At 40.4% G+C, this 139,515-nt stretch overlaps 12 protein-coding genes, 3 long non-coding RNA genes, 13 other non-coding genes and 1 pseudogene across 38 annotated transcripts in view; 20 read left to right on the top strand and 9 right to left on the bottom strand.

The window, feature by feature from the left end:
• si:dkey-6i22.5 (polyamine-modulated factor 1) overlaps positions 1-643 on the bottom strand; it is a 4,919-nt gene extending 4,276 nt beyond the window's left edge. The window contains exon 1 of the mRNA XM_044363022.1: positions 429-643. Coding sequence (XP_044218957.1) covers positions 429-643 — 215 coding nt within the window. The remainder of the gene's footprint in view (positions 1-428) is intronic.
• An 86-nt stretch (positions 644-729) lies between these two features.
• Positions 730-6,244, top strand: tmx2a (thioredoxin-related transmembrane protein 2a). Its single transcript, XM_044363023.1, has 8 exons — positions 730-1,033; positions 1,141-1,201; positions 2,167-2,280; positions 3,869-3,945; positions 4,381-4,487; positions 5,157-5,222; positions 5,384-5,513; positions 5,623-6,244. Exons 1-8 carry the CDS (start codon positions 845-847, stop codon positions 5,800-5,802), a joined length of 924 nt encoding a protein of 307 aa, XP_044218958.1. The 5' UTR covers positions 730-844; the 3' UTR covers positions 5,803-6,244.
• A 1,464-nt stretch (positions 6,245-7,708) lies between these two features.
• Positions 7,709-17,555, bottom strand: zdhhc5b (zinc finger DHHC-type palmitoyltransferase 5b). 2 transcript variants are annotated; one of them, XM_044363020.1, is made up of 12 exons: positions 17,106-17,555; positions 14,284-15,780; positions 13,716-13,837; positions 13,288-13,445; positions 12,789-12,961; positions 12,564-12,666; positions 12,310-12,401; positions 11,874-12,006; positions 11,312-11,420; positions 10,997-11,103; positions 9,086-10,020; positions 7,709-8,592 (listed from the first exon to the last, which is right to left on the bottom strand). In XM_044363020.1, exons 2-12 carry the CDS (start codon positions 14,430-14,432, stop codon positions 8,487-8,489), a joined length of 2,187 nt encoding a protein of 728 aa, XP_044218955.1. In that variant the 5' UTR covers positions 14,433-15,780; positions 17,106-17,555; the 3' UTR covers positions 7,709-8,486. The 2 variants fall into 2 exon arrangements, with proteins under 2 accessions (XP_044218955.1, XP_044218954.1); XM_044363019.1 differs by having other exon boundaries at positions 17,307-17,555.
• Positions 17,556-22,431: 4,876 nt separating this feature from the next.
• clp1 (cleavage factor polyribonucleotide kinase subunit 1) lies at positions 22,432-26,190 on the bottom strand. Its single transcript, XM_044363842.1, has 6 exons — positions 26,083-26,190; positions 24,784-25,058; positions 24,556-24,663; positions 24,301-24,420; positions 23,531-23,668; positions 22,432-23,411 (listed from the first exon to the last, which is right to left on the bottom strand). The coding sequence occupies exons 2-6, from the start codon at positions 25,054-25,056 to the stop codon at positions 22,725-22,727; spliced, it is 1,326 nt and encodes a 441-aa protein (XP_044219777.1). The 5' UTR covers positions 25,057-25,058; positions 26,083-26,190; the 3' UTR covers positions 22,432-22,724.
• Positions 26,191-26,552: 362 nt separating this feature from the next.
• On the bottom strand, positions 26,553-31,163 carry LOC122990476 (annotated as a pseudogene).
• A 73-nt stretch (positions 31,164-31,236) lies between these two features.
• LOC122990474 (selenoprotein H-like) lies at positions 31,237-36,795 on the bottom strand. Its single transcript, XM_044363843.1, has 5 exons — positions 36,685-36,795; positions 36,181-36,301; positions 34,913-35,055; positions 33,450-33,569; positions 31,237-31,484 (listed from the first exon to the last, which is right to left on the bottom strand). The coding sequence occupies exons 1-4, from the start codon at positions 36,698-36,700 to the stop codon at positions 33,463-33,465; spliced, it is 387 nt and encodes a 128-aa protein (XP_044219778.1). The 5' UTR covers positions 36,701-36,795; the 3' UTR covers positions 31,237-31,484; positions 33,450-33,462.
• A 691-nt stretch (positions 36,796-37,486) lies between these two features.
• Positions 37,487-40,789, top strand: LOC122990477. The gene is made up of 3 exons (XR_006405371.1): positions 37,487-38,061; positions 39,315-39,717; positions 39,815-40,789. It is a non-coding gene; the product is annotated as an uncharacterized LOC122990477 (long non-coding RNA).
• Positions 40,790-46,192: 5,403 nt separating this feature from the next.
• Positions 46,193-52,636, bottom strand: rtn4rl2b (reticulon 4 receptor-like 2b). Its single transcript, XM_044363840.1, has 4 exons — positions 52,309-52,636; positions 50,672-50,898; positions 50,293-50,526; positions 46,193-48,898 (listed from the first exon to the last, which is right to left on the bottom strand). The coding sequence occupies exons 1-4, from the start codon at positions 52,355-52,357 to the stop codon at positions 48,020-48,022; spliced, it is 1,389 nt and encodes a 462-aa protein (XP_044219775.1). The 5' UTR covers positions 52,358-52,636; the 3' UTR covers positions 46,193-48,019.
• An 8,702-nt stretch (positions 52,637-61,338) lies between these two features.
• slc43a3b (solute carrier family 43 member 3b) lies at positions 61,339-78,711 on the bottom strand. Of its 2 annotated transcripts, none has more exons than XM_044364180.1 (14): positions 78,349-78,711; positions 70,594-70,624; positions 69,896-70,199; positions 69,629-69,758; positions 67,941-67,987; positions 67,721-67,797; positions 66,287-66,379; positions 66,041-66,180; positions 65,194-65,300; positions 64,880-65,023; positions 64,371-64,478; positions 63,294-63,480; positions 62,263-62,386; positions 61,339-62,080 (listed from the first exon to the last, which is right to left on the bottom strand). In XM_044364180.1, exons 3-14 carry the CDS (start codon positions 70,092-70,094, stop codon positions 61,964-61,966), a joined length of 1,473 nt encoding a protein of 490 aa, XP_044220115.1. In that variant the 5' UTR covers positions 70,095-70,199; positions 70,594-70,624; positions 78,349-78,711; the 3' UTR covers positions 61,339-61,963. The 2 variants fall into 2 exon arrangements, with proteins under 2 accessions (XP_044220115.1, XP_044220116.1); XM_044364181.1 differs by lacking the exon at positions 78,349-78,711 and adding an exon at positions 71,657-72,830.
• A 1,687-nt stretch (positions 78,712-80,398) lies between these two features.
• On the top strand, positions 80,399-87,812 carry LOC122990699. Of its 3 annotated transcripts, XM_044364154.1 has the most exons (7): positions 80,399-80,462; positions 80,550-80,605; positions 80,688-80,978; positions 81,121-81,722; positions 81,797-81,811; positions 83,077-83,086; positions 87,803-87,812. In XM_044364154.1, the coding sequence occupies exons 1-5, from the start codon at positions 80,437-80,439 to the stop codon at positions 81,809-81,811; spliced, it is 990 nt and encodes a 329-aa protein (XP_044220089.1). In that variant the 5' UTR covers positions 80,399-80,436; the 3' UTR covers positions 83,077-83,086; positions 87,803-87,812. The 3 variants fall into 3 exon arrangements, with proteins under 3 accessions (XP_044220089.1, XP_044220088.1, XP_044220090.1); XM_044364153.1 differs by lacking the exons at positions 83,077-83,086; positions 87,803-87,812 and having other exon boundaries at positions 81,797-81,871; XM_044364155.1 differs by lacking the exons at positions 80,550-80,605; positions 83,077-83,086; positions 87,803-87,812 and having other exon boundaries at positions 80,443-80,462; positions 81,797-81,871.
• LOC122990702 lies at positions 81,136-88,893 on the bottom strand. Its single transcript, XR_006405445.1, has 2 exons — positions 88,804-88,893; positions 81,136-81,234 (listed from the first exon to the last, which is right to left on the bottom strand). It is a non-coding gene; the product is annotated as an uncharacterized LOC122990702 (long non-coding RNA).
• Positions 82,652-82,723, top strand: trnaw-cca. The gene has a single exon. It is a non-coding gene; the product is annotated as a tRNA-Trp (tRNA).
• trnaw-cca lies at positions 83,036-83,107 on the top strand. Its single transcript has one exon. It is a non-coding gene; the product is annotated as a tRNA-Trp (tRNA).
• Positions 84,053-84,124, top strand: trnaw-cca. The gene has a single exon. It is a non-coding gene; the product is annotated as a tRNA-Trp (tRNA).
• Positions 87,978-89,440, top strand: LOC122990700 (protein PRRC2A-like). Its single transcript, XM_044364157.1, has 5 exons — positions 87,978-88,043; positions 88,131-88,186; positions 88,269-88,559; positions 88,702-89,291; positions 89,366-89,440. Exons 1-5 carry the CDS (start codon positions 88,018-88,020, stop codon positions 89,378-89,380), a joined length of 978 nt encoding a protein of 325 aa, XP_044220092.1. The 5' UTR covers positions 87,978-88,017; the 3' UTR covers positions 89,381-89,440.
• Positions 89,441-89,944: 504 nt separating this feature from the next.
• Positions 89,945-90,016, top strand: trnaw-cca. The gene has a single exon. It is a non-coding gene; the product is annotated as a tRNA-Trp (tRNA).
• A 470-nt stretch (positions 90,017-90,486) lies between these two features.
• trnaw-cca lies at positions 90,487-90,558 on the top strand. The gene has a single exon. It is a non-coding gene; the product is annotated as a tRNA-Trp (tRNA).
• Positions 90,559-92,323: 1,765 nt separating this feature from the next.
• Positions 92,324-92,395, top strand: trnaw-cca. The gene has a single exon. It is a non-coding gene; the product is annotated as a tRNA-Trp (tRNA).
• Positions 92,396-93,143: 748 nt separating this feature from the next.
• trnaw-cca lies at positions 93,144-93,215 on the top strand. Its single transcript has one exon. It is a non-coding gene; the product is annotated as a tRNA-Trp (tRNA).
• Positions 93,216-93,740: 525 nt separating this feature from the next.
• Positions 93,741-93,812, top strand: trnaw-cca. The gene has a single exon. It is a non-coding gene; the product is annotated as a tRNA-Trp (tRNA).
• A 657-nt stretch (positions 93,813-94,469) lies between these two features.
• Positions 94,470-94,541, top strand: trnaw-cca. The gene has a single exon. It is a non-coding gene; the product is annotated as a tRNA-Trp (tRNA).
• Positions 94,542-95,542: 1,001 nt separating this feature from the next.
• Positions 95,543-95,614, bottom strand: trnaw-cca. Its single transcript has one exon. It is a non-coding gene; the product is annotated as a tRNA-Trp (tRNA).
• A 901-nt stretch (positions 95,615-96,515) lies between these two features.
• trnaw-cca lies at positions 96,516-96,587 on the top strand. Its single transcript has one exon. It is a non-coding gene; the product is annotated as a tRNA-Trp (tRNA).
• A 586-nt stretch (positions 96,588-97,173) lies between these two features.
• On the top strand, positions 97,174-98,216 carry LOC122990701. The gene is made up of 3 exons (XR_006405444.1): positions 97,174-97,554; positions 97,694-98,067; positions 98,142-98,216. It is a non-coding gene; the product is annotated as an uncharacterized LOC122990701 (long non-coding RNA).
• A 1,362-nt stretch (positions 98,217-99,578) lies between these two features.
• Positions 99,579-99,650, top strand: trnaw-cca. Its single transcript has one exon. It is a non-coding gene; the product is annotated as a tRNA-Trp (tRNA).
• Positions 99,651-102,436: 2,786 nt separating this feature from the next.
• Positions 102,437-102,508, top strand: trnaw-cca. The gene has a single exon. It is a non-coding gene; the product is annotated as a tRNA-Trp (tRNA).
• A 1,799-nt stretch (positions 102,509-104,307) lies between these two features.
• On the top strand, positions 104,308-108,787 carry smtnl1 (smoothelin-like 1). Its single transcript, XM_044364661.1, has 5 exons — positions 104,308-104,639; positions 106,379-107,079; positions 107,179-107,293; positions 107,375-107,526; positions 108,197-108,787. Exons 1-5 carry the CDS (start codon positions 104,556-104,558, stop codon positions 108,558-108,560), a joined length of 1,416 nt encoding a protein of 471 aa, XP_044220596.1. The 5' UTR covers positions 104,308-104,555; the 3' UTR covers positions 108,561-108,787.
• A 2,013-nt stretch (positions 108,788-110,800) lies between these two features.
• On the top strand, positions 110,801-116,048 carry LOC122990310 (myeloid zinc finger 1-like). The gene is made up of 4 exons (XM_044363627.1): positions 110,801-111,275; positions 112,679-112,779; positions 112,864-112,939; positions 113,668-116,048. The coding sequence occupies exons 1-4, from the start codon at positions 110,981-110,983 to the stop codon at positions 114,474-114,476; spliced, it is 1,281 nt and encodes a 426-aa protein (XP_044219562.1). The 5' UTR covers positions 110,801-110,980; the 3' UTR covers positions 114,477-116,048.
• Positions 116,049-116,914: 866 nt separating this feature from the next.
• Positions 116,915-137,176, top strand: LOC122990287 (catenin delta-1-like). 7 transcript variants are annotated; one of them, XM_044363570.1, is made up of 22 exons: positions 116,915-117,068; positions 122,808-122,943; positions 124,657-124,820; positions 127,274-127,342; positions 127,444-127,563; positions 127,806-128,065; positions 128,698-128,982; positions 129,076-129,316; positions 129,448-129,670; positions 129,873-130,065; positions 130,186-130,303; positions 130,419-130,575; positions 130,798-130,815; positions 131,106-131,174; positions 131,592-131,719; positions 131,948-132,098; positions 132,260-132,452; positions 132,681-132,889; positions 132,992-133,033; positions 133,150-133,217; positions 133,431-133,532; positions 135,305-137,176. In XM_044363570.1, exons 3-21 carry the CDS (start codon positions 124,662-124,664, stop codon positions 133,488-133,490), a joined length of 2,763 nt encoding a protein of 920 aa, XP_044219505.1. In that variant the 5' UTR covers positions 116,915-117,068; positions 122,808-122,943; positions 124,657-124,661; the 3' UTR covers positions 133,491-133,532; positions 135,305-137,176. The 7 variants fall into 7 exon arrangements, with proteins under 7 accessions (XP_044219505.1, XP_044219507.1, XP_044219509.1 ...); XM_044363571.1 differs by lacking the exon at positions 116,915-117,068 and adding an exon at positions 117,178-117,894; XM_044363572.1 differs by lacking the exon at positions 122,808-122,943.
• The last annotated feature ends 2,339 nt before the right edge of the window (positions 137,177-139,515 follow it).

Below are 139,515 nucleotides of genomic sequence, written 5' to 3'. Positions count from 1 at the left end.
TTGTCGCTAAATATTACACACAAACTGTGTCATGAGGCCAGTAGACAACCGGTTAAGTGAAGAAATGTGAATGCTTCTTGCTGTCGACTCCATTTACACAATATAAGACAAAAAAGCGAATATATACTGTGTTGAACATTTTATTTAAAAGAATTTAAGGCTTTTAAGAGGACGCCTACATGTTGTCTGCCGTCACTATGACAACCACAACGCAATCGGCTGAAGGTCAGCAGTTAACACGGTCACTCGTTAAACCGAAACACCGTACTGCTTTTCATGTTAGCCTGGCATCGTTTGTACCCTCAGAGTACTACTCGCACCATTTTATGCCTCTCAATTTAATATAGTTTAACTGTAATTTACAGTCATGACAGTGACATAAGAGGTACAAACTGGGTCTACTGTATTCACGGCTTTAAACACATCACCTCGCCTGGCCGATGAACTTATCCAGGCTCTTCTGCACCACTTTATCGAACAGCTTCAATCTGCTCCATCGAGCCTCCGGCTCACAACCGGCTGCAGGCTCTGACGTCTGCGAGGAAACGTCTCCTGTAGCTTCACCGGTCTGCTTTTCAGCGGGGTCTTTCGCACAAACATCATCTACAGTCTTTTTTTGTGTTGCTGCTTCGCTTTCCTCCATTCTTCCAGCCTCTCTCTTGTTTATGTTTTTGCGCTCACCCCTTTCATACAGTCCCGCCAAATCTACGGCGAGCCGCTAGGCCCAGAGACTACGGGATCGGTTTGTTTGGCGCATGCGCAGTCCCATCCACTAACCACGTCCAGTTACTGCAGCTGTCATCTCTTCTCTCGCCCTCTCCGGTTGACTCTCGCCGCAGACAGCATGGGTGTAATCACAGGACTCTGTACTTTCTTGTACCATTTACCTCAGATATACAAATGGCTGCTGAAACCGTATTATATCACCTCGTTCCTCATGACCGTAGCCTTCCTTGTTGTCCGAAAGGCACCCGGTGTGTGCGAGCACCTGACGACCCAACGGGAGGACGGCAACTCCTGCGACTTTGACTGGGTGAGCATGGAGGAAGGAGGGGAGGGGGTGGTCAGGTTAGCTGATTTAGACAATTGCTTACTTACAAAAAAGTTGTTTTCACATTTTTTGTCTTTGTCTATTTACAGAGAGAAGTGGAGATTCTCATGTTTCTCAGTGCAATAGTGATGATGAAGAACAGAAGAGCCAGTAAGTACCCCCCACCCCCCAACCTAACCCCCCTAACACACACACACACACACACACACACACGCACTCTTTTATTGTCTATTGTCTAGTGAGTCTATGCCATGACATGACAAGTGTTTGTTTACACTGTAAACAGTCACGTCATCAAAAGTGGCCCACACGTGCATTACTGAAGATAGTAAAAGAAAAAAAACAGTAACATATGAACAACTATGAAGAAAAAAAAAGGGGAAACAAAGTGCCACGGAATTCAAGTATGACATAATAACAAAAAAAGGCAAAAGTATTGTGCAAGAAGCTTTGAACATTCAATAAAAAACAAAATAATACAAAGGAGGAGGAAAAGTGAATAAAGAAAATGGTACAGATTCAAGTAATATCAGTCAGACATTTTAAAAGTTTTAAAAGTTGTTTGGGCCTTTATTTATTTTTGCAGTTTAACTAAAGAGTTGTAATAGACCTCAATATCAATTAGAAACAGAGTAGAAAAAAAGAGTAAAGTTTGGTTTTCTATTGGTTAATTTCCTGCACCTGCATGCCGCCTTTTTACACCAAGCAAGTGAGGCTCAGTTTGGAGACCAGCGGAGACCAACAGAAATTATTATGGAATATGATACATTTATTTCCTGATTGTTTTATTCCATGAACAAAGAGAAACATCATCTTTATCCAAACTGCAGGCAGTAATACGACTGTTAACACCAGGTATTTGTGTCCTATAATGTGCAACTTTTAAACTTTAACCTGACAGGTATTTGTGACCTAATGTGTAACTGTTTGAGATCCTTGACCTGAAACCAGACGAAAAAGCCTTATGCAGAGCCACATCCAGGAAGTGCTTTACTAAAAACCTGCCGTTGTTGTGTAAACATTACAGTTGCAGTGTTTTCCAGAGTTCGTCTGACCTTGTATTAACACTCTCTGTCCTTCACTGTTCCTCCCCTTTTCTTCTCTCTTTCTCCCAGTCACGCTGGAGCAGCACATAGGAAACCTGTTCCTGTTCAGTAAAGTTGCCAACGTCATCCTCTTCTTCAGGCTGGACATTCGGCTCGGCATCCTCTACCTCGCTCTGTGTGTCGGTCAGTGTTAAAATCCCGAGTTCAAGCTTAATCCAAGCATGCACAGACATATTTGTGGAAAATCATTCGCCACCATGAAGGACAGATAACAGTTTTATTTTGTCCATCATCTCCATTGCAAAATGGTTCCATTACAACTTGTGTTTTGCTGTTAAACAACACCAACGCTGTCATGCAGAACCACACTAAAGCCAAATATAGACACGGCTCTTTATATTCACCTACAGTTTCTTAAGAGGTATCAGTTAATATTCATAAAATAAGCCAGAATTTCAGGAAATTTAACTAAATTAATACCAAAAAATAAAGGATTTCAGTTTGTAGGTAACTTGATTTTTTTTTTCTCTTCCATTTTTGTATCAAGCACTTATTCCATTAAAGGTGTGAATGTGCACACACCTTTCTTTGCCAAACTGAATTAGATTCTTCACTAGAAACGCCACTTTTTGGGTTGTATACATATTTAATAACTTAATTAAAGGATAGGTTGACAATTTTTCAAGTCTTTCTTAAACAACAGTCAACAACACTGAAACAGGTTTTCTTTGCTGTAATCATTCCTCTTGTTCATTCTGACCATTAGAAGATCCCCTTCAAATGCACTTTCAATGTAAGTGATGGGGGACAAAATAAGCCCCCCCCCATACCTTACAGACCTTCTCCATCCTTATACTCTTTCCCGTCCTTTTCGATCCTCCTCAACTGCTCAGTTGTCTGTCTCTTTTTTTAGACTCAGCACCACGTGTGCCAGAGGCTTCTGCTGCAGCTGCAAACACAATCTCTTTAAAGGAGCAGTATGTAAGATTTAGTGGCCTCTAGCGGTGAGGTTGCAGAACCAACTGCCAGTAAATTCACTTAAATCTTACACACTGGTACTTTAAGTTAATATGCTCGTTATAATTCAACTTTAATCATGACATTATATCTATTCCATATTCACTCATATTTGAACATTTGCTGTTTAATTATCTTTTGTATTCATTTCATACCTTTTGTTGCATTGTATGGGGTCCTTGGGTGTTTGAAAGACAACAACAAATAACATGTATTACCATTATTATTATTAAAATCAACAGTCCTCTTTTTGAGCAAAAATGTATTTAAAAGTTTAAGATAATACGAGGTTTCAGCCGTCTGAGTTAGTTCAGTAATAAAATATCTTCCACAATTGCAGCCTTTTTAGTACAAAATTCCCTCTTTGTGTCTCGACGGACAGTGTTTTCGTGTTCAACTGCAGTGGAAGGATCATAACAAAAAGAGGGAATGTGGTACTTAAATGACTTAAAGTTTGAAAGACACTGACTTGATTTGACTAATTTGGACAGCTGAAGCTTCATATTAGTTTCAAATAAACTTTTATATAGATTTTTGCACAGAAGGAGGCTTGTGGATTTTGTCACCCATCACTTACGTTGAAAGTGCATTATGAAGGAGTCTCTTAATGGTCTGTATGAACAGGAGGAATGATTACAGCAAGAAAAACATGTCAGTGTACATTTGGGCTCCTAAATATTGTTTTAGAGCAGAGTTGAAAGTTGTGAATCTGTCCTTTAATTCTTCAGTTTAATAGTCTGTTCTTCTTCTCCAGCATTCGTCATGACCTGTAAGCCTCCAGTCTACATGGGCCCAGAGTACATCAAGTACTTCAGCGACCAGACCATAGATGTGAGTGTTACACTAGAGACCAAGCAGTTGTCCAAATGCTTGTGAATCCTTTATGATAAGACCATTTGGATGGAGTACTTCAGGCTCTTGATATGTTACATAAGAGCAACACAACTGATAGGAGTCACTTCAGTTTGGTCTGTTGGGACTGTTAAATCACTTATTTATGGGGTAATCAAGTATTCATGAGAAATATAACAAGAACATAAAGATATGAGCCACTTAGATTGTTTTCTTTTAGTTACAAATCCATTTTTGGACTGTATCCATCAACATGGAACCCCCAAAATAGTAGCATTGTTGCCTACAGAAATTTGAAAATGAAATATTAACGTGTATCATTGATGATGCCCGAGTCCTGGAGGCGAGTAGGTGTGAATGATAGCTAAACCTGTGTAATCTGTTTCATCTGATCTTGTGTGACTGAGTCATTAGGAGGAGCTGCAAAAGGACAGTCGCATCACCTGGATTGTCGAATTCTACGCCAACTGGTCCTCTGACTGCCAGTCCTTCGCTCCGGTCTTCGCCGACCTTTCGCTCAAGTAAGAGATATGAAGAGTTAAGATCCCTGTCTGTGGTTCCAGATGCTGATGCTTACAATTCCTCAGGTTTAAAGCTACAAATCATTAGTCACACCTGTATTCAGAAAAAAAAAGAAAATTATGATTAATAAACAATTATAAGTTTAAAACCAAAATATTTCATGAACTTACTGAGCATTCTGTGTGCTAAAATTGTATTTCATTTGTTCGTAGCTGCTCTGAATTCACTGTAAAATCGTGGTGTTTGATGTCTGAGAGTTGAAATGTACAATAGTTTAATTTATTTAATACGGTACCTGCTGCAGACACTGATGCTTCCTGTTTCTGTAGTGCTGTTACATAATGATGTGTTTTGAGTTTGAAAGCATGTATTCAATTAAATATTGACTTAATAACTCCCTCCCATATTCCATACTGTATTTCTGTTCAGATTTGACCTTTTTAAAGTTTAGATTTTAATCAAAATAAGATGTAAGTCTTTTATAAGATGCATTGAATGTTTCCGTCAGTGATCAAAATCACATTTGATCTAACTGATATGTTTCAGATTTACATATAATATACTATATGTTCAGTTTTTGGCCTTGAGTGGCTGCAATGAATGTAAAAATGGCAGCAACAGAGACTGATTGCTTAAATGTCCTGTGCATCTTTCCTTACAATCGTCAGGTATAACTGTGCTGGACTCAGGTTTGGGAAGGTGGACATCGGACGCTATGGAGACGTTTCTGAGAGGTCAGTCATTTTCTCTGCTCTGCATCTCTCTTAATGATGTTCTTGCAGGAGTATTAATGTCACTTTTATCATTTATGCTTAAGGTACAAATTTTAAGCTGAGATTTTGCCAGATTCTCTCAGCACAGGTATTAACTGTCTCATATTTTTTTCCCTGAACAGGTACAAAGTCAGCACTTCCCCTCTGGCTAAGCAGCTGCCCTCACTGGTGCTATTCCAAGGAGGACGGGAAATCATGAGACGTCCAATGGTGGACAATAAAGGCAGAGCTGTGTCTTGGACCTTTAATGAGGTGTGTCTGTTTGTAACAAACACAGGGGAAGTCTGTACTGAGTCGGTGTTGCTTGGGACAGCTTCACGTTCACACATACAAGCTAACATGAAGGTTATTTCATCCGCAGGAGAACATTATCCGAGAGTTCAACCTCAATGAGCTCTTCCAGAAATCCAAGAAGCTGAGCAAGAGTCGTGGTTTGAAGGGAGAGCAGCAGAACGGCTCTAAGCCAGAAGAGGGCAGCGACGAGCTTCATCCTGAAACCGACAACGAAGAGCAGCCCACAGAGAGCAAGAAAGACAAGTAAAGCGTGAGAGGACAGTTCAGAGAGGGGCTGCGTCGAGTCTTTCCTCTTCTTACAACATCGACATGCCTTACATTATTGCAAAATCCATAATATTGTGGAATGCAGAGAGAATGCAGTAGATGTCAACTCCAAGCTAAGAATTTACTGTGGCAAATATCTACCCTAAAAGAAAAACTGGGCCTCAGTTAACAGATGTAGGGTGGTTTAAACGGAGCCACTCAAAAGATCAAGCAATGACCTGGACACATTTCATTAAGTTATTCAAGAACAAATGCCTTTTTTTTGTATTGATTGTTTTTTTTTGGCTACTTTCATCACTTGTGTGTAAACGTTTGCTGCCTATATTTTGCAACTGATGTGTTTACGGTTCTCTCATATTTCAAAAACCAAAGTAAAAAGGGAGAGGTGAAACTGAAATAAAAAAAAAAACAATTGTGCACAATTAAGAGTCATGACACATTCAATTTTTTCATCAGTTTGACCTTTTATTCTGAGAAGACATCTTTTTAAAAATTCTTTATAAGGCCATTTTGGAAATGTCTTTAATGTACTCGTTACAGATATTTGTGAAACTCGTTCCATTCATCACAGCCCACAATAGCGATATTTATTCTCACATAGAAGTATACTCACATAGTTTCAAATTGTTCAATGGCCACCATCCTTGGCCAGAGCAGGAAGAAAGTAACACAGGTTGTCTTTTATCTCTCGTTCAACGGCTACTTGTGCCATTTAATGATGCTTCTTTTTATTGTTACCACCCACACATGAACCAGGCGAGCATTTGACAATATTCTCACAAGTATGCACGCCAGTGAAGCATTCAGCACGACAAACAAAAACCACATGCACACCGAAGGCATAGCCTGGGAGGGTTTAAAACTCGTAACACCGTCGTTTGGGTTGAACAATGATACTCGTGTGCTTCAAGCGTGTACTCCCCCTCCCCCCCAAAAAAGACGTGCTACATTCAGCCAACTCTGTCGTTCTATTGCAAAACACCATTGTGGGCCTTGATTGAAAAAAAATAAAAATAAACTGATCCTTTGCTGTAATGCCCAATACTAAAAGACACACACTCCTCCCTCCTTCCCTCTAATTATCCTGTCCTAACATGGCTGTGGGTAAAACAAATTAACTGTACCTTTACAGAAGTTTTTTTTTTTTAATGAGTGTGTAAATCAAAAATCTAATCTGCCTTACATGATTTATCAGAAAAGTGTAAAAAATAAAAACCAATAGAAAAGAATAAAAACGCGTTTGTTTCACTATGAATGGTCTCAAGGCAAAAAAAATTTAAATCAACAGTCTCTTATTGCAAACCAGTCCCTACCTCCTTATAAACAAAATGATCTTTTTCATCTATAAACTTTTTTCTTTAAAAAAAAAAACTTCCTCCTCTTAGAAAAAAACAAAACAACAAAAAACAACTAATAGAGACTGGTTTGAAATTATGTCCAGAACTACAAGGTTGTTTTCTCTGGTGAAATAAATAAGCCCTTCCCTCACTGCACCTATTTGGCTGGCCATCCGTTAAAGGTATAAGGTTCTACTAGCAACTTGATTGACTGACAGACAAAACATTACAGAAAAGAAGAGAAGAAACAAAAACAAAACAAAAAAAAAAAAAAACACACCACCAGAAAGGACATACAATGACCTTAAAGCTACAAACAGATTTTGCATAAATGTCTCTAGCATAAACATTACAAGCGTACATTCCACAAAGATGCTTGTGCTGCAATGATGATTCTGAATTTCTTTGTGGCTTTCAAAGATGAAGCTCAATTATTTGCCACTTCAGCTGTCCACCAAAGGATCATCATTCTCTTTGGATGACAAAAAAAATTCCAGCAAGAGCTCATGAGTGGCTGATGCAGCCATCAATTATAAAACAGGCAACAGATTTGAAATCGCTGAATTAAAAAAAAAAAAGAAAAGAAAAAAAAAGAATAATTATACACAGTACATCTGCCACCCTCATCAATAGTCGTCTTCAATAACCTGACAATCTGACCCAATAATAATCTGTAGGATTTTATACATTTATATAAAACAATATTTAAAAACAAAGATTTATAAAACTAAAATGATACTGTGTTTATAGGTTGGACTCTTCTCTCCTTTGACTCCTATCGATAAACAGGCTGTGTGGTCCGTTCAGACTGTGGAAAAGAAGACAGTGACGGTTTCTATTGGTCAACAGTCCTAAATCCTCCCTCTTGAATTTTACATCTGCTGGATAAAGTCCGTCCTCTCCTTAAGTGTCAGACACCGTTGCCAATACTCTGTGTGCTAATGTACCAAAGTAAAACAGCATAATCAAGTTAGCTATGCGTGTTCTATACACATATCTGTACCCAGCCGTGATGATACAGTCTCATCAGTCTATGGCTCACAAAGTGGCAAAATGGAGACAAATTGATCCTGTGAAAAATGAACCAGTGTCCCCAGTTACTCTTTGTTCAAATTCGAAAGGCTGGCAGAAAAGAATGGCCAGCGGCGTTACAAAGATAACAAAGTGAGTACCAGGCAGGCCCGCTCCTTTAGTCCGTTGCAGCGGAAACAGTCATTTTTCAGGAGCCTGCGGCCATGAATAATATCCAGCTCAGTTAAGAGACAAGTGGAAGCTGTCCAGTGACTTTTTCCCCTCTGTGTGATAGACCATGAAGGATGTCTGTCACTCAAACCGATATCTCGTAAGTGGTCCCTCCGACGCCTGTCACCTTCTTCACCCCGCCCCCTGGTTTGGATGTGGTGTGATTGGCCAAGACTGGGCGAGAGGTGGATCTGATTGGACAGCCATCAGGAAGGGGAGTGGAGGGAGGGCAGATTGAGGATGGAGACAAAGGAGACAGGGATGTGGAAGTGAGTGGTTCTACTTCGAAAATAACAAAACAAACAAACAGCAACATGTGTCTTTACCATGAATTTTATAAGGCCTTTGGTATCTATTCTTATAGTGAGTAAGAAAAGGACAAGGACAGAAGTAAACAGCAGCATGGTTAGGCATGCGAACACAGTGCTCAACACATAGTGGCATGCTTTTAGCACTAATTCACATACATACACACCAAAATGAACCAATAACACATCCAACTGTTCAACACTAAACAAGCAAAGACTGAAAACTGTGGAGGAGGAAAAGGAAGACTCACACAGATCAGGGAGGAAGAGGTGGGCTGACACAAACCAGGGAGGAAGAAGAGGAGGATTAGGAGGAAAAGGAGAAGGAGGAGGAAGAGTAGTTGGCTGACAGATCTGGCGACGGATCACTACTCACTGTGGAGCCTGTTGCCCTCCTCCGGCTCCTCCCCCTCCCAGCACAGCGCCTCCTCCTGCTGGCCGAGGCTTGTGCTGAGGCCCTGCCTCCCCAGTGTAAGACTGAGACTTGCCAAGGGAGAGGCCGCGAGGTGGCGGGGAGATAGGGGGCTCTAGTGAGCGAGCCCCCGGGGAAGAGGATGAGGAGGAAGGGTTACGAGGGGTTCGGGAAGAGGAGTCCTGGTTATGCTGGAGCAGGTGCTGGGTCTCAGGAGGCCCAGAGGAAGAGGGAGGGGGTGGGCTGACGGCACGCAGGTAGGCCCTGTGGGGGGAGGAGAAAGTGGCAGAGCCCTGGAGCAGCTGCCCCTCCCTCTGCTGGGCGATCTGAGCTGAGAGGAAGGGCGACGTATAGCCCTGCAGCGGGGTACTGGGTGACACCACCTCAGGCTGGCCTGTTATAGTCGCCGAGGGAAACAGAGCATGAGGCTTCTGCGGCGACAGCTCGTGGGCGGCTGATTCAAACTCTGGGCTCTCGGATGGTGTCAGCAGGCTGTCGTAGGACAGGCTGCCATTCCGAGGCGTCTGATTGGCCAGGCTTTTGTAGCTTGTGTCTGTGGTGCCTTCTGATTGGAGCGTGGCCAGTGGATTATGTGCCGTGTGCGCTGAGCGCAGGCTGGAGGAGCGGGAGCCGCCAGTGGACAGGACCAGAGAGGATGGGTAGGAGGTGTAGGAGCGTCCAGTCAGGGAGTAACCCGACATGCCCCCTGACACCCCACCAGTAGTCCCGCCAGGGCCTCCGGGGCCCTCACCCCTCTCCCCTCCCCCTCTGCGCGCCCCTACACCTCCCCCCACCACTGTGGCCCCATCCAGGCTGCTCGGCTCCGAGCGGTAGCTAGGCTGACGGCTGGACTGGAGGATGGAGGGAGACGGAGAGTCAAGACTCTCACCACGGATCATCTGAGGAGAGTAGAGAGGAGGAGACGGACCAAAGGTAGAGGGGGTGCAGACAGAGAGGGAAGACGGTAAGGAAGAGTGTGATGAAGATGAAGAGTGAAGAGGGGGAGGAGGAAAGACGAAAATCATCATGTTACCACAGGAATAGATAACATAGCACAAAAAAACTGTTTATTCTATAGATTCTAACAGAAAAAAAGAGTCAGTGGTGGGGAGAAAATTGGATGCTTGACCAGTGCTCTACTCCATCATCACACTACTGGACTGGGAACATTGACTGGCTTGAACAGGCAAGCCACTGCATGTCAAAGACTGTGTGTATGAACACATACATGGAAATACAAGTACATACAGTACATGAGCTAAACATTCCAGTCAATGCAGTTTTGGGGGAAGGGACAGATCCACTCAAACACACAAAAGACTGCCAAAGGGATACACACACACACACACACACACACACACAGACTCACAGACACACAGACACACAGATGACACTAGCTGAGACTTACTGATCGACCGATGGCCACTGAATGATCAATTTAAAGTGAGAACAAAAAAGACGGGCATGGTATTAACCACAAAGCGAAATTAGAAGGGGGAGGGCATAACAGCTACCAAATGATCAGTGAAATATTATATAGGTGAGGACAAGTTGCTGTATCATCCTGGTAAGTTACTGTACATCTATGTGATACTGTTCATTTCTCATTTATGTTTTTTAAATTTCTTTTCGGGCAATAAAAGTTGAGGTTAAATGCTAAAACAAGCCAATTCTGGAATAACATCTGAAGAGCTTATGTCAAAATTTAAAAGAAAATACTTATATATACACACGTGTCTGCTTACTTATGTGATCTCGTCAGTTTTCCAATCAGGCAAAAACATGCGATTAACTTCACTCTCAGCTGATTATTCCTCTTATACTATTAATGTACAGTATCTACATAATAACGATAATTTTATATTCCGCATGTACCTTGTTGGGGTGTGTGAGGGCAGTGTGGTTCCTTCCTGGGCTGTTGTAGGCTGGTCGGTACTTGTACATAGACGGCGTAGGTGGAGCTTCTGTCAACAGGCTGCTCTCTGTGAAGGGAAAGAAACCGAACGTGACATTTGAACGAGGTGTGTTTTTGATTAGAAAACAAACACTCATCTGTTTACGTAAGAGGTAAAACCCTTGAGGAACCTGGTCAACACTCAGATGTTGACATGTCAGGATACATACCTACAACTACCCACTGTAGGTTGAATTGTAAGTGTGAATTTGTATGCGTTTGCGTATGTGTCTCACCTTCCGTGTCAGCACGGGGCAGGCCAGGGTACCGAAGCTCCGGCTTTGGAGGAGGTGGAGGCTCTGCGTCTGCTGACTGGCTCTCCATCTGGTCCAGACTGCTCTTGGACTGGAACAGAAACAGAGTTAAGTCATGAAAGCAGACACAAAGTACTAACTTGTTCATTGAAATTAAACCTGAAGCTGCATGGCATAATGAGGGAACAGACGCAAAGGGCTAATACAAAAAAAGAAAAAAACTACAGACTTGTCCAGCAAAAAACCTGAACCTGGCTCAACTTTTACTGCAAGAAAATACAACCTCATCTGCCAATGCGCTGTGTTCATTACATTGGAACTTGCGCAGTGTAGTTTTATTGTTTTCATTGCAGTTATTGTAAAAAAAAAAGGATAAAATAACTGTCACATGCCAGAATAACTCTCTGGAGTTATAAAGTCCTGTTTCATAAACTATTAGTCAGTGTTTTGGCATCTGTTACACATTGAAATTTGTCTATCTCCTCAATCTATTTTCAGTCTGAATATCCCAAGTCAACAATGCATACAGTCAACTCACACTCACCCTGGTGCTGTGTCGGTCATTCTGGATGCCGTTGTCCAGTATCTTTGCTTCTAACTGGGCCTCAGTAAGAGCCGGCCTAAGAAACGGTGGCTGTACTTCCGCTGCTTGAGGGCTCCGCCACCGACCCATGTATCTGAGGAAGGGTCATACACATGCATTTAAATCCTAATTATAATGATACAAACATTAACAACAAGCTTGGCGGTCTGTGTTGCACTGAAACATAATCCAACACCAGATGTCCCTCACACTTATATTCATATACTCCGTTTTAAACTGAAGAGACAAGTGAGAATAATAAAAGAGGAGAGTGGAAAAGTGAGGGGGAGAGAGAGAGCAATGGAAAGAAAGAGGCAGTGGAAAAAGAGTGATTGTGGGGCAGAGTGTAAGAGGAGGGGAGTAAACAGATGAGTGCGGAGGAGAGAGGAAGGCTGACCTGGGGGCCTGAGAGCTGCAGAGCACATGTGAAATATTCCTCAAGCAGCCATTGGTGAAAGGGTTAACACCTCCACGAAACTTCCCTGTCACCTATAATGGGAGGGAGGGGGAGAGAATAACACAATTACGCCATGGTAACTTTCCAACTCACATGGACACCAAATTTAACACAACAGTATTGAAAATCTGTAACTTGTATGGGGGGACTCATTGGTGGAGCGTGTGATGCTCACAACTAGCTCTTGTATGTACCTGCTCATTTGTGGTCCTACCCCGGGCCACCAGTACAATGTGGAACCCAGTCAGGCCAGCGACTGGGACAAAAAACAGACCAGCCACACACATCACAGCCATACTGGGAGAACAGGGTTAAGAAATTTACAATAAAATCCAGCAAAAAAAAGTAAAATATGAAAAGAAAGTCTCATAATTTGCTCTGCATTTTTTTATGACCGCAGCGTGCCAAGTGGAGGATACGTAACAGCAGCATGTGGCGTGTCCAGCTGCTGGCGGTGGTGCAGGACATAAACCAGGCCGAAGCCAAATACGTCCACAATGTGGGTGGTAAGTGATAGCAGGAAGAGGAAGAAATAGCGATAATTCCTCCGACCAATACAGTTGTTCACCCACGGACAATGGTGGTCAAAATCCTGAAAGAGCACAGACAAAGAAGGGTAAGGACCAGTAAAGAAACATCAAGAGGAGAATAATAATAAAAAGAAACAACCAGAATACATATAAAAAAAAAAAAATTAGATGTCCACACAGTTTTTACTTCCCACACCCACACAAGGAAACTAAGAATAGCACAGATCTAGGTTAAGCAATCAAGTCACACGAGAGTTTATAAAAGTTCATTGTGAAATTAAGAGGTGCCGGTTGTGTATTCAGAGTTCAATGGAGCCACTCTGATATTCATAATCATAATATTCTAATATTTGTATTTGTGTGTGTGTGTGTGTGTGTGTGTGAGTACCTCCACACAGTTGTCACAAACTGAGCAATGCGAGCAGCGTGGTGGGCGGTAGAAGCGGCAGGTTGAGCACCACTTCATGCGCACCTGGATGCCTTTGATCTCCACTGTCTTATAGAGCGGAGCGCGGAAATCATCCTCTTTATCCTCATCCTCCTCCGCTAAAGACAGACACAAACACTGAGACTATGCTCACATCATGGTGGCTAATTATACGGTGCCTCTGCATTATGTTTATGGCCAATAAATTATTGCCATCAATTTCTAGCAAAACATGATTATAATTTTTCCTATATTTATGTTTCTGCTGCCTTCTTTTCAGTCTCATTTAATCTACAACGTACTAAAAAAAACACTGCAACATTACACATAATATTACTTAATAATGACTTTTAAATACTTGCACACCAACACCGTTGATGCGTGTTTACCTCTGGGGAAGACTCCGGGGTCCATGAAAGTGGCCATGCAGAAGTTGGCGAGGGTGAAGAGGAAGATCACGGCATTATAGATGGGAATGACAGAGGAGAAATACTCTGACAACCATGGGCACCTGGACGGTACGAAAAAGAAGAGAAAAAAAATTACACTTTGACATGTTATTGCCTAAACAACTTGTCTTTCAATGTCTGACACATTTTCTTGGTCTGTTTGAGACAAAAACAGCAGCAAGTGGAGATTGCAGAAGCAGGCTCTAATCCCTGCACTTGCTGGCAAGACACAGATGGGGAAAAAATAGCAAATAACACTTCACACTCCATCAACAACCACTGATAAGCCTTTGTGCAAGGCAATTTACCCCCAAACAGCTCAAGTGTGGCTGTTCAGTGGCCAGAAATAGAAGACTGTGATTGTAATGGGGAGCTCACAGGTGTGACTGAGCAACAGTGTGAATGTGAACTGTGTTACTGAAAACAAGGCAAGTGTTCTCAGTAAACGTTCTCTGAATAAACAAAGGTGAAACAAACACTACAAAACAGGACATAAAGTTGCACTTACGTGAAGCAGAAGAAGAGGGTAGTGGATCCGACAAGGAAAGTAGTGGCTGCAGAGACCGGGACATATCGGCTGGGTCTAAATGGACGGGGAGGAGCAGAAGCAGGGCCACCTACTCCTCCCCCGACACCCCCACCACTGAAGCCCGGCATCAGAGACAGAGAGAGGGGAGGAAGACAGAAAGAGAGGTAGATATCTACTGTCTACCTACTGTAAAGGGCGATTTACAGGTCAGAATGGCAAATATGGTGTTTGTTTGGGAGGAGAGGCCATGAATACAGACTGAAAAAAGAAACCAACACTATGCAAAGCAGCAACTGAATGGAAACATGAGGGATTCTCTGCGTCCAGTCACTAAAAATCTCCTGGCACTACAATAAGGACTCACAAACAGAGATTCCTTTTATATATAGCAGTATACAGCTCTAATTGCATGTGCACAGCTTGTTGTAAATATTTACTTTTGTGTGCATAATTTTAATACAAGCTTATAAAAGCAAGACTATACAAGAGCAATGTGATACAAAAATATGTGTACGTAATTCATAAATATTTTTGTATGGCTTTAATGTAACTGTATTTGGTGCAACAATATAAATAAATCTAATCTTAAGCTGCTCCCTGTCACCAGTGCAACCATAACACTCTTGTGCATTAACACAAAAGCACAGACACTCGCACACACGACTAAAACTGGAACAATCTAGGCTTCTCTCCACTCTTGAACCTCAGTGTTTTCATTAACGCTCGTCACTGTGCTTGAGGTCTGATTATAGCTCTCGGAGAAAATGAATATAAAAAAGGAAAAGACCAGAAAATTAAAAGAGGTAGTGGGTGGACAGCCGGCAGGCTGAGCGAAGAAGCACGTAGAGGAGAACAGGCAGGGGATTGAGCGCAGCAGCTGCTGATGACTTCTGTGATTGTCCCGAGAGGGCTTATTTAGGCACTGGGTGGGTGGAAGGAACTGAGGATGGCTGCAGGAGGGACGGTTCCAGCGTTTCAAACTAAGTCAGCAGGGGAAAACAACTAAACCAACAAATTCACTTTTAAATCTGTTCCAAGAAGCTGCTTAATGTTAAACAAAAGTCCAGCTGGAGTTTACTTTTAAAAAGTTGCTTAAAAAAGAAGCCTTAAAAAAATTATGTCTAGCCTTGCCTTTACTCGTAAAATAGCTCAAATAGCCAAGCAGAGTCCCTGGTGGATCCTCTGAGATCCCTGCTTTCAGTTTTTGTTTCAATATGGGGACAAAATCAACTCAATCCAAAAAGAAGTCCCGTGTATGTCACCGCGGTGTCGCCGCACTCGGCCAGGTCTGGATGTAGAGACCTCTCCCACCTCCAAATTCTCTGCAGATAGACCTCCTTTCCCATTCTGCGCCTTTTAAACAAAGCCATGTGCAGCAGTGGTGTTACATAGTCTGATACATATTAGTCCTTTTCTTTCTCTTTGTCCCCCGTCTTCTTTCATCCGCTGCTTCTGTTGGCAAGTTGAGGGACGTCCCTGTAAAAAAAAAACAAAAAAAAACAAAAAAACAAAAACAAATAAGAACTTGATAGTCAACTGGCAATTAACTATTTTGATCATCAATTCATTTTTAAAATTTCACACATAATTCCAGATTCTGGCTTGTATGGATGTGGCACTTTTTCTTTGTCTTATGTGATACTTTGGGGGTTTTGACTGTTGGTTGGAAAATAAAAACAATATAAAGATGTCACTTTAAGTTTTAGGATATTGTGATGGCTATTTTTCACTAGTTTCTAACATTCATTATAGACAACAAGGTAGTGATTAAAATACATGACAGATAAATCTGTAACATAAATAGTTGTAGCCCTACAAATTATAACAAAATGGAGAACACAAGCACCTATAATCATACCAATTTATGAAAATGTCCATGGTTCATTTCTGCAAGTTCACCGTCAAAACTTTATTTCCTTTTTAAGTTACAATACTGAGTTAACCAAGAGAGGCAGATGTTTCACCCTTATTTCACAACAATCAGGCTGACTAACCAACTTCTTACAGTCCTAAAAGCTGTGTGTATATACATTTCTCACAATTACTCATTGAGCTGTCCACCAGCCTGCTGTTGATAAACAGGCAGCTCAATGCCCTCAGGTGGTAAAAAAAAAAAAAAAAAAAAACCTCCCACTACTGGCAATTCAGACCTCGATCAGTGACACACATCAGGCTTAATTTCCCTCATCTCAACATGAAAAACTCGTCCGTGTAGTGTGAACACACTGAAAACGGATCTGGAGTAACAGTGTAATCTGATAGTTTGGACACACCCCTCTTCTCAACAATCATCAGTAAATTACTCACAAATACAGAGCTGTGGCCGAGACACAGTGACAGTGTGTCTGTTGTTAATCATCTCATCTGCCCCACAACAAATCCCCCCCAGACTATAATGGATGTTAATCCTAAAATCTCCGCGTCGAGCCCTGCCTGTCATGTCACCGCAACAATTTGCAGCTCGCAAAGCTACATCGCTAAGTGGCCGGTTGAGCAGATTTAATCACATTTCTGATCGTTTGTGGCACACTTACAGCTGCTAGCTTATGTTTGATAGTAATAAACACTGTTAGATCGCTTCATCTTTTAATCATACCTTCAAAAAGACCAAGCGTTAAACAACAGGCCAGGGCAGGATTCAATCAAGACAACTGACATAATCTGCTCACACCACAAGGCACCTCATTAAACTACACTTCATGTCTTTTAAAGTTCACTAATAACGCTGCTGTGTTTTATTTGAAACGACCTAAAAAATTAGAGATTCAAACGCAATACTTCAGTAATTCGTTAGCTCTTACCTAGCCTCGAAAGTTTTTGCGACACTGCTCAGTCCTTTCCCACAGCCAAAGCTAAGGGAGTTAGCTAGCGTTACCTGGCTAGCATGAACGCTTTAAATTCGCGGAGTAAAAGTTAGCATTCATTGACGACTGGCATTATAACTATAGTTGCGTTCAACTACACAGTCACCACGAAGAGCTGGTAAAACAAGCAGGACGTACTGGTTATCGAACATGCGAGCTGTCTTGCCTCTAGGGTGAGAGTCGTCTCGGTGCTCCTTCAGTTAGCCGCTAGCGGTTAGCTCGCCTGTTAGGCCGACATCGGAATCCCGGAACAAGTCCGTCGTTCCTCAGGTGGTAAGATCAGCCAATCAGAGACCGAGGTGTGAGGGTCAGCCAATAAGAGGCCGGGGGGGGGAGTGGACTCAAGAAACAGCTCAGAGCAGCGCAGATAGTGGAAACAATAATATACAGTATATAACCTCCTGAGAACCAAGGAAAAAACGTGTCTTCCAATTTATTTATTTATTTTTTTTTGTGTGATTTTCTGTAGGTTTAGAGTAAAAGAAACATCTAATAATTTAGACCTTTTCAAAATCTTTTTTTTTTATTTATTTTTTACAGCATGTCCACTGTAGTAGACAGCAGTCAAACATGACAGTACAAAATTTAAAGGTTTCCAGCCATACTACCATCTTAAACCAACAACATATTTAACTTTCTTTCATTTTGTATTTGTTTCACTTTTTTGTTTATTTTTTTGGCAAGTTTCAATAGATTTTCTATTAAACAGAAAGCTAATTTTTAAAGTTTATTTTGCTTTCCTTGTCTTACCTTGACATCTCTGAGTGTGTTTTTTTTAATTTCAGCTATGGAACAGCTGAACTCAAATCTTCTTTGATCTGTTATTGCTCCTGTATTTCTTTGCTTTTAAATTCTTTGTGAGAGTTATTTGTTGATTTAAGGTATGGAAAGAATGAACTATTTCTGCAAATCTAAAAACTTATTCCGTGTTTTCATTTCTTTGCATGTTACTTTTTGAGTTTTACTTGTAGCAATGATAATCCAGGAAACAATTTCTCTTTCTGGCTATGCAGAGGAACATGTACGTCTTGTTTTTACAGCCCTTATTTCTGCATCCTTCTGCATGTTTGCAATCCACCATCTCTGGCTCCAGATGTCCTTCCAACAATATAATAAATTATAAATACCAGTTACAAAACATAAGTAATGATAGGTATACATGAATCAATGAAATGTCAAGCATTTTTTTGGGAAATAACTGGATAAATATCTGTATCTCTTGGCACCTGAACAACTTATTTTACAATTTCAGAATTTGAATCACATTTATTGGCCGAGTATGTTTGCGCATACAAGGAAATTGACCCCCAGTTTAATGGCTCTCAATGTACTTACACACAACACAACAATCTTCAGAAAGACACACAAGGAATGACTGTATACAGGTGAAATTCCTTCTGTGAACTGTAAACAGGATACAGATAGTGCAAAGAAGTGAAGAGTGCTGAGATAAATATTAAATGGTAAACAAAGTCACATGTTACTTTATATACAAATAGTAGGTGGTTGTGTGCAGTATATGTATTTGCCTGTTCAAATGTACAGTAAATGTATTGCACATTTTGTATTTTAAACTAAAATAAATATGTATAATTTGTAGGTACAGTGGGTATTTTAGTGATCCAGGGTTATTGCTCAATGCCTGAGTTAACTGTTCATAAGTGTGATAACGACGGGGAAGAAACTGTTCCTGTGTCTGTCACTCGATGAGCTCTATTCAACCCCCCCCCATTCTCTCTCTCTCTCCCTCTCAGTTGAAGAGGAGAATGGGAGAATGTCACTCTTCTTGTGAAATATTCTCATAAATCCCATGACTTTGGCTAAATCCTACATCAAAAGTTACATTCTTTTGTAGGAAATTTCGTCGCAAATCCATTGATACAGGTTTGAAAGTGGTCAGACTTATAGTTTAGACATCAGAACCATTTGTTTGACACAAAGTCCATGCCTAGAGATTGCCTCCCCATTGGTTTACATTGTAAGGTGTGATGTGGCACTACAACTTTCAGGGCTTATAATATCTAAACCGTTCGAGTTATTACAAAGTTTTTAATAACTTTTTTTCAGCACAGCGTGGTAAGTCATGTACTAAAGTTTGAGGCCGATACCATACGCCCTAGGAGGAGATAGCGTTTATTCAGGGTCCAAAATTGGCACAAAGTCATACATTGATGGGCATATTGCAGACTTCCTGTTGGATTTAGGTCAGGGGTGTCAGCGTATGATTTGTAGGTCTTGTTGAGACTGTTACATTTTATCAAATTTTTCACCAGACCTGATGTGCGTGCCAAATTTGGTGAGTTTTTGAACATGTTTAGGGGGTCAAATTTAGGTCTGAAGTGGTGAGATAAGAAAGAAAGAAAGAAAGAAAGAAAGAAAGAAAGAAAGAAAGAAAGAAAGAAAGAAAGAAACAGAACAGATAGGGGTCTGCTCCCCTTTGGGGCTCAGGCCCTAATAATATATCAGTCAGAGGGACCCAACCACTACTTTTACTGCAATACTTTAACTATACTTAGCTGCTAATACTCATGTACTTTTAATGTAGTAGGATTTTTCATGCAGGACTTTTACTTGTAATGGAGTATTTTTACATTGCTGTATTGGTACTTTTACTGAAGTAAAGCTTCTGAAAACTTCTTCCACCACTGCTGCCTCATTTGAAGCGGTTACAAGCCAAAAAGGTTGCCAACTGCTGATGTAAAGGCAGGGCCATTGCCAGGATATTATGAATACTGAGGTCATGAGTCCAAATTCCAAATTCCCAGCACAACCCGACCCCTCTAAGAAAAGTTTGAGCCACCAAAACATGAACTTTTTTGACAATTCTTTTTCACAATTTATTTATAACTGTAAATGTTATCTCCTTATATGATCATGTAAATGCTCTTTTAAGCTTCCTGGAATGTATTGCCAGTTTAGCCCTATTAAATCCTGTAATTTTATGGACATTTCATCCTAATTTTTGCCAGAAAAAGCCTAATTCAAACATGAAAGTTAGTTGTGAGTACTTGTGGAATAAAAACTCAGGTTGTTGAAAGTGTCCCATTCCCAGAAACAATACTGACATGACCTTGATGTCCTCAGTAGGCTTTTTTCACACATTTTTGACTTGTCATAGTAATAAAAGCACAAGTGTCACTAATAACATTAACGGCTCCGTTCTGCTCAATGGACCCAGTGTGACAGTGAGCCAGCACGCACAATACCAGGAACCTGAAACTGAAGCAGTTAAATGAAATTCAGCCAGCATTCATATCATTATATACAGCAGTGCTTTTCCTACTGTGACATGTCTAGATGTCTTCTGTGAAAAAGGCTTACAGTTGCTACAGTCTTGTCTAATTGTTGATTTTGCTGCACCTGCTTTTAATAAGGCAGCAATTGGGGTCTTATTAGAATCAGTATGACTCAAAAACAATGTTGTAGTATTTCTACAGATTTCCTTATCAGATGGCGAAAGTGGCAGATCATCTCATTAGAATTAAACGGGACAAATAATTAACATATTAATTTACATTTTGTTGTTATTTTTCTAATATAGTCCTTTTATAAATTTCTTTCCCTGATTGAAAAGTTCAATTAACCACAAATAAATAGAAAAAACTTTTATTGACAAAAGTCAACAAAAGTCAATAAAAATAATTAAACCACTATTTTCTTTCTCACAGTAGACCTGCACAAAAAACTTAAAATACTTAAATTCACATTCATACTGATATGTTATAAAATTACTGGCATTAACTTATTATTATATATAATTTCCTATTCACAACAGAACAACTATTCCTTTGTGAAGTTTACCTCAAAGATCCCAGATGGTCAACAAAAAACTCACCTGATTACAGCTAATGAGCAGGGTTTTCAAAGTCTGAGACTGTGGGTCTCAGACTCAGGCCAAAGCTTGGAAATAGGCGACCTCAAATAACATATTCATGATCCTATATTTGACACTCAACATTTGAGCCAAGATAGCCTGATATTACTGTTTGACATACTTCAGTTTACACCAAATATATAATAAAGGTCTGCCTGGAGGCGTTAATTTGTTTCTGACTCTGGGAAAGTGGGAAAAACAGTAAAATTCCCCCAAACTACTGTATTTCTGAACTATCTCTTTAACCAAATCACACACATTTAGGCTATTCTATGTGACCTCCTTTTGATAACTAATGTGATATTTTTTCATTTCCATTCACTGAGTTTCTCCTGAAACTGTTTGGAGCCCCCCTGGGGAGACCCGCCTCCCACTTTGAAAACCTCTGGTTTAGAGCAATAGCATAGAAAATAGGGAATAAAGAAAACATGCTAATTATAAATTAAGGCCATATATCAGTATATATATCATTTTATCACATGTATATAAAAAGCTGTGCGTTATGCTGAGTAATTGCATTTAAGATGGTGACACACACAGTATGTTGCGTCAATAGGACTGATTGTTTCTGCATGTTAACAACTTGTGCCCTATATCGTTCATGTTGCTGTCATATTTAGCCAAATATCCACATCCAACAATATAAAACATTACAACAGCATGTAGGCCTGAAGAATATTGAACAATGAGCTCCAGTTTGAGCAGCCAGGTGTTGACAGAACAAACAAATGAGCTCTTATTGTAGTCCTAAACAGTTACTGCCATACTGGTATGTCTGTTGGGATATAGCCAACAGTTTAGTGTCCTTTGCCCCAGTTTTATCCAATTAGACGGGTTGAACTCTATAGGATGTACAGTACACATTCATGAAGGCAGAATACACACATATTTAAGAACAACTTTGTTCTACTTACTGACTTTTCCAAATCTTGATAAAGTTATAAATAAGTATACACACACACACATACATATATAGTTTTGCAACCAATCGATTACTGTAGACAGGTGTGTGCCTTTCTATATCATGTCTAATCAATTTCATCTGTCATAGATGGACTCCAATCAAGTTTTAGAGATAAGTCATGGATAAGCAAAGCAAACATGATGCACCTGAGCTCAATTTGTGCCATAGCAAAGGATCTGAATACTTGTATATATATATATATATGTATATATGTATATATATACATACACACACACTTACATATAATTGAGAGATTTCTATTTTTGATTTTTATTACATTTGCAAAAAATGTATTAAAAAGTGTGCAGAACATGAGGGGGTCTGAATACTTTCCAAAGCCAAAATATACACTGTTTATATTGATGCAATTGACCTGATACCAAAAATATACTGACCATGGCAGAGAGTCCAATTAACACACAATATTTTACGCTCTTAAAAATTTATTACCCAAGAAAAGAACAATGTTTATAAAACAGATTATCAAGAAAAATAATTCCTGTACTGATAAAACAGTTTTTGTCACAAATGTCTGTACATTGTGGTTTATAAAACTGGAGAATAATTTACACCAACTTTGATACTTAAATCCCCTCTGAGAATTTACAAAGCACAAACAAGAAAACAAACTCGTTTCCCCTGACACTAAACTCTTTTCAACAGAACTCCTCCTTGCCCAGTTCTTGTGCGACCCAGTCCTCTTCCCTGAAATGTTTCTTCATCTCATGTCCATGAAACGGATGTCCATGATAAGCAGAGTGTGTCGGGGCAGTGGTCTGGGTGCCGGGGACAGCACTTTCATCACCTGTGCTTGTGTGTCCACATTAGTCACCACAATAAAGCCGCACACAGGACTCTCCACTATACCCTTTCTAGCGCCTTCCTCTCCGTCCTCTGCACTGCTCACGCTCAGCACATGATATGTGAGGTCTCTCCCTGGCGTCACGGGCACAAGCTTCAGCTGTGTGTCATCCTGAGACATTCCCAGTGGCAGACACGAGTCTGGGATGGATGGTGCCCCAATCTTGTAGATGCGGACATCAGAGAAACGCACTTCGTAGGAGAAAGGGTAGAAGGACAATCCACGGAAGCCGTAGAAGTACTCTCGGATCTTCTCATCCCGAGTGTCCCGCCGGCACTCCTTGGAGCGCTCCACCACCCCCCCAGACTTGGGTAAGAGCACAACCCGGACAAAGTGCGGGAGGTCCCTTTTTAATTCATTGTAGAGCCTCTCATGGTCCAGCACCAGCACCACATCCACCTCAAAGGCAGATGCACAGTGGACCAGAGCCTGGTATCCAGAGCCCTTCACCCAGCCACAGGTATTGATGATACAGCCACCCACGCTGGCCTTCCTGTTCACCTCACAGCGCTGGGAAAACACCTCGGCCAGGCATGATGTCAGCTACACATCATGAGAAGGGAAGAGTTGAAGTAGGCAGAGAAAATGTTTTTTAAATGTTAAATGTTTTTTAGCTTCATACTGTTGTATTATCAAACATTCGGTATCATTCTTTTCCTCACCTTATTGTACAGTTTGATGTTGGTCCCTGGTGTAGTTGAGCCAAAGTGGTAGACCAGAGGAGCCTGGACTGAGAAACCCTCCTCCACATCTGCTGGACGCTCAATGCACAGTGCCGACACTGTCCCAGGTACAGACACCTGAAGGTACAGGATGATCCTTACATTTAATATTGATAAAGTTTGAGATTTCACTACTCACCTCGAGAGCAGAGGTTGATCAGGATGCACTGCAATTATTTTATGAATGATTACATTGAGCCTTGAAGGTATAACAAAGGCATGAGTAACTACTCTGTTTGGAACTCAGGATTGTGCTATCCACTTAATGGACAAATGGCACTCAAATTAATGTTTTTCAACACTTTCATTCCAATATCAAATATTCATGGTAAGAGATTGTGTACAATACAGGTAACTGTCTTTGTCAATCAACAATTATGGCGATGACTTAAAAGCACATCATCTCATGCCCGTAACATGATGCCACAACATACACCTCTCTACTTTTCCAACCATTAAAACAGGATCGATTCAAAATATGTTTTTCAAAATGTATTATAGGTGTGACTGAGAGGAACAGACATTTATGGCTTTGCTCTTAATGGTGCAAATTTCTTTCTTGACCAAGAAGAGAAGCAAATTGTCTGTTCTACAAAACAGATGTGTATGCTGTGTTCTGAATTCAAGATAATTATGTCTGCATGGTGCAACAGTTAAAATATCAGCCTGTTTCCACACATTTCAGCATGGATCCATATTTATTGTCTTACCCCACTCTGCCCGACATCCAGTTCCACTAGTGTGGGCCTCCTGCCCACTCTCACAGCATAGCTCAGAAGTAGCCGGCACACGGTCGACTTCCCCACATCAGTAGGTCCCACCACCATCACCTGAGAGAGGATTTGTTATTCAATGTCAATGTAAAATGTATTTCCTGGGATCCTACAAATGTACTTAGAAACACCCCTGAAAACAACAGTTCTTCGTTTTTGACTACTCACTCATGCATAGATATTCAAACCTACCCTCGGCCCCCTCTCATTGTCCCGCTCTGCCTGTTTTCTCATCTGTTCCAGGGCAGCGTGTGTGTTCAAGTAGAGCAGCATGGGAGTATCCTTAGACACGTAAGACACCTGTGGTAATGGAAAGAAGCTGTTTATTTGAGCATCATCAAATTTCAAACACACAAAGACACACAGAGTGAGTTGAATCAACGATCACACACTTGTATAGACCCTCCTGCAGGTGCTCACCTCTGGCTTCCCATAAAGATTCACACTGCAGCCTTGCCAGGTGAAAACTGCAATCTTGGAGCCTGGTCCAAATGTGTACTTCTTGTTGCGGTTCAGCTCTGAGCCAAAGACCTCAGCCATTCCTGTGAGGAGCTCCAGCTCAACTTGTTCTGCAGCCTCTCCTGCCTCCACCTCAAACCGTAGTTCAGTCTCCTTCTCCAGATCAAACCTAGTGCTGACTTTTCCAGGTACTGGAGCATCCTCGCTCGTCTTTTCTGCACCCTCTGTTGCCATGACTGAAATGATAATGTCTGTGTTCAAACTAGATGGCAATAGCAGCATTTCAAAATGAAGTTTAGATGTATATGCAATACAATAAAAACAATAGCCATTGTCACAATATTTCAAATACTGCTGTACTTTTAAGAGCTGACACTAAAGACTGTACATTTTGTTTTAATGTAGAACTGCAACTGACTTCATTATTGATTACTCTCCTTAACATTTCTTCTTTTAATTGATTGGTTGTTTTGTCTATAAAATGTCATAAAATGGTGAAAAATGCCCTTTATAATTCCCTACAGGCCAATTTGATGGCTTCAAATGTTCAGTTTACCATCACAGAAGACAGACAACCATAAAATCTTCACATTTGAGAAGTTTGAACCAGCAAAAGTTTGGCATTTTTGCTTAAAAAATGACTAACACAATTATTCAATTATCATAGTATAAAAGTTGGCGAGTAATTTTTTGTCAATCGACTAAAAGATTATCGTTGCAGCTCTGTTTTAATACATTCCTTTCTGAAGTATTCAGATACACTGACTGTATAAAATGTCAATATAGACAAATGCTCATCAAAACGGAGCCCCTATGTTCTAAAATGTCTTACTTAAGGTTTGTCATACCAGAGCCAAAACTATTTAACGCTAATTTACATCATAAGGACTGAGAGCTCAACTCAGAGCGTTACTGACATTAATTTAAACAAGCAGTTAAAGCCAATTATGCTAATTAATAATCAGAGAAAGTCTAGACTTGGGAGCGTGAGCTGTATTTGAGTTAAAATTGCTTCCAGTGTTGGGCAAATTTCAGAAGAGGATTACTTATCGACAATGACACACTGAGAGAACAATTTCATAGCATAAAGGCGAATTCAGCAGCTAGCGTTAGCTAGCCGACGCTAACTTTTATTAGCATTACTAATTTCAGTGTTAAAACGCAAAGCGACGACCTACAATCTCTCTATATGTCAATAAACTACCCCCTAAACGTCACACGACTTTTTATCCGTTGCTTATTTAGATATCTAGTACTTACGAACTAATTTCAGTCCTTATTGTAGTATAAAAACAAGTTCCTCCACTCGTGAAGAACCGCTGCTGTACAAGTCGCGTAGAGATGAGGTCACGTCCTTAGCAACCAGTGCTTGGCAACCAGTTGTGCTCAAAGCTGGAGCTAACGTTGGTTATCAACCACCGTTACTTTTGGTAGTGAAAGTACATTTGAAAACATTTTTTGTGATTTTAATATAACTATGATGACTTTAATCGCATAAAGAGAGTAAAAAGCATCTGTCATCTCTCTATGGAGCCTTTTTTATTCGTATTAGTTGTTTAAAAGTTATTTGAATACATTTTTAAATGGTTGTATCGCTCCAAACTAACACAGAAAAACATCTTTTTGGATATTGTGGCTCTGCTCTAAACATCCACAATTCCAGAAACTAAAGATATACAAATGACTGCTTATCTAAAGCCAGAAAACACAAACCAACAGGCACAAAATAATTAAGAAAACACAAAAAACTTTATTTACCAAAGAGAGATATAAAAGCACCATAAACCGTTCAGAAACTGGGGAAAAAGCAGCAGGACTATGCATTTGAGGAATATGTTGGACCAGAGACGCTCCACCAGGTGTCACCATGTATCCAGAAGACGTGAGCTGACGGAGCTCGGCTCATCAGAGGAGAGACATCCAGTTTAGTCACTCCTCATCATTCTGCGTCCGTGGGCCACATCTCCTGGATGCTCAGCTGCATGAAAGACAAGAAATGTACTGTTAAACTCTACACTATTATCAGTCCTAACACACCACTGTTAGTAGAGCGCTTGGAGAACGGGTTCACAATTTTTCAAGTCAGATAAATAAGCTTTATTGGCATGAATGTCAGATGTTGTTTTAAAACAACAATCAGGTGCCTAAATGAACATTGATATAAGTTTTTCTTGCTGTAATAAAAATAAAAGTTCCTCTTTTTGTTACTATACTTCCACCGCAGCTCAACAGGGAAACACAAAGAGGGAATTTGCTTAAAAGAATGTAATCAAGTGAGAAGTAGGGTCATTTTCTCATAGACTTCTATACAATTGGACTTCCAGTGGAGTCGCCCCCTGTTGGTCATCAGAGAGAATACAGGTTTAAGGCACCAGAGCTTCCTGCTTGGTTGCTGCACTTTTTTAAAATCAAATTTAATGCTTTTTAAGACCTTGACAGAGAAAATTTAATACCCTTTCCACAGCAAAACAAATGTACATTAGTGCTGAGCTTTATGTTTGAAATCAATTTGATAACATTAACAGGGATATTTTGTATCTCCATATAACAATCATCCGTAAAATTTTGTAAAGTAATGAAATGAATGGCATATGCAAAGAACTGTGTCTCACTGTTACGTTAACATTAGATAAAACTCTGTTAAAAAGCATTTTCAATTAAAATTTAATTACAATTTGCTTGGAATTGACAACATTGTGTTAAACAAAAAGGCTGTTGTGGTCGTTCTCACACTCACAGAGCAGGTTATACTTAATTCTCCCCATTGAGACACACGTTATCTCTCCCAGAAGTTCTGAACATACAGTTTTCTACTTTTCATCCACTTTAACAGTCCATTAAATCTGTAAACACCAAATTAAAAGTCTGCTCCTCTCCTTCATGTTGGCCGTTGCAGCTCTGCGATAATAACATTATCCAGATTCCAGCAACTATCAGATATAACAGAGGACTTTGCGTCTTCTCTGAACCCCCTGGCTTACTGTTTTGCGTACTTCTTTAATCCTGTTACCTTGGTGAGAGCAGGTGGTCTGTGTAGAACCAATCAAAACATTACCAGAAAAAGAAAAGAAAGAGCTGGACTGAGTCATGACCAAAGATCAAACCATATTTAAATAACTGAATCCTGTGGGGAGATTCAACTAGGCATCACTTCAAAATTTAAGACCTACAATAATTAAAAATCAGACTTTTTAAGACATTTTAAATTCTGAAAATGTAATCTGAGACTTTTCAAGGATCTGCAGGAACCCTGTTTTAACAAATAACGCAACAACCTAAATAACTTTTTGGACTGTGACTTTCAAACAGGAGCTTAGCAGCACCTGGATTTTAACAACAAAAAAATAGTATTATTAAATCCATGTTTGGTTCCCTCGTTTGAAACTAAGAAGGAACTTTGAAAGGAGAAATTCTGAAAGTAATGTACTCTGTTAAGTCTCAAGTTTCATTTGACTTGCATCGTTTTTATTTATTACAGCTAATAAAATATTTAGTGTGACATTATTTTCCAAACTCTGTCAGACAGTTTTGAGATGACAAACCTTCACCGTGCGTCTACTCCGCCTTCAGAGCGTCCTGTAGAGCAGCAACTACAACATCTGGTTGAGGGAACTTCAGCCTAGCAGGCGGACCCAATTTTATTCCAGTCCACAGAGATGTTTCTGTGGACATGAGACGTGAGGAAGAATGTGTCATTTGTGGGAACAAGATAAAAGATAAACTGTAAGGCCGTATTCAGACCAAATCAGGCGGTGCGGTGTTCAGCCGCAGGGGCGAGCGGAGGTGTGGGGGGGGTGTGGGCGTATTTATTTGTGCTCTAGAACGTAACCGCTGTGAAACAATCACAAAATAACATTCTATTGATCTGATTCACCGGCTTTCTCATTACCAGCGCTCCCTCTCTTCGTTCACTCTCTAGCTCACTCGGCCACAGCTGCTCTCTCTCTCTCTCATTTCTCTCGTCTTTTTTAAAATGAGTCGAGAAGCTGACGGCAAAGTCTAACTTTATTTTTAACGTTATCATATGAATATAAATGTACTCCCCTCATCCTTGTAACATCTTTGTGCTCCCTCATGGCAGAGTTTACTACTCTGATCAGTCTGATCTCCAGCTGTGATTGGCCACCGCAGCCTTCAGCCGCAGTGACGTCATGTTGCGTTTCTCCAACTTTCCAGCTGTGGTCCAGTGCGGTGCTGCAGCGGCAAAAACAGCTGCAGCTGAAACGCACTACCCCCATTCAAATGAATGGGAGGACTGGCGTTTTCTCTGCACCACCTGACTTGGTCTGAATACGGCCTAATACTTCTGTTCAAAAAGTTTCTGGAGGATTGAAGTAAAATTAACAAATTTCAAGACAGTTGACTCTGATACTCAAATAAAAATGTGGTTAAAAAGTGAACAGCAACTTGTGCACCAACCTCTTAACTTAGAGCAATATAATCATCATACATACAGTATGAACATAATAGACACAGGCGACACATTATGCTGAATTTGACAGGGGGCTGCGCTCGTTCTCAGTGCAAACTTTCGACTCTCTGGTGGTTATTTATTTAAACTGAAGATAGAAAACAAGGAAAACTTTTCAAAGCACTGCCTGTGATTTTTCTGAGTAACTGAAGTTTTCGGTTAGGGAAACTTTTTGGTGATAGAATTTTTCAAAGGTTGTAAATTTAATTTTGTAACCTTTGAATAGCAGCCTCAAATAGGTAGAAGTCAAATCAGAAGTAGTGACACTTGGCTCAGAATGACGGTCTTCTTGGGGGAATGTTAGAGCTATTCTTGGATTTCCCCTTTTCCCTCCTCCTCACCTTTGCCTCCATCCAGCAGAGTGATATCGAAGCTTTTCTTACGAGGTTTCTCAGGGTTGAGGACCACAGTCAGTCCGGGGCGTGCAGCCAGGAGTGCAGATTTCACCTCCTCGGCATGACGCCTATACACTCGTCAGCTCTTGCTGCCAGAAATAACACATCGACCATTAGGGTGGACATCTGTGTGCGAGTTATTCATTAAAACTGTTGCTGCATATGATAAAGTAACTCTGCATATTTAATCAAGTACTTGTACAACTTGAGTACAACTTTGTGATACTTGTGTTTAACATGAGTATTTTCGTTTTATGCTTCTACTTCGATACATTTTAGAGGGAAATATTGTCTTTGATTTATTTGACAACTATAGTTAAGAAGTATAAGCAGAAAACAACTATAATAACTTGAAAAAACACTTAAGAGCTATGGATATGCAGGTGTAGATGTTATTCCATGAGCTTCATGCTCTGACGTTGTAGAAGAAACATCAACTCATTGTTAAATGATGCTGCTTCTTTAACAAGTTGTTGGGCAGTCAGCTTTCTCTGTGAAAGCCACAACTCGAATGAAAATGAATCAAAATGATTAACTGTTTTAATCAATTATCCATTTTAGTCATTTTCCAGTCAAAACCACCAATCAGTCTCTGGTTCCAGCTTCTCTGATGTGAGGATTTGCTCTTTTTCTGTGTTTTGTATCAATGAATGAATGAAGTGAATACATGAGGATTTATAATACTCAAATAAATGGGGCATTAATGCGTAATTGATACTGATTATGATTGATTACTTTTGATACTTGATATTTTGTTTACATTCTAATAATGTTTTGAATGCAGGTCTTGTAATGGATTATTATTACGTCGAGGCACTTCTACTTTTACTGAAATAAAGGTTATTGATTATGTTGTGATATACCTACCAGTGTTCAATGACCACTCTTTGCCCGTCCTCCCCCTCTCCTCTCTCCTCCTTCTCCTCCTCCACGGCTGGTTTCTCCTCTAGTGGAGCCTCCGCTTTGCGCTTCGTCCCTCGACGACCTGAACACGTTTGATTTCATAACACTGGTTTTTAAACACTAATTGAAGGAAATATTGGAGTATGTAATATTAGATGAAAGAGTGACGCGGCGAAGCCTACACAGGTTAAACACTTCCTGTGAATGAAACCAGATCACAAGTAGTTACGTTAAGTCTTTAATGACTTAAATGAGGGTGATTTGTTCCACTTTAGCCATGAAGCTACCGTTGATGCAAGCTAGCTGCCCATAAAAGAAAAGCCTGGCCAAAACACGAAATGACAACTTTTGTAACAAGCAGTATAACACATAAGACAGCCTAAATCGTCCCTAAATTAGCTAAATTACGCCGTTGCATTAGTTAAAATTTGCAGAGGCATGCACACCAACAACACACCTACCTGCTTTGGACGCCATTGCTGTTGTTACAAAACTTTGGCGCGCAGGTCGACTGTACCAATATATTTAACTGAAGGGGGGTTAACATGTGGCTCTGCTCCACACATCCACAATTCCAGAAACTAAAGATATACAAATGACTGCTTATCTGAAGCCAGAAAACACAAACCAACAGGCACAAAATAATTAAGAAAACACAAAAAACTTTATTTACCAAAGACAGATATAAAAGCACAATAAACCGTTCAGAAACTGGGGAAAAAGCAGCAGGACTATGCATTTGAGGAATGTGTTGGATCAGAGACGCTCCACCAGGTGTCACCATGTATCCAGAAGATGTGAGCTGACGGAGCTCGGCTCATCAGAGGAGAGACATCCAGTTTAGTCACTCCTCATCATTCTGCGTCCGTGGGCCACATCTCCTGGATGCTCAGCTGCATGAAAGACAAGAAATGTACTGTTAAACGCTACACTATTATCAGTCCCAACACACCACTGTTAGTAGAGCGCTTGGAGGACGGGTTCACAATTTTTCAAGTCAGTTCAATAAGCTTTATTGGCATGAATGTCAGATGCTGTTTTAAAACAACAATCAGATGCCTAAATGAACATTGATTTAAGTTTTTCTTGCTGTAGTAAAAATCCACAAGCCTCCCTCTGTGCAAAAATGTATTTAAAAGTTTATCTGAGGCTAATATGAAGCTTCAGCCATCCAAATTAGTCAAATCAAGTAGAACTCTTTCAATGTTAATATCTTTTTAGTGCCAAAGTTCCTCTTTTTGTTACTATACTTCAACCGCAGCTCAACAGGGAAACATAAAGAGGGAATTTGATGCTAAAAAGACTATAAATGTGGCAGATATCCACTTGATATGACTAACTCAGACTGCTGAAGCCTCATATAAACTTCACATCAACTTTTAAATCCATTTTTGCACTACATGACTGTGTAGACACACTGTAGCTTTTGGTCCCCATCACTTACATTGAAAGTGAGTTTTAAGGGGATCTTTTAAGAGCCATCATGAACAGCAGAATGATTACAGTGAGGAAAACCTCTTTCAGTGTTCATATGGACACCTGACTGTTGTTTTAAGAAACAGATTATCTTTGGTTACCTATGAAGCCATCAGTCTATAACATGAGCAGTTTAACCTTTTCTACAAGTATGGAGGTAAAACTATTTTGACTCAGAAGTATAAAAATGATTTCACTTTGATTACTTGAAACTCAACTCATAAGCATTACATAAAATTCAGTTAAATGTGCAAGTTGTCAATTTGAAGAGCTATATAAGCCTACTTTAAGCTGTATTTACGGTTGATTTCATCTTATTGATGTTTTGGACTACAACCCCTGAATATTTCCACTGAAAATACCAAAACTGTTATTTATACAGTCTGTTGGCTGAAGGTAGGCAATGTGTTTGAAGCCCAACTAACGAGCAGTAATGTTGCCCCCTGGCCTGATGACTCACAAAATGGCAAGTCATCTAAGGAAATCCAAGTTTATGTCATAACACATGGCTCTGGGGAAAAATGCACTGAGGGGACAGCGGACCCAGTATCAACTGCTTACAGATTATTATATTATAATTATGAGCCCAACTCTATGAAGCCATCTTTTAAGACCTTCTGTGTAATAGCGGATACAATTTCAAATGTGTATTTCATTGCAGTGGCTACAGAAATTGTAACTGGTTCTTTTTTCTTTTTTTTTTAGAAACCAAAGTTAGTTCTTGTCTAGACCACACAGCCAAGAAAAATATATCGATATCTATATTCCTTCATACTTTCACGGGGTTGCTGCCATAGACTGTGTAAAAATACCATCGCCATCTTGGTTTTTTTTGGCGCCAGAAGCGATGGGAAGTGACCTTATTTAGACAAGAGCATGGAGCTCAGGAGGAATCCCCCGGGGTGCAACTACAGCACGTCACATACCGCCGTGGTAGCGACTTGTGAATAAGTTAGCAACATCCTACAGCATACCCTGCTTTATCGTCCATTTTACTCTAAATAGAGGCATAATTTACAAAATGAACATCATGCTGTATTGAAGAAGACTTGAAAGTAGCAATTGAGACCATCAACTCATTAGGAAACTGTTTACTGAGGTAATAAATCAAGTGAGAAGTAGCTTCATTTTCTCATAGACTTCTATATAATTGGACTTCTTATTGCAACCAGTGGAGTCACCCCCTGCTGATCATTAGAGGGAATAAAGGTAGGCACCGGGGCTACCTACTTGGTTGCTGCACTTTTTTTAAAAAATGAAAAAGAAAAAAAAAAAAAAAAAAAAAAAATATAATTTAATGCTTTTTAAGACCTAGACAGAAAAGATTTAATAACCTGTCAAAATTAGCCAATACTCTGTCAGACAGTTTTGAGATGACAAACCTTCACCGTGCATCTACTCTGACTTCAGAGCCTCCTGTAGAGCAGCAACTACAACATCAGGTTGAGGGAACTTCAGCTTACGAGGCGGACCCTTCTTTATTCCAGTCCACAGAGATGTTTCTGTGGACATGAGACGTGAGGAAGAATGTGTCATTTGTGGGAACAAGATAAAAGATAAGCAGTAATACTTCTGTTCAAAAAGTTTCTGGAGGATTGAAGGAAAAAAAAATAATAATAAAAAAAAAAAAAAATCAAGAAATTTCAAGACAGTTGACTCTGATACTCAAATAAAAACGTGGTTAAAAAGTGAACAGTAACTTGTGCACCAACCTCTTAACTTAGAGCAATATAATCATCATACATACAGTATGAACATAATAGACACAGCAGACACATTATGCTGCATTTGACAGGGGGCTGCGCTCGTTCTCAGTGCAAACTTCCGACTCTCTGGTGGTTATTCTACAGTGTTGGTAAACATTAGCCTCCTGTCGATGTTTCAAGCAGGGTTTAATGTGGCAGACGAAACATCAACTCTGGCCAAGTTCAAGTTTTTGCCAAATTTGACTTCTTAAGTTAACACATCGGGCTTCCAGCGCATGTAAACATTTTTCTACTTGAAGATAAAATAAAACTCCGTCGTATGGTTGAAAAATGTGTTTAATTCAGTTCTGGCTCTAAAGTTCACAAAACATGCCAGTATATATATACACACACACACACACACACACGTGGCCATTTTAACATGATAGGGGGCCCAAAAATTAGCTGCTGGGCCTCCGCAAACCACTGCTCCTCCCACTCTTTGTACATTATGTACAGTAGCATGCATCCTGGCCCCAGGTTTGCTGTGTGGTGATTTGATTCGACATTAACTAATTAAAGAAGGAGCACAACGTAACTGTAATATCAGCCGGACAAATGAAGGTCCTAGATTTTCACATGGGGCCCCTCCTCAAGATCAAGCAAACATATTCATATATAGTTAATACAATTACAACAAACCAACTGCCATACAGTGAACCTGGTCCCACACCTGTTGCCTGCTGTGCTCAGTTCAGCACCTCAGTATAGACCTTTGCTCTTGAAATAATGCACATCCTTCTAACAATGTCCCAGTTACTCTGTATAATCCACAGTCCTATAAACAGTTCTAATGGGAACTGTTTTAAACTGAAGATAGAAAACAAGGAAAATTTTCAATGCTTTGAACACCTAACAAATTCCCATTAACCTCCATCACTATCCATTTCAAAAGCTAAATCTATCATAACCTCAGAAATAAAACTAAAATATCTGCATGACAAGAAAAGGTTGTAAATGTAATTTTGTAACCTTTAAATAGCAGCCTCAAATAGGTAGAAGTCAAAAACAGAAGTAGTGACACTTGGCTCAGAATGACGGTCTTCCCTTGGAGAAATGTCTGAGCTATTCTTGGATTTCCCCTTTTCCCTCCTCCTCACCTTTGCCTCCATCCAGCAGAGTGATCTCAAAGCTGTTCCTCCGGGGTTTCTCAGGGTTGAGGACCACAGTCAGTCCGGGGCGTGCAGCCAGGAGTGCAGATTTCACCTCCTCAGCATTACGCCCATACACTCGTCAGCTCTTGCTGCCAGAAATAACACATCGACCATTAGGGTGGACATCTGTGTGCAAGTTATTCATGAAGACTGTTGCTGCATATGATAAAGTAACTCTGCATATTTAATCAAGTACTAGTGCAACTTGAGTACAACTTTGAGATGCTTGTGTTTAACATGAGTATTTTCGTTTTATGCTTCTACTTCAATACATTTTAGAGGGAAATTTTATCTTCAATTTATTTGACAACTATAATTATAGAACTTTGGGCAGAAAACAACTTGAAAAGGCACTTAAGAGCTACAGAAGGGCAGGTGAAGATTTTATTCTATGAGCTTCAAGGTCTGATGTTGTAGAAGAAACATCAGCTAATAGAATTAAGTTTATACTACCTATCCATCATTGTTAAATGCTGCTGCTTCTTTAACAAGTTGTTTTACTTATTTGCTGCCTAACGTTCAGGACACTACGTGCAGTAGAGCACACCTCACTGCAAGTTTTAACTGGTACACTACACAGTGGACAGTATTGTTAAGAACTAGTTTGTAGATTAAGATTTGACATACAACGCTGGAGCTAAAACAATTAGTCAAACCATTTTAGTCATTTTCCAATCAAAACCACCAATCTCTGGTTTCAGCTTCTCTAGTGTGAGGATATGCTGTTTTTCTGTATTTTATATCGTAAAGTGAATAAATGTGGGTTTGGGACTGTTGGTCAGACAAAAAAAGCAATGTTGAATGCCACCTTTGGCTCTTAGACATTTTTTAACCAAACATTTTATCAAGATAATCTAAAATTTGATCAACAATGAAAATAACTTAATTGCAGCTGTGTAAAAAAACATACGATCAGCTTATAAAATTATGCATTATAACAGATTAAACCACACATAGTGTTGTTTACACTTTTGTCAATGCCACAAGTAATACAAGCTTCAATAATGATAATAATAATAATAATCAAATAAATTGGGCATTAAATGCGTAATTGATACTGATTATGATTGATTACTTTTGATGCTTGATATTCTTTGTAACTGTTACATTATAATAATGTTTTGAATACAGGCCTTGTAATGGAGTATGTTTACCTTGAGGTACTTCTACTTTTACTGAAATAAAGGTTGTCGATTGTGTTGTGATATATCTACCAGTGTTCAATGACCACTCTTTGCCCGTCCTCCCCCTCTCCTCTCTCCTCCTTCTCCTCCTCCACGGCTGGTTTCTCCTCCTCTAGCGGAGCCTCCGCTTTGCGCTTCGTCCCTCGACGACCTGAACACATTTGTTTTCATAACACTGGTTTTTAAACACTGACTAATTGAAGGAAACATTGGAGTATGTAATATTAGATGAAAGAGTGACGCGGCAAAGCCTACACAGGTTAAACACTTCCTGTGAATGAAATCAGGTCACAAGTAGTTACGTTAAGTCTTTAATGACTTAAATGAGGGTGATTTGTTCCACTTTAGCCATGAAGCTAACGTTGATGCAAGCTAGCTGTCCATAAAAGAAAAGCCTGGCCAAAACACGAAATGACAACTTTTGTAACAAGCAGTATAACATATAAGACAGTCTACATCGTCTTTAAATTAGCTATATAACGCCGTTGCATTAGTTAAAATTTGCAGAAGCATGCACACCAACAACACACTTACCTGCTTTGGACGCCATTGCTGTTATTACAAAACTTTCGCGCGCAGGTCGACTATACCAATATATTTAACTGAAGGGGGGTCGGATACGGTGGACTAAACTATTATTGGAACGGTTCCCTCTGAGAGATATTATTTTTCCTAGGATTGTGAAGTCATGACCCGCCGTACTCTGCCTCTGATTGGCTTACCCTGATATTTTTCCTAAAACTAACCAACCCAACCAACGAAGGCAACCGATACTAGCCAATCAGAGACAGAGTCGGGCGGGTCATGACTTCCCCATCCTGGGAAAAAAAAGTCTCCCTCTGAACCGTTTACACCGATTTAACGGGTTTCCTTACATTTAATTGTCAAGAAATAGTTGTTTAAAAAGGCCAGTTGTAAATTTCGGAGATAAATGATATTCATATACAGGTTTTTGTTCGAAAACCATATAAAATACAAATACAATTTTTTGCCTATTTAACTTCAAATCTGCAAAGTCAATGATGTAAGCACATCAGAGGATTAGGAAATTTAGTTGTTGTCTGTATTATTACAATGTGTATTAAAAGACATTTCAATCAATGTATGTATGACTGCTCTAAAATCCAGTGTTTTGAATTTTGTTGGTGGGAGTATGCTTGTTTAGTTGTTTAAATCATGAATTGTGCTTTTTACAGAGGAAAAAATGAACACAAGAACACTAACGCTAGATAAAATAAATTGATAGTCCTTAGGCATAACTATAAAAAAAATAATTAGAAGAAACTTTTGAGTAAAATAAGTTTGATTTTCCAAAGGACATTAAAAACATACTTTTCAGGACAGCCAATGGCCTTTACTGTTTTTGAGTCTACAGCGATAGGTGAAAAGTAATCTTTTGACATGAATTGAAATGAGGGCATTAGTTCATTGCCCTTTTGAATATTCTGCTACTTCCCCAGAAGCCAACTGTGATGACCCCTGATGTCATCTTTGTTAGGCCTTGTGATTTACTTGTCTGCTCTGTCTCAACAGGTGCTCGTTAGGGCAACTGGCGACACCTGATGGCTCACAATGTTGCCAGATTATTAAAGTCAAGGCTGCAGCTATGGCAATCTCTTTGTTTCTGCTTCTCCCTTTAGGCTCCCGTTCTGATTTGGTTTAGTTATGGTCCCTTAGTTATTTATTTTGCTTTCATGCACCTGATAACACCCACCCCATGCATCACACACTTCACACTGATCTCATTGATCTCCACACCCCAAACTGTATATATTTAGTTACATCTTTAATTTGGCTTTATTTATTTTATAAGTTTATCTTTTTTTTTAAACTTCTGTATCATGTCGTGTCTCCCTTTTGATAAGACCCACAGTGAGGTCAAACCTGTGGGAAGACGATCTCGGTTCTGGGGTAAGCTGAAAGGGGCTTAGTTCAGTTTTTTGATGTGAAGCACTTGGTACATGCAATTTCTTTTGTTGTGAAGCACTTTGTGCTCCTTTTTTTGTATGAGAGGTGCTATACAAATAAAGTTATTATTATTTTGTTGTGGCCATTTCAGCCAAGTCATAACTTAATTTCCAAATAATCTCTCCTTATTAGAAATCAGTATTTTAAAAGTCTCAAAAGGGAAAAAAATATTCAGTTTCATGTACAGTAGGTCTCACTTTCAAAACTGTAAAGTATGAATTTCCTGATTACTTAAACTTCTACTGCAGTGACGTAAAATATTGTCATATTTATGTAAGGTAGTTCTGCCATTGCCAGAATATGTAGGTTTATTCACTGCAGTATTTTATTTAAGCAGCATTCTCTTAAATAAATTGTTGTTAAATAGTCAGTCATGAAGTTTGATTGTTTGTTTGTTATTAACTTTTCTTCCCTGCAATATGTTCAATCTTACCTGCTCCAACAAGAACACTGACGGAAAAAGCTTTCAATGTGTTTTTAACTGTGACAATTTTGTAAAATGCTGATTCAGTTTTGCATTTATCTTCATTGCCGTCAGATAAACTTTTCTGTCTACCATGTAATTTACACAGGTATTAATTGAAGATGACAAAATGTTGTTATTTATCAGAATTTTCTAACCGTTTGTGTGTTTCACTAGAGTATGTTTCTGCTTTTGTTCCCATGCACCTACAGACAGGAAGGAAAGGTTCAGAAATCATTTGGTACCGAGTTGTTACCAGAAAGTCTTTCATTGAAACTCATCTTGACTCTTGTTTCAACGTGATGACACGAAGTGGTGTAACATCCACAGGTTGAGTGGTAGAATGCATGAAAAAAAAAACAACCTTAAGCTAGTCTACCAATGGACTTTTTAATTCTTGTTTAATGGTGTCACAACTGATTTGATAATTATATAAAATGCTGCATGTAATGTAACACATTTAAAACAAGTTTTCAAAGGTGAGAAACTACTTTTAATCCAGACATGGTGTGTTGAGACCTCTGACAGAATCATAAAAGCCAGGTCTTCGCTCTCATATCTGCGTCATCTCATCCCGCTAAAACCTAGATACACTAAGAGATCAGTCCCCCCTTCTGGCAACTCCAACTGAAGATCTGTGTAATGTCCTGTGTGAAGAATATGACAGATGAATGCAGGTCCCAAGGGTTGTGTTCCCACATTTTCTAATTGTTTCCGTAATCCCCAAATGTAGAGTTGTGGTGGACGGCTGAGAGACATCATCCAGAACAAACAAGAAGACACTGAGAGAAGATCCTGCCAAGCAGCAGACGCGTGTGTTTGAGGACACCAAATACAAGAACAAATATGGTGCTACCGGAATAGCAGCGACGAATCCCCGTGTCTTTCACAGTGGATGTGGCAGTCACATTTTTAGGCACTCAAACAAATTGTCTGAGGACGTCACCGTTTGCGTCTGTGCCAACATACAAGGGCTATACAACCTCCAAGAGCGAGGCGGTGTGACTGACTCACAAGCGCTCATCTAATCCCTGTTCTTTTGTTTTCTAGTTGACAACAAACTCAAGACCCACACTTCATCTTGGCCGTGCTGTCACTTCTACTCTTGCTGCCATATGATTCAGCCTTTTCATTCAGTGAGTTTCTGAACTACATCAGACACAAAGATACATCAAATCTACTGTTTCTTTGGATCCCAATCTGTCTTTGCACTCTGTTGTGGTGTATTTTTAGCTGTGTGCGTAAACCTTCAGAGGGGTTGACAGACTGATCGACAGATGTGCCCCGTATTCACTCCGCTCTCCTTTTTTGCTTTGGGCTGACTCAAGACCGGATGCACAGAGCTCCCGGCTGCCTCCGCACTCTACAAATGTGTAGTACTATCAGTGCAGCATCCAATGCTCACAAACACTCATACAGAAGATATTACTGTCACTGTACACAAGCAAGCAGAGGAGCAACAACAAAAGATTTCTTTCACAAAATTCTGGTCTTTTTTATGTATTTTTGCTGCTGTGAGCTACAGCATCTAATCTTCTGCTTCTTCATCTGAAAAAGTGTCAATAGTCTTATTGTTTGTTAATCCTGTTGTGCTTCTTTCTTTTTCAGTGGGTCTGTGGTAAATCTTTAAAGTGCTTTGAAACTTCATTTTGAAAGCTGCCATATAGTATATTACATTTTTATAATCAGTTTTTGTGGATGAAACCTACACCGTGGCTCGATGAGATGGCAATGTCCACCCCTTCAGTCCACTGACTGAAATATCTCAACAACTATTAGATGGATTTCTGTGATACTGAGTAAAGATATTCACGGTTCCCAGAGGATGAGTCCTACTGACATTGGTGACCTCTGACTTTTTATCTAATGACACCAGCTGGTCAAAGTTTTACATATCCACTGAAATATCTCAACATTTACTAGATTGGAACAAAATCTTGCACAGACATTCATGTTCCTCACAGGATGAGTTGTAATATCTTCACGTTGTGTTTAGTGTCATTATGAAATGTTGGCATCCAAACATACTAAACTGCATGGTGACAATGGTAAATGTTACTGCTAAACATCAGCATGTTAGCATTGTCATTATGAGCATGTAGACTGTTGTCTTATGTGCACATGTCCACAATGCACTTGAAAAATTACATGAACCTCCGTGCTTAAGAAAACGATTTCAAAGCAGTTGCATGAAATAAAAAGATGAAAACTGTCTGTTCTGTAGGGCTGCAACTAATGATTATCTTTACTATTGATTAATCTTTTGATTATTTTCTTGATTAATCCTTTTGTCTATAAAATGTCACCCTCAGATGCCTTGTTTCATCTGATCAACACTACAACATCTAAAGATATTGCGTTTATTATCATGTATGACACAGAAAAAGCTTCAAATCCTCACATTCAAGAAGCTTCAACCAGCAAAAGTTGACAATTTATTTTCTGATCAACTAATCGATTAATCAACTAATTGTTGTAGCTCTTATGCTCTGCAGCTCATTTTCTTAGTCCCTGAAGTCCTTCTTTCTGGCACTTTGCAGGTTTTGCAGGTTTCCCGATGTTGCCCTTCTTGCGTTTAATCAAGTGCAGTGACACACACAAACAAGTGATGGTCTTGTTATTGCTCAGTGGGTGAACTCAGAGCAAAATGTCAGTGTTTCCACTCAAAATGATTTGTCCAGATAGTCTGAGGATCTCCTCATCTCTCTGTTTTTACTCCTCACTGTTTTTTTCCCTTCCTCTTCCGTTGGTTGGGTTTACAGAGGCAGAGGTTCACTGCACTCAAGGCTCATGTTTCCACGTGCTGGACAATGAGAGCTGGTCAGTGCAACAGTGCTGCAAATTATATTCATCAATTATGGATGTGATAGGTCAGTTGTCACATTGACTGCCGTGCTGCATTGTTATTAGTTATAAACCTATTATGTTCTGTTTTATTCTGTTCTTTTTCTCATAAACTCAGCATGCAGATATTTCATCTTTCTCTCTGAAAATCGCTCTCAGCCTCTTCATTTCCTTCTCGGGCCCTCTGACGTCAAGGCGTGAGCCTCAGTTCATCCTCTGCAAATAAGACATGTGTGAGAGTGTACGTCAGGGAACACGCCAATGACACACAAACGCACACGCCAACTCATGAGAGCCAACACACAGGCTTGGCCAAGAAAGGCACAACCATGTGAGGGAGACTGTGTGACAGAGAGAGAGAAAGAAGTGCTGGTGCAATAGGGGTTCAGACAAAGACTGAGTGACAGCATGAAAGGCAGGCAAACACACAAAAGAGAGGAAGACAGGCAGAGGCAAGTAAAATAGGATAGAGAGTTGGGGGAGAGTATGTGGGCACAGTGTGTGATTAGTGCGCATCATCAAAGTCTGACGACTTCAGAGAAATTTTCTGTGCTAATGGCCTATAGTTGTGTTCCTGCACTGGAAAAACTGTAAACGACCATGTCCTATAACCACCCAGGCAGCTGCTTTTAAGCAAAGAGGGCAAACGCCTACAGTTCTGTCATGAAACAAGAGCTTAGAAATATGGGAAAGGTAATCACACTGGTCACGATTCAGATGTTTTGATGTGCATGAACTGTGGCAGGAAAAGCTGTGAAGGGAGTCACCCCCTCTGCAAAATCTCATGAAATTGGGACTCAAAGTAAAAGTGTTTTTAGATAATATGAGTTCAAAAACTGCTTCCAAATCTGTTTTAAAATATGTTATTTTCCATTGCCATAAGTTATAGTCATGTGAAATATAAAATTTAATTTGTTTCCTATCACAAATAATGTCAAAGATAATAATAATGCCTGCACACAGTTATCACCTCAGCACTGATTTATTGAAAAAATGTCAACGTTTGGTCACAAGGACCTTTCTCAGGACATTTCATTAGACAAGACATATATTACACCCCCTCATTGATTTCATAAATCAATGAGGGGGTGTAATATATGTGTGTGTGTGCAGGGATTGACTTTTTTTCTTTGTACTTGGATCTTCGGGGAAATTGATTCCCTGCACCACAGGAGACACTAAGCAAGTGGTGTGCATGTTGCCTTCTACTCCATCACAAATAATGCCCATGAAAAGTCTAAACCCACTGAAGTGTTTGCCACCGTCAGTAACACTGATGGTCTTTTTGAAGTCATGCTCTTGATTTAAAAACTCTAACATCAAACGCCTCTGATTGCCTTCCCCAACCAGCCTCAATGCGAGTGTTTTTCCCCACATTTTCCAGGTTGCCAAGCACCAGAAAGCAGGTGTTAGCTTGTTAAAGTCAGCATTTCGGAGTTAAAAGAAAGCGATAACTGTGGATAGTAGCAATAGCATGTTGGGGACTAAGACAGCAAGTAATTTTACCTGAGAAAAACAAATTTCACTCCCTCAAAAAACAGCATGGCTCTGGTGGTGTTGCATTCTTGTCTCTTGATGTGAGATTTGGTATCTTCTTGCCTCTTCTGTCTCCATCAGGGTTGGACATTGGTCTTCCAACATTAAACCCTTAAATATACCCTCCAGACATATTTAAAGATATATAAAAATACTCTCGTTTGAATAATAATTTGTGTCTAATGTGTTTTTTCCACAAAATTTCCCCAGAATTTATGAATGTTTAAATACTTTTTATTTCAAAAGTTCAACTGCTGGACACAAGATGTCTCCTACCTCACTGAAAAGTCCATTCTCAGTGTCTGTGCACTGGATGTTTCAACTTCCCACATCACTTTTGTATAAGCTGAATTCTGGACCACGACTGGTTCCAAACTAGTCGTTATGTCACAAATCACAGTCATAGGTTGAGATAAATGTGAAAACAGCCTTCTAGTGTAAAACTCTGCACATACATCATTCTGCACAGTGACACTCAAACATCCAAGGGAAATAACAAGAAGAAAAACACTTTTTTTGGGTAGAGGGGGACTTTAATGTTTACAAGTGATTCTTTTCTGATAGCTGAAAATGTCTGTAGTTGCAACATCCACAAAATATGGACATGACTGCAAATCACCTTGTTTGTGCACCTTGACATCTGCAGAAATAAGCACCTCCACACAACAAAATTGACCCATAAATGGAAGATTTATTGGCAACTTTGTGCTTATGGATGCTGTGTAGATGAAAACCAGCACAGACACACAAGAGAGACTGTTATCTCTCTCCAAGCCAGCACTCCTGGAGGGCTCGGCAGCAAGAACTCCCTGTGCCAAACACAGAAATAGACTTCTGGAATAAGTACACAATAATACTTAAATTATAAAACCAATTCTATACTGTTCATAATGTATACCTGTAAGTTTAATCTATTTAAAAAAAGGTGTTTTACATTGAATTTTTCCTTAACAGTGAGATTGTTTTTCTTAGAAAAAGCGACGCTTTCTGCCAGATCAAGAGACCACAAAGATTCTTGAACCCTGTTGTTTCTCCATCAAATCACAGGACAATAACCACAACGAATAATCAAACCCCAACAACACTGGACATTCAATATCAAAGTCAAACATCTGTGTGATTAACAACAAGAATATGTACCTACATTTATATTCTACACCTGCAGAATTTTATCTCAAAGCAGAACTATTAGGTGATCAAAAATGTGGCAAATAATAAAGCAAAAGAAATGAAAAGTTCTGAAATAAGGCCACTGTTAAGGACAAGAATGTATGTGGGTTTGATAATTTATCCAAACTATGACTGCAACGCTCACAGAAGGGAGAAAAATAAAAGAGAAGGAAGGAAAGGTGAGAGCAAAGTAAGGTGTGAAAATGATGAATCATTTGTGAGATATAGGACAAAACAAATGAGACTCAAGGTGATTACAGCCTGTTTAAACAAACTGCAATGAACTTTACAATTTCCATGAGTGTGTGTGTGTGTGTGTATTTACACATGAAAGTGTATTTGCATGTGTCCATGTACCCGCAAACACATGTATGAGTATGTACATCATTATCATCATCATCATCATCATGGTGAAAGTTAATCTGTTGTGGGGGTGTGCTGATTCCGGGATAAATCACAAGTCACATTTTCATCCTGGCCCCTTCCCTGAATCATACCTCTCAGCACGCCCCCCCACCCCAAACACACACACACATACATTCACAGACAGCTCATTCATCCCTCTATGTGTATAATATGGCCCAATATAGCTTCTTTCTACACATGGCGAGCAAAGTGATTGAGATGAAGAGTGAACACAGTTGAGGCTGGTGACCAGTGGTAGAAAGTAACTAAATACCTTTACTCAAGTACTGTACTTACATACAATCTTGAGGTACTTGTACTTTACTTGAGTATTTCCATTTTCTGCTATTTTATATTTCCTCCAAACTACATTTCAGAGGGAAATATTGTACTTTCTACTCCACTACATTTATTTGACAGCTCTAGTTACTTTTCAGATAAAGATTTGACACAATGGATAATATAACAAGCTTTTAAAATACAAAACATTGTTAAAAATGAAACCAGTGGTTTCCAACCTTTTTGGCTTTTGGCATCTTACAAAAAGCAGTGTGTAGTCGGGGTCACATTTCAGATGTCTATGAGTTGTTAACAGCTCCACCAAATAGTGATTTTTCCCTCTAAACTTCTCACATGGTTTCATTTCATTAAATGTTCAAATGATGCAATATTTCACCAAAAATCAAAGATTAGAGAAAGAGTCCAACAACTGAAAACAGATTTGTGTATCAGAACTTTGTTTTTTCTTCTTTCCTCTCCCATTAATCATCTCACGACCCCTCAGATTTGTCTGGTGACCCTTTGGAGGGGCCCGACCCCTAGGTTGGGAACCACTGGACTAAACTTGCTAACTGTTTATAAAGTAGTTCAAACTAGCTCCACCTCCAGCAGCTACAACAGTAACATGCTGCTTACACACTGATGCTTCAGTATTAATAATCTAATGATGTCATATGTAATAATATATCACTCAGAGGGATGAAATGAGTACTTTGACTTTAATACTTTATGCACATTTTGCTGCTAATACTTATGTACTTTTACTTAAGTAGGATTTTCATGCAGGACTTTTACTTGTAATGGAGTATTTTTACATACTGTATTGGTACGTTTACTTAAGTGAAGGATCTGAAAACTTCTTGCACCACTGCTGGTGACCTTCACCAAACACACTCACAAACTTGCACTTCACACACTTGTGTGCGCACACAGACACACATCAAATACCACCTCCTTATTCTAAGGGGTTTAAAAGGAGGACTATGACGTATATCTCTTAAGAAACAATTTCCCGACTATCCTGCTCTTAATTGGATGTTCAGTCAGTTAATCAGATGTCAAACCTACAGACCTCTTGCAGCTAAGATGATATTACAATAACAAAATTCATGCTTGTGATTCTCTAGTCTTGATGTGTTTTCATTGTGAGAGTTTAACATAATAGCCGTATAAAAGTTCTCTTCAGAATCAATTAAAGATGTCTTATCTGTATACATTGTGTTTGTGCTTATGTGCCTACTCAGGCCTTTTATTGTATTCCTCTGCGGCATCCTTAGAGAACAAAGAAAACAGTGAAACAACAGAGAAACACCTACTCACTTCTCTTTGATAGTTTCTTTATTTTTTAATAAAGCAAAAACACTTTCCTACCAGGTTTCCATTGAAAAATACAGCATCTAATAGTGTCACAGTATCTCGTCCTATGCAGAAACTCACAGTCATGGTTGATTGGTTGGATTTAACATGTGGGATTGACATTGGGACGTATGGCCTCAATAAATAATGCTGATCACAATCAGGTTGGATTGGCATTGTGTTGAACAGATTGCTGAGTAAATACCCATCCCTTCTACTGAAAAACACACACTGAAGTAAGAAACGTACACTAATAAAGTACATGATCATGGTCTTTTTATGATATGTATAGGACCATAAAATACAGATATCACAAACAAAACCCTTGGATTTTCCTTTTTTTTCAGAAAATAGTAGAAAAGCAATTCACCTATTTACATCCACACACTGTTCTGGGTGAATTTATGGATGCATAAGGGATTTTTTTAAAACTTTCAATCCAAATAAAAGTGAAATACACACACAATACATACAGTAATGCAGACCAACAGCAGGTTAAAGTATATAATGTAACATGAGCTCTTAAAACTGAGACCTGAGGCTTTAAACAACACAAAGGGCTGCGTAGGAGTTGTTTTATAGCAATTTCTGCGTCAGTTTGGTTGATCACAACCAGACAGACAGATCGACGGACAGAGAGAGGACATATTGTTAAGGGTTAAACAGGCACTTACACACAGGCACTCAGTCTAATGAGAGATTTAATCAAACTGGTCTCCTTGAGACTTTGTTTTTTTAGTCTACAACAGTCCAATTCCAATCTCACTGTTTCTCTGTTTAAGCTGAAAGTGATCTCTGATATATTTAATCTCATTAGTTTTTCTTAGTTTCCAATCTGACTAGAAAATCAAGAACAGGTTTCCAGGTTGTCTGAGAGGAAGAGACAATACTGAAAAACACGAGGGGTGAAAACGAGTTTCCACATTTCATTTCTCTGCCTTTCATGTCCAATCCAAGTATCTCTTCTATCACCATAAGCTGTAGCTTAATAAATAGTGATAAAAATGAAAAGTAGAAATCCAGCTAGACTAAAATACAGAGCAATGAGTTTAAGTACAGCGATGTGTGTTGTATATACAAGTGTGGGTGGTGGTGGTGGTTTGCTGGCATCTCTTGGGGATCACACAGGAGTTTGAATCTGAAGGAGAGTCGCTCTTGGCTGCAGATCTAATAATCCTTCCATCCCTCTCTGTGTCCAGATGAATATCTTAAGCTCACACTACTCTCACTGTATTGATTTTCTTTTTACTTCTCCCAATACTTCTCTATTTTTTCCTTTTCTTCCAAGTTTCTAGTCCTTTGTGCTAATCCACCTCTTTATCACACTGTCAAATAACATCATTAATCACCACTTTTATTCATGATGAAAGAAATAAATGAGGGAAAATGTTAGCAGTGGAGCACTAGCTGATATAGAAAATAGCCGTAGAGAACGAGTCACAACGCCTGCGTTGTTTGCTGCCGCACAACAGCTGTGATATTAAAAAACATGAAGACCCCACCAGATTACTGTGAGATGTGTCTCTATCATGTCATAATGTTGTAGTAGGTTTCTGCCTTTGTACTGTCACTAACAGGGTCTGTCTGATCCCTGCTTTTATAAAAGCCTGTACTAGTGAGCAGCAGCTACTTCAACAATGAAATCATGTTCTGCTCTACATCAACTCCGCTGATCTTTGCTCTTTAAAACAGCTGCCTGCTGCCTTGCCTGTCTCCTGCGTCAGTGTAGCGCCCCCTGCACCTTAAGGAGGTAACTGAAAGGAATCAAGATGCAGGTTTTTGTTAGAGTTGGAAAGAGCAGGGGAGGGGAAATTAGAGGAGAAAAGGGAGTGTGGAGGAGAGAAGAGTTCAACCAAACAGGAAATGTAGGGAGAATGTGACTACAGAGAGGGAGAGGAGGTGGAGGAGGAGGGAGGCACTGGTGGGTAAGGAGGAGGATGAGGATGGGAAGGCTGGATTGTCGTAGCCTGGGGGGCACTCCAGATCGATGCAGCGGATGGAGGCATCTTCATTGCCGTAGTTGGCCCAGTATTCTTCCTGATCGAGCTTAGGAAGAGCCACCTCATCCTCTGACAGTTCGTACTTGGAGGAAAAGGATTCAGAGGGGGTTTTGGGGAGGTACTGAGGCTTGACCGCGGAGAAAGGGAAGGCCTTCACCGTCTCTGTGCTCTTCTGGTACGAGGCCTTGGATGAGGAGGCGGGCTTGTGCTTGGAGAACCACCAGCGGGTCTTGGTGCTGAAGGTGGTCGTGGTGCTTCCAGCCAGGGAGCCGGGGTCAGGCAGAGGGCAGAGGGCGAAATCCAGTTCACGGAGGAATCGGAGGTCTTGGCCGCGACGTTGGGATGGTGAGGTGCACATGAGCTCAGAAGAGGAGATGCGGGCCTTGCGGAACCACTCCCAGAGGGGACGGGCCTCACAGCCGCAGGACCAGGGGTTACCGTTGAGGCGGAGGAACTGGATGCCCTGGGTGTCTTTCATGGCCTGGCCTGGCAGCTCAGCCAGGGAGTTGTTGAACAGGTAAAGAATGGTCAGGCGACCCAGGTCACGGAAAGCCCGACGGTTGACCTGCCTGATGCGGTTGTCATGGAGAAGAAGGCGATCTAGGTTGACCAGGCCTCTGAACACATTCTCAGAGAGGGCACGGATACGGTTTCCATGCAGGAAGAGATGGGTGAGGTTGACCAGATCGGAGAACAGGTCATCCTGCAGAAAGTGGAGCTGATTCTCCTGAAGCAAAAACAAAATACAAGAAGATTTAATCATATGGGAAAATTAAGCAAATTGGGATTAGTTGTCGATGGCAAAAAGATCTTTAAGTTTTACTTAAATGTTTTAATTTAGATCTCAGATTCTTCAGAAGTTAGAATTCATTAGAAATAGCACTTGTTTTTGTTTGAATCTGGTCGGACTATAGATGTCAATAACATACTTTCATATACAACAAAGTATGTTTATTCATTGATTAATTATTTCTGATAGGTATAATGGCTAATTGTGTGATATTATTTTCCTTCTAAGAATCACTGAAGTGAAGTCCAACATCTAAATCACTCGTAGGAGGGAAAAAAATCCCTCACTTCCTGTGACGTTACCATACATGTGCACTTGAGGAACACGAGGAACATCCTTGTGAGTAATAGCATTGCAGTGGTCAGAGCTGACCTCTACCGACTGAAACCACACTGAATGTGGGAGGGATTTTTTTTTAATTTATTTTCTTGGCAGGGGCCTATTTGGATGCAAGCTCAGTTGGGTGGATTGTAGGACACTCCAGCAGCTGAGATCTCACTGTCAGCTGCCAAAACGTGATGATAAATACAGGCCGTGTCTTGAGAGCCAATTTTTACAGAGTACACTGAATTTAATGGAAGCTAGAGGCTGCCTGAAACACAGAAAATCAATCCAAATAATAGTGCTAAGCATTGCAAGAAATTGTGGCTAAAAGTTTAAGTATACAGTACTTGTAAGGTCCTGAACACAATTGCTCACAAACACCTTCAAAAAGAAGAAATTTTGAGAGATTTTCCTCTGTGATATATTTTGTTGTTTTGGTTTTATACATTTTTGTCATTTGTCTATTGGTCTATCAAAAGAGGAGACCATGTCTCTTTTTTAAAAACATCCAATTTTGGCATCTAGCTTGTTCCTAGGTCTCAGTTTGTAGTTTCATTTGGTTTGTCTCTCTGCTGTTGAGAGGAAACATTTGGGCTCATGCTCCCTTTTGTGTGTTATACACTCATTTATTTGTGCATAGAGAATTGTGCAACTCTTCACTGCTTTCAATCTGTTGTACATTAGTAACATGATAACTGAATTTCTCTTTTGTTTTGACACTACTGAGAAGTGCTAATTGCAGTGTGTTATTTGATTCTCTATCTTTGGGGTGTTTTAATATTTACTTATGTGTATTTTCAGTCTGCATTTTTGTGACTGTGTGCTGTGTGCATCTCAGTTAAACTACATGTGCGGTAAAAACATTTGCATGCATGTGGGCAACTGTAAAGTGACTGATGTGTCCATAACCCGATTCTGCAAGCATCATATATACATTCTCATCATGCATGACTATCCAATATGTATCTGTGCATGTATGTTTTTGTGTGTATGGATGCTGCCTTTACCTGCAGGTAGAGAAACTGCAGGCTGTACAGCTTGTGGAAGAGGTCATGGGGGAGAGTAGCCAGCTTGCAGCGGTGCATGTGCAGGCTCTGCAGCTTCTCCAAGCCCCTGAAGGCTCCACCTTCCAGGTGTCGCAGCGAGGGGTTATCGCCCAGATCCAGCTCCTCCAGCACCCTGAGGTTACTGAAGGCCCCGGCCTCAATCCATGTGATGTTGTTGCCATATAGCCAAAGCACCTGCACAGAATGAAGAGAAGATAATGGGATGTGAGAGGAGACATTTAAGAGTTTTCATAATATCTCAAAATACTGCCAGGAAATTCAACAGTGCAACACACACACACACACATATATATATATATAAACAAAGTGCTTTTCTCACCTGTGTCTCGAAGCCAAAGGAGTCCGCGCGAAGCTCTGTGATGCGGTTGTTCTGCAGGAAAACACGTTGTGAGTCATAGGGCACACCAGCCGGCACTATGGTGAGGTTCTGGGACTGGCAGCTGACCGTCATGGGCGTAGGGTAACACACACATAGCCTGGGGCATGCAGTCACCCCGCCTGGCTTCACCACCACCAGCCACAGAATCAGCCACAGAGACAGTCCACCTGAGACAGAGAGAGGGGGAAGAAAAAGAGGTGATTATTTTTCCTGAGAAGAAAAAGACCATAATATATGGTCAGATCAGCAGCAAAGGGCCATTGTTGCAGTAGTTAGTCCTGGTTTGGAGAATGTGCACATTATGTGTGTCAAAGAATGACAGACAAAGAAAGAGAGTTTGATTTCAGCTTTTGGTGGCAGCTTTTTATTCTGTCTGTCTGTCAAGCCTGTTGCTGTTGTCAGTGATTCTTTTTGGCACTGCAGCGCTCTCATCCGTGACTTGTTGATGGTCCCCAGAACTTTGGGGCTCATGTATAATTCACTGGATTACATTACAGAAATGATTCACCCTTTCATATCTACCTGATCATTTTACACAGGTGTCCATGACTGTTGTTGCAAAGTTGCATAACCCTGATGTCAGCAGTGCAGAATAGAGAAAAACAACAGCCATCTACAATACAGATGTATAAGAGACAGAAAACCACACGTGTCTCACTGCATTACATTAACCTGGTTTCCTAGTTCTCAAGCTATCTACAGCAAAAGGATGCTTCCGTTGAGAGGTTTGCAACCCAGTGGGCACGCGTAAAACCAGTAACGGGAACCGGATCAGTTTCGGTTCTTATTAATAATTCTACAGCTTCTTGTCACAGCTCGGATAACGGCGCACAAAAAGCGCCCCCACGGGAAAAGTACATGCATGAAATAATAATAAGGTTCCCATTCATCTGCTGCGCGCAAGATTTTCCAGCGGCTCACCTTTTGACCTCTTAACAAGTTCGACTATTAGCTGAGCTGGACGCTGAGGGAGAACCGGAGTTGGGGCGTTTATGTGGAATAAGATACCTTTCTAGAATCTAAGTCTTATTTACCCCCAAAGTCGACGTGAGATGAAGAATAAAGTTCAGTTTCATGCGCACATGAATCATGCCAACATCTCTCTATGCGTAAAGGAGATATGGAGAGATTTGATTTCGGTAAACTTTGCAGGAGAGTCAAAACAAATAACTTTGATCACATAATTTCACAAATAAATGGACGGTTATAGATCTGCTCTTGAGCTTTTAGTTGACAGACCACATTTACGCACAAAATACCCCAAAAAGTCCGCACCTCTGATCTCCTCTATTGGCTACATTCCTAACATCCATAACTGACAAACACAATTTAGCTATTCAAGCGATGTTGACCAATGTATAAATTTTGGTAAACAATTTAAAATAAACGCAAAATGACTGTGCGTAAAAGTACCGTAAAACATATTAATTCAGCAGTCTTGCACAGAAATACACGGCTGCTGATACTCAGAATCACATAGGAAAAAATACTGTGATTTTAAAGTTTAAAGCCGACTAAATCATAGACATGCGTTTGCAAAACAACACTCTGCAGATACACAATGAAGAGAAACTCACTCTTAAAGTTGTGAGCGCTGGAGGCCCTCATGGTCCAACGGGTCTGCATCTCGAACCAAAGCCGAAAGCGAGTTAGCCTGCGCGGCGAGGAAGTGCCTGCTTGCTGCTATCTCTGCTGATGTTCAGCTCTGGTGAACGAGTCGCTGAGGCTTCAGGGAGTGACGTTCAGGAGTCCCGGGAAGCCGTTTATACCCGCGGCCGGCTCGTCGCCCACGACCGTGGGCAGCGGAGGATCCTCTCTACGTCACCCCGGGAGGAGGGGGAAGAGTCACCGGAGGAAACGACAAGAAAGGCAGTGGCAGGGCGGCTTTTGTCACTGTGTCACTGTTGCGTTACCTAAAAATGTAACGCATCATTGTCTGTCAAAGATAAGATTATTACTTATTGAGCAGTGATAATTAAAGACACCTGTATCGTTTTCAGAAGTGTTTAAAGTAGATTCTGAACATGGAGAAAGTAGTCTTTCAAGATGTGTAGCGTACTTGTATTAAGTTATAGCCTAGTAGTCTGTTAAAGTAACATCTCTGTTCATCCTTAAAGACAAAGCACAGTGTGGGTCGACTGAGAATGAAGGATGGAGGTGGGATGAAGGCTTTTGATGACAATAAATGAACAGTTTCTCATTAGGAAACAGTAACAATAAACGCATGACTGGTTACTGAGACTGTTTGTGTTTGTGTGGATTTCACAGTGGCACGTGCGCTCACAGGGAGGTTGGAGGAGAGGACACGAGGTGGGAAAACTCATTTGGCATTAAAGCCAAAGTCACTTGTCTCATTTAGTGTAGGCCAGCTTGGAAAGAAGCCGAGAGCCGCCTACAATTCAGAACAACAGATGACCATGAAAGGGGGGCCCAGCGGTGGAGCGAAGTGATCTAACGCAACATAAGGACTGCTTACATTTGTTGCAGGGGGCAGAGATGACATACCGGTGACAAATTACCGTGGGACAACATATACTGTAGGTTACATCCAGTTAGCATTTTTACAGCTTTTGTTTGGGCTGTTTTAAGCCCACATACCACATGTCAGGTGTTAAGAGCTAAACAGACACACCTGTAGAGGTGATCACAGCCAGACAAGGTGACACATAAACATTTACTGACGGTGGAAACAGAGCAGCAGAATATCTCGGCTGTTTATACTGTAGGTACATTTTACGCACATGAACCAATCCCCCTTTTCCATCTTCCACCAATCCCTTTCGTTTTACATTCATTAAAGGGCGGGTTCACAATTTTTCAAATCTGTCTTAAAACAATAGTCGGGTGCCCAAAATGAACTGCTGTAATCGCTCCTCCTGTCCATACTGGCCATTGAGACATCCATTCATGATGCCCTTACAATATAAGTGATGGTCCGCTCAGTGAAAAAATGTATTTAAAAGTTTATTTGAAGATAATATGAGGCTTCAGCGTCCATATCACTCATATCAATTCAGTCTTTTTAGTGCCAAATTCCCTCTCTTTGTTATGATCCTTCACAAGGACACAAGGAAGGTTTTTTTTTTATTAAAAAGACTATAATTTTGGAGGATATCCAAACATTATATTCAGATAAATTTTTAAATCCCTTTTTTTTCAAAACAAGTACTGTGGATTTTGTCTTCCACCACTTACATTGAAATCACATTACGGAAGCGATCTTCTAATGGTCAGTGTGAACAGGAGGAATGATTTCACCTGACTGTTGTTTTAAGACAGATTTGTGAACCGGTCCTTTAAATCAATGCTCAAATAGAGAGAGGTAATATGGCTTTTTCCTTGCACAGAAGCTGTGTTTGAAGGTGCTGTCAACTCATGTTGTGCAGGCCACTAACGCTGAGACAAATTGGAAGGACACTATGTGCCACTATGTGTCTTATATAAGTCACAGTGTTTGGTCTAATTGTACATTGGCTACACTAGGAACGGCTTTCAGGAGAAGGTGCGATCCTGAATGTGGGTGGGACGTGGGATGAGACATGGAGGTCTTCTGCATGTGAAATAAACCATGTCAGGGCTGGGGTGGGCTGGCCTTACTCACTACTCAGTCCTCTCTCCATGACACGGGTCAAGGCCAATTCCACCATGATGCACATCATCTGCTCCCAAGTGAACACACACTCACCGAAAGCTGGTCCATGGAAGGTCATCTGCAAGTCCAAGCTGTGAGCGCAGCTCGGGGCATAAGTTATGCGTCTGGAATCACACAATTTCTTGGCTTTGGTGTAGAGATTGGGGGAGGCAGACAGCTCACCAAGCAGGCATTAGTAGCCTCCACGGGGGGCCGTGGGACAGATAAGGTTGCTTGTGTGTTTGTGTGTCTGTGTGATGTATTCACACTGTTCTTGGCCCCAGGGCAAATGGTGGAGGCAGCCAGCTCACCAATCAGACTCAATCTTCATGGAGGCTGTGGGAGTAGTGTGTGTGTGTGTGTGTGTGTGTGTGTGTGTGTGTAGTGATCAACCTGCTGAATGTGGGAGGTTCTTGGTGCCCCTTCCACAATATTTATCAAGTATCCAGATTGACACCGAGGACACATTCAGTGTGTTCGTGCATACCTGTGTGCGTGTTTTGAATCACTTCTGATTAGAGATTTATGTGCATTACATAACCACCGTGTGATGCTTCAGTGAAAAGAAACATGCATATGTATGTATCAACATACACAGGCATACACATCTCCACTCCCAGATCCCCTCCCTTATATCCTCTCACTAGCCTGCTGTGTCAAAGTGAATCACGGGCACGCTGGCATTTGAACTGGTGTAAACACAGCCTGTTCAAAGGAGCTGTCTTGATCCTATAAAAATAAACGCATTGATGACTCCGTCCATAACCCCAACTCACACACACAAACACATTCACACACAGAGCTGAGTGTGTGTTTCTGCCCACGGTACATCAAGGTTGAGAGGAGAGAGAACTCCAGAAGCTGGCCTCGGAGACTCGGTCGAGTGTCAGGAGTGTTTTGACACATTGATCACTCCCTCTTTGAATGAACTTTCTCAAAGTTTCTCTAAATGTCCTCATCTTAAAGTTTTTTTCCTCTCCTTCTCAGATAGCCTCGGTTATCTCGGGAAGGCATTTTCATTTAATACAAATACTAGACAAATAAATGTGAAACACAGCTTTTATTTCAGTCGAATAGCTACATGATAAAACATCCTGAGCAACAGTTGGTCGAGTAATCGAAATCTGAATGTAGGCTAGTTATCCACATTCTTCATATCCAAGCTATTAAATGCTCGGTAAGTTTGTGTAAAAGTGCATGAATCAGACAAAACGTGGGTGTCATTTGGGACAGTAAAGGTCTGAGAAGACTTTGTTAATGAGATAATGAATCATTTGATATTTAGTTGCAGTGTCAGAGGAGAATCTTTTGTTTGTAAAGTTCATATTTGTAATCAATTAAAAATATACGCCCCGCTAGATTTTTAAAAGGTCTTAAAATCTTGGTGTTTTATTTCAGCTATGATCGTTTCTAGTGTGTGAGTAGTCAACGCAGGGTCATATTTCAGTGTTGGAGGGCTTTATTGGCGTTCTCCTTTTAGTCTGGTTTAGGCAAAAAATTGAAATCTGAAACCCCATTTATCTTCAGTTTTAAAAACACGTAAGAGAAAGCTAAACTGTGAGATGGCAATATGTGTACTGAATGATCAGAAGTAGACACTGAGAAGGGGAGAAAAAGTGAGAAAAGTTGTGTAATAACGGACTTTGTGGCCAAAAGTATGTGGACACAACCATCACATTCATATGTGGTAAGTCAGTTTCACAATCAAATCACACGTCGCACATTTGCTTCAAATGGCTTTATAGTCTGTACAACATACAGCACCCTCTGTCATTAGACTCTTTATATTAGACAAGGAAAAACTCAACAATGAAACCCTTTAATAGAGAGAAGACTTGACTTATTTGCAGCCATAAGCTTCTACTGTTCTGGGAGAGTTTTCCACCAGATTTTGGTGCCTGGCTGCGGGGACTTGCTCTCATTCAGCCACAAGAGCGTTAATGAGGTCAGGATGAAGATAATGATGTTGGGTGATGAGGTTGAGACCAGTCAAATTATTCCACAAAAAGCGCAGAAAATCATCTCTTTATGGACCTCACTTCATGCACTGGGGGCATTGTCATGTTGAACAAGAAAAGGACTTAAACAAATAGTTGTCTGAATATTATTGTGTGCTGTAGAATTGGTAACCCTCAGCATACACGCCCATAAATAACATAATCACAGGTACTAGTAACAATAATCTGCACAAAAAGACAAAAAAACACCTTCGTACATTCCAAATTCTTCTTTTATTCAACATGGACAAGAGTATATAGCATTAAGATTTACTTTAACTGGATCTACTGTGGGAGAATGTGGTTGTACTGGGCAGCTTCCAGGTATAGATGTGCATAACTATGTGAGTATATGGATGTTCTTTCAAAAGAAAGCATTTCTCTGAATTAAAGGTAGATAAATGTTGTGGCCCAGACTATGAAAAGACTGAAGTGCAAGTCAAAGTACACAAAAAATACAAAAATCCATACAAATATGTGGGAAGGGGTGTCCACATACTTTTGTCCATGTAATGTAATTCATGTTTTTTGCTTTACCAGTCACTGTTCATCAGTCTTGGGAAGTTTGTTACCCTCAATTTTGGGTGGCAATCCAAAAAAACCTAAGCATCATAAGCACAGTGAATGAACCGCAGCCTTTTGAGTCATTCTTTCACTTTAGAGATAATTTGCTTTCCTACCAGCCACCTGCAGCAGAAGGAAAACAGCACATTAACTCTGACAATTTGAGGCCGCTACAATTTTTTTCCTGTTGCTCCAATCAAACAGACACAAGTTAGTTTGCATATTTTTGAGTGAGCCTGTCAAATCTGTGTGTCATACAGACATCCTCAGTCCCGGCAACAGATTCAGTCCAGTGAAAAACACATAACACATAACAAATCACCTCATTAACAGACAGGCTTATTTTATCCTCATCTCCTCTCGCCTTCGCTCCTATTTCTGTCATATATTTGTTTATGTAAGTATGTATTTTTAAATCTCTGAGATACTGGAGTTGTGATCACCGATGACGCAGATGCAAGGGAAGAACTGTCACCATGCACACACACATACACACACACACACACACACATATATATGCACACACACACACATTTGATGTGACAGACTTTGTGGAGTTGCAACAAGTTTCTCTGGGTGCACTGTGTTGTCACACAGCAGGTGTACAGAGAACTGGAGACAGTTGTCCCTGTTATTTCAGGTTTAAAACCCTGCCAGAGCTTTTTTTTCTTCTCCCAGACGATCCTGCCTCATGTGAAACCTCTCCACCACTTCCAGCGACAACATGGCAACTCCTACCCAGACTGCCAAGAGTCTCACTGGAGACGACAGACTGTCCTCTGAGGCTGCTGTGAATCTGGCAGGTTTGGACTCTGCCCATCAAATCAAAGCTTTTCCTCGACAAGGAGTCAGTCCAGCTACAAGTTAAAGCCTTTAATCAGTTGTCTTTTGTTTGGATAAAATACAATTCTTCACTTTATCTGTCCAGCTGTAGAGCTCCAGTTAGATACTGTCTTCCCACAGGGATTGTTTCCTAACTGTCACTCTGTTGTCAAGGTGAAATAAACCTGATTTATTTGTTCAGTCCCCCAAACCCTATCAGTCTCATTGAGAGTGGTCTTGGTCCCTCGACTGCCAGACATTTGGGAGTACTATTTGATTCAGATTTAATCTTTGAACCACAGATCACAAAAAGGTTGTCCAGTCCTGCTTCCTTCAAATAAGATTCATGTTGTTATTTTCTATAGACTTGACTACTGGTTTTAACAGACAACACATCTCCCCAATCCTGGCTTCTCTTCACTGGCTCCCTGTTCGATTCAGAATTGATTTTACTGATCACTTTTAATGCATGTCTGGTTCTGGCTCTAAGCTACCTAACAGATATATTGACCCCTTGCGAATCAGTTTGCAGATCCTCAGGTGGGGCCCTTCTGGCTGTTCCAAAGTTGAGTCTTAAATCTAAAGGTGACTGTGCTTTTGCCATCAAGGCCCCTCGGCTTTGGAACGACCTGCCTGAGGAGATAAGGCTCACAGAATCAGAGACTTCTTTTAAATCACTTTGTAAAACCCATTTTATAGACTTGCTTTATGTGATGTTGTCTTTTTATTGCTTTTATTCTTTTTATTTGTATTTATTCATATTTACATTTTTGTAATGTTTTTTATTGTTTTTTATTTCTTTTACCGTCTATCCTTCATCATCCTTCTGTCTTCTCTCTACTGTATTTTTGCGTCTTTTGTCTCCTTGTCTTACCTTAACTTTGCTTTAGCTTGGTCTTATTGTTTGGCTTTCTGTTGTCATATCGTCTTCTGAGTATCCTGCTTTTGCTTTCTGTCAAAGCACTTCATAAACTCTATTTTTAAAGCTGTTATATAAATAAGGTTATTATGATTATGATTATGATTATGATTATGATTATGATTATGATTATGATTGTGATGATGATGATGATGATTATTTAGTTTTTTCAGACCTCAGAAAGCTCCCTCCAGAGCCACAAAGGACATCTTGTTATTCTTACAAGACACTCCTAAGTGTCAAGTGTCAGTTCTGTTCCTCCTACAAGTGAACACAAAACATTTTTCTATTTTAAAATGTGGAGGACATAAATTACGAGCATGTCATATAAATTTTAGAACTTGATGAAAAGTAACTTTTTGTTGTAACCCAAAAACACAACTTACAAAAAATTGCAATTTAATTGCTGTAATAAATATTTTTAAAAATCATACTATTGGAATTAGTCTTTCCTCTCTGCTGGCTGTTGCATTAAATGGACGGTTTAGAAAAAGTACTCAGAAAACATGGTTTAGCTTTCAAATATCACTTGTTTATTTATTATAGTTGAATGCTTGTATGTCAGAGTGTAAAACATACAGCATAGTCTTTACAAATCTCAACTTACTAAATAACAATTGCATTTTCTATACCAGCTGTAATTCACAGTTGCCTAAATAGTTGAAAACTGACACATTTTGTGGGCAAAAGTAAAAAAAAAGTAAGCAATACTTTGCTGCGCTAACAGGCTCATATCAAAAGATATATTTCAGAATTTGCATATTTATAGTTACAATACAACAACATTACCACAAGGCAAATCTTGGCACTTTAGAAAAATACACCGTCTACCTGAAACATAAACTTACTGGTAAAAAACTGTAGGTGACATATTTCCCTTTATAATCCTTTATGACATTATTATGGTACATTTCCACTGGAAGTCTGAATCCTTCATGACCCCAAATTCTGCTACTCACATACACACCTGAGACTTCATATGTTGGATGCAACTAAAGCATGAAGTGAGCTCATTACTGTTGGTCAATATTTGGCAGAGAGGTCGCTAACAGGGTCACTGTGAGGCCAGCAGATGGCAGAGCTGTGCTGCCTGCTCTACTTTCCTCACAGAGCGCTGACACTGAACTGCACTGATGAATCTGAATGAACTGACATCATGTTGGTGAGCAAATAGGACCTTTGTTCTAACAGTAAAGCTTCACTGGATTGTCAAAGAACGAGTCGTCTTTTTTCACCTGCAAATCACTGATACTCTTAATTAAAACAACACAGATTGATATTTGTGATTCTGGCTTCTAAATATCTCTAATGCTGTCACTACACTCAGCATCCTACTGTCCTATACTATCATTTTAAGATTAAAAAATTTAGATAGAGGTCCACACTGATATAAACCATGTTTTCAGCTTTGCTCATTAAAGTGCGTTATCACCTGGCACTCTGAAGCTACCACAGCTATGGTGCTGCTGGTAGCTGGTAAAACACATAGCATACAAAAACACAAAGATGCATGTTAAATTATGGGATTAAATAAAAAAAAGCAACATAGGACACATCACAGTTATGGAAACATAAAGAATCAGAGCAGCCAATATGTGTAATTTTACCAAAAATGGCAAATAAAACAACAGATAAAACTTAAACTTGTTAAAGCTCGGTTAAAAATCCCATCAGCACTGCGTGTTTGATACTTTAGAAATCAGCTGAAAGTGTTAAACGGTTTGATTCATGCATCAGATCACTTTAAAAAATCAAATGTGTGTATAAAAATAAAATGATGCATCCTGAAAATTTGACAACAGCTGGAGTTTATGCTCATTGTCAGCCGCAGCAGGCTGCACATCAGGACCCGTATTTATCAAACTTTTAAGCTCTAAAGAACCAACTTAAGAGTAAAAACACTTTTGGCTGAATATGAGCAATAAGATGCATTTATCAAGTGACTTACTCGTACTTACAGCAAAGTGTAAAAGTTTTAAGGACAACTGATCAACTGTAAGTGATCACATGAAAGAATGGACTGACCCTACATCTGGCATATTCTTAATATTAAAAAAATCTGCACTGTTGTGTGTTCTTCTGCAAGAACATATAAATTAAGTTTTTAAAAAGTTCATTTTATTTGTGTGGAATCTTTAAATCTCTGGGTATAACACACATGTGCAATCAATAACTATATAATATATTTATAGTGTGTAAATAGATAAATCAAGTCAAGTCCCTTTTATGTATATAACACATTTAAAAACAACAGGAGGTGACCCAAAGTGCTTTCTAGTCGAGAATAATATCACATGGACTTGGAGGAGGACTTTGTGCCAGAAGTGATTCAGTTTCGGGAATTTGTACCAATGAGGTGAACACACGTCAGTGTGTCAATAAAATCAGACAAAGGAGAGTCCTTTTTTTGCAGTCCATCTGAGAGTGATCGGATATCCTCTTAGAGGTTAGTAATGTTTCATTTTTTGCTTTTAGGCAGTCCTCACAGGATATAATAACATTAAATCAGTTGATCGATGTTCACAAAAACACCGGTAACACTGGTGTATTTTGATTTACATGACATCAGCCGGAGCTTAAATGTTGTCTATGCGTCTAGAGATAAATCATATAATAAGGATTATTTAGTTCCAAGCATAGACAGTGACAATGCTTAAACAGTGATTGCAAATAAATCAATTCCAGATGTATACTTGTTGTTTGTTTGCACCCCTGGTAAATGTTAAACTTTGAAAAAAGAAGAAGTGGTTTAACATTCGCTCAAATGTTCAAATACAAATAATATACTAAAAAAACAACTCTATTCTTACTAATACTGCTTCAGTAATGTATAATTTCATCAATAAGACAGAAAACAGAGGAGCGCTCAGCTCTTTTTCTGTACTGCAGTCATTTACAATCTGCTCTAGAGGTTTGAAGAAGTTTTATAGTTTTTATTCCTAAGTTTTGTGAGTAAGAGTAAAAGAAAATCATTTTTTCTTTTATCCTTCACTTAAGTCCAAAATTTTACATTTGGTAGTTTGATAATTACGGGCCCAGAAGCTAGTCATTTATATGGAAACATTCAAACTGTGAACATGCTCAGAGAAGAGTGTGGCAAATGTACTATGACTGTACCCGAAACAACACTTGACTGTGATGTGAAAGTAACTGGAAAGCGCTTGATGTTTCTCCATAAATGGAGAAACTACATGTGGCAACACAGCCACACAAGCACTATCAATCAGATAAACTGAAGAAGTACCAGTGTCACTGGTGATATTAAGGACATTTTAAGTGTGAATCTCATTTCACAGACTTTAAGAGGAGGCAGCGATGCTCTTGGCTCGCTGTGAGGCAAGACTTCGACAGTGCAGGTAGACATAGAGTGGATTGATGAAGGCCAGCAGGCTGAGCAGTGTCAGAGCAATATTCACCTGCAGATGCATGAGGAGAGAGAGAGAGAGATGGAGAGTTTGTGATTATAGAGATGTAGGTAAAGGAGGTAAAGAGCAAAATGTGGTTAAAAAAAGTTAAAATCACTAACTAGAGCAGAAAGACACTGAGTAGAGTTATGTGTCGGAGACTTGCTGTTGCATCAATCATGTAATGTACTCACATATAAAGGATCTCCATTCAGAGGTCCTTTCACCAGGGCGAAGCACGGATATTGCAGCACTGAAAACACTGCAGACAGAGCCATGACCGCGCCGTAAACCTTCCCAAAGTGACATGATGGGAAACTACACACACACACACACACACACATGCAATGACAACAACGCAAGGGGAAGGAAGTGGTGAAAAAGGACGTGAGCAGATTCACATACTGTACTTTCCAGAATTGTTTTAGTTTAGCTGTAAAAAATACCTTTAAAATAAAACTAGCAAGCATAAATTTTATTTAATTCAAGTCAACTGAATCAGCTGAATTCGCACTTCACTCTTCGTCCTCTCACTTTGAACACACACGTACCCACATGGTAACACTTTACTTTAAGTCCCCTTATGTGGTATTTATAAGCACTAAATAAACATTTAATAAATGGTTTATAACTCACTCTAATGTAGTTATAAGCAGATATAAGGACATTTTAGGTGCTTATTAAGGTATTTTTCAACAATTATGTATTCTCTAATGACAATTTTATATCATCACAACTACATTAAACTTATATTACCATTAATAATCTGTTTATACATCAGCCTCCACTTATGTAAGCCCACAGGGGGAGTTATAGTCAATGACAAATACATTAATAAACACTTACTTCTACTCACAGCAACATTATAGTGTGTTATAAACCATTTATTTAATATTGGTATACTGCTTATAAATGCTAAATACAGGTACTTAAAGTAAAACATTACTGCACACTTTTGCTGTAAATAGAAGAATGATCATTGACATAGGCTGCTTAAATATAATCACCTGATTGTGGGGACTGTATGATGATAAGTTTATTTTTAAAAAGACAAAAAGTAGAGCAGCAAAACCATAACTTTGCATGGGATGCATTTGCTCCACTTGCTCCATTGCTCAGGTGCCTATGTGTGACTGTTTGTGGATGCATGTGAGTGTATGTATGTCTCTATGTGCCGCCCCTCTCGGGTACATACTGTCTGACTTTGGTCTGCGAGTATACTCACGCAACGCTGATGAAGGCTGCGTTGCCACCATAGAGGAAGGAGCGGTTGACCACCTGCAGGATGAAGGTGAGGTACTGCACCGGCAGGTACGGGGTGGCGGCACAAACTGAGAACAGCACGCACTGCAGCGTCGTCAGGAAGAGAGAAAGCACCGAGGCCCGCAGGTCTGCCTCCTGTTCAGTCTCTCCTACACACACACACACACACACATACACACACGTACAAAATGAAAGCACACACCTGTAGAGCAGAGCTAAAGCATCTGTTTTCTGAATGCTTTTACTCCAACTTAACACTGCACCACATTTTATTTACACAACTTCTGCAAGAACAGTTTCAGTTCTTGCAGAAGAGTTTCAGTTCTTGCAGAAATGCAATTAATTGGTATTTATTAGTTATTAATGCTTTATAGATTAGTAATAAACCATCAGTGAGTAAAAATTTGGTGTGTTTACTGTGAGTAATCCTTATTGGCTGATGTATATTCCTCCCCATCTGAAAATGTGATGTCTTGTCATGAGTTTCTCACTTTTAGCCATCAGGTCTGCAATTATAAAAGTTGGTAAATCATTGATAAAGGGGTTTTCCCTTTAATCAGTCACCAAGTCTGGTGTTATAAATATTAATAAGGTCTTAATAAATGTATTTTGGTTCAGATGCTCTGCTTGCATAAGTTAGTCATATGGTCCATTTGGAGGAGCATCCATGAAATGAAAAACTAGCTAGAAACAAGGAGGAGGATAAACAAAAGCCAGGGAGATTTTTTCACAACTTACAAACGGTTTATTATAGATTGAAAACCATTACTAAAGTTACAACTAAAAAACTTTTATAAAGCATGAGCTAAGGGGTACCAACATTTGCATTTCATAAGTTCATCATTATAACATTTTTTAATTTGACCTTTAACCTTAAAGAGGAACATGCTTCTGTACTGCTGTTTTACCAGTTCTATTAGTAATAAGACTTTTGTAACTCATTTTTATTTTGTATTTTGACATGAAAGAGCCCACTGACAAATTATGGTTTATCTGCACACAAGCGTGTGCTCTGGTTCAGTCTTTATTAGTGTGGTACCTGCAGCGCGAGGTTTGCCCTTGTGTCTGTCCATGATGAGGCCGTTCCACGGAGCACACAGCACGCCACACAGCTGAGTGATAGCAAAAGCATTGGTGTACTGGCTCACTGCAGAGACACACAGGCAAAGATGATTTATTTTTATAGAGGCATTTATACAAAGAGACAGTGTTAGAAACATGTTATGTATACAAATACAAATTTAAACACCATCTTTTCAAATTATTTTCCACTTTACTATGTTAGTTCTCAAGTCAGTAGAATCTATTTTTATAAAATTATGACACAAAAATCAACAACCGTGCACAAACAGGCACATTAGTGTGCAGTTCAGTCTTCCAATGCAATATCAATATTAAAGTTGTGCTGAAGGCTAAATGTTGGTAAATATTCAGGGAACTCGCCTTGCTGAGGGAGAATGATAAAAATTTTATGAAATAAGGAAGGTTTGCACATAGTTCCACTGTTGTTTAGACAGTGATGTGATGTTAATGTTGGTGTGTGTTTACCCAGTGAGGGCTCTCCCTCTGTCAGCCGCTGCAGCATGGGGTTGAGGGTGCCGATGAACAGGTAATGTCTGAGCTGCATCACCGACAACCAGGACAGATGCACCAAGAATAACCTGGACAGCAAACACTCACGGAAACTCTTAACTGAGAGAGACGAGGGGGAAACACAGATATGAAAAGAGCAAAAAAGGACAAAGGGGCAGCAAGAAGTGGAAGAAAAAGGGAGAGTGGAGAGACAAGATATAAAATAAACTTATTTCAGTGATATTGTGTTTATATCTGTACCATGTTAAACTGCACACATTTGCACAAACCTTCTTTTACAGGGGCGCCCTTGTCGAGTGGCATTTCCTCTGTCTCTCTATCTGCGTTGCCATTCGCCACTGTCTGCTCTGAACTCTTTGATTTACCACAGGTTATCCTGACAAAGGTCAAAGGTCACAATAGGGTCAATCACAGACTGTGGGCATAGTGGAAGTTCTTTAATAATTATTTAGTTTATAATTGAGATTTTAGAGTCCAAACACACTATAATCAACAGGACATGAAAGATATTTTCAAAGAGTGTCGGGATCATCAAGAAAAATGACTTTTACATGTTGGTTTGCCTCTAAGTGATTCAAGTGAATTAATTTATCATGAACACTTTTTTCCACAACATTTTAAACACACTGATTTATGTAGACGAGGAAAACTTGGTGCTTCCATTTTTATGGATTTTCACTGAGAAATATTTTTTTATAGGAGCACATTGGTTTAAACCGATTTCATCTGCACAAAACTTGTTTTTTTGCTGCACACAGTTACACTGACTACACTTGTCTGTTCTGTAAACTGTACTGTTCACCAGTATGTTTACAGTAAACAGGTTATCCAGCAAAGAGCCCGGATCATAAACTCTTCTGAGACAGAGTCCCTCTAAGTTAGAAAAAACAAGAAATTATTTGACTACACTGAAAATTATATTTTTAAAATCGTATTTTTGCTTGGATATTTGTATTATTGATGGTATTATTTACTTTTCACTGATCTTTTCATATAAGAAAACATTAAAAAAATATGTATTCAATAGTAAAAAGGAGATAATGAGTCCTATTTTTGCTTGATGCATCCTTCAAGAATGTATGTGAGATGTCTGTGTGCCTGGTTTGGGATTCGTACCCGTATGTGTAACCTTCAGGCAGCGGGTAGGGGATGATCCCTCTGGGCAGCAGGAAGAAAGTCCTGAGCAGGTGAATGATGCTGCAGGCAGACAGAAACAGGAAAGAGGCGCAGAGAGAGACGCCAGACTCATATAACAACTGCAGGAGGAGACATGAAGAAGAAGGTGGAGATCATCATCAGTACATGAGGTGGTACTTAAATATAAATGACAGCAGTGAATGAAACCTTCACTCTGTTTCTCACCTTGATGACCAGGAAGAGTGCTGAGGAAGAGTCAAAGGCCCCATTGTAGAGAGTGATGATGGTGGAGCGATGAGTGCCGAACAGATTCCCCACCTGCGGGAGGAAAATAGAAATTGATTACAAGTGATGAATGTTGCATCTATGTGTCTGTTTTCTGTCATTCAATAATAATATTAATAAAATGTATTTATGTAGACTGTTTTTTTCCAGTGTGTTTTTAAGCAGAGTAAAGTATCAAGAGTGCTGAGTTGAACTTCCTGGTTGGATATCAGGTTGTGGTTTGGAGCCACAGCTAAACCACTCAAACATAGCAAACATCCCCAACAGGGTTTTGTGTTTTCTCTCCATAAGATCATGAGCTCGGTGTGAGAAAAGCCCTGCAGTCAAGGGAAGTTCCCACATCGCAGTGACACTCTGTCTTTTGTCTGTGTTCCAGTTTAGTGATGACTTGAGGGCAGACCTCAATATTTTTATCTGGCAAACACTAAGATCATAAAGTCAAAGCTCCGTGGCTTCCAAAAAAGTTGTAACAACTGTGTTTGTCGGAGAACTTTCCTTTTCCTGATACTCACTCACTGAGCATGTACGCAGGCATCGAGTACTAGCCCATACAAACATTCAGGATATGACCTAATTAAAACTAATGTGACAGAAGCCTATGGGTGTTCTTTGCACAGCTGGAAATTATACAATATTTAACAATCATACAGTCAAACTTCGTAACTGCTTTGCAGGCATTTCCTAATTGCAACATCAGCATTCTAGTCATACTGAGTTGAGACATAAAATTACCCAATAAACTGGTTGTATTACATAAGTCATCTTAAAGCTAAAAATACAGAATATTTTTCCGGTTCAAGCATCTCCAATTTGAGGATTTGCTGCCTTCTCTTTTACATGCACACCACTATCCTGGTTATAATCAGGTTTTTGGAATATCCCATTTGTGTGATGCACATGTAGATGTCGTTTACTGGTTTTAGAAACCTGGATACGCTATACGGATTACTCCAGTAGAAACCAGGACACTGTGGCATTTAAACACCTGATCCACGTTTCTGAACATTCTCTGTTGGTAGAAAAATGAGCGGCTGAAATGTTGAGAAATGAAGACACAACTGGACACAGATGATCAAAAACCTGGATACTGTCCACTGATGTAAAGAGGAAAGTGAATAACCAGATTTCATGTCTGTCATATCCTGAATAAGAACAAAACCAGGATGTCACTCAAGTGCACGTAAACACACTCATTATACATTGAATATTTGGGGGTTTCGGACTGTTGCTTGGCCAAAACAAATTGAAAAACAATTTGAATATAATTTTTTGGCCTTTGGGAAACTGTGATGCAGATTTCCCACAATAGAAAATAACGCGCAGATTAACTGATCATGAAAACAATCACCTCAGTCTGAATAACCACCTCCGTACCTGCATGTTTGTGATCAGGAACAAGATGCCTCCCACGGCCAGGACGGAGAGAGCTGGATAGAGCAGGACGGACAGAGCTGATGGAAAAAATGAGAAAAATGAGAAAAATGAGGATGCACACCTGGTAGCTGTAACATCTCAGTCCTTACATGCCAATATTTCTTTAGACATGAAGGACCTGAAAGAGCACAAAACAAGCAAAGAGAGAAAACATTTTCACCTGGGGATGAGAAGGCCACCATCAAGGTACCCATGGTGTAAAGAAATCTGGTGGAAAAAAAGAAATTTCATCAATCATAATGACTTTTTTTGGTACATTGAGGCCTTCACAGTACCAAACATAAAGCTGATAGTGATGATGCTGGCTTTAAAGGACTAGATTTTTAAAAAGAACAATTAGTTTAAGGTAGGAAAATAGGCCTTAAGATGAATAACAATCAACAAATTGTCACCATTTCATAAAAAAGGTGACATTTGATAAAATGATATCATAGTAAACATACATTCACATGCAGGCTCTGTGTTTCTGTCATGTTTGGAGAACTTTTGCCCGACTTTAATAACCTTCTCTCGGCTCCATCTCATCTCATCTGATCCTCTTGTCCAACTATTTGAATTCCTTTGCCCTTTATTTTCCCTCCACCCTCTTTTAGTGGAAACATATGGATGTCCTCAGTGCCAGTTTGTTATTGAAGATTTAGATATATCTGGAGCAAAACACTGGGCAATTATGTGTGTGAGCGTCTGTGTGTTTATGTTATGTGATAGATGTGAATTCTGAGGCGGTAGGAAGGCGTTACTTAAAAGCCAAATTTCCTTCTGCTGTTTCTTCACCCTCTGTTGATTAATGCTCCTGACCCCTCTATTTCTTAACTGTTCTCTCTTTTCCTCTTTTCAGTTTTAATTTTTGTAAGGATCTGATATTTCAATGCCCTTAACTGCTTTTTTTTCTTTACTGCTCCCTTTTCTCATAAAACATTTCTCTACATTCTGCTTTGCTTACAGTGTCAGACGGCTTTGGCATGTACAGTATGTACGCTGCATCTCCATTTGTGTGACTGCAGTCTGGAAACTTCAGCTACTTTACGAAACATCCTTTCTTAAGAGGGCTGCTTTGACCTCTTTCCCTCTTGTTTTTTACTGTCCTACAGTTCGTGTCCCTTTTGATTCACAAGAGCATGAACAGCATATTTATCCACACACACATACTACCATTTCACATAAACACAAAATAAAACTATACAATTTCCTTGGCTCTCTGTATGTGCAGAGTAAACAGCCGTTGTTGTAAGAAAACAGATTTGGGAAACCCTCAGAGGGAAATACCAGAGACAGACTGAAAAACATTGCCTGCCTCTTTGCAAAGTAGCGTTAGCTTAGCCACCACAGGCAGTCGAGAGTCACAGCCATGCAGGGAAGGAGTGAAGAGGACAGAAGCCCGTCTGTCTTTACTGAGAATGTGTTTGGTTTGGTAGAACAGCAGGCTGCTGCAGCCTGTGACTCTTTGTTGTTTTATTGCTGCAGCATCAAAAAATTAAAGTACTGGCTGAGAAACCTGAATGATCAAAGTGTTGCCAGCACAAATAATTCAAACAGGGGTTGCTATGTTTTCTTTTCTTGCTTTTTTCTATTAATTTGTTCTAAATCTTATTAATGCATAAAGTACTTTGAGGTAATCTGTGTATTATTCGTGTTATATGTCAGTAGTTGGTGTGTAAAAACAAGACACTACCAGTTCCAGGTTGGAAGTGAACTTCACTGATGTAAAATGTCAATGTTTGTGATTTTCTTCCTAACAGGCTGGTGGGCTTACTGGGTAACTCTGTTTTTGACAAGAAATGACATTGGAGTTTATCTAAATTCTGTGACAATTTTACTTAAATTAAGGTGTTTTTAAGGTGGACTCACATTCCATAGAGCCGAGCCACTGTGGTGCCAAACCGGTCAAAGAGGAAACCATTCTGCAGCGTGAGGAAATTATTCATGAAGGAGGCGATGGTGAAGATGAGAGAGAACTGTTCATCCTGTCCGCTGCAATCTATCAGAAAGAAACAGATGTGGTCAAAGAGACGACAGTTGAGTTGAGTTGAACTGTGTTTTGCAGCACATCCTTTGTTGATCATTTCTACAGATATTCAGAGTTCAAAGTACTAGAGGTGAGGACACTTAACTGACCTAAGACCGTGTTGTTGACTTGTGTCGTGTTGACTTGTGTGGTGTTGACGCACAGAGAGTGGAAGTATCCCTCCGACTTGAGGACAAAAACAAGAGAAGCCCATCCAAACACGGCCCCGGAGAAACACAGGCTCTCCACCAGACCTGTAGCGAAGGTGAGGCTGCGCTGCACCAGAAAGCGCTTCTCACAATCTGGCATTGTCCCCCAGCACTCTCACACACACACACACACAAACACACACACACACAAGCAGAAAGTCCACAGACAGATCCACAGGCAAACAGCTGGCTTTCCTCACGTTACCTGCCAAAAATACGAGAACACAAAAAGGACATTTCATCATATTTTCTCAGATATTTGGAGAAAAAAAAGTGCTGACATTACCCCATTCTGCACCCCTACAGCAACGATATGACATAAATGTCCTGCATGACATGTTCAAAAACATTTGGATAGAAAATCTTGCACAAGTTGCACAAGCAAAACAATCGCTCACATCTGGAAACAAACTGTGTTGCTTGAATCCCCATGCCACTAGGTCAATTCTCTTCCAAAAAGAGATTGCATAAACACTGACGCAGAATGATATAAATCCTTCTTGTGATACTGGTAAGTCATAGTCATAAAACTGTCTTAACTCCCACTTTTACAACAGAAAGACATTTAAATATGCAAATATAGATTGCAAACAAAGTACCTTTCTCTTGAATCCACAAAGAGGAGATATCCTGGAAGACAAAAACACTTTTGTTAAGTTGCAGTTTTCTCCGGTTTTAAAAAAGAATGTGACTCAGACTTTCTCTGTAGTACTCTTCAGCCTCTGTGGGTCTCCCCAGAAACCAGACCTCTATGTTCTTGCCCCACTCTCTTCCTTTATGTACTCAGCTCCTTCCTCTTCCTCACCAGTTCCCTCCCTCTCCTCCCCTCCCCTTTGTCATATTCTCTCTCTCAGTCACTCTCTCTACTGCCCTGAAGAGAAAACTCCTCTCCTCAGTTGCAGAAAATAACCAGTCCTGCATTCCCAGGAAGCCAAACATCTGCACCAGTGAAGAAGTTAGACATTCTCCAAATGTAGATGCTGCCAGTGCAAAACTGGTTCAGCCAAAAGTTCATGTGACTCGCACAAGAAGACAACATGGTGAGTGCTGTGTGGAAACTGGCCCTCTGTGTCATAACTGGGTGCATATGAACAAAGCATCCTTGATAGACCTTATCAATCTTCAACAGGTTGAGTGAGAAATGATGCTTCAGTAACACATGACTTGTTGCCACGATGCTGCAGGCTTCCCCCAAAGGAAAACCTCACGACTTTTCTGTATCTCTCGAGAAGTAAATCATACATTTTACAAATGGAAGACACAAAGGGGAAAGTTTAAAAGGAGATACAGTACAGAAGTTAAACCTCATCTGAACCTTTCAGTTGTGTTGGAAGTTATCAGATTTGGAAATTACCAAACCATATGAGTTCAGTCGATATTCAACCTGAGAGTGAACACACCTGATGGTATATTTTATTGGATTACAGCATCTGTCCAATTATTCTGATGGTATATGTTTTTGTTTGTGGAACCATGAGACAATCATAGTCAGAATTTGTCCAGCTGCTTATGATATTATAATGCAGGGACACCTTTTATATTCAGTGAAATTTGACTTTTTTTTAGGTGGTCTGCATGATTCATGCATGTGAGCTGTAATGAAACTCCTGCCAATGTCACTTGAGCTGTTTGATGACACTTTGTATGTCAAAGTCAACATACCAGTCATTGTTAGAAGCACATTGTGTGCGAAAAAGGTGGTTAAATGTCCTCTGTGACTCCGGAGGAGCGGCATCACTTGAATCATCTTGGCATGAGTTTGTCGACTATATATGTAGACAAAAAGCCTGCATTGCAAACACGGAGGGAAAAACAGGTTTATAAGTCAATATAAGTCAAATTGCATTATGGGGAGGGCAGGATCAAGGGATTTTGGAGTTTGGCCCACTTCAGAGAGTAAAAGTCTGAATATCTGATGCATCAATTCCGACCAAGTCCCCTACTTCATGGAAGTGCAAAGCTAAATTGTTGGATGCTAAATTACCCATTTAATAAACTGTAAATGAAATACCAACTTAGTTCATTTCTTAGTTTTTTGTGATTACAGTGGAAGTGTCATTTCAAATATTCATGAAATATTCAAATATCTTCATGAAATGTATTTGATTACATCTGTATGTATAAACTGAGGGTGTGTTCTTAAGGAGAGACAAGACAAAAAGAGAGAAGAGTGAGGAGAATCAGATCAGAGTCGAGGTTCAGCAAGTGCTATTTGATTTGATTTTATGATTTCTATTTGTTTACATATGCACATGCAAAAGATACAAATTAATATATACTGTACGTAAACAACAGAAAATGTGATGGAGAGGTACAAAAAACCCTCTGAGGGACTTGATCAGGACACTTTCCAGTGCGTACCTTACTCTGTTAGAATGGAGAAAAAAAGCAGATATCCATATAATCACAAAGTAAGTACACAAAGTAATGAAAATACAATTTGAATGACTAATTATTATTGGGCAGTTTACAAGGATAATCCATAAGGATAACAATGTGGTAAAAACAAACCTTTAACGGCTTTCTTAAATTGTGCAGGTGCTTAGTTCAAAATATGAGATGGCAGAACATCAATTAAACCAAACTGTAATTGAGATGTTCGGCAGACAGGAGGCCTGAGTTTATAGTCATTGGAGTAAAATAATTGTGAAATTGATGATTGTAGGAATACAGTTCATGAAATATGGGGGAAGGGTCCCATTCAAAGAACTGCATACAAATAAAGTGATCTGTAGTTGGTTGATTTGACGAACACTGAGGATGTCTGACTGGAAGAACAATAGTTGAGATGAATGAGTCTGATGTTTCTGAAGATGAAACATAGGGACAAAGTTAGAGGGATGAGTACTCCCCCAGACTGAGTTACAGTAATACATATATATATATATATATATATATATATATATATATATATATATATATATATATATATATATATATATATATATATATATATGATAGTGGTATATCATATATATATATATATGATAGTGGTGATAGTGGCAAAGCATTTACAGTGCATGAGGTCTTGTGAGTCGTGCTATAATTAAAGTAAAGACTTCCAGCAGTGACCAACAGTGACCTTCCCCTTCGACCGGGAGCAACCTGCTGGATTACACTGACAGAAAAGAGATGTTTGAACATTATGCTAAGTATCTGGTTCTAATGATGAAGATTATGTATCAGCATGTGCTCTGATTGCTCATCTGCCATCGCAACTGTCACATAGCAACAAACCTCTATATGCAAATTGATGCATTATTTTGTTCTGACTTGATCCCCTTTGTAGTAATGTCACTGCAGCCAATTTGTATCCCTCTTCACCAATGAAATAAGCCAAAGAAACATACAAACAAAAAAAACTGAAATCAGCCATTGTCTTATCCTCCTTTACAGACTGGTCATCATTTTCTGGCTGAATACCAAAGAGAACATGTTTTCATAATACTGAGAGATAATTTGGTACAGTTAAATCAATCACTTATCTTAATGAATTCTTGATTTAATACTTTAGCTATTACATTGGGGTCTTTATGTGAATAAAAAACAGTTGTGTCATCAGCAAATGATACTTACGACAGTTTGTTAGAAACATTACATAAATCATACTTTTAACCACTAAGCTTGCTGTCAGCATCTTTACTTTAACCCACACATGAGTTACCACCATGATCAATAACCAACATCATGACAGTGACTTCAGAGGACCAACATCAGCAGAACAAATCATTAACAACACAAAATCAATCACGGAGTGTCAGACATGTTATCAAGCTCCAGTCCATTCTCCAAATCCCTGAATTATCCAACTCTGCCATCTAGACAACATTAAGACTCCAGAGAATATAATCCATTATTGTAACTTTTTGGAAGATAAGACAATGGCTGATTTCATTTTTTTTTTCTTTTGTTTGTTTGTTTCTTTGGCTTATTTCATTGGTGAAGTGGGATACAAATTGGCTGCAGTGACATTACTACAAAGGGGATCAAGTCAGAACAAAATAATGCATCAATTTGCATATAGAGGTTTGTTGCTATGTGACAGTTGCGATGGCAGATGAGCAATCAGAGCACATGCTGATACATAATCTTCATCATTAGAACCAGATACTTAGCATAATGTTCAAACATCTCTTTTCTGTCAGTGTAATCCAGCAGGTTGCTCCCGGTCGAAGGGGAAGGTCACTGTTGGTCACTGCTGGAAGTCTTTACTTTAATTATAGCACGACTCACAAGACCTCATGTACTGTAAACGCTTTGCCACTATCACCACCTGATCACAAGACACAGCTCTCTTAACACACACAGTAGCACGCAAAGAAGCTGGGACGCACTTCCTAAAAGCAACGGCTGAGTCTTTACCCAAAACATCACTCACCCAGCTTACTGCTGTGTGTGTGAGTGTGTGTGTGTGTGTGTGTGTGTGTGTGTGTGTAAACAAAGCCTAGAGATACTAACTACAAAGAAGGTAAACAAAGGTCTTAAGGCTACATGATTTCTCTCTATTTACAATACAGACTCACTATAGTTTAAAGGACAATGCTGGCATTATTTCATCTCCTCACTAATGCCAACAAATCCCGAGAAGACCAAAATTAAGAATGGATTTATCCTAATTGCATGTATTGTGTGTGCAGCCACAGCATGATAAAGCTTATACTGTACTCCTCTGTGCCACTAACCTCCATTAATGTCATAAAACATATATACATACATGTTTTTTTGCGTGTTTTAATTGCATCTGTTAAATTTTGTTTCCACATTGCAAACCAATTTCTTTATTTTTAAAAAGTTAATCTAGCAAGCAAGTAAGTGAGTAAAAATGTTTTTGTCAAGTGCTTTTTCCAAGATCAAGAATGACTTGAATGAACAAGATTGTGATATGGTCAAAGAGGCGAGAACAGGAAAAGAAGTGGACCTTCAGCGGAAATTGTTTTGTACAGTTTATTATTCTTAGCTCCTTTTATTTTCTCTGAATACTCCGGCTCACAGTACGATGAGTCCAACAAATCAGCTGCGTATTCAAACTTGTCAGAATGACCAGAGTCTGGCACAGACACTGTAAATTTATCAATGATTGTAAGTCCAAAGTATCTTATGATGAGTGGCAAAAGAAAATAGGAGAGTAATGTAAACACGTGCTCTGGTCAAAGGGCTGTTAGAGGGTTACGACTTGGTTTTTAGGGTAAAGCTTAGAGTTTAACTTGCAAGAGGGCCCCAGGTCAATAATGAGCTGTTGGGCCCCTGTTAACCAAATGTTCCTCCACATCTCTGTGCAGTGTGAACAGTATTCCTCTGATGGAATAACACACAGCTCCAGGTTTGGTAATATGCACTAATAAAGCACAATATCGCCTGAAGTAATTAAGGTATAAAAGCTTGATTTTCACACAAGAAAGCTCTTAAAGAAAGGGGGCCTCAAGATCAGCAGGACCCACCTTATCATGTCAGCATAAAGTTACTGTTGATCACATAAACACAAACTAGTTTGTACACAGTGACCCTGGTTTCGTAATCCAGCCTTGGGTTTAGGTTACGATTAGGGTAGCCATGTAGTTGTGATGGTAAGGGTTAGTGTATGCATCTGCGGTCGAACACACACTCTGAAATCGTGCCAACGTTAGCAACTTCTGAGACAGATGTTGTCACCATGTTTCCACCACTTCTTCTTTCTAAAGTATATGAGAAAAGTAAAAATAAAATGCCCCACATGATTCATAGAATAACCAGTTGACACAATCCCAAAAATCGATAAATGTGATATCATATCCTGCTCTGTCTCGAGTTTCTCAATGACAATGTAGTACATTGCACTGTATAATAACACTGTACATTTCATATGCTATGTGGGCTTCTTCATGTCCCCCTCATGGACAAATAACATTTTTTGATCGAACAGAATTGTATAAACTTATAAAATGCATTGAACTGAATGAGACTGGACTCAGTTTGATTGAATTACCCACGTTGAATCTATACCTCCACTAGCAGAGTATGAAGAAATCAATGTCTCTCCGCCCTCCGATGGGGTTAAACACACATCTGAAATGACGACCTGGTTAATGTTTAAAAGTTCAAGAGCAACGCATTTCAACCCTAGAAAAATACTAAACCCCTGTCAATTAAAGTCGATTCATTGACGATAGTCACATACAGTGTGTGCATCATGCATAGCATAGCAGGGGGGTGACACATTTTCTGTTTCTGAGGGAGAATTAACTTAACTAAAGACCATGCAACAAACAGTGACTGAATGTTGGAATGATCTTGATTCGTCAAACTGGTAAAAAAACCTCTCGGAAAAATGCAAGAAGTGAAACTGGCAACAGTCCAGGCCTGGCAGAATATCACCATAGAGGAAACGAGTGTCTGCTGATGACTATGAGTCATACAGCAGTGGATTTGCATCCAGTAATTTAACTTTATTTTAATTTGTGTAATGGAAAATGAGCTCCTTATCTGGTAATACTTAGGTATATACGTGAAGTGGACGATTTCCATTTGAAAGATGATTGTGCACTCTCATATCTGTTGATGTTCTGTACCTTAATGTGGTGAGCCGAACATTTAATTTTGTTCTTTGATGTTTGCTGGCGAGTATCAGCAGGGTGCTGCAAAAAGGTAATGAGTCGGGATGCAGCCGCAGTGTGTGTAACAGACAGATCACAGAGTGTTTAGAGTGCTCCGTGACAGGCGTGGCTACCACTATTAGTACAACTGTTTGTCTGTGTTCGGGGCTCTTTGTCTAACATAGACACTGAGTCTGTGTGCATACGTGTGTGATCCCAGAATAAACTCTGAAAGACAATCTCTCTCTTTGTGAAATCCACTTTTTTGTTCAATACATTTCCCCTATGTAGGAATGTGTCCACTCAAATAGTATTATGTCTCTAAGGGGAATTATGGATTATTACTGTGCAAAATCAAATATTAAATTATTCATCCAGCGACATAACTTATATTGGAGTATGTATAATAATAGGGAAATAGTCCTCCTTGTTGGCCACACAAAAGTCAATTAGAATTATTATTGATATTAATCTTAATTATGATTTTGCAAGGGTATAGGTATTTTAAGGTTAAGGGACAAGCACAAGATTTGTTACATTTGTTACTGATACTACAGCTTCCAGTACTAAATACTACAGTACAACATTTTACAAACACCACGCCAATTTCTCAAACTTTTCTGACCTGTGACCTTCTTTTGGGTTCCTGCAATGATGTAAAGACATGATTATCATGCTCATTCTGTTTTGGGGAGGAAGCTCCAAAAGGATTATATAGACATTATTACATATTTCAAATGGATTATTTTTATTCCAAATACAGTATACAGATCAGGTGAACTTGTGTGGCATCCAAACTAGGACTGCAACTAACATTTATTTCCATTATCAATTATTTTCTCGATTAAACGTTTGGTCTATAAAATGTCAGAAAACAGTATAAAATGTTGATCACTGTTTCCTAAAGCCCACGGTAAAATCCTCAAATGTCTTGTTTCATCCCAGCCAACAGTCATCAATCCAAAGATATTCAGTTTACTATCAAAGAAGACTAAAGAAACCAAAAAATATTAATTTGTATTATACTGTATTCACTTTAAAGGGTGGAACCAGATCATTTTGGCCTTTTTTACTTAAAAAATGACTAAAAACTAATAATTTATTATCAAAATAGTTGAAGATTCATTTTCTGTTGATCAATAAATTGACTAATCATTGCTGCTCTAATCCAAACGTCAAGGATGAGCACCTTCAAACTGCACACAGCCCTTTATGGCACCCAGATGCAAATCTTTGCTTTGTAGGGAAGCCATACAGCATGCTTTTTTATAATGTATTTATTACCAGGATGTGGTTTAACATTGCTGAACAGCCCAGTCATTCTCTCTTTCTAAGCACACAAGCTCATACATAATAGTAAGACTACACACAATTAAGATACAGTTTATATAAGGACTGGCCAAGCTCCAGTCCATGCTACATGATCTTTAAGTTCAGCACAGCAAACATTGACAGCAGATGCATGACTTAGATATGCTTAAAAGTGTCTGAATGACACAGATAAAATCAATGTATTAAAACTCAGGACTACAACTCCCTTCCGCTGACTTCACGCTGCAAAAAACACTGTCATTAAGTGTCTGCTCAACCCTGTGCTCAGCGCTGACTGCTGGTCTGTGGTTGCTGCCCACACTGAGATGCATTTATTAGCCGTGTAGAAAATAAGCTGTGACTTAAGTGTCGCGCAGAGGATAAGGATTTCTCCCGGAAAAGAGAGCTTCTGATCTATTTCAATGTATAGCTGTGTGATGTCTGGTGCCTTTTCATGGCAGGATGTAAACTTACGTGATGTTATGGCCTCCTACCGTGATCCTATTGTCCATACCATCCACATATTGTCTGAACCATAGGATGTGATGACCCACATGCTGCGGCCGCTGTTGACAGGCTGGGCGGGGTGGACAGCTTTTTTCTTTTTTTCGTTTTCTGATAAACTACATTAGTCTGTACTGCTGCTCTGCACCCATCTCTGGTCTTCCTCCAGGTCCAAATGCCCTCCTGCACAGTCTCTGAAAACATTAAATTACCTCTTTTGCAAAGTAATAGAAAAGGGCCACTGCCTGGAGTTCTTGTTGTTAAACTGAATATAAGATTTTAAAACAGGGCTGCAGTATTAAAAGGTTTTGAAAATGTGTTAGTCTTCCAATATAATTAAATTAAATCCATTTTGAGATTACCCAATGACATCACCACTCTCATAAAATAATAATAATAAAATAAAATAATAAAAAAGTAATAAAAACGCTGCAGCTGTCTCGTCTCACCATTTTCTGTCTGATTGGCAATATATTAGAACAAATAAATACATTCAATAAAAAAGTTAAACAATTTAGCCCACCACGTTACACTGTATAATGTGTTAAAATACTGTGTAGCTAATAAAGGGACACGCTTGGGTTGTTTAGTCTGTGGCGCCCCCGTATGGTCTTTTAGTAACATTGCATATCCCTGTGAGAGTATTGGTATTGCCTTTCATCAATTAAAACATGATTGATAATGAAATGTAATGATAAATAGATCCTGAAGTGTTTCATAGTGCAAAGAATTAAATTTTGACACAAAGATCCTCTCTGATCGGTTGGATTTTACTGAACACAAAACATAAACTGGCCGACAAAAGAGTGTTCAGTCAGTTTAACTGATAAAATAACAATGTTGTTATCTTATGATGCACATTAAAGACATAAAGACAGACCTGGTGAAGACAAGTGGATGCAAAAATGGCCTCTGACGAATACATGTTCACAGATCATCTATTATGTCTATTCTCATTTTGTCAAAGTATTAATAATATTTATAATAATAATAGTAATAAACTTTATTTATATAGCACTTTTCAAAACAGGCAGGAGGAGAATGTGAATGAATAAACTTAGCGCAAATTATTGAAGTAATAATGATAAACTGGAAAAAACTGAAATAAAAAAATAAAATACAGGGTAAGCAGAGTTAAATGGCCATAGTATTAAAAAAAAGACTGGTAAAATTAAAATAACTAGAATAATCATAATGTAGAAAGAAGGTTGGTACTAACTAGGGCTGGGCAATATGGATGAAATCATTTTTGACCAAATACCTTGATATCAATATTGTAGAGATGACTACTGGTGCTTTCACAAAATATGTACACAATGAGATTTTTGATAAATAATCATCGGTAATGTGGATATAATGACTAAGTGGTTGAAGGCAAATAATAGAACATCTAGAACAGTCTGGTAAGTTCAGAAAATTACATCAATTTACTGTAATGCAGCCTTTAAAACCAGGAAAAGACGACAGTTATGTCATATCACAATATCTAGTCTCATATCACAATATCGATATAATATCAATATATTGCCCAGCCCTAGTACTAACACAAGCTATGTGTATATTGATACAAAGGATAATCAATGTCAGGCTTAGATAGATTTCCCATATGATATTGCAGTTATTATTCCATCATTTATTTCAGGTCATTTGGTGAAATATTTCTTCATAATTTCACAGTGTTACATAAAGTGCCCTAACAGTAAAAGGACAAAACTTTGCCCGAAGTGTGACATTGTGGTCAGGTATACTTCAGAGGAATTGAATGGATTAATGTCTGAATTAGGTTTTTAAAAAGCCACAAAAATCTGTCAAACAAAATGTCAGCAAACACAAATAAAACATCAATTTATTTACCCAGCACCTGCACAAACTGAGATAACAAAGGGAAGCCATCAACCTTTTGCACCTGACTCATGTTAGACTAATTGCTGACATTTGAGTGCCGATCCACCAGCAGCTGTCCATCATTAACTGATTAGGCTCTGATTGGTCGGGCTGATCTCTGCCAACATTTATAACCCTTCACATTTGACAGATTCTTTAGTCTTGGCCTTCAACATGATGACTGCTTGGTTCTTCTCAGGGTAAGCAGTTGGTGTCTTTTCAAGTAGTCTTGTAAATGTTTGCTGGGAAATGTTTGTTGATGTGTTGTCTTTTTAAAATGATCACAGGGCTTCCCTCTTTGCTTTGCTGATTGTGGATATATGCTGCACTCCTCTTAAGCATGGTAAACTATCACCATCCACTACAGGAAAACGTTATGTTTTCAGTTGAACTGTCTTCTAATTAACTTTTTCTCTTGTGCTCAGCCCCAGGCTATAATACCAATGCTGGCCCTTATCTTGGCTCTAGCCAGTCTGCACCTGTAGCTGCGATGCCTTACAATGATCCTTCTAAAGGAGTCTCCGAACCAGCTTATTTGCCTGCTCCACAGTGGGCACCCAGTTCCACTCAGACTGGTGTTCAGAGAAAACCAGCATCGTCCTTTGGCTCTAGCTCCTCTTCTGGGCCTGCTCTGTCAGGATACGGTGGTGGTTCTTTGACAAACAGCCCTGCCAGCTCAACACAGCCTGGAGCTGCTTTCCAACCTGCCTCAGGAGGTAACAAATCTATTGTTTGTCTTGTGGATCTAGATCAGTTATTACCAGCAGCTCTTGACTTACTGATTACTCTTGGATTCAAATTCTTGAACATGGCTTTGTTGGAACCTGCTACTCATTTTCTCTTTATTCCTCTTCTCAGACATCAACTGGATTGTTGCACCTTCCAGTATCTCTTCTGTGGGTGAGATGTCAGTGGGCACTCATGGCGTTGGCTCCAGTAGACCTGAGAATGTGAGTCCACCTCTTCCTCCACCTGGACCAGTGTACCAGGCAGGAGAGTTGTCCCATTTTGAGCAAGCCTTTGAGAACGGTGACTACCAGAGGGAGACCGAGGAACAAGGCTTGCTCCCTCCTCTGCCTCCTCCAGCGCCAATCTCTGCTGGACAAGGGTTCACCAGCCAACCTCAGCCAGAGTCCAGCATTGGTGGAAGCTGGAATATTTACCCTCACTACGACTACATGTTCCTGACCGGCCAGTATCCTCCGGGCACAGTCAGTCACTACAGCAGCAGCAACGAGCAGGGAAGCAGCAACTGGGAAGATGTTCACTACATCAGATACCATTTCTCCGATAACCCCGGTCCTGCACAGCAGACTGAGACCTTTGCAGTCCCCCAGAGCTTTGAGGACCCCAGGCCACCTGTGAAGCGTCCTGTGATTGCTCCTTATGGACAAGGTCGTGCAAGAGGTGGGGTTTCTGCTCCTTCTCATTCCCGAGCTGGTGGATACAACCCACGCAAAGTAAGCTGGACAGTGTAAAACAATATTAAGCCTTATTGTTACTTGTACTAATGTTGCTCTTTCCTGTCTTTCAGGGCCATAGATACTAAGTGGTGGATCTCATCAGCATGAGCAAAGCTTTCTGAATTCAATAAAGATCTTGTCAAATACTCTGGCTTAAGACTACTGTTACCCCTCAGAAGGCAGCAAGCATTTTACAAAACTAGATGTTTACTGGTCAAAATAGCAGTTACATCCTGGAAAACTGTCAAAGATTCATAAGGATTATTGCCAGCAAATGGCTTTGAAGCTTTCTATGTTCCTTCTGGCTAGAAAAGTTGCCACACAACAGATGCCTCCATCCAAGCAGTTAGCTTATGCTATGTAACATAAAATGCACAGTTGCCTTCAGTGACTTGGCGGATTGACTTTGGATCAAAATGTCATCTCCCTAAAGCACTCTGTGGTGCGACGGTATTGAATCTGACTCCTGATCATAAGGTTGCATGTTCAAATCACGTCAGGGTCAGGGAAATCTGCTTCTATGCACTGCCTGTTGGTACCTATATCCTATTTGACTTGAACTTGGCTTCATGGCACTTACTCACGTTGTTCCCTCCTGACTAGATCCTTGCTTGTGTTGTATTAATGTACGTCGCTTTGGATAAAGGCAACTGCCAAATGAAATTGTAAGAGCATGTAAATGTGTTTTGGCCTTTGCTGTCACTAGATCTCAGCTAAACTGAACACCTATGATAAATTTTGGTGACATGTTAAGCACAGCACTCTCCATCACCATTGTCAAATGAGGAAATATCTTCTGCACGTAAAGCACAGTGTCTTTGGCCAAAGTCTTCATCGGTGTATCTCAGTTCAGGCTTGAATCCTGCTGCAGTGATATTATACTTGTATAACATGGTTCTCAGTTGTCATAATAATGTGAGACAGCAGACTCTGTGGCGCAACGGTAGCGCGTCTGACTCCAGATCAGAAGGTTGCGTGTTCAAATCACGTCAAGGTCAAACAGTTGCAACTCCCTGTGACTTCCTTTGAGCAACTGAGGTCTCATTTATTCTGTGATCAAACATGTATCCAGATGGAACTGGCGTCCTCCATAATGACAATGCCCCAAATCACAGAGCATGAGGTGTGACTCAGTGGTTTGATAAGTTCATTCTGAATTAGAACCAGTAACAGCAAAATAAGAGCATTCATAAATAACTAGTTATACTAGTTAATGAACATAAAATGGAGCGGTATATTAGCTCAAGCTTGAGTCCTGCTGGCTGATGCAATTATAAACAGTTTACTTGTATGACCCCGTTTTGATAACAGACCTTGTGGCGCAATGGTAGCGCGTCTGACTCCAGATCAGGAGGTTGCGTGTTCAAATCACGTCAAGGTCACAGGTGATCACCTTCCAATGAGCAGGTGGTTGGCCTGAGCATTGTTAATACTTCATGAGGAGTCACTGTGAGCATTATGAGTGGTCTATGCATCACTAAATGTAAACCCAATCAAACTTCTATGTGACATTTTAGATCAGTGTCAGACTGCACTCTCCACCATCATCTAAACACCAATTGAGGCAATATACTTTGGAAGAAATGAGTTCATCCTGCCCATCATAAGGCTCTGGTCTTCAACCAGCCCAAAACAACATGTCACCCTGCTGTTCATATCCCTCGACTGGCTCCCAGTTGCTGCCCGAATCAGATTCAAAACCTTGATACTCGCTCACAAAACAGCAACTAACAGCTTCCACCTACCTGAACTCCCTCATTCAGGTCTACACTCCCTCCTACTCTTTATGCTCTGCCAATGAAAGGCATCTGGCACAACCACCACAACAGGGCCTTAAGTTGCTAGCTAGACGCTTCTCTTCTGTAGTTCGTTAACAGGCATTACCTCTGTGCACTGCCTGTTGGTACCTACATCCTATCAGACTTGAACTTAACTTTATGGCACTTACTCACATTGTTCTCTCCTGACTAGATCCTTTTTTGTGTTGTATTAACTCTCAGATGTATGTCACTTTGGATCAAAGCAACTGCCAAATGAAATTGTAACATTGTAATTGTAAAATTGTAAGGGCATGAAAATAATTTAAATCATATGTTTTGGCCTTTGCTGTCACCAGATGTAAGCTAAACTGAAAACCTAATTTTGGGGCGACACGTTTATCACAGCACTCTTCACCACCATTGTCAAAACTTCAAATGAGGAAATATCTTTTGCATGAGGAGCACAATGTCTTTGGCCAAAGTCTTTATCAGTTTATTTCAGCTCAGGTGATAGATATTGTACTTGTATAGCATGGTTCTAAGTTGTCATAACAGTGTGAGACAGCAGACTCTGTGGCGCAACGGTAGCGCGTCTGACTCCAGATCAGAAGGTTGCGTGTTCAAATCACGTCAGGGTCAAACAGTTGCAACTCCCTGTGACTTCCTTTGAGCAACTGAGAGGTCACATTTAACACATGATCAAACACATGTATCCAAGATGACAATGCCCCAAATCACAGAGCATAAAGTGTCACTCAGTGGTTTGATAAGTGATGTGAATCATATGCTATGGCCTTCTCCATCATCAAAGCTGAACTGAGCACTGATGGCAAGTTTTGGAGCGACATGTCATAGACCGCACCAAATGAAGGAATATCTTCTGGAAGAAGAGCGCCCTAACTGGCACATGGACGTCTTGGGTCAAAAGGGCAAAAGTAAGCCAAAATAAGTCTCATAATTGGAATAGTAATGCAAAATTAGAACCAGTAACAGCAAAATAAGAGTGTTCATAAGTAACACTAGTTAATGAACATAAAATGGAGCGGTATATTAGCTCAAGTTTGAATCCTGCTCGCTGATGCAATTATAAACAATAATAAACAGTTTACTCGTATAAACCCGTTTTTACCTTGTGATAACAGACCTTGTTCAAACCATATTCAAAACCTGGACCATATTCAAAACCTGGACGCTCACTTATAAAACGGCAACTAAAACAGCTCCCGCCTCCCTCAACTCCCTCATTCAGGTTTACACTCCCTCCCACTCACTACGCTCTGCCAATGAAAGGCACCTGGTACAACCACCACAACAGGGCCTTAAGTAGCTAGCTAGACTCTTCTCTTCTGTAGTTCCCCAGTGGTGGAACGAGTTACCAAACTCCATTCGATAAGCAGAATCCATCCCGATCTTTAAGAAACAGCTAAAGACCCAGCTTTTTCGCAAACGCCTCCGCATCTGATGGACTGAAAAGGGGGGGGAAAAATCTGCTTCTATGCTCTCTATGCACTGCCTGTTGGAACTTACATCCTATCAGACTTGAGCTTTATGGCACTTACTCACATTGTTCTCTCCTAAGTAGATCCTTGCTTGTGTTGTATTAACTCTTAGATGTATATCATAGAAATATCTTTTGCACGAAGAGCACAGTGTCTTTGTCCAAAATCTTCATCAGTGTGTCTCAGTTCAGGCTTGAATGCTGCTGCAGCGATATTGTACTTGTATAGCATCATTCTAACTTGCCATAACAGTTTGAGACTGGAGACTCTGTGGTGCATGACTGAAAGGTCACATTTAGTCTATGATTAAACACGTGTCTTGATGGCAGGATGACGATGTCCCAAATCAAGGAGCATGAGGTGTCACTCAATGGTTTGATAAGTGATGTGAATCATATGCTATGGTCTTCTTGGTCATCAAAACTGAACTGAACACTGAAGGTACGTTTTGGAGCGACATGCCATAGACTGCACCAAATGAAGGAATATCTTCTGGAAGATGAACGGCCTGTAGGATTAAGTCCCTGCATGTTTCGAATGCAGACAGCACAAGTCTCAAACAACAGACCAGCTCTTTCTTCAGCCCCCAGGAATGCTGGCCAATAAAGTGAGAGTCCCAAACTCCTCATTGACCAGACCATGTAAACAACCTCCTGCAAACAGAAAGGATCAGATAAGGAAACCCCCATCTCCTGCATGGTCACCAAACCAGACCACTAACCCAAACCATCTTTGATCCTTCAAGCTACAAGAGCCAGCAAGATAGGAAGACCAATTCACACCCCAGTGTGAATTGTTAGTACCATTTGGATAAACGACCCCCACCATTGGTTATCATAACTCACCTCTAAGTCACACAAGGAGATGAGCTGGCACCAACTTTAGTCTCACAGTGGATTTTGATTTTTAGGACTTGAGTGACCAACCCAAGAACTGATCACTGGGCAAACCAGCATAAGGTACACACACACACACAAACCCTCAAATGGCATGGACCCCTGTCATTTGCAGTCAGACCAAAGACCAGAAGACAGTAAAACCCATGGATTAGTTTTAGATTTTGTCTAAGGACAATTATTGTTGTATGTTGATATGTGTGTATATCATATGTGTGTTGTTATGTACTTTGGTTAGACTTTTATTCCACTGCCTTTAAACCGAGACATGTACCACTAACATAATGCCATCATCCATGATAACCCTACCATGTTTAAAACCATTCTGCTTGTTTCACTCTCAGAACAATAAAGCTACTATCCAAATTGCAAAATTAGGAATCATGCAATTGTTAAATTGTAAATACTTTGATTAATGGAGTAACCATATTCAGGAACTGTACCCACCTGTCCGTGGACAGGGGGGGGCTGACTTTGCTCCCCCCGAACTCTGCAACCCCTGGGATTGGCTAGGGTGCACCTTCTGGGCGGGCAGACTGAAACTTGTGAACTGAAAACAGTGTCTTATCTGAAACTCTGTGCTGCTGTTTTGCTGTGTTTTTAAGCTGCTGTTTTTAAACTGTTTTAGGCTGTTTTTAGGCGACTCTTTTGGGCTGCTTGATGCTGCTTGCTGGTTCTTCTCACTTCCTGCCATACCGGTGGAAAGCTTGCAGTTTGCTAGTCTGAAGATGTGACTCAGAGCGACAGGAGGTGAAACCTCAGAATATAGAGTCGAGTTGAGGATCAAGCCTAGGAGAACATGAGAGCAGAAATCAGGAGCTCTCTTCCAATGGAACCTTTTTAAGTCTGGACCACCCAACTCACTCATTATTACCAGATCCAGACTCCAGCTCCTCACGCCAGCACATCGGACTCCATTCTCCGCAAGAAGCCACCCCAGGGAGCAAGCAAGTATTCGTACAAAACCTTCATCAACTTGCTTAAACCCTGGTGCTTTCATGATTTGTAATTTCAATTGACAGTTCTGAACTAAGCTGTTGTACTGTTGATTTGACTTGCCGCTTCCCAGACAACAGTTATCTCATCTGTTTATCGGGTCTCTCATACCAACTGCACAATAGATAACTCTGCATCATGTATTTCAATCATTCACAAGCCATAGCCTTGTGTACCAGTTTTCTTTTCCCTCTTGTGTCTTGTTTGCAAAAAGTTGTAGTGTTTAGTACTTGTAGTTGTAGTATTAGTAATAAATGTGTATGTAATTGAAGTGGACTTGTTTGTGTTTTCTTGTGCTTGCATCTCAGTCACTTAACCTTAAAAGACAGATACCTTTGCAAAATCATAATTAAGATTATTCATCATAATTCTAATTGACCTCTCTTGTGTGGCCAACAAAGAGGACTATTTCCCTATTATTATACCTACTCTAATATGAGTTATGTCACTGGACGAATAATTTCATGTTGGAGTTGTGCACAATAAAAATTCATAATTCCCCCATAAAATCGTAAAGATATTTGAGCGCATAAATTCCTACAGCTCTGACTGGCACATGGATGTCTTGGGTTAAGGTTATGTGTTCAAACCACATCAAGGTCAAACTTTCTGTAATTTCCACGAGTGACCAGATGGATAACAAGACATTATGAGTTTATAATTGTGGAAGCCTCATAAGGAACAAAATAAGTTGCTTTGTGTTCTTTATCTTTGTCAGAACTGTCTATAAAGGTTGTTATGGACACACACACACACACACACACACACACACACACACACATATACTCAGTAACACATTGCACATATTGTTTTGTCATCAATTAAAATGTTCTTAATAGGAGTCTCTCAGCATCTCCATTGTTTTCCTACTTAAATGCAGCAAGTCCTCAAGCTTTACAAACATATAGTGTGCAACACATTTATAGTTGTGCTCCTCTGATGGGCCAAGGGGGGGGGGGGGGGGTTTGGGACAGATACACAAGAAGCCGCTGACATATTTATAAGCTGATCCATCTTACCTGAGACTCATTCACCAGCAGCTGTCCATCATTAACTGATTAGGCTCTGATTGGTCAGGCTGATCTCTGCCAACATTTATAACCCTTCACATTTGACAGATTCTTTAGTCTTGGCCTTCAACATGATGACTGCTTGGTTCTTCTCAGGGTAAGCAGTTGGTGTCTTTTCAAGTAGTCTTGTAAATGTTTGCTGGGAAATGTTTGTTGATGTGTTGTCTTTTTAAAATGATCACAGGGCTTCCCTCTTTGCTTTGCTGATTGTGGATATATGCTGCACTCCTCTTAAGCATGGTAAACTATCACCATCCACTACAGGAAAATGTTATGTTTTCAGTTGAACTGTCTTCTAATTAACTTTTTCTCTTGTGCTCAGCCCCAGGCTATAATACCAATGCTGGCCCTTATCTTGGCTCTAGCCAGTCTGCACCTGTAGCTGCGATGCCTTACAATGATCCTTCTAAAGGAGTCTCCGAACCAGCTTATTTGCCTGCTCAACAGTGGGCGCCCAGTTCCACTCAGACTGGTGTTCAGAGAAAACCAGCACCATCCTTTGGCTCTAGCTCCTCTTCTGGGCCTGCTCTGTCAGGATACGGTGGTAGTTCTTTGACAAACAGCCCTGCCAGCTCAACACAGCCTGGAGCTGCTTTCCAACCTGCCTCAGGAGGTAACAAATCTATTGTTTGTCTTGTGGATCTAGATCAGTTATTACCAGCAGCTCTTGGCTTATTGATTACCCTTGGATTCAAATTCTTGAACATGGCTTCGTTGGAACCTGCTACTCATTTTCTCTTTATTCCTCTTCTCAGACATCAACTGGATTGTTGCACCTCCCAGTATCTCTTCTGTGGGTGAGATGTCAGTGGGCACTCATGGCGTTGGCTCCAGTAGACCTGAGAATGTGAGTCCACCTGGACCAGTGTACCAGGCAGGAGAGTTGTCCCATTTTGAGCAAGCCTTTGAGAACGGTGACTACCAGAGGGAGACCGAGGAACAAGGCTTGCTCCCTCCTCTGCCTCCTCCAGCGCCAATCTCTGCTGGACAAGGGTTCACCAGCCAACCTCAGCCAGAGTCCAGCATTGGTGGAAGCTGGAATATTTACCCTCACTACGACTACATGTTCCTGACCGGCCAGTATCCTCCGGGCACAGTCAGTCACTACAGCAGCAGCAACGAGCAGGGAAGCAACAACTGGGAAGACGTTCACTACATCAGATACCATTTCTCCGATAACCCCGGTCCTGCACAGCAGACTGAGACCTTTGCAGTCCCCCAGAGCTTTGAGGACCCCAGGCCACCTGTGAAGCGTCCTGTGATTGCTCCTTATGGACAAGGTCGTGCAAGAGGTGGGGTTTCTGCTCCTTCTCATTCCCGAGCTGGTGGATACAACCCAGGCAAAGTAAGCTGGACATTGTAAAACAATATTAAGCCTTATTGTTACTTGTACTAATGTTGCTCTTTCCTGTCTTTCAGGGCCATAGATACTAAGTGGTGGATCTCATCAGCATGAGCAAAGCTTTCTGAATTCAATAAAGATCTTGTCAAATACTCTGGCTTAAGACTACTGTTACCCTTCAGAAGGCAGCAAGCATTTTACAAAACTAGATGTTTACTGGTCAAAAATGATCAGAAATCTGCTTCTATGCACTGCCTTTTGGTACCTATATCCTATTTGACTTGAACTTGGCTTCATGGCACTTACTCACGTTGTTCCCTCCTGACTAGATCCTTGCTTGTGTTGTATTAATGTACGTCGCTTTGGATAAAGGCAACTGCCAAATGAAATTGTAAGAGCATGTAAATGTGTTTTGGCCTTTGCTGTCACTAGATCTCAGCTAAACTGAACACCTATGATAAATTTTGGGGTGACATGTTAAGCACAGCACTCCATCACCAATGTCAAATGAGGAAATATCTTCTGCACGTAAAGCACAGTGTCTTTGGCCAAAGTCTTCATCGGTGTATCTCAGTTCAGGCTTGAATCCTGCTGCAGTGATAGATATTATACTTGTATAACATGGTTCTCAGTTGTCATAATAGTGTGAGACAGCAGACTCTGTGGCGCAACGGTAGCGCGTCTGACTCCAGATCAGAAGGTTGCGTTTTCAAATCACGTCAGGGTCAAACAGTTGCAACTCCCTGTGACTTCCTTTGAGCAACTGAGAGGTCTCATTTATTCTGTGATCAAACACATGTATCCAGATGGAACTGGCATCCTCCATAATGACAATACCCCAAATCACAGAGCATGAGGTGTCACTCAGTGGTTTGATAAGTGATGTGAATCATATGCTATGGCCCTCTCCGTCATCAAAGCTGAACTGAGCACTGATGGCAAGTTTTGGAGCGACATGTCATAGACTGCACCAAATGAGGGAATATCTTCTGGAAAAAGAGCGCCCTAACTGGCACATGGACGTCTTGGGTCAAAAGGCCATAGTAACAGCAAAATAAGAGCATTCATAAATAACTAGTTATACTAGTTAATGAACATAAAATGGAGCGGTATTATTAGCTCAAGCTTGAATCCTGCTGGCTGATGCAATTATAAACAATAATAAACAGTTTACTTGTATGACCCCGTTTTGATAACAGACCTTGTGGCGCAACGGTAGCGCGTCTGACTCCAGATCAGGAGGTTGCGTGTTCAAATCACGTCGAGGTCACAGGTGATCACCTTCCAATGAGCAGGTGGTTGGCCTGAGCATTGTTAATACTTCATGAGGAGTCACTGTGAGCATTATGAGTGGTCTATGCATCACTAAATGTAAACCCAATCAAACTTCTATGTGAAATTTTAGACCAGTGTCAGACTGCACTCTCCACCATCATCTAAACACCAATTGAGGCAAAATACTTTGGAAGAAATGAGTTCATCCCCCCCATCATAAGGCTCTGGTCTTCAACCAGCCCAAAACAACATGTCACCCCGCTGTTCATATCCCTCCACTGGCTCCCAGTTGCTGCCCGAATCAGATTCAAAACCTTGATGCTCGCTTACAAAACAGCAACTAACAGCTTCCACCTACCTGAACTCCCTCATTCAGGTCTACACTCCCTCCTACTCTTTATGCTCTGCCAATGAAAGGCATCTGGCACAACCACCACAACAGGGCCTTAAGTCGCTAGATAGACGCTTTTCTTCTGTAGTTCGTTAATAGGTGTTACCTCTGTGCACTGCCTGTTGGTACCTACATCCCATCAGACTTCAACTTAACTTTATGGCACTTACTCACATTGTTCTCTCCTGACTAGATCCTCGTTTGTGTTGTATTAACTCTCAGATGTATGTCACTTTGGATCAAAGCAACTGCCAAATGAAATTGTAACATTGTAATTGTAAAATTGTAAGGGCATGAAAATAATTTAAATCATATGTTTTGGCCTTTGCTGTCACCAGATGTAAGCTAAACTGAACACCTAATTTTGGGGCAACACGTTTATCACAGCACTCTTCACCACCATTGTCAAAACCTCAAATGAGGAAATATCTTTTGCATGAAGAGCACAGTGTCTTTGGCCAAAGTCTTCATCAGTTTATCTCAGCTCAGGCTTGAATCCTGCTGCTGTGATAGATTGTGATAGCCGCACTTGCAGCCACACAGCTGCATTGAAGTTTGTATCCCAGCTGGCACTCACACTTTGGTCTCTTTTACATCTGTAGTTCATTTTTTCCTCAGTTAGCTAATTTTACATTTCACATTACATACAAATAACAACACACTGGATTTTGTTACTCATACTCATTTTATTTTACAGTTTGGCAGTACATTAGTTTCTATTTGTGGCGCGCACATTTGGTCAACTTATGTCATTAGTTTAAGTTGTTCTAATTTTCATTTTTTGAGTTACCAGTGTTGGGGTGCTGCTCCTGGAGGACATCTGGCCAGGCCTGGGCAAAGGATGTGCATCAGGACATGCAATGGTTAAATACAGGAAGTGGCCAATTGGGTCATACCAAGTCCTGACACCTCACAGGGAGGAACTGTTTATTTCAAGTTTAGTCATATTGTTTGTTTCTCTTTATTGAATGTTTAGTTGGGTATTTTTGGTTTAGTTGATTTTAGTTGAGTTAACCTGTTTTGGGGGGGAATTCTGTTGGGTTTTTTTTGTTTGTCATTTGTCAGTTACCCCTCTTGTGTTATGGTCTGATCAGCCAGTATATATGTTCCCTTTTGTGTACATTTTGAAAGGTCTGTTAGCAGGGTTAAGTTCACTTTTGTTGAGTTCTGTTTATTTGACCTCTTTTATGGGCCCTGAACTTTATTTACATATATTGTCATTTGTACCTTTTTTGCGTTTTTTGGGTAAAATAAAAACCCTCTTTTTTTGAAACCACCTGAGTTTCCTTTGTCTGCCAGCTCGGTCCCTTACATAGATATTGTATTTGTATAGCATGGTTCTAAGTTGTCATGACAGATGTCAATAGCAGACCTTGTGGTGCAACGGTAGCACGTCTGACTCCAGATCAGAAGGTTGCGTGTTCAAATCACATCAAGGTCAAAAGTCATCACCTTCAAATGAGCAGCTGGTTGATCTGAGCATTCTTAATCCTTCATGAGCAACATTTGCAGTCACTGAGTGTTATGAGTGGTCTATGCATCACTAAATGTAAACCCAATCAAACACCAGTGTTAGATTGCACTCTCCACCACCAAATGAGGCAATGTACTTTGGAAGAACTAACTATATCCCTCTAGATGAGTTTTGGAGACTTGGAGAATATATATCAAAGTCTTCTGAGTCTTTTGTGGAGGTTTGTCGTGACCCAACCTGTTAATAACACACTTGATTGTTTTCTCCTTTATTGTGTCACCCATCTGCATATATGGTTGTGTTTTTAAGCTGATGGACATAAAGGAACCATATCTGGGCTACAGTGATACATTTCAGCTGTATAGCATCTTTGTATATTATAGTTTGCGAAATTCTGGTGTGTCTGACTCCAGATAAGAAGGTTTCATGTTCAAATTGCATTAGAGTCAAGCAGTTGTATGATGAAACATTTTGTCTCCTGACTGCAGTAGTCTCTTTCAAGATGCTAATGCCCCCATCAAAAAGCTCTTGTAATATCATGCATTGACAATAGCAACTCCTTACTGGCAGGTCTCTCCGCATTAACGTAAGAGCATAGTGTCTTTGGCCAAAGTCTTCATCAGTGTATCTTGGTTTAGGCTTGAATCTTGCTGTAGCGATAAATATTGTACTTGTATAACATGGTTCTAAGTTGCCATAACAGTTTGAGACAGCAGACTCTGTGGCGCAACGGTAGCGCGTCTGACTCCAGATCAGAAGGTTGCGTGTTCAAATCACGTCAGGGTCAAAGGGTTACAACTCTCTGTGACTTACTCTGAGCAACTGAGAGGTCACATTTATTCTGTGATCAAACACATGATCTGTATCCAGATGGCACTGGCCTCCTCCATAATGACAATGCCCCAAATTACGGAGCTCATTGGTTTGATAAGTGATGGCTTGGTCATCAAAGCTGAACTGAACACTGATGGCAAGTTTTAAAGCGACAAGTGATAGACTGCACCAAATGAGGGACTATATTCTAGAAGAAGAACACCCTGACTGGTACATGGACGTCTTGGGTCAAGGTCTTCCTCTGTGTTTAGTGCCGGAGGCCAAACCAGCATTCAAATGCCAAAATGTTGCAAGGGCAAAATAAGTTTTATAACTGGAATAGTAATGCAAAATTGGAACCACTAACAGCAAAATAAGCGTATTAATAAGTAAGACTAGTTAATGGACATAAAATGGAGCAGTATATTAGCTCAAGCCTGAATCCTGCTGGCTGATGCAATAATAAACATTTTACTTGCATTTTTAAAATATAATAACAGACCTTGTGGCGCAACGGTAGCGCGTCTGACTCCAGATCAGAAGGTTGCATGTTCAAATCATGTCAAGGTCAAACAGTTGCACCTGTGACTTCCTTTGAGCAACTGAGAGGCCACATTTATTCTGTGATCAAACACATGTATCCAGATGGCACTGGCCACCTCCAAGATGACAATGCCCCAAATTACAGAGCATAAAGTGTCACTCATTGGTTTGATAAGTGATGTGAATCATGTGCTATGGCCTTCTTGGTCATCCAAGCTGAACTGAACACTGGTGGCAAGTTTTAGAGCGACATGTCATAGGGTACATCTCAAGTCTTTTATTTGATCTTTCCTTGCTCCTCGCTCCTCACCTGAACCGAAAGTTGTTCCTGGTGCACCATTTTGATAAGCATCCCAAATCAATTGCTTCTGCTTCGAGGAGCGAGGATCGAGGATTGAGGAGGGATCACCTTGACTGGCACATGGACGTCTTGGGTCAAGATCTTCCTCTGTGTTTAGTGCCAGATGCCAAACCAGCATTCAAACAACAAAATGTTGCAAGGGCAAAATAAGTTTTATAATTGGAATAGTAATGCAAAATTAGAACCAGTAACAGCACAATAAGCGTATTAATAAGTAAGACTAGTTAATGGACATAAAATGGAGCATTATATTAGCTCAAGCCTGAATCCTGCTGGCTGATGCAATAATAAACATTTTACTTGCATTTTTAAACTGTCCTAACAGACCTTGTGGCGCAACGGTAGCGCGTCTGACTCCAGATCAGAAGGTTGTGTGTTCAAATCACATCAAGGTCATAGGTGATCACCTTCAAATGAGCAGGTAGTTGACCTGAGTGTTGTTAACTCTTCATGAGCAACATTTACAGCCACTGTGAGTGAATTTGATGAGAATGGGTGATCTATGCAATCACTAAATGTAGACCCACTTGTATGGCATCCAGATAAGAAGGTTTCATGTTCAAATTGCATTGGAGTTGAGCAGCTGTATGATTTCTGTCCTGACTGCAGTAGTTTCTGGCAACTCCTTACTGGCAGATCTCCCCACATTAAGATTCAAACCTCTGCAGATGATACAGTACACGGCAGCGCGGCTGGTCTTCAACCAGCCCAAAACAGCACATGTCACCCTGCTACTCATATCCCTCCACTGGCTCCCAGTTGCTGCCTGAATCAGATTCAAAACCTTGATGCTCACTTACAAAACAGCAAGTAAAACAGCTCCTGCCTACCTGAACTCCCTCATTCAGGTCTACACCCGCTCACTATGCCCTGCCAATGAAAGGCACCTGGTACAATGACCACCACAGGGCCTTAAGTCACTAGCTAGACTCTTCTCTTGAATTGCGCAAACTATAATATACAAAGATGCCATACAAATGAAATGTCTATCACTGTAGCCCAGATATGGTTCCTTTATGTCCATCAGCTTAGTTATACAACAACCATATATATGCAGACGAGTGAAACAGTAAAGGAGAAAACAATCAAGTATGTTATTAACACGACAAGCCTCCACAAAAGACTCAGAGCACTTCGGTATATATTCTCCACGTCTCCAAAACTCTTCTAGAGGGATGAAGTCACTTCTTCCAAAGTATATTGCCTCATTTGGTGTTTAGATGGTGGTGGAGAGAGCAGTCTGACATTGGTCTAAAAAGTACCATAGACACTTGATTGGATTTACATTTACTGATTGCATAGACCACTCATAGTACTCACAATGACTGCAAATGTTGCTCATGAAGCATTAACAATGCTCAGGCCAACCACCTGCTCATTTCAAAGGTGATCACCTTTGACCTTGACGTGATTTGAACACGCAGCCTTCTGATCTGGAGTCAGATGCGCTACCGTTGCGCCACAAGGTCTGTTATGACAGTTTAAAAATGGGATCATACAAATAAAATGTTTTTTATTGCATCAGCCAGCAGGATTCAGGCTTGAGCTAATATACCGCTCCATTTTATGTCCATTATGTAGTCTTACTTATTAATATCTTTATTTTGGTGTTACTGGTTCCAATTTTGCATTACTATTCCAGTTATAAAACTTATTTTGCCTTTGCAACATTTTTTTACTTGAACGCTGGTTTGGCATCCGACATTAAACACAGAGGAGGACTTTGACCCAGACATTCATGTGCCAGTCAGGGCGTTCTTCTTACAGAAGATATTCCCTCATTTGGTGCAGTCTATGACATGTCACTCTAAAACTTGCCACCAGTGTTGAGTTTAGCTTTGATAATGGAGAAGGCCATGGCATATGATTCACATCACTTATCAAACCACTGAGTGACACCTCATGCTTTGTGATTTGGAGCATTGTCATTCTGGAGGAGGTCAGTGCCATCAGGATACATGTGTTTGAAATTCACTGCCTGTTGGTGCCTACATCCTGTCAGACTTGAACTTAGCTTCATGGCACTTACTCACGCTCTCTCTTGACTAGATCCTTACTTGTGTTGTATTAACTTTCAGATGTACGTCGCTTTGGATAAAAGCAACTGCCAAATGAAATTGTGACATTGTAAGATAATGAAAATAATGTAAATCATATGTTTTGGCCTTTGCTGTCACTAGATCTCAGCTATACTGAACACCTATGATAAATTTTGGGGTGACATGTTAAGCACAGCACTCTCCATCACCATTGTTAAAACATCAAATGAGGGAATATCTTCTGCATGAAGAGCACGGTGTCTTTTGCCAAAGTCTTCATCAGTGTATCTCAATTCAGGCTTGAATCCTGCTGCAACAGTTGCCAACAGCAGACCTTGTGGCGCAATGGTAGCGTGTCTGACTCCAGATCAGAAGGTTGCGTGTTCAAATCACGTCAAGGTCACAAGTGATCACCTTGAGTAGGTGGTTGGCCTGAGCATTGTTAATACTTCATGAGGAACATTTGCAGTCACCATGAGTGTGATGAGTTGTCTATGCATCACTAAATGTAAACTCAAATCAGGCAATATTATGATCACCATGTGAGAAAATATCTTTGTGCAAAGAACATATGTCTCGGGCCAAGGCCTTCATCAGTGTATCTTGATTTGGCCACTTGTATAGCATCCATCTAAGATACCATTAGCAGACCATCTTGTGGTGCAATGGTAGCATGTCTGACTCTAGATCAGAAGAGTCAAACTTGACATCAAGGTCAAACTTTCTGTAGTTTCCATGAGTGACCAGATGGTTAACAAGACACCTATTTAACAGCAGCAAGTCCTCAAGTTTTACAAACATATAATGTGCAACGCATGTATAGTTGTGATCCTCTGATGTAGAGAGTGGGACAGATACACAAGAAGCCACTGATATATTTATAAGCTGATCCATCTTACCTGAGAGTCATTCACCAGCAGCTGTCCATCATTAACTGATTAGGCTCTGATTGGTCGGGGCTGCTTTTCAACCTGCCTCACAAAGGGGTTTAGGAAAGGAGGTTAAATAAAGGTTCATCAGGGAATGCTGCACTCTCAGGGCCTTGTCCAGGGATCTGTAGTTATATTTGAATAGGTCTCTATATAGTGCTGGAATCTCTTGAAGGACTCCTGACGCTGCAGAGTGGAGTCCTGCAGTTGCTGTGATGATGTTGTGTCTTTGACATCACTGGTGCTCTGATCCAAGCTGCTCTGAGTGCTGAGATAATTGTGTTTGCATCACTGAGCAGCTGCTGTCAGGTGTCTGCATCAGCTTTAGCATGGGTTTGCCTCTGAATATTTTCAGCTGTTCCTCGAGCTGCTGCGCTTCCTGTTGAAGCCTGGTCTCTCGTTCTCACTCAGCCTGCTGCTGCACATATAAACGCTCACAAGGTAACAATTCAAGTGCTTTTTTGGATTTACATCAACTATTAGTGGCAGGTCTTGTTTCTAAATGAATTAAACAAATTCTTTATCTATGGTAGGAGTTTCATTGGAAACTGCTAATAATTCTCTTAATTCCTCTACTCAGACATCAACTGGGCTGTTGCACCTCCCAGTATCTTCTCTGCGGGTGAGGAGATATCAGGTGGCACTCGTGGCATTGGCTTCAATAGACCTCAGAAAGTGAGTCCACCTGGACCAACCAGTATCCTTGAGCCACAGTCATTTCAGCAGCAACAAGCAAGGAATGACAACTGGCATGACGTTCACTACATCAGATACCACGTCTCCAATAACCCCAGTCCTGCACAGAAGACTGAGACCTTTGCAGTCCCCCAGAGCTTTGAGGACCCCAGGCCACCTGTGAAGCGTCCTGTGATTGCTCCTTATGGACAAGGTCGTGCAAGAGGTGGCGTTTCTGCTCCTTCTCATTCCCGAGCTGGTGGATACAACCCACGCAAAGTAAGCTGGACAGTGTAAAACAATATTAAGCCTTATTGTTACTTGTACTAATGTTGCTCTTTCCTGTCTTTCAGGGCCATAGATACTAAGTGGTGGATCTCATCAGCATGAGCAAAGCTCTCTGAATTCAATAAAGATCTTGTCGAATACTCTGGCTTAAGACTACTGTTACCCTTCAGAGGGCAGCAAGCATTTTACAAAACTAAATGTTTACTGGTCAAAATGGAAAGGAAGTTACATCCTGGAAAACTGTCTTGGTGGTCCCTTTTTTTGCATATTAAAACTTACTCAGGCTTGTAAATAAGTTGTATAAGAACATGCAGTTTATAAATTACTACTGCCTTTGACATATTTAACCACCAAATCCTCCTTTCCACACTCACTGAGCTTGGTATCTGGGATCTGCCCTCTGCTGGTTCATGTCCGACCTCTCAGAGAGATATTTTAGAGTATCTTGGAGGGGAGAAGTGTCCAAACCGCACGGCTTATCCACAGGGGTTCCCCAAGGGTTAATGCTCAGTCCCCTTCTTTTCTCAATATACAACACCTCACTTGGCGCAATCATCTGCTCCCATGGTTTCTCATACCATTGCTATGCTGACGATACCCAGCTCTTCCAGTTGTTCCCACCGAAAGACCACACAGTCTCACTTCGGATCTCGTCATGCCTTGCCGATATATTGGCATGGATGAAAGAACGCCACCAACTCAACCTTCGAGCTCCTTGTCATCCCAGGCAGTCCCTTTATATAACAAAACATCAGTGTCCAGCTTGAATCAACCCAGCATGCAGCACAACTCCTGGTACAGGCTCTTGTAATATCACGTATTGACTACTGCAACTCCTTACTGGCAGGCCTTCCCACATGTGCGTCCAGAATGCAGCGACACAGCTGGTCTTCAATCAGCCCAAAACAGCACATCACCCCGCTGCTCATATCCCTCCGCTGGCTCCCAGTTGCTGTCTGCATCAAATTCAAAACCCTGACACTCACTTACAAAACTCCCTTAGGTCTATGCTCCCTCACGCTCAGTACGCTCTGCCAATGAAAGGCGCCTGATACCACCGCCACAACAGGGCCCTAAGTCACTAGCTAGACTCTTCTCTTCTGTAGTTCCCTGATGGTGGAACGAGTTACCAAACTCTGTTTGATCCACAGTCCCTCTCAATCTTTAAGAAAAGACTAAAGACCTAGGTCTTTCACGAACACCTCTGCACTTGATGGACTTAAGGAAGATAAAAATCAAAAATACAAAAAAAAAAAAAAAATTGCTTCTAAGCAATCTGTGCACTCTATGCATTGCCTCTGTGCACCACATCTACATCCAATCGGAGTCAAACTTAGCTTTATAGCGCTTACTCTCGTTGGTCTCTCTAGATCCCTGTTTGTGTTTTATCAGCTCTCAGATGTACGTCGCTTTGGATAAAAGCATCTGCCAAATGAAATTGTGAGATTGTAAGATTGTAAAAATGCCATCCACCTAAAACACTTTTACAGGTTGAGACAGCAGACTCTGTGGCGCAACGGTAGCGCGTCTGACTCCAGATCAGAAGGTTGCGTGTTCAAATCACGTCAGGGTCAAACGGTTACAACTGTCTGTGACTTACTCTGAGCAACTGAGAGGTCACATTTATTCTGTGATCAAACACATGTATCCAGATGGCACTGGCCTCCTCCAAGATGACAATGCCCCAAATTATGGAGCATAAAGTGTCACTCATTGGTTTGATAAGTGATGTGAATCATGTGCTATGGCCTTCTCTGTCATCAAAGCTGAACTGAACACTGGTGGCGAGTTTTGAAGTGACATGTCATAGACTGCACCAAATGAGGGAATATCTTCTCGAAGAAGAACGCCCTGAGTGGCACATGGACGTCTTGGGTCAAGGTCTTCCTCCATGTGTTTAATGCCAGATGCCAAACTAGCATTCAAATAACAAAATGTTGCAAGGGCAAAATAAGTTGTGTAATTGGAATAATAATGCAAAATTAGAACCAGTAATGGAAAATATGAGCATTACTAATTAACACCAGGTAATAGACATAAAACAGAGCAGTATATTGGCTCAAGCTTGAATCCTGCTTGCTGATACAATAATAGACCTTTTACTTGTATGACCTCCTTTTTAAACTGTGACCAACAGACCTTGTGGTGCAATGGTAGCGCGTCTGACTCCAGATCAGAGGGTTGCATGTTCAAATCACATCAAGGTCACAGATGGCCACTTTCATATGAACAGGTGGAGGGCTTAAGCATTGTTAATCTTTCAAGAGGACTGTTTACAGTCAAGCTGAGGGAGTGCAATCAGGTATAGGTATTCTGAGAAGTTACCTTTACTCTGTGGTTTGGTAGTGCTGTCTCCCAGGATGACAATACCATTATCCCCTGGGCACTGAGTGATCTTTGCAATCACTAAATGTAAACCCAATCAAACTTCTATTGGCCATTTTAGACCAGTGTTAGATTGCACTCTCCACCACCATCTAAACACCAAATGAGGGAATATATTTTGGAAGAACTGAGTTCATCCCTCTAGAAGAGTTTTGGAGAATATATACTCTGTATTTCTTGTGGAGGCTTGTCATGGCCCATCCCCTTAATAACACACTTGATTGTTTTCTCCTGTACTATGTCACCTGTCTGCATATATATGGTTGTTGTATATTTAAGCTGATGGACATAAAAGAACCAAATGTGACCTGCCTAACTGGAGGGTAAGGCTAATCCCACCTTAACCCGGGCTCCCCCCAAGACCACCTACTCTATACAGGTCAACACACAGATAAGTGTAAAGAAATTAAACAGAGACGTGGCTTCGAATCCAATTGTATCAAAATTTATTTAAAAAGATCAATTTATAAAAATGACAGTGGCGTTGTAATACAACCAGAGATCAATTTATTAATATAATAAAGTTAATATCTGCCAAGTAGGTATTTAAGAGTTAAAATGCCTCACACACCCTCACGATCATGCTGTGTCTGTGCATATAATAAAAAAATATATATTCAAAATACTCCTCACTCTAAAGGAAAACAAAAAAAACATATTAACAAGCCAGGCTGACTGGTACAGGATAACCACTTTTTCCACGACTATATCACCATGTGCCTTCACAGCACTGCCACCACTGCAAACACACACGTACACACACACCAAACTAACACCCCTAGGTGCCATGTAATACTTGTAATTTGCATGCAGGTGCACAACAACCCATACGGCTAGAGCCCCCACACAGTACAGCCCAGGTATCTGAAGCTAAATAAAGGGGCACAGAGACAGCATTAATATACCTAACGAGGTCCTTCAGGTGCAGTGGGTTCGTCTGATAACACAAATCAACCAATCCTACAATCAGTCAAAATATACTAAACCAAAAGAGGCAAAAACAACACTAAATATAACTAAACAAAAGAAACCAAGAAGAGAAAAAATAATAACAAAAAAAACTATAGGCAAAACAGTAGCAAACTATCCTCTGCCATAATAACCCCGGCCAATTATGGCGCAGCTCAACTGCTCCTCTGCACTGGACCCCTCTACAAGTGAAATCTGTCTCCCACGGATCTGGATGTTCAAAAGCTGGGGTTGTCTGCACCTCGAACAGAAAGACCAAACTCCCTGTCTGCCAGCTGATCACCGGGGACTATAGCACTCTGGCACACGTGACGGGAAAACACTTCTCTCTGTGTGTGTATTCAATGAGTATTTATAATGTGCCCAGATGGTAATTGAATGGGACCTGATTGCGCTGTTGGCGTTTCCCTTATATGGAAAGTAACATACTAACAAAAAGGGGAAGTGACATAAGTGGCCGTGACCAGCCAGGTAAAAGTGACTACGTGGGGCTAGGCAGGTAAAAGTGAGGTGAAGGCGAGACTAACCCTTCTAAACGTATCTAGGCTCAGGCTACAGTGATAGACATTTCATTTGTATGGCATCTTTCTATATTCTGGTGTGTCTGACTCCAGATCAGAAGGTTTCATGTTTAAATTGCATTAGAGTCAAGCAGTTGTATGATGAAACATTTCTGTCCTGATTGCAGTAGTCTCTTTCAGGATGCTAATGCCCCCATCATAAGAGCATGAAAATAATGTAAATCATATGTTTTAACCTTTGCTGTCACTAGATCTCAGCTAAATTGAACACCTATGATAAATTTTGGTGCTATGTGTTAAGCACGGCATTCTGTACTACCACAGTCAAAACATCAAATGAAGAAACATCTTCTGCACGTAAAGCACAGTGTCTTTGGCCAAAGTCTTAATCAGTGTATCTCAGTTCAGGCTTGAATCCTGCTGCAGTGATAGATATTGTACTTGTATAGCATGGTTCTAAGTCGCCATAACAGTTTGAGATAGCAGGCTCTGTAGCGCAACGGTAGCGCGTCTGACTCCAGATCAAAAGGTTGCATGTTCAAATCACGTCAGAGTCACACACTTGTTCCCTACGACTTCCTTGGAATGACTAAGAGGTTGCATTTACTCTATGATTAAACATGGCAGTGGCCTCCTCTGGGATGACAATGCACCAACCCTAAAACATGCAGCATCACTGTATGACAAATGGTTTATGCCTGATTGATAATGCTTCCTCCTGGAAAAACAATGCCTCCATTGTACACGTATGAGGACTCATACAAGCAATTTAAAGTTAATCATAGCTTTTTGCCTTTGCAGTCACTTTGTTTCTCTTTTGTGCAAAGAACACAAATCTTGGGCCAAGGCCTTCATCAATGTATCTTGGCTCAGTCTTGAGTCGACCACCTGTAGGTTCGTCTAAGATGCCATTACAGTTTATAACTGCAGATCTTGTGGCGCAATGATAGTGTGTCTGACTCCAGATCTGAAGGTTGCATGTTCAAATCACGTGACCAAGTGCTTAAATTGGCATTATGAGTTTATAATTGTGAAAGCTTCAAAAGGAACAATAAAAATAACATAATTCAATGTGGTTAGAACTGTCTACAAAAGTTGCTGTGAGTATATACTGTGCCAAGCTTTACCACTTTTATACATCAAGTTCCAGGAGCAGAAGACAACAAGAAGAGTGGTTCACCGCAACACAGTACAAAGTGAGGCATCTGAGGCCATCTGTTGTGGAAACACACACACAGACACTCACTAGCACATTACATTAACACATTGTTTTTATATTAAAATCTCTCATCATCTCCTTTTGTTTCCCTATTTAACAGCAACAAGCCCTCAAGTTATACAAACATATAAAGTACAACAGATGGACAGTTGTGCTCCTGCGACTGGCCGAGAGAGGGAGGGAGTGGAACAGATACACAAGAAGCCGTCAACATATTTATAGCCCCCAAGACAGAAAGGAGTAGAGAAGGATGTGGGGGAAGGACAAGATAATGACAGAGTGGAAATAAAGATAGACGTTTATTTTTAAAACCATCTGTTTTGTGTTGAATGAGTCGATACACCATTTAGTGTATCGACTCATTCAAGTTTTAAGAAGCTGTTAACCAGTATATTAATATTTTCTTTATATGTTCAAGCCATTTAAACACTTTATGGTATTATCTGAAAGACTGTTAAGTGGAAGAGAAAAAGTAAACCCAGGTAGTTGTTGACAAGGAGACAAATGGGACAATACAAAGGTGAAAATAAATGCAGAAAGATGAGATGTGTGAAGTAAGAATGGGTAATTCACTTGATGCAGATTTATTAAAATTACTCTGACAGCCAGGCACATGGAGAGAGAAAACTGTTCACAGGAAATCTGACTACAGAGAGAACAGGAGAGTGTGTGTGTGTGACCCTCTGTGAAATAAAAAGAATGAAAAGTGTTTCCCCTTTCTACCACTTGAGTGCTTAGTATCCAATAATTTGCAATCTTGCAAATAAACTCATGCAAATTTACTGATAATAAGTCCCTTTAATTTGTTTTGCCATTTTAAATTTGACTATATGACACCTGCAGTCATTCAAACATATCAGGAGTATTCGAGTCAACACTTCATAGATGGAAAAAAAGAGAAGGGGCTGTTGTATGTGAGTACACAAGTGTTTATTGGACTCCATGCACGCATCCACGTGTGTGTGTACAGCCACGGTTTCCACAGCAGACGCAGCTGTCCAGCCCGTTGGCCTGTGCCTATGTCACTATGATTCTATTTCGGGTCCCTGTGTTGTTCGAAAGGTCAGATAAAGAAGCGTAGGAATCCTCACAAAGCAGAGGGAGGGGGTGTCGGGTGAAGGAGGGCGAGGGCGGATATCCACAAACCAACACACACATCACAAACACCCGGCAGTGCGGACAGAGACACGGAGAGGCAGAGACAGGGACGGGGAGGGAGACGTACTCTTAAAAGTAGTGAGAAGCAGAGAGTGAGACACTGAGCAGGGCGCCAGTGAAGAGGCTTCACTTTTAGACTGAATGAAAACTTTCTAGAGAAGACAGGAGGGATCATTAAATCTGATTTGAGCTTTGATCCAGTGGATAATCAGCCATATCTGAACATCATGGATGGAGAAACTCCCTGCCAGGAGACGTCTGAGTCTACAGAGACGACGAATCACACTGACACAAACAACAACAACAACCAGGTCAGTGCTTTTACATTAAATCACTGCATAAAAGTTTCTTCACATTTGCAAAAAATCCACAATGACCGGTGTCACACTCTGTACCGAGAATAGGCTGTAAGAGTATTTGTGGCTATGGCAGGTGTTGTGTTTGTACAGCAGGTTGGGAGAAGTGGTTTTGGCTGCTACTGCTGTGTTACACCTGTTCTTACTCCTGGGTGACTTTACTATTCTCACTGATGAGTCACAACCGCAAGGTCTGTCCTGGAGCAACTGTTACCCCAGTAGGTCATTAATAAATTGAGCTCATGAGCCTTATACTACTTTTAATAAGTACGTTTTTAAATATCATTAAATTAATCTCTATCAGATTTCACTTATGTTTCAAAAAGTGACTAACGACAGTTTCTTCATCAGATTATGTAAAAGCACACATGACATAAGACCCGACTATATATGATATTTCAGTGTAGAGAGCCAGAAGGGTTTAGTTTCATGATTCATTTTGGATTTACTTTGTTTTAATTGGGATGATTTTGACCCGTATTTTAGGTTCAGGTGTGATACAAAAACTGCAAAAGGCTCATTCTCCATCTGAAAGTCCATCTTGAAAAGCTCTCTGCCTGATCTAAATAAGTGAGATACTCAACAAATCCCACACAGTATTTTTAGGTCTCACATTACATTATGCTCGATGGTTGAGGACCATGTTATCCCCAGAGTAAAGTGTGGTTACTAATTTTAGTACATCTTACATAATATTACTCTTAACAGAAGTCGTGTTCTTAATAAGTCAGAAAAATATTGTTGCCAGGTTAATTTAATCTACTCTGTATTTTTTAAACACTGAAATTTTAATTTTAGATTAGGTGTTTTCAGTATTGTGTAGGAACAATCAATATATAATAAACAAAATGACAGTAAACATGTCCATCATGAAAGAATGAATGAATGAATGAATGAATGAATGAATGAAATGAAGAGGTCAGAAGCTGTAGTTTCCTCACAATCTGTGACATGTTGCGTTGATGAGTGTATGGGAGGTTTAGTGTTTCTCTTGAGTTGATCAGAAATATATTGAAAATATTAAAAGGCACAGGTGAGGTGCGTCATTCCTTCAACATTTGTAAAACCCAAACAAATACACAAAAAAAGTCTTTCCTTTGGTCAATTTGTTCAATTGCTGATACCAGAAACAGATTGTTTTAACATACTTTTGGCCAAGGAAGAACGACCATACGAGAAATGGACATTACTGTACATGACAAGCTAATATTCACACTGAATAAAAGTTTAGATATGTTGGTCAAATCACAGAATAGAAGGATTGAAGATATGGCCACAAATATTCACAAGCTGCTCGACAAAAGAAATCTGAACGCGAGGCTGAAATGATTTGTTTCCAAAAGCTTTAGCCTTCCTCTTCTGCGGATGAAGTTGTTCAGTTGTCATGGAGATGGTCTATTTGTTACCTAAGTATGAAATTTTGGTTTCAAAATCACTGATAATTATAATCAAATTTGAATTGTGATTTAGTAAATTTCAAATTTAGAAAACTATAAAAGATGCATAAAGTCAAGGTTTATTTCTTAGAAATAGATGTGCGAGTTGAGATCTCTAGTTGCTCATATCATCGTATCTGTAGTGTGTGTAGATGCACAAACACGCATTGTGACCTGTTTATTTATCTAATTGTATTTACTGATGTTTTTTTTACTACATACTGTAACTAAACTCCATTTTATTTGCTTGTCCTCCAGACAGATGAGCCAGGGCTGGTGGAGACTAAAGACCCAGGGAGAAACACTGCAGCAGAGGAGACAGTCAAAGGTCAAGGGTTAATGGAGGAGGGGGAGGAGGGGGATAAGGGGGAGACGGTGGAGACGGTGGAGAAGGGAGAGAAGGGGGAGGAGGATACAATTGCACAACAGGAAGGAGAGGAGGCCAGTACTGAAGATACAGACAAGCCCCAGACTGCATCAAAGCCTGCTGGAGGTGATGCCGAAGAGGGCGGACAAGATAAAGACAAAGCAACTACAGACATGAAGGATCCTGAACCGATGAATGGAGAAAAAGAAGAGGAAGGAGAGAGGGAAGAGGATAAGAAAGGAGGGCAGGTGGAGGAGGAGGTCAAGAACAGTGAGGCTGAGAAAGATGGAGAGGAGGTGAAGGACAAAAGCAAAGAGAAAGAGAAGACTGAGGAAACGGCAGGGGAAGAAGAGAAAAGTGTAAATGGAAAGACAACGAAGGGGGCTGAGAAGAAAAAACAAGTCAAAGAAGTGGAAGCAAAAGATAAAGGAAAGATTAAGGAGGCAGAAAAACAAGGGAAGACAAAAAGAAAGAGTGGACCTCCCTCTTCTTCTGCACTCCAGGCTCTGTCCCGACCAAGACCCTCGGCCCGCTCTATTAGAGCATCCGCTAAGAAGGACATTATTGCCAAGTTCCAACAAGGTGCACCAGAGTAAGTCAATATACAGTCCTTTGTAGTTTAGAAAGTGACGGTAAGCATTGGTTTAGTGGGGGTTTAATGAGAATCTGTGTAATATTGTGACATTTTTAGGACACCAGTACAACGCAACTTCAAACTCCAGAAGTCATCTTCAGCTTTGGCCACAGGCGCTTCAATCAAACAGAAGATGCTTCAGTGGTGTCGCAGCAAAACTCGCAACTACGAGGTGAGATCAGCACACAGCAAACGGGCCTCAGTGTATTTGTGTCTCTTCAGATGACATCGTCTTGTCACCTTCATCTTTTAGGGCGTCAACATAGAAAACTTCTCATCGTCTTGGTGTGATGGGATGGCATTCTGCGCTCTGATCCACCGTTTCTTTCCCGATGCTTTTGACTACAATTCCCTGAGTCCTAAAGAGAGGGAGAAAAACTTCACTCTGGCCTTCGAAAAAGCAGAGTAAGAGCTTTGTAATTATCTCTTGTTGTTTCTCTTGCTCTCTGAGTGTAAATAGTTCCTATCATGGCCAGATTAACCTGTTAATTGAACACTACTGCTTCAAAGTTCCTATTAAGTCCTCCAAAACACACAAAGCAGTTTCAATATGCCCAGACAGACATAATACTACCAGACACCAAAGGTTTCTGTGGGACTGTTGACTGCTGAATCTCACCCCAAGTAAAGCATAAACTGGTCCACTGGGGCTTTTATGAGAAAAAGTGTAAATGTTGAATGTTGTGACATGTTTATGACACCAATACCCTACAACTGTTTTCATCTTTTAAGACAACATGGACAGGAGGTCCTCAAAGTGAAAAGTTTAGTTTAAAAAACATCTACATTTCCTTCACTAATGAGCAAACTCCAGCTGCTAGTGAAGACCATGTGGTATAATTTAAAGCTCCAAAACAGCTACAAACTGACCTAATGTAACAAAAATAAAAAGCTCTAAAAACTGTATTTTTACAAGGGGCCGATCTGCATGACAGGGCCACAAAATTAGCTAATAATGGTAGTGATTAGCGATGTATATGTCCACCAAAATGTGCAAATAATCAGCTTCTTTCCTTTCCACTCCTCTCCTCTCCTCTCCTCTCCTCTACCCCCCCCCCCCCCCTCTCTCCCACAGGTCCCTGGCTGACTGTTGCCCTCTGCTGGAAGTGTCTGACATGATCATGATGGGTAACAACCCGGACCCCATGTGTGTGTTCACCTATGTCCAGTCCCTCTGTCACAGCCTCTCCAAAATAGAGAAAGAGAGGAAGGACAAAGAAAAAGAGGAGAAAGACAAGGCTGATAAGGAAGGAGAAGAGAAAGGAGAAGATGCAGCCGGGGAGCTCTCGGCGGACAAGGGCGAGGAAGAGCCTGCTGAGGACGAGGAGCTGGAGAACAAAGAGGAGAAGGAGGGAGAGGAGGCTGGCGAAGAGAAAGGTGCACCAAAGAGCTGTGAGATGGAGGAAGAAGGAGAAGTGTTAGTCAGAGCAGAATCTTAGAAAAGTGCTGACAGCAAACAAAAAGACTGAAAAGACCAAAATATTGTTGATGAGGTACGACATTGAGTAAGTCTTAGCTTGGTGTTGGATTGATACTGACACAGGAAAGAGGTGCATCAGGTCGGCTCCAATCAAATGCTGTTAATGTGATGTTATAGTCCGCTGTGTCGTGTCTACTGTGCTGTATTTTATTTTTCATTCACTGCTGTGTTGTTGCATATGTTTGTTTTTGAGCACAAAAAGTAGAAATGTTCAGTTCTTTCATTTATTGTATGTATTCCTAGAAAATGTTGCATTAAATGACACATTTCTGAATTGAAAAGTTGTTTGTGTGACAATTAAAACTAATAAATTATGACAACAATGTGGTGGAACGTATGTATACAGTATATATATAATGACCACCACCACAGGAGAGGTATATTCATTAACCCTTTACTCATATCCTGACCCTACACAGTGTCCCCTCTTAATTAGTCCCTAAACAAAACTTCTGAACCACAAATCTATTTGTCATTCATAAATACCTAATCGGTTATTAATGAATGGGTGATTAATATTCAATTAAGCTGATTGAGAGAGCAGAGAGAGTGTATTCTTTAGGTTTTATGATATTTGTTCATGAAGAAAAAAATAGAAAAATCACACTATACTATGGTCATTTGTTACCTAAAACAGGAGAATATAACATCATTTGAGTGAAATTACTGGATGTGAGGAATGCAACAATTTTTGAATGGTGAATCTTGAATTGTGGAATAAATATGGATCATTTTTAACCCAGGAAACCCTCTACAGTATGTACAAAAAATCCATTTTTGTATATTCAGGGTCACTTTAGGAATAAAATTATATAAAAGTCATAAAATTTCAGACTAAAAAAAATTGAGGGTGTTTTTACTGCTCTCAAAAAGGAACAAATTGATTACATTTGACCTGAACAGTATGTAAGGGTTAAATTAGATTAGATTAGAACTGATTCAAATACACTTTAGTATATTTTATACAGAGTATAGTATAGTATATAAGTTATACTTTATTAAGACATATAAAGTGTAATTCAAATAAATTATAAGTTACTTTATTTGTGCCGAATTTGGCTTAAAAGATTTTGAAGAATTTTAGATGCTCTTATTCCTTTTCTTTATAGCATGTAAATAATAAAGCTGTTGTTAATGTTGTTCATGGCACAATCTGAAGGCTAAATAATGGAACCTGCTTTTTCTCCCAAATGATGACATTTTAATACACAGACTAACTAAATATACATTCAATGTTACCATTAAACATAAAAAAGTTTAAAGTGATTTCTGATTAAATTTTAATTTATGTGTGTAAACACAGGAGGAAACTAGCCGTACATTTTTTATTTAGATCACTTGAAAGTCAGTTAAGAAAAAATGTAAGATCTACATTTAATCTACTTCTAATATCTGTTGGGTTACTATTGATTATTGGCTTGTGGCTCCTAATACTGTCTGAGTGACACTCTGAGGTTGTCTGCTGTTATTCTGAAGTGAAACCGTTTCTCAGTGACAGTCTGAGGTCTGCTGTCATTGTGAAGTCAGATTGGTCTTTGGAGATGTATTCTTTACTATTAAATTCAACTAATTATTCACACAATTAAAATGACAAAGCCTTGATTTTTCTGTGAAATATAGTTTGAAGGAGGTAGTTATTTTTTTTATTATTATTATTTAATATGTATTAAGTTTTATTTGGTTGTTTATGTATTTTTACTTAGTTATTTATTCATTCATTATTGACTGACTGAATGAATGAATGACTAACTGAATGAATGAATGAATGACTGATTAACTGACTGACTGACTGACTGACTGACTGAATGAATGAATGAATGACTGAATGATTGATTGAATGAATGAATGAATGTGAAATCACGTCGCTTCTATTTTGACATCAGTTCTTTCACGCTATTACCGTAATGCCTAGTACATACACGTCCCGTAAAACAACGTGGGGGGTAGTTGTACCGTGTTTTTTCAAAGTGGAGACTGGTCTGACTGCATTTGGTTGTGGACTGCTGTGACAAAACAAGATATTTGAGGAAGTCATCTTTGGGCTTTGGGAAGTGATCGACATTTTTCACCATTTCCTGACAGTTTATGCACCAAGTAACTAATCAATTAATCGACAAACATAATCTACAGATTCATCGACAATGAAACTAATAGTTAGCTGCAGCCCTGATATAAAATAAAACATCAACACTCACCGTAAAGAAACAGTAAGAATCTGTGAACCAGAAAACCTCAAACCACAACGCTCTGCTCTCTAAGTTTTACGGTAATCAGCGTCATGCTACCGGAAAGGCCACTGTGTTGCCCCTTTTGTAAGCTAACCCAACGACTGTGTCGCGCTTTTTTCCAACGCAATAATCGGCGGCAGCGGAGTGAAACATGTCTACAAACATGCCGCCGGGCAGCCTGAACCTGGAGTCACAGCTTCTGTCCATCATGGATGTGCTGGTGAAAGCGGCGGTGACGGAAATCAGTCAGCTGTTCTCGGAGAGCTCGGCGTCCCTGCGTCTGCATTTAACCCAGAGCCTGAAGGAAAACGAAGCCCTGAGGATGAGGATGAAGGTGATGAGGAGTGAGCTCTTCTCCCTCCGGCTGCAGACGAGGAGTAACCGGCCGGCGAGCCGCTTTTCTCCGATTAGAGCCAACATACCCAAACCGCGGGCGAAATCACAAGGTAACGATTTACTTTCACACTTGAAAATACTTCAAGTAAGAAGTAACGTTGACGCCCTCCTCCTCCTCCTGCAGCCCAATTAACAGCTGAACACGCACTTTTCTATAATTCAACTACTAATTGTTTGCTTTCTATTCCTGTTACAGTGTATTACAACATTTCTTTTGCAATGCATATAGCATATTTGCTGAATAAGTAATAAACTGGTTTAAAATCACAGCTGCTTCTTATCACGTGACACATACGTCACAATGTCATGGTTTATGACCTGGAGGTGATCAATAAGTTGATCAAATAGAGAGACTAACGTTTACTGCAGTTGGAAAAAGCTAATAACAGACTTTCTGACTTTTTAAAATGCTCATTTGAAACATCTGTAAGCACAGATATTTTGTGTTTGTGGAATTTTCAATTGCAAAATAACAATTATTTTCATTATCAATTAATTTGTTAATTATTTTCACAATGAATCGATTAGTCGTTTGGTCTATAAAATGTGAGAAAATGTTGATTGCTAGTTGAGACTTCAGTTTCTGGGTGACATACACTGACCGCCCTCAGCTTGGCAACATTCCCCTTATTTTAATTATGTTGTAAGTTAGAGAAACTGGCAAAACTGTGGTGTTCACACCCTCTGAGATATCTATAACAACAATGGACTAAAGTCATTGTATTCTAACGTTAACTTATAGCTATCCTTACAAGCGAAGCTCCTTACATGCTTGCTAATAACTTATTTGAAGAGTTGGGTCTCTGACATTGACAGTGTTGTGTTAAGAACATAGAGAGACTAACTAATCAGAGTTGAATGCATCACGTGTTCATGATACAAACCATTTGTGAACTCCGGATTGAAGCCAACAACAATCCTTCCTCCTGCGCATGATCATGTTTTGATTCAGAGTGTGCACGGAGAGGAGGGGTACTCACAGATGGGTCTGTAGTCAATGTGTTTGTGAGAGAGAGAACAAGAGAGAGAGGGGCATGGAGGGGCTGAGAGAATCAATGCGCTGCGAGCAGCTCTACCATGAAGTAAGATTTTACCCATTTTAAATAGTAAAAAGAATAGAAAATCAATATGTGGCAGTCAATGTTGATATTGTGGTGGGCTGTCACAAATAAATCAATGTATGGGAAACACTGGGGGGATGAAATGAGATGAACATCCTCATCGAACTGGGGATGTTATACCTCAGACCGCTGGACCATGAAGATGCCTCCTCATGTCATGCACAAGAGATTTATTTCTAACAATGTTGAAAATCTCACTTGTATTTAGTTGTTTTTGTGCATTTAATGAACTTGTTTAATTCTGTTGTTGTGGACAGTGATATCACACACCTCCTCACTCCTGGTGTTTATCTATTACCATAAGTTACATTTTGTCTTTTGCTTTCCTCTAGTTGTCATAAAGCCACCAGTCGCTCAGAAGGCGATCAGAGAAGCTGCTCCCATTACTCTGCAGTCAGAGAACAAGACTTCCTCTCCTGCCACGACAGTGGAGGTAAATGCAGCTCATACATTTACTCTCAGTATCAAATGAATGAAAAGTTTTGTTTGCTCATGTGTGTTTATTCTTTATTGTTAGTGTGCAGATGTGGACACCCCAGATGTCATCCTGATCAAAGATGAAGATGACATTGGAGGCTGTGGGCCAGTTGTAGGTTAGTAGGATGTTTTTATTAATGTAATCTGTGAGCCACAGGAGCTGGTTAGACCACTAATCAAACTACAACAAGTCTATGCTTCCAAAATGCAAATCAGCTGAGAATGGCTCAGAGGCTGCTGACTTAATTTGACTAGATCCAGGCCGATATAACAAGCTATGTTCTTTGTAATAAACAAATTTGTCAACCAGAGTGTTAATTTGTTTTTCTAGGTTTTGTATATCAGTAGATTTCCATGGCTCATAGCTATAAGCGATATCAATATGATATCAGATAATATCAATATAGTATATCAGATAATATCAGATATCTCAAATGACATATCTGGTGTTGTCAATGTAATCATTTCTATATGTAAACGTGATTATACAAGCTTCAACATGTTGTCATCTTGGATATCGATGAGTAATAAATAATAAGACTTTCAGACGGTTTAATTACAACAGAGTGCATTAAATAATGATTAATGGCATGATTCATCCATGACACATAGTATCTGTTCAAAGATTCAGTGCCTGAGGGGCAGAGGGCATGTTGGGTCGACATTACTGTGCTGTTATTTTTAGTGAGCACTTGACAATCACACTTACACTTTGTACAAAGTTACCTTTAGCTTCTGTATATAAATGGTGCCCTTTTTCACAAGATTTTTTTGGAGTTGCGAGTCAAAATCTGATGTTTTATGCACATCAGCCTTGATTCAAAATGTTGTTTTGTCATTTCAGGTCAGGATGACTTCAGAAATCACAGTACGCAGGGTGGTGTTGCTGCTGGGACTCAGAGTTTAGAGCCTGCCGGTTCCTCCTGCCTGACAAACGATAACGCAGAGCTGAGAATCGTGAGCGTTCACGGCCGAGGGGAAGGGCCCCTACAGGAGGAGAGCGACACCCTCTTCACTGTCTCTGAACTGCAGGCTTTCAGCTCTCTGTCTCCTGACCACTCCGTCACCCACGACAGTCTCCTAAATTTCACCTCTGGTGCCAACGACAGACCCCCGATGAGGGGGATGCACGATAACAGTGTCGGACTGGTTAGAAACAGCCAGAATCATTCCACTCAAATCAGCGTACCGTCATTGAGTCCTGCAATAAAAACATCAATAGGAGCCGACGGTAAAGGAGGCCATCCCAGTCACGTCAGCCAGTTCTCCCAGCAGCAGAGCTCCGTCTTTCCTCACGCCATCAACAAATCCCTGGACTGCAGTTTCTGCGGCGAGCGGTTTGTCACCCGCGAAGACCTGATTGTGCACCGGGCGAGTCATACCGGAGAGTCACCTGTTCCTTGCTCTTTGTGCGGCAAATCATTCGTCAACAAGACCACGCTGAGCATCCACATGCGCATTCACACCGGGGAGAAGCCGTACGCCTGCCCGCAGTGCGGGAAGCGCTTCACGCAGAACGGCAGCCTGAAGATCCACCTGAGGACTCACTCCGGAGAGAAGCCGTACACTTGTTCTCAGTGCACCGCCAGCTTCAACAACCCGAGCAACCTGCGCAGACACATGATCACACACAACACTAACGAGGTTCACTGACCAAAAGATTTAAAGGGTTAATCTGGATTTTTTTTTTTTTTTTTAAGAACATTTTTCAGCATGTTACTTTTACTGACTCTTCTTATGTCATAATGATGTATTTGGGGGAAAATGTGTTTCCTTTGGCAGCGTGTCATTGTTTTGTCATTAGTGTCTTGGTTGAAATGTACTTAATAATCTGTAAGTACACTAATGTATATCTTGACAACTTCCTAGTAAAATCAACTTTTTTGGTTTTAAATAAGGGCACAAATAAGCATGATCTCTGTTTAATATGATGAGACCTGCATTCTTTGAAAGCCAGCAAAAGTACATTAAGCTTTAAAAATCCCAAAGCCTTTTTTTATTTTTAACCCTCTATGAGAGAGAGAGAGAGAGAGAGCCAGAATGATCTTTTTATACTGTCTGAAAAGAAAACAAACTCGGATGCCTCACATCACATCACCTTAATTACATGCTAGTTTGGTAAATGCTCATTTTTTCTTACCGTGACCTAACAAAATCTGCCTGTTATACAACTGTAGCTCAACACTTTCTCTCAACATTATTTATTCAGTGTGAAAATTACTCTCATTATTAATAATTTTGTATTAATGACTTGTCTGACATCGTGAATGCTTGCAAGCTTTAAACCACAGGAATCATTCCTCATGTTACTGGAGGGAAACATTGTGCGGGTCAGAGACGGGGTTCCCAACTGGATGGCTGAGTATACAACAGGTGCCTATTATTATTATTATAATTATTATAATAAGAATAATAATAATAATTATTATTGTTATTATTATTATTGTTACAGAGAAATGGACAGAAACACTGACCGTGACATTGAAATGAAAAGGAAAGCATGGTACAGTTAAGGCTGGTTTATGGGGTCAAAATGTTCTGTTGTAGTTTTATATCGTGATATCAATATAGTGTGATATTTGATATATGAAGTGATGTTGTGATTTAGTCAATTTTCTGTAAACTCAAGACACAGTTCATATCTAACAGCTGAGAAACAGTTTATAGATAAAAAAAATAACCTGATGGGAATATCTGCTTCTGGCAAATTAAGGTATTTCATCACATTGATTCAACAGTCCGGTCAACTCATTATTGCCTTAAAGATTTGCAGACACGTCCTAATACAAATAATTAAACACAGTGTGGAAAAATCCAGTTATAATATGGCTGACAAATGTCTATTGTGTCATGTATATATTGACATATCGCCCAACACAAGGTACAGTATCAAGTGTTAAAGAGTGTTAAACTGGTTTAAAAGTTTGCAGAGGTAAAAGCAATCACACGGTTGACAGAAACTTTCAGAAACACTGATAAAACTTGAGACCTGGATTTATTAATCTGAACATTAATCTACCCTTCTTTCTTTGTGTGTATGTATGTATGTGTGTGTGTTTCATTTGAAAAGCAAACTACCTCCAGTGTCATCTGTTGCAGCTCTCTTTTCCTCTTTTTGTACTTCCCTATCGTTCCAGACTGGGCAATAATCAATTTTGTGTGGACTCCTGTGTGTGGATTTGTAGTCTGAATATGCAATTATGAATAAATACTGATTTTTCAGCAGCTGATTATCTATTTTTTCTTTGAACGTCTGACACACGGCTCTTTCAGTTTGCACCTCTAGAGTGCAGCATTGTTTTTGTTCCCAGTGATTGCTTAGACTCAGGTTTACTCATACTGCGCCTCTATGGGGGGGGACTCTTGAGGAAACTGGGGGAAATTCCTTGCATTGTTCCTCTTTCCACCCTGCCCACACTTAAAGTATTGTTTAAAGAGTTTCTGCTTGTTTAACTTGGATTTCACCCGAAAGTCTATGAAGTTAGACACATAATAACCACTAACAAACAGTAAAAATTACTGTAAAAGCCTTACAAATGAGAGAAAACTTGCAAGTCTGCAACTTAAACTCGGGATTTTAGAAGTACTGTCATGCATGACTTACTAATCGAGTGATAACAGTGACTGATCACGAGCAATCTGCTACTGATCGGGTGTATGCGGAGGCGGTGATGGTCACTGGTAGTGGTTTTATGTGCCAAAAGTTTTGTCGCGTTGATGAGGAATGCTGTTGTTGTACTTCCCCAAGAAATGCTGCTTCCTCTCAGGCTATTGTTCTTGGGCAATCAATGAAATGACATCAGTGTGTGTATATGTGAGGGAGAGGAGAGGGAGCTGCAGGCGGAAACGAATGGGAGGAGAAAGGAGGAGGAGGGCGCAGGGGCTTATTCCAGTACTGCACCAGCAGTTATTACAGATTCCCAGTCATATTCCTGCTCATACCGGTCAGCGTGTGTTTCATTAGGGTGGCTGTGTGAGTTCTCAGCTGACTACTGAATGACTGTGGGGCCCGCCCTGCAACTTGTGGCGAACACCTGTATGAGAGGAGGAATTCTGCGTGCGCCGTGTGTGTTTTTTTACGGTAAAGCCGCTTGTTGATCCCGCCCTCTCTTTGATAGAAAAACTCGGTGATGTCGCTTCGTCTTTAACGAGCTTGACCCAGAAGCCAGGGAAGGAGGGGGAAAAAAAGAGGGGAGAAAACACACTAAAAAACGGAATAGTCGGGGGCAGGCTTACCACGAACAGGTGAGTAAAATAAGACGTGTTAGCAGATGGTTAATATAGCGGAGGCCGTGTTTTTTAATGTCTACAGATAGTGGGTGCACTGCAGCGTTGGCAAGGAGTGGTCACATCATCGACAGATCACCAACACGACTCACCGAGCAGCTAACGAAGCTAAAGTTCTCTCGGTGCTATGTTTTCTACCGTGCTCACTCTTGATAGCAAACACAAGAAAGCCTCGCACTCAACGCGATAATAGCGACAGATACCGTGAATATCGTGTAAATTAGCCCCGAAAAAGGCCGCTTTAACTTCAGCTCTTGCGGGCTAATCTGTGTTTGCTATGCTAAACACGCTAGCCTGGCTGTCGGCTATGTGTGTGTATGTGGGTTATTGTGATGCTAACGTAGCAAGACAGCCAAACCAGGTCACACGGGTGCAGAGTCGAGCTTTTTTTTCCCTCCTCACCAACTGTGGCTGATTTGATTTCCAACATTGTCATTTATCTGGGCAACGTTAGCACAACCACCGAGTAACTCAACGCTCAAATGCGTGTGTCTTTGTTTGAGAGACTCGTTTTTTTTATACCGGCGTCTCATTGTTGTTCAGCTGGCGGTTAGTTAATGCTGCCAGTTCTGGTCGGTGCTGCTGCCCTAGATTTTTTTCTTTCTCTCTCTTTTTTAGTAAATCAGTTCACGACAGTCTGTGCTATTTGGCCAGAACTGCGGAATGCTAGCTAACTGCTAGCGGCTCCGGATGGCTCACGGCTGGTAGGAAAAACGGGATTTGGATGAGTTCAACGGGGAAAATGACAACGTGACTACATACAGATACACCATATAGATACATAGTGAGTAGATGTGCACATCTTCTGTGCTTTAACATAGATATTTTATCATGTTGCCTCGTCTTTAACCGTCTTTCTATCAGGGAAAAAGTAGATTTCAGCACCTTAACGGTTCTCACTAAGGTGTAGTTCAAAGGTAATCGTAAACCTCTCAACTCTTTTTTTTTTTTTCTTTTGTCAGTCCTGTTTTGTGTATTTGAGTTCGTTTTTTTAGGGTGGTGGTCGTCCAGTTGTGGTGTGTTGTCACACAGGCTGGGATTTGTTTTTTTTAGGTCTGTTAGTTTGTGAACCTGTTGGGTGGGTCTTGTGTGAACATGTTTTGGTAGGGAAATACCTGGGTGTGGATAACTGTCAGCCTGAGAGACTGAACAGGTTAACTAGCCGCCCCCCTTGTAAACATTACTGTACAAATTTAAGGGAACTTTACTTGTTTATATCCATTTTATGCTAATTTGTACTTCTGCATCACTACATTTCAGAAGAAAACATTATGCTTTTTACTCCACTACACTTATTTACCACTGTATAGTTAGTTTTTTTTAGTTTTCTTAGTTAGATTTCTTTTTTAAAATGCAATATGCACTTTGAGCCGCATTGGTGTGTGAAAGGTGCCTTTATAAATAAAGTGTATTATTATTTAAAAAACACATGATACACTTATTTAATTCCCTAAAGTATCTTAAATTGGCTCGACATTGATGAACTACAGGATTAAAATGCTTTTATTGGTTAGTGATTTAAAAACAAACGCATAATAATATAACACTCTTAAAGAAGCCAGTCTGCATAACAAGTACTTTTGATACTTATTTTACTGATAATACTTACGCACTTAAGTAACATTTCGAATTCATGACTTTTAATTGTAGTAAAGTATTTGTAGTCTACAGTATTTCTACTTTTACTTAAGCAAAGGATCTGAATACTTCCGCCACAGTGTTTGCACAGTATGTGTGTGTGGGTTATGTGTCTGTAGCTGATTTGATGTTGGCTCTGATGTGCTGCAGGTGCCACCACTAATAACACCATATGCCACCGAACACCCATTTATCAGCCTTTTCCCGACTGCTTCTTCGTCTCCAAGTCATTGTTTGACTGTTGATGCGTGCTCCCAACTCCGGCTGCAATTGTGTCTGCTCTCTTGAGGTGTGTGCAGGTTAATCCACAGCGACCTAATGTGTTTGTGTGCGTGCGTGTCTGTGTCTGTGCGTGCACTTTAACGTTGTGTGTGTGTATGTGTTAGGAGGTAAGTGGATTAGCGGGCTAAAGCTTCAATCCCATTACAAGCCACGCTCAGCTTAAACAAGCGGCCGGTGCCATCACACACATTTCAGCATCAGGTTACCTAGAGGTGCGTGAACAGATGTGCATTTTGACAGTGACTGTGTTGTTTCAGGGAGCTACTGATGGCAGGTGTAGGCACTTATTTCATGAAGCAGTGTTTCATTACGTGCACAAAGGCTGTATTGTTGGTTACACGTTCATATGATCACAGATGTCTTCTGACAGAGTTGAGTGAGTCATGCTGACTGACAGTCCGCTATCAGATGGAGCTGTGTGACTCGTGGTGTGTAAGGGCATGATCAGATGTTTGAGGAGTGTGTGTGTGTGTATCGTTGACCTTTTACATCCCTGCTTGACATTTTGAACTTTTGCTGCCATCATGTTGGGAAAACAGAGCATGACCCTTTACTCTGTGCTTACTCTGTCCTTACTGTAAATGTAGTGAATGAAGACATGAGATCAGCGTGCATGACAGTCCAAGATGTTTTTATCTTTTACCAGTTTGTTCTTTTTCTCAAGATTTGTGTTGTTGCTGTATTTCTTTCTTTCTGTTTCAGCCTTTGTCTTCTTAGAGAAAAAAATTAGGCCTGCAACAAACAATTATTTTCTTGATTAAATGGCAGAATAGAGTGAAAAATGCATAATCATAATTTCCCAGAGCACAAGGTGATGTCTTCACATTGCTGGTTTTGCCCATTTAAGAGACCAAAACACAAACATATTTATAATTTACTATCATAGAAGACTAATAAACCACAAAATATTCACATTTGCGATGCAGGTGAATTGTTATCTAAATTGTTTGATTCATTTTCTGTCTATCGACTAATCTTTTCATACAAAAATCAACAAGAAAGTGCTGATTCAGTTGTTAAACTATGGAAAGGCTGTCTTCCTTAAACAACCAAAAGATGAAAATGTGATGTTTCAGCCATAAGAGAAAATTACTTCCGAAAGATTATGAATGCAGAACCGAAAACAGTATACGGACAATAATATTAGCAAAAAAGGGAAGTGGTTTGTGGTCGCATGATCAGCATATCGACCGTGGGGGATTTTCAATGCAGAACCACTTAAAGGAGGAATCCAGCCATCCATGGGTGGTTTATTAAAGTGTGCATCCTATATGCTCTCATGGTTTATGTGTATATGGAGTCCTGGTGAGGAGAATGGTTCTTGGCGAACCAATATAGCTCTTGCGTCCCTTTACTCATCTCTGATGTAGAATCCATAACATCCTGTTTCTCAGGAAGTGGGGAGAAGGGGAAAGGGAGGGGAGTGGTGATGGGACAGCACTGATTGTTTTCATTGTTCAACGAAACTCACCGCTGACTTCCAAGGCCAAAACTAACAGCTGTGAAAGGCGGAGGGGCAGAAGTCATGAGTGTTAATACGGCGACATTAGCTCGACCCCCCCCCCCGGTCCTCTCTCCCAGACACACACACAAACACAGATGCACACAAATGTGGATGCGGACCTTTTGCACGCTTGACTGGATGTCCTCCTTGCTGTCCAACTTTTTTCACACTTGCGCTCGTGCTCTCAGTTGCAACAAACTTCTCATTGTTCCACCAACCTCCCGGACTGACAGCTGCAAATTCCCTCCTCTGGCTGCGGTTAAACCACACACACACATTCCCAAGTACACTTGCCAAGAAATATCACTCGCAGTTTATAATTCATCTTGCATGAATGACAGCTATGCTCATTACTGAAAAAAAGATAGCGCGTAGCATGTTAATGATAATTACTTGCTGTGTCTGAGACAAGATAAGGAGTGAGACAATGTTTATATGAGGTATCAAATTATGGAAATATGCCAGATTAGTATAGATTTGATTAAATAGTTTCTGTTTCTTTATCTCTGGGTCATTGTGACGGGTAACTTTGCCTTGAAATGCTGCATCTCAGTGCAGTAAACACAGAGTCCTGCTAAGGTCTTTTTTTTTTTTTTTTTTTTTTTAAAGTGCAGTGGATGAGTGGGTGGGCTGCTGTGCTGAATTGGCTGGAGACAATGTTAGGAATGCAAGATTAGCTTTTATCTTTTGTTCAGCTCTCCTTTCCTTATCTCTTCCCCCTTTTGCTTTGCTTTACCCTCTCGCTAACCTTCAGTCTTTTTCAATGCCTGTCTTTCTGCTCGTTTTATGTGCTTTCCGCTCTTACACTCTGCCCATCTCTGTCTGTCTGTCTGTAATAACAGGCCTGTCCTGGCTGTGACCATATATAGGCATGTGTGGTACAGGACAGCGGTTTTTGATTTGCTCAGGTGGGAGGTTATGGCTCTGGGCCGCCACAACCACTAAGCAAAGGGTTGTGTATGTGTATGACATCATGTCTTCCTGTCGGTCATTCCTATCCCACATGCAAATCCTGGTTTTGGTTTTAAAAATTCTTGCTAAGTGCACTTCAGCCACTCCCTGTTTTCTCATCAGGTCAACCGGCCATCCTACTTCCCTCCCCTTTTTCCCACACTGGGCACACCCCAAGCTGGAAGTTACGGGGGGGTGTGTGTGTGTGTGTGTTAATCATTCATTTGACACACGTACAGGAACAGAAACGGCCATTGCACAGTCATTTTACCAGCTTAAGGGTGGCGTAATAGTTTTTCAAACTGTGATATCATCTTATCATGTCTTAATTTGCACAATCTGATGTAGGTGAAACTGTGAGTCAGTCGTCTACCTCTCGCCTGTTGGACTCATCACACCTTTTGTTCATGTTTTTATTTGCACTTGTGAACCCTCTACCTGTTGTGCACATAAACACCTGCTGCTTGAAATGTAAATACAGGTTCCTGCTTTTTTTTCCCCCCCAAATCACTGCGGGTCCTGTTTCGAAACGTGTGTCTTTGCATGTTGGCTAGACAGACGGAGACATTGAGAAACTGAAATTGGTCAACCTTCCTCAAACTTGTCTAACTGGTCTTGCAGGTGTGTGTGTGTGTGTGTGTGTGTGTGTGTGTGTGTGTGTGTGTGTGTGTGTGTGTTGGGGGGAAAACAACAGAGTTTATTCACCTTTCAAGCCAGGCCTGACAGGGAGCCAGGCTGCTGCTGTATCCACTGATAAGGGGATCTGAGTCTCCACTTGTTTGGCTCTGATATAACAATGTCTTTTTACTCGGAGCACAGCCGAGATAACAAAGAGAGAGAGGGGGAGGGATAAAGTCGGCAGTTAAGTCGAGAGAACAGGAGTAGCGGACTGACAGTCGGGCCAGAGGTAGATGTAGACTGATTAGAGAAGAAGGTCTGGTAGAAAAAGAGGTTTTTGGAAGATGTTAGAGTTTCTAAAACTGTTTCTGTTTATGCTGACAGTCAATGTTCTCTGACCCAGAAAGAGCTGAGGTTGGTCGACTTCCCGCAGCTAGCTGCCGTCCGCAGGCCAAATGTTGAATAAATACAGGGTGTGTCTGAAGGCTGGTGCTACTGTATGTCTCTCTCTCTCTCTCTCTCCCTCCGTGTCTGTGTCTCGCTGTTTTTTGTGCACACAGAGCAAACACATCCTTGTTGACACACTTGCACGGTATTCTCACTATGTTGCTGTTTTTCAAACAGGGGTGCCTTCGCTAAAACATCTCTCCCTCTCTTTTTATTTTCTTCCCTCGATCTTTCACTCTCTCTCTCTCTTTCTGCAGTTCATTCCTCCCTGTCGATCCTCCTGTTTCTGGGCTCGGTGGTTCGGTGACCTTCTACCCATGAGCAACTAGAGCTCAACCTCTGACCTTGGCGTGATCTCTCACCTCTTCTAACAAACCACGCCCACAGGTGAAGGTGTGTATTTCAGATTTTCTGACTCTGATGTGAGGCTCTGCAGTGTGTTTCTGTTGTGCTTAAACCATAAAGAGAAGTGCGCAGTTCTCCCTGGACTGTATCGTGTTAAGCTTCATCCTAAAAGTACAAAAAGTGCTGCTCGTAATCTGAGACAGGCCTCATCCTCAGTTTTCTATAGATACTGCATCTGTATTATCATAAATTGTGCTCCAGTCACAGAAAACGTGGATAGCTTAAATTTAGACCTACGCCAGGCTTCCAGACTTAACTCCTCATATTCCTCTAAATGGTGGAAAGAAAACAATGCTGTAGACTTTTTAAGAGAAGGTTTTTTAGTAGCGCTGCAGCAATGCGTCAGTGCTGTTTTGCAAAGTCTACACACACAGAGACACTGCAGAGGTTTTATCTGAAAACATCAGTCTCTGTCCATCGACCATATTTAAGAAAGTACTTTCTGTTGTGTTGTCTGAGAGGATCAGAAGCCCAGAGAACCCCACCATGCATACATCGAATGGTAATGAGTTTATTGAGCTGCATTTAGAGGATGGTCCTAAAGACAAATGTAATATTTCAATAAACATTTCCACATTATGTTGATCAATATGTTACAATATTTATGGTCAATGCAGTAAGCAGGGTTTTAAAGAGTCTCCCCTCCATCGTCCGTACTTCTGTCAGACCAGATAAATTTACAGCAGCATGCTAGTCAAGTGAATTATGCTTTAATGGCAATAATTGGTAGCTTTCATTCTGAGATGTTGTTTCATGTGTCACCAACCTGGAATAACTGTAGGGCTTATAGTTCACAGTGTAACACGACTCTTGTGATATACTGTTGGTTACAGTTATTTTCATTATTGATCTACAGATTGTTTTCTCAATTAATCGTTCTGTATAAAATAGGATGTGAAAATAATGAAAAATCCTCATTATAATAGCCCACAGTATGTTCAAATTGCTTTTTTTTTTTTTTTTACATGGTCAACAGTCTATAACCCAAAGATGTTAAATTTACTAGTATATATGGCAAAGAAAAACATCAAATCCTCACATATGAGAAGCTGAAACCAACAAAAGTTTGCCATTTATGCTTGAAAAATGACTGAAATGATTAATTATCAAAATAGTTGTCTGTCATTTGACGAATTGTCTCAGCTCTAGTTTCATCAATGCTATGTGGACAGGTGTTGGTCAAAGTGGCATGAAATTTGAGTAAGACAGCCGCCTTTTTAAAGTCTGTGTGCCAGGAAAAAACCTCATTGAATGAATCATTACGCCATGACAGGCTTTCAAAGGAATAGACGTACAAAAAACCCCCAGTATCTGAAGAAGTGTTCATGTCTGAGTTTCAACCACAAATATGTCTTTACAGTGGTAGTAACTGCTATATATTCATTATTGAGGGCAAAGCCACTGTTATGTAATCCCTACAGTGCCCATAGCTTTCCAGGAAGGCTTTTTTCCAAGAAGGCGTCCGAGCTTCAGCCACCAAACAAAATCTGTCAGCAGACAAATCAGGCTTAAGCTTCCTACTTAATGTCAGACCCCAAAAAGCTGGCATCCTCCGGATCCTTTCTATACTTTGTTTGAAGAGTTGTGTCTGTGTTTTTGTTAGACAGCGCTGTAGTGTGTGTGTGTGTGTGTGTGTATGAGGCTGTATGGATGTGTGTAACGCCCCCCTCCCTTCCCCTCTCTCCCCTTGGGGCCGTGTAGTGTGTATGGAGCAGTGTGAGAGCGCAGCGGCTCTGCTGGAGTCGGTCAGGGAGCAGGAGGTGCAGTTTGAACAGCTGACCCGGGCGCTGGAGGAGGAGAGGAGGAGAGTGGGCCTCCCTGCCACCAGCCCCTCGGCGCTGGGTCGCCCCCTCCCTCACACACAGGTAAACGCTCCCCAACAAACCATAACATCCCCGTCCAAAGCGTCTCATAGCCCCCCCACCACCACCTTCCATCTTCATCTTCCTCAACACCACATAGCTAATACTCCTCCAAATATCCGGATCCCTGTGAATTCATGCATCATTTTCCTCCCTCTGGCATCCGCCCACCCATCAGTAAAACTTGTCTCTGCCTCCGTCCCGGCCTCCTCTCCACCAGCGCTCGGCCAGTTTGTGTGTGTGTGTGTGCGTCACCGTTAAACGTCTGTCTGCATTTATACTGTATCTCGCAAGTCTATCTGTCTTTTTCAGCCCTCATCTGTAAACATATGGGTCCGTGCCTGCACATAGTTTCAACACTTCTAACATGCCTGAGACGGTCATCATCACACACGTTCAGCATGCCTTCACTCACCGGATACATTTGACACACACACACACACACACACACACACACACATATATATACACCTTTCATCAGTTCCCGCTGTGGAATCTCAGTTATTTCCCTCCTCTGCTTCAGCATGTCGTGTGATGGAATGGGGTCATCTGTCGTGCATGTGTCGCATATCCCAGCATCCAGTGTGTATAGTAATGAACAGGCTTCTTTTAATACATTGATTTTTGTCTCTTATTTTCATTTAAATCATTTAAAAAACTCTTTAATTCATCATTTCCTGTTTATATTGTTCCTGTTATATTCTAAGTTTTCCTCTGCATGAAAGTTTCTTTTTATATATTGACCTGATGCATGATATTGCAAGCTCATTGATTCAATTATTTGATAAAATTACTTATATTTTTTATGTTTCTACTCAGTCTTACAGCTTATGTGTTAGAGTTGAGCAACATAATGATGTATTCCTTCAGACAGTATCTATTTTTCTACTATTAGAGGTTTTGACATACTGTTTATACTGTGATATCACTTTAATATGTGTGGTTTTATGAGACAGTTTTATTGGCAAATGAAAGACTTTCATAAGGCAAAATTTGATTCTCATATGATTATTTTTCATCATTCTACTGATGTACTTTGATCTGTGAGGTATTTAACTTGCTTCCTCAACTGAAAACATTCCCACCTGATTATTTTATGTATAAACCGTTAACTCAATTGATTTTCCTCCACATTTTTGTTGATATTGCAATAGTAAATAACCACCGTGACCGAGGATCTTTTACTATATCGCCCAGACCTTCTATCTCTCTGTGCCATGTTGCTGAATCTGTCTTTTTTTTTTTTTTTTTTTTTTTTTAAGTTGAACAGCTAAACTGCTCTGAGAGTTTTAAGACTTTAACTCTGCTGAGCTGTTTGGTTGGCTGGACACAGTTTTACTGTCTCCTTCTTGTTGTCTTTTTTAGTCTCACTTGACCATCAGGGAGAGTTAAACTTCGGTTAGGTGACTACAGCAGAGCCATTGTCGCTACGCTGTCAGATTACACCAAAGGTCAGACGGTGCATTCAGGGATTGCCAGTTTAAGCATCTTTTCCAGCTCTTGGCACTGTACACTGAGAGAACATAACAGTGTCAAATTTGTCCCTAAATATTTTTCTTGCTTAAAGGACTTGCTGACATTGATTAGATCTTCTGTTTTGACTTTGTGAATTCTTGGAAGTATTTGATTAGTGTGTTGTGGCTGGAGGATGAAGGCTAAGAAAGATTTTGGCCTTGTGCTGTGAGTGTTTTATTTCTAATAATGACAATAATAACTATGATGATGATGACAATTATAGCCTTTCATTCAGAGCACCTCTCCAAAAGTAGGACTCAATTGTGAGTAAATGGTGATTTATAGGAAGGACCAGCTGGAGAGGAAGTGTGCCCTTCTTGTTGTAAATCTAATTTGTACTTCCCATTGCTTTTTGATAACAGCCCTGCCTCCTTGTGGACATAACATGAAGTGCAGTCAGACCTGCTACTTCAACTGAAGCCATTTCACATGGCTTGTAACACTTTTTTTCACTTGTATTGGCACATAACTACTGAACTTATAGTATCTATGGGTGGTGGAACAGTTGCTGAAAAAGATTTCCAAAGTAGCCCAATTGTGTTATGTTCACGTCACTGAGCCTGAGACTACTGCTGATACAGAGTATGAGGTAGAAAGTGCCAAGCTTATACAGTGTGACAGTCACTGATGACGTAACAGATGAGAGGAGGAGGAAGGCGGGTGTGAGGATGACTGGCTACGTTCCAAAATGTCCTCCCTGGTGTCTGGCAGTGAATCACAGGCTATAAACATACAGGGACGGTTGGGTCAGCACAGAATGTGCTTCAGCAGCTGTAAAATCATCTGGGTGGTTGTAAGAAAGTAGACGGCAGTGACTGGAAATCCATGCTTTCAACCTCACCTGTATTACTGTCTGAGTAAAACTGTTGGTGGCATGATATAATTTATCATTTTTACACTGTGTATTTCACAGTCGTGTGTCTTTCTCTCTGCTATTACAGAACGGGCGTTTAGGGGATGCAGACATAGAACGACTGAAACTAACTGACTCATACATTAACGGCACACAGGTATGTGATTCTGGATATAATTTATCTAGTAAACCTGAGTTTAATCATTATTTGTTTCTGCAATAAGTATAGTATATTTAAACATGGGGTTTGTGCTACAGTACAGGATGGTTGACCCTGCACACGGCGCTCTAGATGAGAGCTACACACCGGAGGACGACTCCCAGGAAGTACACTCAGTCTTCTCTGAAGAAGGAACCACACGACGGTCAGACAATGGGGTAGGTGATAGGATACATGCTCCAAGATATCATCAGACCCTTAAAAATTCCTGCCAAGGCTTGGATAAGAATCATGGAGGCAACTATTTTTTACTACTTCTTATCAAGATAAAAACGAAAGAGAAAGCAAGACACAGAAGAGAAAGTAGTTTTTCAGTTGTACTGGGAAATTCAGGAAATTCCCTATGACTGTTTTATCAGAAATACATTTTGCTATACCACCCCATCTCATTCTCCCTCAGATGAAGAAACCAATCTCACGCACAGTCCTGCCTTCCGACTCAATGTCCATCGACGGGGGCTTGTCAGTGTCGGGTATGGGTGGCTACAGCGCCACACTGGACCGTCCGTATAGGCAGGTTGGAGGAGGAGACTATCCCACCGCCACAGTGCCCAGGAACTACCACTACGGCCCTGTAATGAGTTATAATGACTACCAGACTCCACCATCTGAGGCGTACACCAGCCTGAGCAGGGGCTCACACATGGACGACCGCTACAGGTACAGAACCCTTACGAGATTGTTATATGGTGTCAGTTCATCCTAATGAACTACACAGTAATCATTTATCTTTACCAGTGTATAAAAAAGCCTTTTTATCATAAGTGTCACATTTATACCACTATGACACACAAACAAGAAGTAGGAATGTGTGTTGTACCCATGTCTGAACTATTAAAACCTGAATGTCAGCTGTGACAGATTATTCCCTGGTTGTCACTGTTAACACAGACTTGGATCTATAACTAATTTACACATTCGTATCACTCTTTAACCCCAGAATGACTCAAGACCTAAAATAAACCTTGTATATTTGCGAAACAGAATTCTACAATTGTTTTTCAGTTCCCCAATATTGGCCACTACAATATTTACTCAGTGGTTAAACCACATGATTTCCCTCCTTTTGTTTTCACTTTATGGAAAGTTATTCTTTGTGCTCTAATCATCAAGTAAGTCTGAGACTGACAAGAGCAGAATTTCTGGTCGAGAGGGCCAGAAGTCAACACCATATTAACTGTACACTAAGCTATACTTACTGTAGACTATTTCTAGAACTTTTTACCCCATTCAAACCAACACTTGAACTCTGGTCAGAAGCAGGATTCACCCACTATCACATCTTTCTTCAGGCCGGTCGATGGCTACAGGACTCTGGATTCTGGCTACCGGGCCCCGAGCCGTCAGCAGCTGGACCCCTATGCAGCACAGCCCCAGGTGGGCCGGGGAATGAGGGCCATGGGCTCAGCCATGGAGATGCGGTATGGCCACGGCCACTACGGGCTTGAGGATGACCAGAGGAGCGTGGGATATGATGACTACGGCATGGGGCCTCCACCCATGCACCCTGGAGGTTACGGCACTATGCCACGCCTTGGACCCGGCCCCGGTGGTACTATGGACAGACGAAGACTCAGGTAAAACATTAAGCGGATTGTATAATATTGAACATCTTAGTTGTGACGCACCTAACAAATATTTTTCTATTCATCTCCTCGTGCCACATGCAGGAGCTGTGAGGATACTTTGGACGGTGATATGGGAGGAGGTGATCCGTATGCCTGGGGCGTTCCCATGACGATGGAGAGGGGGAGTATGGCTTCACTGGACAGCACGCTGAGGAAGGGTCCTCCTACTTCATGGAGACAGCCAGAGCTGCCGGAGGTGATCGCCATGTTGAACTACCGTCTGGACCCTGTCAAGACCAACGCCGCTGCCTTCCTCCAGCATCTCACATTCAAAAATGACAAGGTGAGCGAGCCAACGGTCACATTTTTAAATTAAGTATAACAGCACAGTTGTTTATCTTTTTGTATTTTGTCTATTTGGCAAATCCTTGATTTTTTTTTTTTTTTTTTTTTTTTTTATGTGTGTTTGTCCAGGTTAAGTCAGAGGTGCGTCGCCTGAAGGGAATCCCAGCCTTGGTGTCACTGCTGGACCACCCCAGCAAGGATGTGCACCACTCAGCCTGCGGAGCGCTAAAGAACATTTCATATGGACGAGACCAAGACAACAAGATCGCCATCAAGAACTGCGATGGAGTGCCAGCTCTGGTCAGGTTACTGAGGAAAACCCACGACCAGGACCTCACTGACACTATCACAGGTATCACTATTGTTTGTTAGCAGTTGTAGTCTTTTGATTTCACGTCAAATCGGCAGACATTAAATACCGGAATATACAAAAGAGGGAAATGATTGAGAAACCAGTTAGACCTTCGGACATTCCTCGGTCATATTTTATTATTTTAGGGGCCAAACTATATGCCGTTTTACTGATAGTGACGACATTTAATCTGTCATCCCAGGAACCTTGTGGAACCTCTCATCCCACGACTCTGTAAAGATGGAGATCGTGGACCACGCCCTGCACGCCCTAGCTGACGAGGTGATAGTGCCCCACTCGGGCTGGGAGCGAGGGAGCAACGGAGGAGAGGAGAGCTGCAAACCACGCCATCTGGAGTGGGAGACCGCCTTGACCAACACTGCTGGCTGCCTTAGGTACAAGAGTGATCAACGAATGGAAAGCACAGTCTGAGAAGAGAACGGAGAGATTTATTTTGAGAAGAACATGAAATTATACCTTTTTTTTTTTTTTTAAATTTTTGCTCTCTTCAACAGGAATGTGAGTTCAGAACGCAGCGAGGCCAGGCGAAAGCTGAGGGAGTGTACAGGATTGGTGGATTCACTCATGTACGTCGTCCAATCACAGATCAACCGCAAAGATGTGGATAATAAGGTAATTGTTCACTGTTCAAAGCTACTTTTACTGGATTACAATATTTGGTCCTTTTTTAATCATGAGACCAAACATTTCTAACTCCACCTTTTGATCATCTCGTCCCTTCCTGCAGTTGGTGGAGAACTGCGTCTGCCTCTTGAGGAATTTGTCCTATCAGGTTCACCGTGAGGTCCCCAGCTGTGAGCGCTACGCAGAGGCCGCGCCCCTCAACCAGGGACCCGCACCTGGCGCCAACAAAGGTGGCTGCTTTGGCTCTCGAAAGGGCAAAGGTCAGTGTCAGACGGCTTTTACTGGTTCAAGTTGCACAGTGTCTGAGAGATTTTGCTGCTGGGTTTGAGCTTGTTGGTGGCGGAAGCACCTGTTGCTGTTTTTCACACTCGACCACTGTTTCCTTCCTTTTCCTCTTCTCTCTCTCCTTCGTCCTTCCTCTTTCCTTTCTCCTTTCTTTCTTCACTCTCCTTCCCTTCCTCCTGTCTCTCTTCTGTATTTAGATGAGTGGTTTTCCAAAGGTAAGATTGTCCTCTTGGTGAAACTATTCACCACTTATCAGCCATCTTACTAACGCAGAATGTTGTTCACTAAAGAAATGAGAATGTCTAATAATGTTGAATTCACATCCAGTTCATGGGCATGATCACCTGACGTCACACAGACGACATTGCATGGTCACAGTGCTTGTTCCACCGGTTGCATGGTCGCATTTTACACGTGAATGCTCATCTCAACCCACTTCACTCACTACTTTCTTAGTTCTTCAGCTCAATCTTACCTCTTCGTTTTATTCCTTTTCTGTCTGTAGGAAAGAAGGATGGAGACGATGGAAGTGGAGATCAAGTTGACATTCCAAAGAGGACAACACCTGCCAAAGGTGTGTGGGGTTTTTCCTTTTTCCTCTGAGTCATTTATTATTTAACGGTCTGTCAGGTTGCAGGCTTATCTGATCCCCTCATGTCTTGTTTAGTTCTGTGTGCGGCTGTCAGTCTTTGTGTGAAATTGCTAAATGAAACCTGCTGCTTTCCCGTACAAAGATTAAATCTGATTCCAGATTAAGTGGGTTTCTTTTATGTTTTATGATATTGTTTCCATCACACTACACTGGTATTCAAGTGTTACTTTGACTGTGTTACTTGCTTTTAGTCATATTTAATAAACTTTCAGGATGGTCAAGTCTGAAAATTCAGCTATTAGTGATTTATGATAAAGACTTGATCTGTGTGCAGTGTAGTTTAATGTCTGCCAAACTCTGTAAATCTAAATTGACACCCTCTCTTTCTGCTGACCTCAGGTTATGAGCTGTTGTTCCAGCCGGAGGTGGTTCGTGTTTACACATCACTGCTCAGAGAGAGCAAGAATCCCTCAGTCCTGGAGGCTGCTGCCGGCGCCATCCAGAACCTGTGTGCAGGCCGGTGGACGGTTAGTACTACCGCTTAACTAATGTTATCTGTGCTGTAAAAAAAACAAATATAATTTATAGTAGTAATGTTCTCAAGAGAAGTCACAGTCTTAAATCAAATCTGAATGACCTTCAGCTGTTTGTCTCTGTTAAAAAGTTAAAGTCAGCTGTGTTGTTTTTCTTACTGGAGTGAAACCTTTGATGTAAAATGATATTCATTACTCCCTCTCGGTGTGCTTGTTCTCCAGTATGGTCGGTATATTCGGGCCACGGTTCGTCTGGAGAAGGGTCTTCCCATGATGGCAGAGCTACTGGCTCACGGCAATGACCGTGTGGTTCGGGCGATGTCCGGAGCCTTGAGGAACCTTGCCATCGACAACCGTAACTGTGAACTGCTCGGTACGATTGTTGGATTGTATAAAACTCACGTATTATATCAAAGACTATGCCTTTTAATTTTTGAGTTTGCTGGATGATAATGAAGTTTATTATGCTTCCTAGTCTTTGCATGTTTGTGAAAATCTGGATTTTATTATACCCAAACTGTGTTTCTTCTGCAGGTTTGCATGCAGTGCCTCATCTTGTGGCCAACCTCCCTGGAGGCCAGAGCCAGTCTGGGCGCACTCTATCAGAGGAGACGGTCGTGTCTGTACTGAGCACGCTCGCCGAGGTGCTAGGCAACAGTCTGGAGGCAGCAAAGACCCTTCGAGCTTCGCAGGGCATTGAGAGGCTGGTGCTTATCAATAAGGACGGGTAAGCTAAGAATACAGAGGGGAAACATGGTGCTTCCAGTATGTTTTCTTGCTGCTCTCATGACTCACAGCTATGAATGCAGCTTGTTGCTCACTGAAAAACAAGCTTAATTTATTAATCACGCAGTGCTTAAGTTAATTAGCTCTTAAATGTTGAGACATTAAGTGTCTGACTGTTTTTTTTGCTACTGAACTGACTAACATGAACATCTCTCTTTGTGCTCTACAGCAAGCGCTCCGATCGTGAGGTGCGGGGGGCCGGTCAGGTGCTGCAGCTCGTCTGGGCCCACAAGGAGCTACGTCGGCCTCTTGAGAAAGATGGCTGGAAGAAGACGGACTTCATGGTCAACCTCAACCCCACCACCAGCACCACCAACGGCCCGAGCACCCGAGCCAACGGCACCTATGAAGACAGCACCATGCCGCTGCTGGACAGAGGTTTGTGTGAGAAATGATTACAGACGGGATCATTTACAGAAGGAAAAGACTTGATAAAAGCTGATTTTTGGTTTTGTTTGACTCTGTTTTGCTTTATTTTAGGGGAAAAGAGGGACATGATCCCACTAAATGACCTTGGCCCTGGTTAGTACATTTAACATCACTGCTTTTTTTTTTTTTAATCAAGACAAACTTATGGAAAATGTGTTTTTAAGATGACATCTGGGGTAACTTTTCTCATTCTTGTCATCTTTTCTCAGAGGCCTACTCTACACTGGACCAGAGGGAGAGGAGACACACTCTGGATGAGACCACAGACACTTTACCGGTACTTTTTAACAAGCTTACACTCATTCACACATTGCTTATTTAACTACACTAACCCCTGACCGCCTGCACCGCTGGAAAGAATTCCTGACTTTAACCTGTTTCCATTTGCAGCCTTTTAAAACCTCACAATTACTGACATTTTTCTTCTCTCAACACTCACTACCTCTTTCCCTCTTCTCTCTCTTCTTCTGTTTCTCTGGTTGTCTCTCAGCGAGGGGTGTATGGGGGCAGAAAGGGCTCCCTGCCCCTGTTGGACTCCTACGATGGTTAGCCCTCCCCCTCCCCTCTACCCCCCTCTGCATGTAACAGCATGGTATGTCCAACTCACCTCTCGTCCTGCATGGACTCTGAGCTCTGGTCCTTTGTCTTCTTACAACTTCAAACCCTCAGGGAAACCTGGTCTTTGTCTACGTTGTGTACAGAGAGACTGGTTGAGGTCTGCTGTACTGATATTTAACTATATGATACCCTGATGTGACGTGTAAACGCTGGTATAGTATGCTGCAAGGTGCTCCTTGTGCATTGTGTCAGTGTGTCAGAGTAGACATGAACCCAGGCTGATAATAAAGATTAATAACCTTTGTTTGTGCAGTAGTGTTGTCACAATACCAGAATTAGACTTTGATATCAAAGCTGGAGTGATTATTCATATTATCGATGATTATTTTCTCAATTAATCGTTTTTTGTGTGTGTGGTCTTTAAAATCTCAGCAAATTGTGAAAAATATCCATCACAAGTTTCCAGAGCCCACAGTTACTTTTCAGAATGTCTTGTTTTGTCCGACTAACAGTCCAAAATCTAAAAAGTATAATTTTATTATCATAGAGTATGAAAACTGTACTTGGTAAGCAAGCATCAGTGAATTTTTACCATTTACTATTACAAAAAATATATATATATCGGAATTGTTGCCCATCGATTACTTGTTGCTGCTCTAAAAAATATCATGACTACTGTAACATGGCATCAAAGAAAAAAGTAATTTAATATCACAAAATGAATCCCTTAAGCTTTGTAACTTTTGCACAGGGCTTTTTGACATGATGTTCAGTGCGTATTTTCTGTTTTTTGTGGTCAGCTGTTGTTTACCGTTAAATGTTGTTAAATGACTAAAATCCAGGATCAAACATTAGACTGCTGCTGTCTGTGCTTTTAAACCTGCAGTATTTGTGCTCTCTAGTGGCTGAACAGGATATTACAACAACATACACACCAGAATATCAACAGATCTAATTTATCTGATTCTTTGTGCGTTTGGTATTAGACGACTTATTGCCTGCTATTGATTAACTTCATATCAGGTTTAGAGTTTGGGGGTTAAACAAGAAAAAGCAAAGTAATGATACGAATGGTTGTCATTATTTTACAAACTTATTTATCAGCAGTATCGGGGAATTTACTCTAATCCATTGCTGATTTCTTGTTGAATGCAGTTACTACAAATCATTACTTTCTAGATATTATCTAGTCACTGTTACCTTCTTATCTTTTAGATGATGTGTGTAAAAACCTTCAGTTGACTCTCTCCTCCTCACAGCTAATTTTATCTGCGTTACTCCTCCACTCCAGATAGAGCATTTAGCAGGAGTTGTTTTTACCTTTTTAATCTGTAGAAGGAAAAGATTTGATGTGGTCTTGGTTTTTGATCAGGTCTGCTGCTGTGGTCTGGTGATTCTGACCTGAACACAACTTGCTTTTTACTCTGATCTTTTTTTATCTCCACATGCTGTAAATTCACAGAGTATCTGTGTTTATAAAAGCTCTTTGTACTTCATCTGCCAACCTACACTTTATTCAACTTGTTCCCTCCTACACATGTTCTGATGGCAGAAGGCACAAAATACTTTGTTAAAAGACGACAACACAGTTCAGTACTTACTCTGATCTGTATTAAATGTAATTTTTATATTTAAATATTATAGGAGAGTTGGTTATTGTGACAGCACTACTGTTCATTGTGCCATACTTATACCACAGAGTGAGTCTTTGTGTTGCCTCCGTGTTTATCGTGTAAATTACCCACATTTTATGTTTTCTACTTTTTATTCCGACTAATTAATCAACGTGTCGTTCTCTGCTTCCAGAAAAACTGATAGTGTGCATCACCCAGACTGGGCCGTCCCTGCCCTACCACTGCTACTGAGGAGAGAAGATCCAGATGCACGGACTCTCTCCCTCCTCCTCCTCCTCCTCCTCCTCTTCCTCCCCCTTCTCCCTTCTTCTATTTTTCTCTCTCTACCACCAGACAGATGGGACTAGGAAGATGAGGGTTGGCATCCAAAGAAAGTGGTTGTGTGTTGCAGGCAAAAAAAGCGAGGTGCAACACACGCGTGCAGATTACATTACACACCTACTTTTTACAAATTCATTGTAGCAACAGAAATATATTCCGTTTGTTTTTAAATTATAATTATTCTGTAAAGGCAATCACTTTTGTTGACAATCATTTAATTCTGATGTTGTCATCCTGCTTGTTTTGTTTTTTTTTAATTTTTCCCTGCTATTGTCATCTTTTTTGGTAAATTTTGTCTTGGTCGACACTTTGCTGCCAACACCCGCATCCTGAATTTGTACGTAGACTTCTATGTAGGGTATATACTGTATATATAAAAAGAAAAATGGGATGACTGCATTAGTTTTGGCTCATTAATTTAAATCGTCCCTGTACTGGGATTGTTGGGAGGTTTTGGACGTACCGGCGGGACGCGGCCGCCCTGTAGATTGAGAATGTTGTTTATATAGGATTTATTTTCCTGTCTAGAATTATTTTCTCTCGGTTGGGATGGGCACAGAAGAAGACAAGAAAGGGCAGGTGTGTGTATATTTGTCATACAGTAAACCTGTGGCCGTGAGTGTGTGTGTGTGGAAAATGAATATGGACCTTTTTGAATGAGTGTGGGTGTGTGTGTGTGTGTGTGCACGGACCAGACCCATAAGACCACATGTTGTTCATTTCATCCATTCATATTGTCTGTTTTTTAATCTTGCGCTCCCACTCCAGTGACGATATTATTTTTTTTTTTTAAATGTTAGTTTTTTTTGTACCAGCTGCCTCTTTTTGTGTTTTAAAACCTTAATTTCCAACTCTTTTTTTTTTTTTTTTCTCCCCATATGAAAGAAATGAGTTTACGCTGCTGTGTTTTAACTTTCCTGTCTGGATTCAGCTGACCAGACCAGTATAACAAACTTGGTAGTAGGAAGTGAAGCTGGGAACATACACTACAAAAACCACTAACACATTTTGTCTTATGGCGGCTTAAAGTGATAAAATCCCTGACTCTACTGTTAAAGATTCACACTATAGATGCAACCTGCTTGAAAAACACTTCAGAGAGACTGTGGAATAATCATCTCCTCTTCAATTCCCATTTATCAAAGAAAAAAATCACTACTTGCTGTGTTTTTTTGCAATGTAGCCACTCATGTATGCACATTGATGTGTGTTTTGTGCTGTTTTTTACAAAAGAAAAACACAAATTTGGGAGACTTCTTCACTCAGAGGAGACTCGAGTTTGGACAGATTGGGAGAGATACGTTTAATTTGAGAGGCAGACAAAAAGCACATTTTGATCAGTGATCCGTTTTGTCTTTTTTTTTTTTTTTTTTTATTCCTATTTCACTTTGTCTGGTTTTGTTTGTATTTTATTTCGGGGGTTTGTATGTGTGGGAGTGGTGGTTGAGAGCATTATGCAATTTGTTCCACTTTTTAGTCCCTGTTTTACCGCTGAGTTGTTTTTATGGCAAAAGAGACCAATCATCTTTGTGTCGTTTTTGTTTTTGTTTTTTGTTTTTTTTTCTACTCTCCACATACATAGTATATTTGTAATGTTGCCTATCCATGTAAAATTATGTAACATTCATACCTGCCTTGGCTCTGAGAAGTTGCTTTTTTCAGTAAAGTATGTAACTGGTAATACTGTTGTTTTTTATAAATAAAGATCTTTTCTTAGACAAGATTAAGTGACATGTGATTGATGTGGTGTGGTGTGGTGAGGTGAGGAACAACTGCTGTATCGTGTAGATAAACATGTCTAATTAAAGGGCGACGCTCTGTCCGCCTGAGTAATGTCATCCCCTCGTTCTCGTTAAGGCAAATGGCATACACTCAAATTTGACACTATGTCAGATATTCGCTCCCCAACAGCGCGCTCTATTAGGCCTGTTTATTCGGATGCACTGATTATCGACGCTTTTTATCCGTGAAGTCACTTGTGTCACCAGACCTTTTTCAACTCCCTGCAAACACATTCATGCCCCAACTTAAGAACTCAAACTGTGCTCAGGTCGTGTGTCTGTGCCTGCATAAACACAAAGTGCTCCGCAGCACAGTTAAACACTGTTAAGTGTTGACATTCTCAGCTTTGCTGTGGTCTCAGGTTTCCTGCTGAGCCGTCATGTACGTGTGTGTGAGGGTGTGTGTTTGTCAGGCTCTAGACATGAAGAAGGAACGCACGAGGGTTGTTTGAGGACACGAAAGCGTCTCCAGTATGCCTGAAATGTGTCCAACACAGATTGAAAAGCAGCTGCTGGATCACGAGGGCGTTAAGTGCACATCAGAGTGTGAAAGTTTGATATTAGTCAGGTCATGATGTGTAGTATGTGTCAGCCTGTGACCCAAACAGTCACAATTTCTCACAGTACCTTTAAATGTTGACTTGAAATGTGATTGTAGATGTTATAGATGAAGACACTTCTGGGAACTGAAAAATACAAGTTCCCACTAATACTTTATGTGTAATATGCAGGCAGGGATGTAGCTCAAACTGAGGAGGTCATGTCCTCTTTTTTTTTTTTTTTTTTTTTTTTTCCTCTGAGGATTTGGGGGATTGTAGCAACATGAGGAGAGTTTATATTCTACAATTTAAAAATTTACACATGGTGGGTATTTCACAAGAAGTGTATTTAGATATACTTGATATACATAAAGTTGACTAGGCCTTTTTTTCAATTATAGATTAATTGTTTGGTCTAAAAACTTCAGAAAATAATGAAAAATGTGTCAAAAACTCCAAATTATGAGACAAGGTAAAGCAGCTAATCCTCACATTAGAGAAGCTGGAACCATCAAATGTTTGACATTTCTGCTTGAAAAACTATTAATTATCAAAATAGTTGCTGATAAAACGTCTGTTGATTGACTAATTGACTAACCCTTGCAGCTCTAGTATGAATATTGATGCCAATCAAATAACTTACTTCGGGGAATATACTACATATATGGTTTGACCCCTTTTTTCATTTAACATATACAATCACTGGCCACTTTATTAGGAACACCTGTTTAATCTAATGCAATCTAACACAACAGTTCTGCCATAAATTCTACTTTTACAAAGCTTCTACATTTTCAGTTTTTGTTAACATTGTCAGAAAGGTGATAATTCTACTTTGTTTATTATTGAGGTCATACTGGGTGGTGGTGTACTGGGGTGCATTATATTGAATGGTGTTCCTAATATTTTGCCCCCTTCGTGTATGTTAATGGAGTGGACAAAATATTAGGAACACCATTCAGTGTAATGCTTCATAAAAGTAGAACTTATGGCAGAGCTGTTGTCTTGGATCACATTAGATTGCGCAGGTGTTCCTACTATAGTGGCTGGTGAGTGTTTATCAAAGTTCTCAATGCATCAGTGTCAAATAAAAAAAAGTTTTGTCTACATAAATAAAAGTAAAAAATTAGAAAATTGATTTAAATCAAGAAATATATGATAAAAAAATATCAGCAAACAAGACTACAAATCTGACAAAGCATTAAAACTTTTGATACTTGAGACGTTTTGATATTATCTTCATATCAGTATTGAGTATTTCTCCATAAGAATGAGTCATTTTTAATAAGACTTTGAAACTGCACTTAAAGCTTTATGTTGGGATATACAATTTACTGAAAGGACTTACTTACAGGACTTGGACTCACAGACTGGGGGGACATGGACTCATGGCCTCAGTGTTTTTGAAACTGTCTATGGCCCTGCTCAAATGTTTGAGGCACGTGCTCTTGTAGCAGCCACAGTGTAGTTTTATCAGAGCTACAATAAATTAAACATAAATGGTTTTGTCCTTTAGCTGCTACAATCTGATTGACAAGTGTGTGTGTGTCTCTTTTAGTCACTGAGTGTGTTTGATGTCTGTAACCTGTACAGCTGGTACACACGCCCCATTCCTTAAACTTGAGACCACCAAACGCAGCAGAGTCTCCCTCCCTTCCTCCCTCCCTCCCTGTGTCCTGTCACTTGGTGTCATATCTATTTAGGGATCACCCGCTGTTCTTCATTTCCTCTCTATCTCTCTC

Source organism: Thunnus albacares, chromosome 10 (genome assembly GCF_914725855.1).
Source record: "Thunnus albacares chromosome 10, fThuAlb1.1, whole genome shotgun sequence".
Classification (NCBI taxonomy): Eukaryota; Metazoa; Chordata; class Actinopteri; order Scombriformes; family Scombridae; genus Thunnus; species Thunnus albacares.
This window is presented reverse-complemented; position numbering and strand designations above follow the sequence as displayed.

Coding starts and splice junctions, on each gene's coding strand:
- tmx2a (XM_044363023.1), top strand. CDS start 845: ATGGGTGTAATCACAGGACTCTGTACTTTCTTGTACCATTTACCTCAG. Junction 3,946..4,380: donor TCAGCGACCAGACCATAGAT/GTGAGTGTTACA, acceptor CTGAGTCATTAG/GAGGAGCTGCAAAAGGACAG. Junction 4,488..5,156: donor TTCGCCGACCTTTCGCTCAA/GTAAGAGATATG, acceptor TACAATCGTCAG/GTATAACTGTGCTGGACTCA.
- zdhhc5b (XM_044363020.1), bottom strand. CDS start 14,432: ATGCCGGGCTTCAGTGGTGGGGGTGTCGGGGGAGGAGTAGGTGGCCCT. Junction 12,007..12,309: donor TGCAGCTCTCAGGCCCCCAG/GTCAGCCTTCCT, acceptor ACCCTTCCTCAG/ATACATGGGTCGGTGGCGGA. Junction 11,421..11,873: donor ATGACCGACACAGCACCAGG/GTGAGTGTGAGT, acceptor TTTCTGTTCCAG/TCCAAGAGCAGTCTGGACCA.
- clp1 (XM_044363842.1), bottom strand. CDS start 25,056: ATGGCAACAGAGGGTGCAGAAAAGACGAGCGAGGATGCTCCAGTACCT. Junction 24,664..24,783: donor ATCTTTATGGGAAGCCAGAG/GTGAGCACCTGC, acceptor CCATTACCACAG/GTGTCTTACGTGTCTAAGGA. Junction 24,421..24,555: donor ACAATGAGAGGGGGCCGAGG/GTAGGTTTGAAT, acceptor ATCCTCTCTCAG/GTGATGGTGGTGGGACCTAC.
- rtn4rl2b (XM_044363840.1), bottom strand. CDS start 52,357: ATGCAGACCCGTTGGACCATGAGGGCCTCCAGCGCTCACAACTTTAAG. Junction 50,899..52,308: donor CAGCGCTCACAACTTTAAGA/GTGAGTTTCTCT, acceptor TCTCTGTCTCAG/GTGGACTGTCTCTGTGGCTG. Junction 50,527..50,671: donor CCTTTGGCTTCGAGACACAG/GTGAGAAAAGCA, acceptor CATTCTGTGCAG/GTGCTTTGGCTATATGGCAA.
- slc43a3b (XM_044364180.1), bottom strand. CDS start 70,094: ATGCCAGATTGTGAGAAGCGCTTTCTGGTGCAGCGCAGCCTCACCTTC. Junction 67,798..67,940: donor GGTGGCCTTCTCATCCCCAG/GTGAAAATGTTT, acceptor TTTTTCCATCAG/CTCTGTCCGTCCTGCTCTAT. Junction 66,380..67,720: donor TCCTGATCACAAACATGCAG/GTACGGAGGTGG, acceptor TTCCTCCCGCAG/GTGGGGAATCTGTTCGGCAC.
- LOC122990699 (XM_044364154.1), top strand. CDS start 80,437: ATGATGACTGCTTGGTTCTTCTCAGG. Junction 80,463..80,549: donor ACTGCTTGGTTCTTCTCAGG/GTAAGCAGTTGG, acceptor AAATGATCACAG/GGCTTCCCTCTTTGCTTTGC. Junction 80,979..81,120: donor TTTCCAACCTGCCTCAGGAG/GTAACAAATCTA, acceptor TCCTCTTCTCAG/ACATCAACTGGATTGTTGCA.
- LOC122990700 (XM_044364157.1), top strand. CDS start 88,018: ATGATGACTGCTTGGTTCTTCTCAGG. Junction 88,044..88,130: donor ACTGCTTGGTTCTTCTCAGG/GTAAGCAGTTGG, acceptor AAATGATCACAG/GGCTTCCCTCTTTGCTTTGC. Junction 88,560..88,701: donor TTTCCAACCTGCCTCAGGAG/GTAACAAATCTA, acceptor TCCTCTTCTCAG/ACATCAACTGGATTGTTGCA.
- smtnl1 (XM_044364661.1), top strand. CDS start 104,556: ATGGATGGAGAAACTCCCTGCCAGGAGACGTCTGAGTCTACAGAGACG. Junction 107,080..107,178: donor TTCCAACAAGGTGCACCAGA/GTAAGTCAATAT, acceptor TGACATTTTTAG/GACACCAGTACAACGCAACT. Junction 107,294..107,374: donor GCAAAACTCGCAACTACGAG/GTGAGATCAGCA, acceptor TTCATCTTTTAG/GGCGTCAACATAGAAAACTT.
- LOC122990310 (XM_044363627.1), top strand. CDS start 110,981: ATGTCTACAAACATGCCGCCGGGCAGCCTGAACCTGGAGTCACAGCTT. Junction 111,276..112,678: donor ACCGCGGGCGAAATCACAAG/GTAACGATTTAC, acceptor GCTTTCCTCTAG/TTGTCATAAAGCCACCAGTC. Junction 112,780..112,863: donor CTCCTGCCACGACAGTGGAG/GTAAATGCAGCT, acceptor CTTTATTGTTAG/TGTGCAGATGTGGACACCCC.
- LOC122990287 (XM_044363569.1), top strand. CDS start 124,602: ATGGATGTGTGTAACGCCCCCCTCCCTTCCCCTCTCTCCCCTTGGGGC. Junction 128,983..129,075: donor ATGGACAGACGAAGACTCAG/GTAAAACATTAA, acceptor TGCCACATGCAG/GAGCTGTGAGGATACTTTGG. Junction 133,218..133,430: donor AGACCACAGACACTTTACCG/GTACTTTTTAAC, acceptor GTTGTCTCTCAG/CGAGGGGTGTATGGGGGCAG.